The sequence below is a fragment of the Crinia signifera genome, chromosome 1, assembly GCF_055691185.1.
Source record: "Crinia signifera chromosome 1, ASM5569118v1, whole genome shotgun sequence".
NCBI lineage: Eukaryota > Metazoa > Chordata > Amphibia > Anura > Myobatrachidae > Crinia > Crinia signifera.
This window is the reverse complement of record NC_139217.1, coordinates 105,597,690-105,733,493: the sequence shown is the minus strand read 5'-3', so window position 1 is coordinate 105,733,493 and position 135,804 is coordinate 105,597,690. Positions and strand designations below refer to the sequence as shown.

The window sequence follows — 135,804 nt, the reverse complement described above, 5'->3', positions numbered from 1 at the left end:
GGGCCATGGTGGGAATGGCACCCATGACCTCAGTGCTGTGAGGCAGTAATGCTAACCATTACATCATCCGTGCTGCCCGATATTTGGACACTGACACAATTTTCCTCAGTTTCGCTCTGTAGGACTCTGGAACAGATTTGAATAAAACATTGGAGATGCAATTGAAGTGTAGACATTCAGCTTTAATTCAAGGAGTTGAACAAAAATATTTTAATATTAAATATTTAGGAATTGCACCCATTTTTTTAGAGTCCCTGTTCTCATGGGCTCAGGTGTTAGCTCCGGTCTCAATCAGCCTGTTATCGCAGTGGTTGAGTAGGTACTAGGTTACACACAGACTGCACACGCTGGAAAAATTATTCAATGGTGACTGACTTACGACTGAGTTTGCCAATCTGTGATATTTTCGCAGGCCTTTCATAGTCTCACACAGGGCGGGATTTCACTCTGGCTGGGCGAAGCTATCTGATCGCAGGGCTCTTAACAGAAAATAATGCTGAATAACCCCCATAATCAGAACCATACTATAACACTGTTTCTACTGGGTTTTACAGAAGATGTGGTATCATTTGGAACATGGGCCATTCCGAACCTTCTCCATACTTTTTTTCACACCAATCTGGTGATCTCAATTTCATGCTGTTCCAATACAGGCTGGTTTCTAAGATGTTTTGTGCAAATTTGGCCTTTCTATTTTTGAAGCATGAATATGCATGTCTATCATTCTTCACTTGGCTGCATTTATAAAGTGTTTTTTCTTTAACATGGAAAGGATCCTGCAATCATCCTCCATTGTTCTGTTCCATGGATGACTCAGAACGCACCTGTGAACTGTGGATTTGACAACTCCTAGGGTTCCCCATATTTTTTTATCGAGGCATGGACTCAGCGAAACCTCTGAAAGTGTCCTGTGGTATCTGACACCAAGGCATTAGCAGCATGTCCCACAAATGCTTGACAAATGTGGCAGCCAAATTATACCGCTTAAAGAGGACACTGCCATCAGGGAATACCATTACACCTACATGAATACCAGTCCCTAAGTTTCCCAGCAGAACATTGCTCAAAGCATTACACTACTACCTCTTTCCTAGGTAAATGATGCCCCACACACACCTGACCATGGGCCTGATTCAAATCCATGTGCTGAAGTGCAGGAATCAATATATGGCGTTTTTCGGCACTTCTGCACATGCGTGTGTGCTGGAGTGCGCATACATGAGGCCGGAAACTGTAATAATAAATATTGCGGTTTCAGTGTCGGTGGCGATGGACTGTTGAGGGGAGGGCGGTACTGTGCGAGTGCTTCGCTGTGTAGCAAACCACATGGTATTTAGAGATGTGCCCACAAAATATTGTGGGCACGTCGCGGGGATGGAAGCGGCAAGTGGGCTGGCCTTACCCTGTGCTGGGTGGCTAGGCTGCGGGGTTATATTTTTCAATGATTCTCAAAAATAGACCCTATTAGCATGATGTAAAAGCAAACTTGGATAATCAAACCAGGCCACCTTCTTCCTCCATTGTACAGCTGCTCATGGGTCCATTGTAGGTACTGTCAGAGAAGGCACTCCGACTGGTCTGTGGATATGGAGCCCCATATGCAGCAAGCTTTGATGCACTGTGTGTTCTGAAACCTTTCTATCAGAGCCACATTCAACATTTTCAACAATTTGTGCAACATTAGTTTTTCTGTGGGATCAGACCAGACGGGCTAGCCTCCTCTACTCATACACATACACAAGGCCAGCCTTGGGCTCACTGGTTAGCCTTCCTGTAACCACTTTTGGTAAGTACTAGATATTGCATACTGTGTATTCCTGCCATATTGGAGATGCTCTAACCTAGTCGGGTAGCCATTACAATTTGTCTCTTGTCAAAGTTGCTCAGAAACTTATACTTGCCAAAATTTCCTGCTTCCAATGCATCAACATCAAGAGTATTTCCTTGCTACCAAATAGATCCTACAAGTGGCAGAACTAGTTAGTGGAGGGCCTTGGAGCAATAATATACTTTGCCCCCAAAACCTTTTACTACATCTTGGTATCTCAGGGGTACTATCGGGTTACTTTCACCAAAAAGTGCTATATACTCCATGTCTTCTATATACATAGAGCCGTTAGGTATGCAATGTCCTGCAAAATATATATCCCTTTTATGAACACCCCAATAAGAACAGCAGAGCACAGATCGTAATGTCAGATTTCCGGTGCCAAGGACAGAGAGCACAAGGTCATGGAGAAATAAGGGGAGGAATACACACACAGCTTATTCTTTTACTGGGACTGGTAGCCTGCAGCTATGGCAGTGTTGGACTGAGGCATGAAGGGCCCACCAGTGAAATGCCATGTTAAGGGACTATTTTAGGGGTGTGGCCAGTCTCCAGAGGGGGTGTGGTCAGCCACCACATTGATTTGCCTATTACATAGTACACAGGCAGGGCCCATGATAACTAGATATAGTAAATTTACCATAGTCCTGTGCAGTATAATGTAATGTGTATATTGTTATTTCAAGTGCACAGTCTGGAACTTAATCCATAGTGAGGTGGTGGTGGGGGGGTGCCAGTTCATCCCAGGGCCCCGACTGATCCCAGTTCTACCCCTGTAACAGGCACCATTGTAACGAGATAATCACTGTCAGTAGTATTAATGTTGGCTTACTGGTGCATACAGCATAAAAAGTGATTCTGTCCTTACGTACCTACTGTATCATTCATCCTATCCACTATTATCTATACAGATACTTTTCACAGTGTTTATTGTCCTCCAGGAAAAAACTGACAGTGACACAGTATGGTGTCTCCTGCAATTTGCACTCACCTGTATAGTATAAATCATGTTTGTACATATATATCCTTCTCCGAGTACTCAGCTTATTTTCTTCAACGATATTCGCAATATCTAGTGATCCAATATTTTTTATATGTTCTTTCCATCATAATCACTTTGTATGTGCACCAAAACAGAGGATAACAACGTTTTTCTATGTAGATTTGCAATTACAATCTCAGTAATGACACAATTTGCACACTATTGTTATACTAATTGTCACTTCTATATCTCATTTCAATAAAACAGTTCTATCACATTTTTTTGCCCTGCTCCATAAAGCAAGGTCCATAGGCCAGTAGTGCACCTGCATTGTACTATACATCACTCCTGTCATTCATTGGCCAGCACAAACCTCTGCAAATGCCATCATCTTGCAACATAAACCTATATACAGTATTTGGACAAAGGGCGTCTTGCCCTGCATCGGGGCTGTTTGGCATCTTGTGATAGTAAATTAGTATAGCTAGCTGTGAGTGGTATCCAGCTGGCTGACAGTCAGTGTCTAGGTCAATGGTCAACACATAAAGTTTTATCTTTTTTATTCTTAATTTTTTTGGACGTCTTAATACTTTACCATCCACGTGGACTCAGTTTGCAAAAATACAAAACAATGTGTGTAACACTCTGTACAATGAGGTAATTCAGAGTTGCTCGCTAGGCAGTGTATATTCGCTGCCTAGATAGCAGGTAAACACTGCCCTGAAGAGCACTCCGCCTCTCGCAGACCGAATCTCCATGATGCGAGTGGATGTGTATGCTTACACATCCGATCGCATGGGGCTGGACAGAGGAAAAATAATTCCATGGTCGCTCACCGTCCAATGATTATTCCTCTCCTCGCAGATAAAAGACTAGACTTACTTTTATCCTGCAAGGTGATGGCTGAAATAGGGGTGGGCTCTGGCGTAATGTGATGTCAGCTGCCTGCCCCAAGCAGGCAGGGGCATGCCTGCATTCTGACTTTCTGATGGTGCGTGCCCACCATTTTTGTGGGCACACACATGAAGCGCTGGGTGGGCCCGTTTAAATGCCACCTGCCTGTCACTCAGGCAAGCGCCCCGGCAAGTGTAAAATTTGGCGAAGGTGCTCGCTGCAGTGATTTGCGCATGGTCATAATCGCACATGGATAGACCCCCACCATCAGGGACAAGGATGAAGTCAGGCCTGCATGTACACGTCTGAATCCGCCCCAATGTACTGTACTTTTAGGATTCCAAACTATTTCTTCTGCTTTGAAAAAGTGGCATATACTGTAAAGTACTGTAGGGTATAGAAGAACGGCTCTGGCTTATCTTGTGAAGATTGATTTTGGATCTCGGTCCTGCATGAATGATAAGAGAATATTTACACATCAATGGGGAAGCTTCTATTCAGCGGGCTGTGAGTAGCTACTCTATTCCGCATGCAAACTGCGACTAGTGGATTTATGCTTGCACTCCTCCTGTAGTGTGAGCACTACACAACTAGGGCGACGATGCTTGTGTGTCCTAGCGCATCGCAAACAGCATCGCGGGAGGCACTTAAGTTACAAAATGCCGTATTTGCGACTAAACACCCGTAAGTACTGACAATGTCCGACTTAGCAGTGCGCTGATTCGAACGACACTGAGAATTGGATTGACCCCAATATGTATTTTTATGAATTGATAAAGGATACAGAAAGATGCAGCTTTTACGCCTTTCCAGAGTTTTACATGTTTCCACATGGCATTTATTAATCTATCATTTTATGCGATTAAGGTTTATCAGAGCTTAGCAGCAGCACTTTGCTGCACAGGTGTTCCTGTCTCTGGGTGTACTGACCTTGTCCCCACAAGCATGCTCTTCTTTTACAGAAAATACTGCAGTGTCCTCTAGGATACACAAAGCCATTAATGCATCTTTTGTGCACAAAATAACATTACCCAAATATATGATTTATGTGGATAATAAATATGACATCATACTTTGCAGATATACAGCATATTTGAAGATCCATAAGATAAATTTGAAATTGTATCAGTACAAGAAACTTGAGCACAATAATCCAAAACATGCTGATTAGTATAGGTCTCTTCTTAATGTCCGAGATATGAAAGTCTATATGGTAATTGTGCAAGATCTGTCCTATCTCCAACATGCACACACACAGTGAGAGAGACAATATTATATTCAAGGGCCATTCTGGACAGATTAGATCAGGGGTCCTAAAACTTTTTAAATAGGGGGCCAGTTCACTGTCCCTCAGACTGTTGGAGGGCCGGACTATAGTAAAAACAGAAACTATGAACAAATTCCTATGCACGCTGCATATATCTTATTTTAAAGTGAAGAAACTTTTCGGTTCATGAGATAGACGATGATACAGAATACAAACATCTGGCGAGGCTGTCCTTTGACCAGGGGTGGGTCACAACACTACGAGACTACAAAAACACCACAGCAGAAACAGCTCCAGCCTCTATGTCCACAGCAAAATGGGGGGAACATTCTTTAGACACAGAGACAGGCAGACTGGCCTGTTTATAAAACACCAGTCTAGGGCAAAACACCAAGAAAAGACAAAAACCAGAAGAGGATGTAGAGGAGGTTCCACCAAAATTCCAAAAAAACAGAGACAACACACACCAGAACAGACATAGACGACAATAAACAAACCACTGACACTACAGCCATTTTTAATTTGAGCAACACACCACTGACACCAGTACAAGAAAAAGTCCTCTCCAAAGGACTCAAAGGACTCAAATTCGCACCCACCAACAAACCCAGCAAATTTGACATTTATTGTGACCTACAATCATTCACCAGAAAACTGACACTCAAAAAATACTTTAGCTCTAACCCCATCGTTAGAAACCATGCAGACACAGTTGACAAATACAAACACACAACTCAGACCAAAATCCACGTTCTACCCAACCCACATGAAATCACATCACATCAACACATTTGAAACCTTGGTAGCCAGGGATCTGGATAACATGAAAGACAAACAATCCAAATACAACGCAAACAACATGACACAACAAGAATTACAAGCACTGAAAACCCTAGAGAAGAATGACCAACTCATCATCAAGCCTGCAGACAGGGGGGGGGGGGGCATAGTAGTACTCAAGCAACAAGACTACAAATCAGAGGCTCAACGCTTACTAAACGACACCACCACATACATGCCACTGAAGGGTGACCCCACACAGAAATTCAAAACAGAATTAGACATACTGCTGAAAGCAGGCAGGGACAATGGGATCATTAATAAACACGAATATCTCTTCTTACAACAGGAACACCCCATATACCCGTTTTCTACTACCTCCCTAAGATACATAAAAAACAGACACATCCACCAGGTAGGCCCATCATTTCGGGCATCAATTCCCTCACATCCAACCTAGCACAATATGCAGACAACTTCCTCCAAGATCATGTAAAAACACTACCCTCATACATAAAAGACACCACGGACATCATCAACAACCTCCAAACCATTCACTGGGAAACAGACTACTGGCTCACTACTAGCGACGTCACATCACTGTACACGGTTATAAATAACAACCAAGGTTTAGAAAGCATAAAACATTTTCTTGATAGAGACACAGAACTTCCACCAGAACAGGCCAACTTCATTATTGACACAATCAACTACATTTTACATCACAATTACACATGGTTCGATAACACATACTACCTGCAGACCACCGGGACCGCTATGGGATCGAAAGTGGCGCCCAGCTATGCCAACCTGTTCATGGGAAAATGGGAGGAAGACTATGTACAGGCTGGGCATAGCTGGAGTGACAATTTGATCCTATGGCGGCGCTTTATTGATGACATAATCTTCATATGGAAGGGCACACTCGACTCATTAACTGAATTCACACAGTACTTTAACGCAAACAATAGAAACCTCACCTTCACTACCAACATCAGTAAAACTGTGGTTCAATTTCTGGACCTAGACATCTACATAGAAGATAACACCATACATACTAGGACATATAGAAAAAACCTAGATGTCAACAGTTATATACTGTACACCAGCGCCCATCACAAACCTTGGTTACAGAACATCCCCAAGGGGCAGTTCCGACGCATCAGGAGGAACTGCTCCAAAACAGACAAATTCATTACACAAAGCACAGAACTCATGGGACAGTTTCATAACAAAATGTACGATCCACACATAGTCAAAACCGCTCTTAATGAAGTAGCAACACTTGATAGGTCCACCACACTACAAACCAAACCCAAACCTAACCCCATTGAGAACAATGAGGTGACGTTCATCACAACCTACAATAGATCAGCCAAACAGTTCCATAACATACTTAGGGCCTTATTCTGGTTGGTGCGGCCGGGCCGTACGCGTACGTTCCGGGGTTTTTTATGATCTGCGCATGCGTACATTCGCTAATGCGCAGGCGCGAACACTCCACAACGCTTACGGACGGGTCTCTGCGTGCGAAAAAACCTGTACGCGAGTGTACGGGCATTGGGGGCGGCATAGGGGCGTGATGAGGGGAGCGGCCGAAATAATGAGGGAAAATGGGCGTAAATATGGGCGTACACGGGGGTGTGCACCAAAAATGAGCGGTGCTACTACCGCACGATCGCCTAAAGCACCGTTCATTTCGGACACAAAACAGGCGGCCGCCAACCGCCAGCTCAGACCACCCCTACAGATACCGCATGCCTGCGTGCGCCTGGGTTTGCTAATTAACGCTGATTACTACTCAAACACATACACCTGAATGTAATAAGCAATGCTGCAGTCTATTAAGTCCAAACCATGATTTCACTACCTGCAAGCCACACACAGCACTCAAACACATTGGAAGCTTATCTTTCTATACTTCTCGACATTTAAAGGTTTGTTTAATTTAAGGTAAGAATCTTTTTAAGACCTGCTTATATATGCTAAGGTAGCTATTTGCTAAACAGTTATACACATTCACTACGTGCTTTCATAGACTTTACACAGTAGCACACTCAATCTACACAAGTCGACATGTGTCAACGTGTTCACTCTAATACAAACATAGGTTTTGTATTTATGATACAATAACATAAACCACATCTTACACCTATAAAGGATGTTTCAGCAATGATTTAAGCCCATGCCCACTATTTTGCACACAATCTTTGTATAGTACCCAAAATACAGAACTGTACCACTATCTGATCTGCTATGAATTGGATTTTACTACACTCTGGATGTAAGATGCCACCAATCACATTATTGCACTCACATCTCTCTAACAAAGGATTCCTACATCTGCTTATGACACTGTCAAATCATATATATTTAAAAAGTTATACATGTTTGTTCACAAGCAATTTTCTCATGTTTGGCCGATTCACACATCTTTTTTTAGGGAGGACACATATGCATTCCTACACAAATGTACCTTTTGACCCTTGTTTGTCTGCCTCACCCACTCCATGAGGAAAGCATTGTTCTGCACCTGCTTTTACCTACTACTGTAGGAGCTACCTCACCTGCACACAAACTGCTTTCTCACCTATTAAGTTGCTCTGCACATGTGCTGACACAAACTAATTAGCAGGGAAAAGTTGGATAGGAACATGGGAATGGCCATGGAGAGGGTTACACATGGGAAACTTCTACCACACTTCAACAAATGTTCAAAAATACCCTGGTCAGTAAGTACACATAAATGTAGTATTTGTTTCACACAAGAAATTACACATACAACAATTTTGTTTTAATTGGTAAAATAAATGTATTTGCTGTTCAGCATCACAGCTTATTTGACACTTTAATGTCATAAATCAAATAAACAAATAAAATAGACACAAAATAAAAAAACAGCCAGAACAAGAGGTTGCATATCTCCAAACATGTGTTACCCTGCAAATGCAATGGTGAAAGAAATGGGGACACCAGAATACGTACTGCAACAACCAGGGTGAATACTAAGCAAGATACACACCACCAAAAATTTATCCTGCATTTGTAGAGGTCAAAAAAAGAACTTTAATGCCCATGGCACGAAAATGGATCAATGGCCAACTCAGGAAGTGGATGTCCAGTGCAATTTAAACATTTGGGGTCCAACCACAGAGGAAGTGAACCAGGTCTCATTATTTGGGCCCTTTTTTCCCCCTTTTAGATGGGGCCTTGGGGACAGGGGCCTTTGGCTCAGATGGCTTGCGGCGTCTTCCCCTAGTGGACACAGGAGGGTCAGCAGAGGTGGAAGGTTGGGGAGCAGCTTGGGGTGGGCCAGCAGATGGGGGATTGTCCCTTAGGGACCTGGCGGTGGTCAGCAGCTCCGCAAGAATTTCATTCTGGCGGCTGAGGTGTTGGCCAATGCTTTGCATGCCAGCCGCCAGAGTGTCATTCATGCGGTTGAATGCCTCACACTGCTGCCTGTTTGTGGCCTTCCACTCCGCCAGAAATTCCCCAACCTGCTGCTGACGGATCGCAGCATCCACCCCTTGCTGCTCGATCCTCTCCAGCATCACCATCACGCTCTCATCCCATGTCTCCTGTGGCTGGGGCTGGGGGTGTCGTCTTGGTGGAGGCTGGACCACTTGCTCCACCTGTGGCTCTGCAGAGGAAGATGCTGCCGGTTCATCCTGGGTTTCTGCTTCTGCTAGGATAATAATTGAAAACAATGTCACCATCACATACGCACTAAAAAATATCTTTCAAAATACAATGCATTACTGTGACTTACCATCAAAAGCAGCATCAAAGACCTCCGCCGGGAGCTCACTGTCCATATTGGAGATCCCCCTGACCTCGGCCACATCAATGACGTCCAAGGCGTCCTGCTCCAGGGGGGTATACTCCAAATTATCGGGCATAGGACCTCTCCCGGTGGACATGCTGTGGTTGTACCGGTCAGTCATCTTCCTCTTCAGTGTCGTTTTGAAGTCTGTCCACCTACAAGTTTAAAAATACAAATATCACCATGAGATATGTGCACCACTGTGCTAGTGAACATCATGACTACGTTACATTTCCTAGTGTGGGTGATCTTATGTTTTTTAGCCATATGTGTCCCACACACACATTAATGTCTCCATTAGGAGGCATTTCAGTGTCTCATCTCATTCATTAGGCCACTAAATGCACATACATAGAGCACTATGCAGAAATGACATCATCCATGGCCAAATTATGCACCTCCACCTGTTGTGAAACTACACATTCCACCATAGCTTGACAGTGTGGTTATTATGGAGTCATTTAACTATGGGATGGCATACTGGGATGTGTAGTTTCTCACCAGCTACATGTGCACAGTTTGGTCATTCTTGTTTCAGTTGCATCATATGGAACATGTTACAACAACTCTTTCAAAAACACACTTTCTCTTGTCCCATCACATACTTCACATACTTCACATGAGCAGAACTGTGCCCATAACCTCACATCACACCAATGGTGCATGTTTCATATATCAATGTGGGTTATTAGACATGGTTGTGTTCACATGTGACATTGAAGTGTAGCACTATCTACAAACACACCTTTCTATTCTCAAAACATACATGTAACATATGTACACACATATGACATTATCAGGGGGACAAACACACTTGCCTTTTCTTCACCGCTAGCCAATCTCTGACCACTGGTGACACCTGGTTCACTTCCTCTGTGATCTTGTCCCAAAGGTTTCTCCTTGCACTGTCACCCGGCTTCCTGGTTGGCAATTCGATCCATTCGCGTGCTCTGGGCACTAAAATTCTTAATTCTGCCTCTACAAATGCAGGGTTTCTCTTTTTGGTGGTGGTATCCTGCTCAGTCCTCACCCTAGATGTTGCAGCTCGTTTTCTGGTGGCCCCAGTTCTCTCACCATGCACCTGCTGGGTCACACCTGTTTAGAGAGATGCAACCTCTTGTTCTGGCTGGTTGCTTGGCCCTTGTGGAGCTGGTGGAGGTTGAACAGGGCCTGTTAGTGAGGGGCCCGCTTGGTCTTGCAGGCTACTTCTCTCTTGAGCCCTCCTTCTCCGCTCCTGTTCCCTCTTCTGCAAAGCTTCAAGCAGGGATTCTGCTGTAGCTCTCTGTAGAGCGTCCTCAGCTGCGGAATCGTCTGAGTTAGACATGTTTGCAGCAATTCTGGCCTGCATCTGACTGAATATTTATATGTTAATCTCCCGCCATGAACAAGGGGGCGTATATTTTTCCCCGCAATGTAGTTGCTAATTTACGCCGATATTTCCCGCCGATAATTGCCGCTTAAATTACGCAGGTCTCAACGCACCTGATCAATCACCTGTATATGCACATACACAGGTTGTGGAGCATTGTGTGCTACATCGTGAAATGTGAGCACCTGTCATTCCAATGATGAGTGTTGTCAGCTGGTATCTGTTGGAGTTTGTGTATGCTTTGTGAGTCACATTTCAAAACATCACGTTATAATGCTTTCCTTACACATGTCATGAGTCTGAAATTGTCATACACCAACATGTTGCATTGTGCCCCTTTTAGCAGCGTATTTATTAGTCGACGGTTGCGTGTATTCTTTTACGCACACTGTATATACAGTTCCTCTCTATACATTGAATGCATGCTGTTGGTTATGGTGTGTGTATATCGGAACGGTCCGCGTAAGTTTCTATTCGCATCCAGTTTGTTCATGTAAGAAGGATTAATAAAGTTAATACTAAACAAACAATTTTTTACACCAATCAGCAAGCACCAAAAGTGATATATGTACCTGCAATTAATAACTGCGCCATTGCCACTATGACTTCAACCAGGGCTAGGGCGTTTTCTACCCAGGAGCTGTTGGCCTTGGTTGAGGTCATGGACCGGCGCCTGGGGCCCAGGGGCCCATATGTGTCCAACATGGACAAGCGGCGGGCATATAATGCTGCCCGCCGGCTAATCTTCGCCCGGACCGGCGTCCACAGAAGCCTGGGCCAAGTTGAGCGGCGCTGGTCTGACCTGCGCCGGCGGCAGCCAGTGTTGCTTTCTACACTTCGCCGCCATATTGCCCGATGTAAGTTTTTATTTACTAGTATGTCTGCGTTTTTTTGCAATGTTTTCTGTACTTTTTATAAATATGTTCCTGAGTATGTGGGTGTATATGGGGTGTATATGGGGTGTATATGGGGTGTATAGGGGGTGTATATGGGGTGTATAGGGGGTGTATAGGGGGTGTATATGGGTGTATAGGGGGTGTATAGGGGGTGTATATGGGGGGTGTATATGGGGTGTATAGGGGGTGTATAGGGGGTGTATAGGGGGTGTATATGGGTGTATAGGGGGTGTATAGGGGGTGTATGTGGGTGTATAGGGGGTGTATAGGGGGGGTTTAAGTAGTTGCTCAGTTTTTGGGTGTAGCATATCAATTAGTTTGCATGATAAATGTCTGAAATATAACAGCAATGATAATTTGGAAGGTTATGAGCATGACTAATGTGAATTTTTCTTTCCCCCTTTTTTATGAAACCCAATCTTCGATTTCTATGCCATCAACATGAACATTTCAGCACGGGCAAGGGCACGCATAGAAGCCCGGGAGCAGGCAGCCCGGGAGCAGGCAGCCCAGGAGCAGGCAGCCCAGGAGCAGCCAGACGAGGAGGAGGAAGAGGAGGAGGAAGAGGAGGAGGAAGAGGAGGAGACAATGGGTCAAGCTGGGGCCCACCAAATTTCGCCATCCCCTTCCACCAGCCACTCCCCAACCCCCACCCCCTCCCCAACCCCCACCCCTACCCCCACCCACACCCCCACCCCCTCCCCCACCCCCTCCCCAACTCCCCAACTCCCACCCCCTCCCCCACCCCCTCCCCAACTCCCCAACTCCCACCCCCTCCCCAACCCCCCCCCCTCCCCAACCCCCACCCCCTCCCCAACTCCCACCCACACCCCTACCCCCACCCCCTCCCCACCCCATTTCCAACCCCCCTACACCTCTCCACCACCCACTCCCAAACCTCTCCACTCCCCACTCCAACCCACTACCAGTATCCCAAGTCCTATCCCATCCCCCTTGCTCCTGACCCCCCCAACCACCGCACACCCAACCAGCGGCGTGCAGGATGGCTCAACTAGCCGTAAGTAAATAATGTGTCTAATGTTTACCTACACATTTCTACACATAAACAATCACAACAACCACATATGTGTATCCAACATCAACATTAGTTGCAACATATCACTGCAGGGCGACCATGAGGTGAGGCCTGTCCTTCTCCAGGAACAAGGGTGGTTTTTTGGAGTGTGGCCATGCCTCACCACTTGAATAATTGACATAACAGTACATCCAATGAGATATCCGACATTAGTGGTGTTGTAGTTATGTGGGTCCAGGTGTTGGGTAACTCCACTTCCCAGCATGATGTGCAACATAAATATATAGATTGTTTTGTTAATAGTGTGTGAGGCCATGCGGATGCATGCTTTACAAACATAGCTTTAGGCCTATAATTTGTACAGCAATGTCCTAAATTTCAAATAGTAAGGAGTGCTTAAGCCGCAACAATGTCATAACCCTTAAATAGCACAGCCTAATTGTGAGGTTAGAGGAGAGTTCCCCAAAACCAAACTACCAATTGGGATACAGCATACATTCATCCAAGAAGGAGTAATTTAATTAATGTTATTTACTATGTACAGTATGTGTGTGTTAACATATTATTTTTTAGTACTGTGTTTACAGCAGACCCATCTTCAATGTAGTTTAAAAATGTATGTGGCCTTCACACATAACTCACAACTTTTTATTATGTACAAATACAACAAACATTTGTGTATGTTATATATTATTTTATTTTTTTTATCCCTTCACTACAGACACTGAACAGCACCAGGAGGAGGTGGACAACATCTTGCGGGAGATATTCCTTACCCTTTTTTATTTAAATCTTCTTTTTTTACGTTTGGAGGCCCTCATTTAATTTATTTTTATCCCCCCCCCCCCTTATTATGTTTGTTCATAATAAAAGTTTAAGTTCAGTTAGAAGTTGCCTGTGTTTTTAATAATAAATATGTTAGAGGGCTTGTAAGGGTAGGTACATACAGATGTGTAATGTAAGTTATATTTGTAATTTGAGGTGAGGGGTAATGATTGATGTGTGAATGTGTGTGTTTTTGAGTAAAATAACACATAGTGAAAATGCATGAATGTTTAATGTTGTTAGATTAAAACATCACACATAACATCAGGGTAGGTATACATGTTACACATTTTGGACAAACTAATTATGGACATAATTTAGTACATATACAGAAACACCAACATAACTTGATTTAAAAGTAACAGCAATATGGGGACACATAGATAGTGATTAAAATGCCACATTAGAACATAACAAATATACATGTAATGAGGGTTAAAATGTTGTTTTATTAGGGTCTTTATTAAGGTAGACAATTGAGTTAATAGAAAACAATAATTGAATAACAATTAGAATAATTAATTAATTGTCTGATTTGTAGTTGAAAGGCAAGATTTGCAGGTCCATATATGTGAAGGGTATGCCAGCGTGCACGGACGTACGCTCACTCTCACGAGCGGTGACATAAGCTGAGTTTTCCATTGAAAACAATAGGGACCCGTCCGTGCAAGCTGGCGTACGCTCAGATCTCCGCAAGAAGTCGGTGGGAAGACGGACGAGAGACGTCCGTAAACGGTGGCGGACACTCTGTTGTACGCCAGTTGTCGGAGTGTAAGGGCTGGGCCGTCCGTGTACGTTGGCGTACGCTCAATTGTACGCCACTCCCCTTTGACGTTGTTTCTGGCCGTACGTATGCGGCTGAGTTGTGGGTGGACTTAACCCCAACGGCCGCGTACGGATAGCGTACGTTAATATGGAACGTACGCACGTTTGGCTGCTACGATCAGAATAACCTCCATAGTGTCACGGACGGCCGCGGCGGCACACGGCGGGTCCGATACTCACACCTCCGTGCCCGCTGCCTTTCCGTTCTGGGGCTCCGGAGCGGGCATCCTGCTGGGTCCGGGTCTGCTGGGAAGTGTGGCTTACAGGGGCGGTTCCCTGAGAGTGCTGGGGGAGTTCAGACGGGGGCGGCGCCGGGAGGTCGGCGCCGCCATGTTGGATGTGGGCAAAATGCAGATTGGACGCCAGGTTAAAGGTTTCCTCCCTCTCTGCCCTAATTAGCCAATGACAGCCGCCCACTATGTATTTAGGGGATCTGTCTTGGTGAACTGGTGTCAGTGCAAAGGTTTCCTAGCCTTGTGCAGTTGGAGACTCCTGGCTTACTCCTGTCTTCTGCAGCCTACTCTTCAGTCCTCCCTGTTATCTGACTCCAGGAACCCTGACCTCTTGCTGCCTTCCAGGGCATCACCCGTGGATCTCGTGGAGATTACCCGTGGGGCTCCTGACTACCCAGGATCCCGCCAGTATCTGTTGCACCGTCTTCTGGGATATACAGTTCTTCAAGGTTATCCAGTCACAGTCTTCTCCATATCTTCTGGCTCCATCATCCATCTCCACCTGTGTCTTTGTTCCGGATTTCTTCTACCAGCATCATCATTTGTCTTCTGCCATTACCATCTCATCATCAACCCTTTTCTTACCGTACGTTGGCTCTCCCTCAGTATTATTGGCTCTTTCGTGAGTGATACAAGAATTATTGTATTTATTATTTCAAAGACTTTTGCTCAAAGACAGTATTTGGGACTTTTCTTTATGTATCTTATGTCAAAGCCATTATTTGAATAAGAAGATTTGATTTCCTTTATGAAACCGTCTATAATAAAGCCAGCTCGCTTTAACCCTACTCTGTCTGGTCCTAAAGTAATTCCTGTGCACCACACGATCCAAACTAGTCCTCCAACTGTGACAGTTTGCACTGACCCAATGGAGTCGAGTGGTGATCAGGGGTTACCAGCAGACCTTCTGTAAGGGATCATGGGATGTCTTGAACAATTAGAGGCTTCTCAATGGCAGGTAGCTCAATTTCTGCAGACTCTTACGCCTCCCCAGCCAGCAGCACCTGCTTCCTCAGCCGCGTCTACAGCAGCTCCTCCTGCCGCCGCCTTGGCCGGGCCTCCGCCCGTGGGCATGTCGAGTCATCTCCACCTGCCCACACCTAACAAGTTCGACGGGTCACCAAAGGCCTGCAGAGGATTCCTTAACCAATGTGACGTCCACTTCACCCTCCAACCCTCCAACTTCCCCACATCCAAGTCGCAAGTTGCCTACATTGTTTCCCTCCTGACAGGACCAGCCCTAGATTGGGTTTCACCTTTGTGGGAGAGATCAGATCCACTATTATCCGACTACCCAGGATTCATCTCCACCTTACGCCGAATCTTTGACGAGCCCGGAAGGGTATCTTCAGCAGCATCCGAAATCCTGAGGGTGCGACATGGTATCCGTCCCGTAAGTCAGTATGTGATACAGTTTCAGACTCTGGCCTCCGAGCTAAGCTGGAATGAGGAGGCACTCCTATCAGCCTTCTTGAACGGTCTGTCGGGTCAACTGAAGGACGAGCTCACTACCCGAGATACTCCTACCACCTTGGATGAGCTTATATCCCTCTGCAATAAGGTGGATCTACGTCTCCAAGAACGGCAGATGGAGAAAAACCGATCAGACCGCCTCAGATTTCGTCCCTCCTCCAATACACCAGCACCAAAACCAACTTTGTCTCCTGGCCTTCCTCCAGAGGAACCCATGCAAGTAAATCGGTTCCGACTATCTCCAGAAGAAAGGGCCCGCCGAAGAAAGGAGAACATGTGTCTGTATTGTGGATCTCCTGCTCACTTAGGCCCTTATTCTGTTCGGTGCGGCCGGATCCGAATATGCGGCCAGCACCGTGCATCCTAAACCCCGCCTTCCATACGGATCGCCAACTCCGTCCGTACGCGGTAAGAAGCTGTCCGAACGGACCGCACGTGTATTTCTCATGAATACACCTCCTCCATCTCAGGGAACCTCCCCCATCATTCGATGGTCGCAGAACATCGAATGCAGGGCCGAGTGGTCTGCCAGCTCCCGCAACCTCAGACCACACGGGCATTTCTCCGTGCAAAAGCAGGGATCTGGGCGGGCAGCTGACATCCGGCAATGTCATATGCCCGCCCCCTACACGTGCGTCACGGCCGCATTACCATACGTACACCCAGCGTTTGCATGGGAACGCCCATGAAACGCGGGGTGTAAACATATGGTAATGAGCCCAAACAGCCCTTCACACCCCTTTCCACCCCCTGTTCGTAGTGTACACATTTCATGCGGAATGTGGCCCTGCGTCCGGCTCGCACATGCGCAGAGACGCCTCTGCACATGCGCAGACACAAAATATCGGCGTCACGAACGCACGCGGATATTACCGCACCAACCAGAATAAGGGCCTTAATCTCTTCCTGTCCTTGGTGGCCGGGAAACGATCTGTCCTAATCGGCAAAGGAGAGGCCAGATTGGGAGTATTGAGTACCTCTCCTACAGTGTCGGAGTCCATAATCCTCGTCCAGCTCACACTTCCAGAAGGTACGGTTCCCGTAAAGGCGTTACTAGACTCTGGGGCTGCGGGCAACTTCCTTTTGGCCAAATTTATTGCTCAGTTTCCTCTTCCAGTTTTTTCTTTGGAGCAACCATTATTCTTAACTGCAGTTGATGGCAGCCGGATTCCCAAGGGACAGATTACCCACCAAACAGGTCCGTTACTCCTTCAAATAGGACTTCTTCATAAAGAGACTATTGAATTTCTTATTATTCCAAAGTCTTCCCATGACCTTGTATTGGGAATGCCATGGTTAACCAAACATAATCCACACATCCACTGGGGTACCATGGAGATCGAGGCCTGGGGTGCCAATTGTTTTTCGTCCTGTCTTCCTCAAGTACTACCACTTCACCAGACCCGGTCAGATGACCCCATCGCTTCATTACCTCCACAGTATTCTTCTTTCAAAGATGTCTTTAGTAAGGAAGGCGCGGACTCTCTTCCTCCTCATCACAGTTGGGACTGCCCTATCGAGCTAATTCCCGGGAAAACTCCTCCCAGGGGCCGTACATACCCCCTATCCATTCCAGAGACTGAGGCGATGTCTATATATTTCCGAGAGAATCTACAAAAAGGCTTCATTCGTCCTTCCACCTCTCCTGCTGGTGCGGGGTTCTTTTTTTGTGAAAAAGAAAGACGGTTCCCTCCGGCCCTGCATCGATTACCGTGGGTTGAATGACATCACGATTAAAAATCGTTACCCTCTTCCCCTTATCACCGAACTGTTCGACAAGGTCAAGGGGGCAGTGATCTTCACCAAGCTGGACCTACGTGGGGCCTACAACCTCATCTGGATCCGCTCAGGGGATGAATGGAAGACAGCCTTCAATACCCGTGATGGGCATTATGAACATCTGGTGATGCCATTCGGGCTATGCAATGCACCTGCTGTCTTCCAACAGTTTGTCAATGACATATTCCGGGACATGTTGTATCACTCACTGGTAGTCTACCTCGACGACATTCTCATTTTTTCTCATCGACAGACTGTTAAGGAGGTCCTCTCTCGGCTTCGGAGGAATCATCTTTTTTGCAAGCTTGAAAAATGCGTCTTCGAGGTGTCTACAATTCCTTTTTTAGGCCATATTCTTTCTAGCACCGGCATTGAGATGAATCCCGTCAAAGTCAAAGCCATCCAAGATTGGACCATGCCAACCACCCTGAAGGGAATCCAACGATTTTTAGGCTTCTCTAATTACTATTGCCGCTTCATTCGGGACTTCTCCTCCATTGCCGCTCCTCTCACGGCACTCACTCGGAAAGGTGCAGATCCCGCTCACTGGCCTCCAGCTGCAGTACAGTCTTTCCAGCTTCTAAAGCATGCATTCATCACCGCACCCATTCTTCTTCAACCCGATATCACCAAACCTTTTTTTTAGAAGTCGATACCTCCGCTGATGGATTTGGAGCTATTCTCTCCCAGGAGAGTCAGGAACTGTTACCATGTGCATACTTCTCTAAAAAATTTCTTCCTGCAGAGAGAAACTACCCAATTGGAGAACAAGAACTTTTAGCTATTAAAATGGCCTTTGAGGAATGGCGGTATCTCCTTGAGGGTGCACGGCATCGAGTCACGGTATATTCTGACCACAAGAATCTTTCTTTTTTACGTAATGTACAGTGTCTTACCTACCGACAGGCTCGCTGATCCATGTTTTTCGAGCGCTTCAATTTCCAAATCATTTATCACCCCGGTGCTCAAAACCAGACGGCAGATGCGCTGTCTCTGTCCTTTGATTCCTCTACTGAAGATTCCCCCATGTGCCAGACATTACTGAACCCAACCGTCTTCGCCCAAACCAATGTCAATTCCATACCACCTCCGGGGAAGACTTTCGTTCCTTCTGAATTGAGAGGGAAGATCCTGACATGGGCTCACTCTACACGCCTCCGAGGCCCTCCAGGTACCCAAAAGAGACTTTCTTTTCTTCAGCGATCCTACTGGTGGCCCTCCATGCGAGTAGATGTCTGCAATTTTATTTCTTCTTGTCCTCAGTGTGCACAGCATAAAACATCCAGAACAGCTCCAACAGGACCTCTGCGCCCACTAACCATCCCGAGACGTCCTTGGACACACCTGTCCATGGATTTCATTTCAGAGCTGCCACCTTCCAAGGGACATACAGTGATCTGGGTAGTGGTCGATCGCTTTTCAAAGATGGCTCATTTTATTCCTCTAAAGTCCCTTCCATCGGCTCCAGTATTGGCCCAACTTTTTATTCTTCACATCTTCAAATTACATGGTCTTCCCACAGAGATAGTATCAGATCGAGGAGTGCAATTCATCGCCAAATTTTGGAGGTCCTTGTGTTCGTCTTTACAAATCAAATTAAAGTTTTCTTCTGCCTACCACCCACAAACCAATGGACAGACTGAACGAGTCAATCAAGACTTGGAGGCCTTCCTCCGCTTGTACATCTCTTCCGCACAAGATGATTGGGTAGATCTGCTCCCGTGGGCAGAATTTGCTCACAATGACTCTTACCATTCATCTGCTGGAACCACTCCCTTCTTTATTGTCTTTGGTCAACATCCTCGTTGCCCGGAGTTCACAAGTTTGCCCGCAGTAGAAGTTCCAGCTGCAGACTCCTTCCTACATCAGTTTTCAAAGATCTGGTCAGGCGTTCACCAATCCCTTCGAAAGGCCTCTACTCGCTATAAAAGGTTTGCTGATAAGAAAAGAAAAGCAGCTCCTCGGTTAAAGGTGGGAGATCTAGTCTGGTTGTCCTCCCGTAACCTTCGTCTTAGATTACCCTCCATGAAACTGGCTCCACGCTTCATCGGTCCCTTCCCAATTATCCGAATCATCAATCCTGTAGCATACAAACTAAAATTACCATCTTCTATGAAGATCTCCAACTCTTTTCATGTCTCTCTTTTAAGGCCTCTACGACTGAATCCCTACCATCCTAAGCCACCCAAGACACCCCCAGTCTCTACTGAGAGAGATGCGGAGTTTGAGGTAAAAAAGGTCTTGGACTGTCGCCGTCATCGTGGCCGTTTACAGTATCTGGTGGAATGGTCCGGATATGGTCCAGAGGAGAATTCCTGGGTCGACTCCACCGATCTACATGCTCCAAGCCTGGTCAGACAGTTCCTCCGGAAGAATCCTCTCAAGGCTCGAAGGTACCTTGCTGGCACCCAAAAAGGGGGGTGGTACTGTCACGGACGGCCGCGGCGGCACACGGCGGGTCCGATACTCACCCCTCCGTGTCCACCGCCGCATGTCCGTTCTGGGGCTCCGGAGCGGGCATCCTGCTGGGTCCGGGTCTGATGGGAAGTGTGGCTTACAGGGGCGGTTCCCTGAGAGTGCTGGGGGGAGTTCAGACGGGGAGGCGCCGCCATCTTGGATGTGGGCAAAATGAAGATTGGACGCCAGGTTAAAGGTTTCCTCCGTCTCTGCCCTAATTAGCCAATGACAGCCGCTCACTATGTATTTAGGGGATCTGTCTTGGTGAACTGGTGTCAGTGCAAAGGTTTCCCAGCCTTGTGCAGCTGGAGACTCCTGGCTTACTCCTGTCTTCTGCAGCCTACTCTTCAGTCCTCCCTGTTATCTGACTCCAGGAACCCTGACCTCTTGCTGCCTTCCAGAGCATCACCCGTGGATCTCATGGAGATTACCCTTGGGGCTCCTGACTACCCAGGATCCCGCCAGTATCTGTTGCACCATCTTCTGGGATATACAGTTCTTCAAGGTTATCCAGTCACAGTCTTCTCCATATCTTCTGGCTCCTTCATCCATCTCCACCTGTGTCTTTGTTCCGGATTTCTTCTACCAGCATCATCATTTGTCTTCCGCCATTACCATCTCATCATCAACCCTTTCTTTCCGTACGTTGGCTCTCCCTCAGTATTATTGGCTCTTTCGTGAGTGATACAAGAATTATTGTATTTATTATTTCAAAGACTTTTGCTCAAAGACAGTATTTGGGACTTTTCTTTATGTATCTTATGTCAAAGCCATTATTTGAATAAGAAGATTTGATTTCCTTTATGAAACTGTCTATAATAAAGCCAGCTCGCTTTAACCCTACTCTGTCTGGTCCTAAAGTAATTCCTGTGCACCACACGATCCAAACTAGTCCTCCAACTGTGACACTTAGGAGACATTGGCACATTCTGCAACAGGATCCTGATCTCACACAAACACTACCGGACAGACCGAAAGTTACTTACCGCAAAGCACCCGGCATCAGACAAAGACTTGTCCACAATCACATCAAACCTAAGACCATGACACAGATCACCATCAGCCACACCACAGGCTTCCACTACTGTGGGAGGTGCACAGGATGTAACAACATGACAAACAAAACCACCAAGAAAGTACAATCCGGGACATCAACTACCACAGGCCAAACGTTCAAAATAACACAGCAAACATCATGTGAACACACAGGGGTTATCTACCTATTGAGATGCCCCTGTGGATTAGAATACATAGGCAGGACCACACGCACACTGAAAAAACGTATCTACGAACACATCAGGAACATCCGCATAGGATATGAAAATCACAGCGCTTCTTTGCATTATAAAAACAAACATAACAGCGACCCAAGGACCTATTTTTCATGGGAATAGAAACCCCCCCCAAAAAACTGGAGGAGGCAATCATGTGGATACTCTCAATAAAAGAGAGTTACTCTAGATCTCCACAATTAAAACATTAACCCCAAGAGGGTTAAACATCGATTTTCACAACAGCCATTTAGGCTGAACCCCATCTTCACACCCCATTGAGTGTACCATATTAATATAAAGAAGTGCTGTGACCATACATACTGCTACACACACACACCTTAAACACAGAAATAGGCTTTAGAATCATGTGAATTATGTAAACCCTACCAACATCTCTCCCTCTCCCCCCTCCCAACACTGACACCTATACAAGAATGATTCAGCACTCACATAGTTAAATTCCCGCAGACCCAACACACAGACCATTGTACTTCTCCCTGTGATTGACACTCTCCAGTACCCAATCACATGCAAGTATCCAGACCTATCAGAACAATGCCACGATCCCGGACACGCCCCCCAAACATAAAAAAGACTCCAGAACACGGCTACCAGCATCCTTGACAAAGGCACACAGTGGCTGAAACGCGTTGGAACACTCGCCCAACACTACAGCTGATCCTGCCTCACACCCGCCGGTAACTAAGTCTCCTCACGAAGAGTCGAGTGCACAGCCCCCCCCGGTGATGTCATCCCGCCAACCCGGAAGCGGCATCCGGGTCAGGGGACTGTGGGAAGCCGCATCTACGTACATCGGAGCGGCGTCTCCACACACAGCCAGCCAGGCGAACGGTCTCTCACCTCCACAGGACCCCGCCTGCAGCACCGCTGCGCACACTCTGCAGCACAACACAGAGGGTAAGAGGGTAACCCACACACTCCTACCCACTTCCCACCACTGACTCTTTCTTCAGCTAAGCAACTGGACTAACCCCCGCCCCCAAGAACAGTTTACCCCCATCTGGACTCTCAGCCACCCACACAAGACATAAGCCCACGGGTTTATGGTACAGAGGGTTTCGCAGACTGCCTTATACCTGCAAGGGCTTATCTGAGGCACGCTGTTCACCACCCCACACCAGCATGAGACATAAGCCCTCACAGGCTTATGGTACAAAGGGGCCTGCTGGCACCCTAATCCCCCACGGGGCTCATCAGAGGTACATCCACATCCCCTATCACTATATTGTATCCACCGGTACCCCATCACTCTTATGTGCATTGTATTAATCAATAAACACATTTTGGTACAGAAATCAGCATTCTGCAACTCATTGTAATCACACACCACACACACCAGGTTAGCAGCCAACCTAAAGGTTGGTTTACATTCATTGTACACCAAGATAATCCTCACTACATCAACACATTAATAACCAACAAAAGGTGATCGCTTAACTACAACCCTATATTTATTCTATTCTTGAGCACGGACAACTCAGTTAAGCTGCCCCCGCACACTAGGGATTAGAGCGCTACAACCAAAAAAAACTATCATCACTATGGAACCTGCTAACATAGTCAACTTAAATTTTGTGGGAACTCTTTTTTTGGGGGCACTACTTCAAAAGATTGTTTTAAAGTCTTATTGCATTGCATGTTATAAATTAATTGTGGGGGGGGGGGTGATCCAAAGATCTGAACAACAAGGATAATGTGGTACCCCAGACAGGTAAGCATGAAGGGAGACAATTAATTGGACATATGAGAGAAAAAGCAAAAAAAAGAGGTGAAAGTAGTGTTTTATATTATATTTAACATAGTCAACTTCATAGTAGTGCCAGGAGTCTGGTATGTGTGCACTGATCTACAAAAAAATGGAGTGTGCTAGACCAGAACTCCAGAAACATGGCATCTGTGTCACCTTTCTGGTGACATCTGCAGAAATATGGTGCTGCACAATGCTTTCGGTGATACAGGCAGCACCGATGCAGAACTAAATTTTGTAAATGAGCACAGGGTGGGCGGCGTGCACCGCGCACCCTTATCCCATTATATACCCTCATGGTCTGAGGACACAGCTTCGATCATCTATGTGAACATCAGCCATCAAAGTAAATTAAGTGTTAGTAAAGTTCCTTTTAAAAAAAAAGTCATAGCAGGCAGGAAACTAGAAACCGACAATTGGTGAGACGTATTATGCAATAATTATCGTTGGATTAGGCTGATAATTGCATTGTGTATGGCTGTGACAATTGGGCATGAGTAATCTTCCAACATGCCCAAATGATCCGATCAGTGTATGCACTGTCTCAGCTGACCTACTGACTTTTTCCATGTTCCTTCACAGCATAATGTTAAAACATCTCCACCCCAAAGGAGGAACTTATGTGGTCATATACTACAGGATCTCAGTGTATGGCTGTCAGATAAAATTTATTTTAGTGATATGTCTTGACAATAGACCCAATTCTGCGTGAATCACTTCTGCAAGCCGCAGTCCAGATTCCAATGGTGGGAGAACTGCGAATATGTAGGAAGGTCCTGCAATGGTATAGCGATCACATAAATAAGCTGCACGTGCCTCTGCCTGACTGACACGCTGAAGGGCATCTGCAGGCTAGTGTTTACAGAAATGGGTGTGTGTCACGCATGTTTTCCATGAGCAGCCAGGCCAAGGACTGAGCCACAAGGCGCAGTTTCCCGCTACTCACAAGCCAGGCTGTGTCAGGCAGCAGGTTAGGTTTACTCAGGCTGTAGTCGTAAAGGGACTAAATCACATTATAGTTTGATGCAAGTGCAGGCAGGGGGTGCTATGTAGGGACAACATTGGAAGTCATAAGCTTAAGAATCAGCAACAAAGTTCACAATGACCAGCCTGACAAACCAGAATTACCAGTCAGCTGTTACTAATAATAAGGGGAGATACATGGAAATATACACAAGAGACCAGACATTTTCCACTCCCAGAAAACTGAAAGAATCAAAATAAACTAAGTAGTAACTCCGTTAGCAAAGATTATTAGTTGTGTACATAATGCAAACATGAGACTGAGGGCCAGATGTAAAAAGCGAGAGTGATAAAGTACCAGCCAATCAGCTCCTAACTACCATGTCACATACGGAGTTTCAAAAATGATTGGTTGTTGACCTGTTAAGCTGGTCAAATTCAGGTGTCTTTCTACCCCCATTTGTCCTAAATGTCGTTCTGTGCAAGGGAGTGCTGGCATCTCATTTGGGAATGCACGTTGGTCTCCTGATGTTGGCTACAGGCTAAATCCCTCATAGTAGCAACTGGAATCCCTGAACAGGCTTTAACTCCTAAACTATGTGTGTTGGGCGGTCAGGAGGATGCACCTCTTAGCCATCTCGATAATCAGTATGTTACAAATCTTTGTTCTTTAGCTAAAGTCTGCATAGCTCACTCATGGATGGCTCATTCAGGCCCATCGCCAGTTGAACGGATGGCCCTAGTAAATTCCTCTGTACAACTTTAAATATATGTATATATGTCTCATGGCTCTCTCTCCAAGTTTGGACAGGTCTGGGCGAAGTGGATAGACTCTCCACACTTCCCCGCACATTGATCCCGGGCGGTTTGTGCTTGTGGCAGTCACCCCAGGTATTGAGTATTGATTACTATTTCTATATTCTTCTCTTTCTACCCTGGCGACTATTGTTTGGTCGACATGTACAATTTTCAATATCCAATGTTATGCTGGTGATTCTCGTATTATGGGTTATTCATATGTAGCACCTTTCTTCTCTTTTCTTACTTTCTTATTTTGTTTATTTCACTTAAAATGTAAAAATCGAGTTATTTCAAGCTATACTGTATTAACGGAACACAAACACCATAGGATTGTACTGACATTTGCTTTATTAGTAATTTTGTTCTTAAATATACAATAATACTTGCTCTGCAAATTATACATAACTTGTTAGTTACTTTTATATCTATGTCTATCTTTCTTATATTATTTATGCTGTGGTATATGTTCTGTGATACATTTTTTGTCTAATAAAAAGACTTTATTAAAAAAAATGTTTGGTTGTTGGTTTATCACTCTCCATTGTATCACTTTTCAAGGCTTAATACAGTTGGCCCTGCAAAAGCTAAGAGTAAAGAGCTACAAAAACAGCATAAAAAAGTAAATCTCAGCAAAGTTATTTTTAAATTAAATGATAAAACTAAACTGCGCAGTGGCGGTGGGGGTTGGGGGATGTAATGTTCCACAATTTTCTGAAGCCCCAGTTCATGCATTGATCCGCAAACTGCCAAACTGGAGGTGAATCTCCATTCTGTACTCCTCTCTCCTCTCCTTGGCCCTTATTCTGATCGGTGCGGCCGGTTCCGATTATGCGGCCAGGACCGTGCGTGCGAAACCCCGCCTTCCATACGGATCGCCAACTCCGTCCGTACGCGGTAAGAAGCTGGCCGAACGGACTGCACGTGTATTTTTCACGGAATACGCCTCCTCCATCTAAGGGAACCTCCCCCATCGAATGCAGGACCGAGTGCTCCACCAGCTCCCGCAACCTCAGACCACACGGACATTTTTCCGTGCAAAAGCAGGGATCTGGGCGGGCAGCTGACATCCGGCGATGTCATATGTCCGCCCCCTACACGTGCGTCACGGCCGCATTACCATACGTACGCCCAGCGTTTGCATGGGAACGCCCATGAAACGCGGGGCGTATGCATATGGTAATGAGCCCAAATAGCCCTTCACGCCCCTCTCCACCCCCTGTTCGTAGTGTTCACATATCATGCGGGAGACGCCTCTGCACATGCGCAGACACAAAACATCGGCGGGCCGAATGCACGCGGATATATCCGCACCGACCAGAATAAGGGCCCTTATCTGGGACTGCAGGTTTATGTTTGTTGCTCACTAAATAGTCACATAAAAACTGTATGTTGTTTTTATGTTGTCTGTTGTCACATGTATAGGTCTAGACTAGTAAGCCCGCTCAAAGCAAAAGCTTCAAAAGCTAGTCTACCTTCTGTGTTTGTATATATGTGAGAACGAGATGTAGTTTCACTCTCTGCCAGCAGATGGCAGTGTTTCGGAGACTCACAGACACTAGACATATATAGCTTATGTTATATACTGGTACTAGAATAGGAGTAAAGGATACCTTAAATCAGTGTTTTTCAACCCCTGTGCCATGGCACACTAGTGTGCCATGAGCTGTTCTAAAGTGTGCCCCCAGATCTAGAGATGCCCAAACCTGTTTACAGCCACCACCAGTTCTAATGTTATTTACTGGTCTTTCTTTTTCCTGTAAAGAGCCAATGTATTTTATTTTTGTTACCTGTGGGGACCAGTGTGATTTTTTTCTAATATGGGACCAATAGGTTTTTTTTTTTTTCCTGTGGGGGCCAATCTGTTTTGCCCTGTGGGGATCTCATGGTGTGCCTTGGCAATTTTAAAATCTTATTTAGTGTGCCGCAAGGTAAAAAGGTTGAAAATCACTGCCTTAAATTCTGGATGTATATAAATTTTCTAAAATAACAATTCATGATTATTCAAAATGAATGATATGGGTATCCGGGGGTGTACTTGAGTCTTTGTTGCAGTAGTCAGACTTACTGCTGCACTTTTGGATGACTAAGTCGGTATGAGGGTAGACAATAAAGGAGAATTGCTGTGCTCTGCCTATTTTGGTTACGCTAATAGCTGATCAGTTCCAACTGTGTGCTGGGACTCTAAACATAGAATCTGTGTGTGGGAAGGATATCATTTCTATAATTGGCATCAATCTATACCAGCTATACAGGAATGATGGGTGCGTTTCTATATAGATTAAATGATGTAATTGGATATGTGATACTAAAATGAAACTGTATGCTTAATATTCCTAACAAATAAAATGATACAGCTCTGCAAATCTGAAATCATGGAGCTGCAGATGTGATACTAAAATAAAACAGGTTACTGAACATACAGAACGTTCCAAATGATTCAACTCAAATATGTACGGTGGGTACTTGTGTAGTTTCACGGGGGCAGTTACGTAGTCAGCATAGTGTCCCTGTCAAAATCAGCATAGTCAGCATCCCTAGTAAGTAACAAGACATTGGTTCCCCCGGCACACTGAATAGTTTTAGCAACCAATCTTGAACACTACATGATAATAGAATTCAGAGATATTGGTTACATATACCTGCGTATATGCAGGTATTTGTAACCAATATCTCTGTATTCTATTATCATGTAGTGTTCAAGATTGGTTGCTAAAACTATTCAGTGTGCCGGGGGAACCAATGTCTTGTTACTTACTAAGTATTAACCCCTCCCTTGCATGCACCTGAAAAGTTTTACTGAACTAATTTGAGCATCTACCACTATCTGCATCCCTGTCAGAATCAGCGTAGTGTTCCCATGGCCCCTGTCAGAATAAGCGTAGTGTTCCCGCGGCCAACGTAATTATCGTAGTCAGCGTCCCTGTCAGTATCAGTGTTGTGTTCCCGCAGCCAGCGTAGTCAGTACATTTGCGGCTAGCTGGCGCTTACGTAGTTAGCGTAGTCAGTCAGCACGTTCGCGGCTAGCCGGAGCTTATGTAGTTAGCGCAGCAAACATGTGTCATAATTATTGTTTAATGATGACATGACAGATGTGAATGTGTTCCTGAAACACCCCCACTATTCACGCCAGCCCGAAGCGTGGTGAGCACAGCGAGCCCCTGCGAGGGGCTGTGGTACGCGTCCTCCCGACCTGTTCATACCGCCACTATCCACGTCGGTGTGGAGCCGATTTTATAAAGTGTGGCGAGCACAGCGAGCCACCAAGCCCAAAGCGTGGCGAGCGTATCCGTATTACTTGACGTGTATTCCGTGTCCCCTCGTTGGGCTTGCAGGCTCGTTTTAGGCGTCCCGCGAGCGCTCGCCACGCTTCAGGCTCGGTTGCTCCCCACACTTTATAAAATCAACTCCACGCCGACGTGGATGGTGGGGGTATGAACAGGCCGGGAGGACGCGTAACGCATCCCCTCATGGGGCTCGCTGCACTCGCCACGCTTTGGTCTGGTGTGGATAGTGGGGTTTGAAAAGGAGGCATCTGCCAGTATGTAACATGGAGCACTGGGAAATGTGTCTTTTATTGTGCATGAGATGAGCTTGAGCCCGCACCCCCCCTTTGTGCACGAGACGCACGTGCTACCAAACGCCTAACCCCCGTCTCCCCGAAGCAGACAAGGGGGCAGGGTTGCCGTACCCTGCTGCAAGAATTACTGAGACGCACAAGCGTCTGAGATGCTCATGCGTCTCAGGCAGATGGAGCGCCTCTCCGCCGGTGTCCGCCAGCGCAAGGGATCTGGCAGGTTACCGGCGCTGTGGGAGAGGCACTCACTAGGCTTGCCAGGGACACCGGGGACAGAGCTGCAGCTCGTGGGGACAGTACGGTGACTTGCGTTGTTCTCCGCAGAACTGAATCCTTAGTGCTTTCCAGACTCTGGATCCCATTGGTGGCTTAGTTTTTCAATGGATAAATGAAGGTATTGACAGTGAAGTTCCATTCCTCTAATTTAGGTATGGGTAATTTCCTCCAAAACGTTTCAGACAATTGTAGCCTTCTTCAAAGAGATGTGAAGTAAATGCGATGGATCAAGTTTAAGTAGCCCTTCAGTGGCTTGATTGTGATAGACATGGTGGGAATTAGCTAATTACATGCTGCTCTTGTGATTGTTCAAAAAAGTGCTTTTTAATCAATTAAATATCAGCATTTGGCTTTTAGTATACTGATATATATATATATACACGTTTTGGAGATCGGCACTCCTGCTGACATAGATGATGGTCCGTGGTGCCTTCCTGCAGATAGTTAATAATGTAAAATAGTCCCACTGTTACTGACAAAGCAGCTTCAATAAGATAGGCGGCACTCCAACGGTATAGATTCAAAAAAGTGCAATATTTATTTCAATAAGCCATTGCCTACGTTTCAAGACATTCGTCTTTTCATCAGGGCGTGTAGCTAAAAAATTAAGTGCTGTGCAGAAGACCCCAGACATGTAAGTCCTTACCTTAAGTAGCGTGTGTCTCTGTGGTGTATCGTGGGAGACCCGGCGTCTGTGAGCGCAGCTTCCGGCTGCTGTTACTCCGCCTTCCTTACGTCTAGGCCGTTGCCCAGCAACTGTGGAAGCTTGTGCTCCACTGCTGTTCCGGGGATCCTGTGTGTGAGAAATCATAATGTAAGACCAGTAATCAAAAAATGTACGTTACTGGATAAAGTGACATGTGCATACAACATAACTCCTATGTGGCTACTATTACTATATTGTGCTCTAGACATTTGAGGAACATAGGGACAAAATATCTTAATACATTAAATAATGTACACTGCTTTGATATCAGTAGTTTGTATTACAATAGGGAAAACATTCAAAATACGGAGCTTACGAATAAGAGCTTAAAATGCAATTTAATGTATTATGATATTTTGTCCCTATGTTCCTCAAATGTCTAGAGCACAATATAGTAATAGTAGCCACATAGGAGTTATGTTGTATGCACATGTCACTTTATCCAGTAACGTACATTTTTTGATTACTGGTCTTACATTATGATTTCTCACACACAGGATCCCCGGAACAGCAGTGGAGCGCAAGCTTCCACAGTTGCTGGGCAACGGCCTAGACGCAAGGAAGGCGGAGTAACAGCAGCCGGAAGCTGCGCTCACAGACGCCGGGTCTCCCACGATACACCACAGAGACACACGCTACTTAAGGTAAGGACTTACATGTCTGGGGTCTTCTGCACAGCACTTTATTTTTTAGCTACACGCCCTGATGAAAAGACGAATGTCTTAAAACGTAGGCAATGGCTTATTGAAATAAATATTGCACTTTTTTGAATCTATACCGTTGGAGTGCCGCCTATCTTATTGAAGCTGCTTTGTCAGTAACAGTGGGACTATTTGACATTATATATATATATATATATATATATATATATATATATATATATATATATATATATATATATATATATATAGCAGGGTTGGATACTCCAATAAGGGTACTCACCAAAATTATGAAGAATTTATTCAAGGTACATTACCAATCAGACAATTGTAGGTCTACGTTTCGGCCACCAGGTGGCCTTTATCAAGACAGGTCAGCATTGACGTCCTCACAGCACAAGAGTCAGGATACTCTTGTGCTGGGTTACACTTTATAGTGATGTTTTAAAGGCATCTGAGGTGGTGCACACCTTACAGGAGCCGTAACTAGCATTAAAATACCCAAACCGCTGCACAATATAAGCGCAACATGCCTCTAAACACCGGAGGAGCCAGTGGAACGCACCGCAGACCGTGTGGAACGCAAGGCCATCTTTGATTCCCTGAGATGACCCGTTTTGGTCACATGGTGCGCTGTATAGTGACCACACTAGGTACCCGTACTGCTGGACACAGCTGTTCATTATGTAATTAGATCGAAGTGCTTTATAAGGAGCAAGTTGAACTAGTGTCAGTGTATCCTGACTCTTGTGCTGTGAGGACGTCAATGCTGACCTGTCTTGATAAAGGCCACCTGGTGGCCGAAACGTAGACCTACAATTGTCTGATTGGTAATGTACCTTGAATAAATTCTTCATAACTTTGGTGAGTGCCCTTATTGGAGTATCCAACCCTGCTATAAATTGGGACACACTGTGTCGCCTTAAAGGAGCACCCCTGTTGTTGGCTGGGAGTGCGGAACTACAAAAACTGTATATATATATATATATATATGTAGGCATGCATATATTCTGCTGGAGTATACTAGAATGCCATAATTGTCTGCTGCTGCTCAATTCCGATTTGTTGGGCTAATGCTCTCGTATTCTGGATGTTGAATCTAACTTGGATATGTTCATACATACAGTCTTTAATTTGTAACTGTATGCATATGTTCATGAGTGGTGTCTTTTTCTAATGATTGGTTCTCCCATGTGTTAGTTCATATTTAGCAACCTTATTTAGAAAATTTCTACTTACATAAATTACAAATATATCTTTAGGGTCATGAAAAAAACACAACACGTTTCCATGCCTACATCAAAATCTACAGTACTATATTCCAGATTTGTTTTCTTAATTAAGTATACGGATCATTTATTATTTATCATTTGACATCCAAGTGTATACATATATCTGATAAGAAATTGAGGCTGTCAATGCATACAAAGGGGTAATAAATAGGTCTTTAATATCTAGTTTCATTTGGAGTGAGACCAGGAAGAATTAACATGTATTATTCCAAACGAAGCTCAAACTCTGACAAAACTTGTGCGCCAGCGGCTCTGTAGACGGGCTTCCATAATTCTGTGCACAAGAGAGTAATTATTCTCGCGCTTATTTTATCCGTGTAATACACTGAGAGCATGTGACATCCTGTAGAAAAATCTAAGATAATTTGCTCATTTTCTTTCTTCAATGATAAGTGATGCCAGTCTCTGCAATCCCTAGTGTCCAAAATAATGAGAACATTCAATAAGATTGAAATAAAACAGATTTCTACAATATTCAATTTAACACCCTATTATCCCAGCAGACAATGTGCTATCATTCATTCATTGTTATATCACATGAAATAATATACACCCAGAACCATTTCGTGTATGAATTTATGGATTTTGTAATAGAAAAATTAAAGTAAATTGTCTCCTCCCAATACAGTAACTTATAACAAATATGGATCATCTTTAGTAATACTATGGGGGATATTTATCAACTCTTGAATAGAAATAAAGTATCACCCAATCAGCTTCTGTCATTCTACAAACATGACAGTTAGAATCTTATTGTTTGCTATGAGCAATTTCTCCAACCTCTTTCTCCGAGATTTGATAGATATCCCCCTGTGGCTGGGATGGGCCTGTGTGCAGGCTGTATTTAACAATTGTACATATCATTACATTACAACCAATCAAATTATCCTTAGCATTTAATTAGCTCATTCTAAAGGATAAAAGCTAGAATTTGATTGGTTGCTGTGGGCAACATCTCTCACATCTAAAAACTCACACTTTAGTAAATTTACCCCACAGTGTTTTGGATGCCATTAATCTGGCTATGGGTTACTTCCTGCCAATCAATTAATCGGTGTGCTATTTAACAGAGGCCAGGAGGCATGGTCAGTATACGATCTGTTACATGCTGTACTGATGTGCCTCTGGTGCAGTAATTAAAGTGTGTGTGTGTGTGGGGGGGGGGGGGGGGGGGGCAGGGTGCAACTGAGTTTCACCACCTGTAAAAGTGAGATGGAACTAATTCAACCTCCTCCTTGGCCCAGTACAGTAATTTTTAACAGAAAAGCAGTATAGTTTGCAGGGGGTGTCAAAAACCATACCACTGGTCCTGGCTCTGCCTAATGGGTGAGGGAAATGAGTTCCCCCACCTCCCCAGGAACACGTTAAGCCTTGCTGTGGTGGATGTCTTAACAATGGCCCTGAGGGGTCAAAACCTTAACTTTTTATGGTGCTATTAATAAATAAACAATCTACTTTTATTAAATTGGGGTGTGCCCCCTTACTGACATCTTCTGGCCATAAACTTGTGTACTTCTTCACCTACAGGGCAGGATGTACTACACACAGCATAGTCCAAAAACAGTTGTCATTTGCGATGACAGGCCTGGGTGTTCTATCTGCACATGCGGTGGCAGGGGTCCCTGGGAGGGATCTGATTGGATCCCCTTCAGGAAGGATGCAAAGAGAAGTCAATAAGCTTCTATAACGCCATCTATAGATGGTTTTGCCTACAAGATCCAATCTCCAGAATGTATTGCGTCTGGAGTTTTTTACATATTCTTCTGAGCTTTGGCCACATTTTCATGTTAGTACATGCCACCCACAATCTGGACACATGTGCTCCTCTAGTGATTTTAACACTGCACTACACATGTGCAAACAATATATAAACTAACTAACACCAGGGCCACTATCAGGGAGGTACAGCTAGTACCTGTACTAATATACAGGGTAATGAGGCCTATGACAATTCAGGATTATAGTGGAGTGTCATTTCCTGTGACTGTAATGCTGCCCATACACTTGTGAGATATTGCATGCAATCATTGGATTTCAACCACATCTGGCCGATAAATAGAACGATTGTATGCATTTTTAAGGGACCATTCGAGTAGATGCATGGGCACACCATTGAGTGTTGCGTCGATAGATATTATGTGCTGCACATAAGATCTATCAAATTGCAGGAGCCATCTCTTGTGGTTTTTGGGAGGCGGAGGGAATGCCAGCGGCATGAGGTTTGGGGAGAGGGGGCTGGTGGGCCAACTGGCAGCGTGGAAGAGGATGAGCAGAGGAGTAGTGTAGCGCTCAGAGGGCTGCCCAATGTTTTAAACAATTCTGCCGACACTGCTGACCCCCTCCGCCCACTAGCACTACTTCTGTCCTCATCTCGGCACCCACACACCCGCCACCGCTGACCACTGCTGTCTCCTGCTGCCCGATAGCGTTACTTCTAGCACTTCACAACTCCGCCGCCCTCTGCCCGCCCTCTTCCAGCACCTGATGTGCCATCTCAAGATGGCATGGGACATCGGGTGCTGTAACAGGGCAAGTTTTGCATCATAAGATCCACCCTACTTTCAATGTATCCCTGCCGGATGTGAAAATGCTTTCTTTTTATCTTCAGCCCAAAGTAATCCATTCAAAATTAAAATGACTCCTAGAGACAATGGTAATTAAGAGAAAACAAATAATCCAGCAATAAAAGTAAGGTGTGCAATTGTGCAAATTAAAAATGAGTTGTTGAGGAATTTAATCACAATTTCTGCAGTATGATACAGAACCCATCTGGCGTACAACAAATAATGTAACATAGTCCTTACCTGGTCTATCTGCTCTGGAGTAGACAGGGAGAAAGATGCCCTCACATAACAACTGGCCTCTGAAGTGTCAATACTAAATGCTGAGCCAGGGACTAGAAGAACCTGTAGGTACGACAGATGCACCGGTCTGTTATTGTACCATGTCTCTGGATGTTAACCTTCACTTAAAGCTGACAATCACTTATTATTGCCCAACTGTACCCTAACTGTTATGAAATAGGCATGAATGGCATTTCCTGAAGATGATTGTAACATGCTTAAAATATTCACTACTTTCCCCATACAACTGGCATATTTATTCCAAACATTTAAACAAATGCCAGTAACAGGGATGATGGAGCGGAAGAAACAATACAGTTAATACATGTTGAAATACAGACTCAGCATAGAGCACGGTACACAATAGGCGATGGACTCTACCGCCAACACCATTAACAATATCATCGCTAAGCCAGGGCGAACAATAACTTACACCCTGGTCTGCATTTAGGTTCCCTTGCTTCCCTGCACGTTCGCACAGCGGGGGGTGTGATGTTTCACGACTGCGCATAAACAGTTATGTTCATGTGCAGCTGCATTGTGCAAGCGGCCACGGCAAATTGATTATTCGACGGCCGCTTGCAGCCAGCAGTGCGGGTGGGGGGGGGCGTTGCCCAGTGTTTCATGGGCGTTCCCATGAAAACGCTGGGCGCTCCCATGGAAAAGCGGCCGGGTCGCGGGAAGCTGACATCACCGGATGTCAGCTGCCTGCCCTATTCCCGTACCATGTAGCTGCAAATCTTAGACACCAGAGAGCGTTGCAGATTTGTGAGCACCTAAGAAATCATTCTATGGTTGGCGACCATCAAATGATTTTCTCCCCACACGCAAACTGAGAATGGGTGTGTATGTAAAACATTGATTGGCATGCGTGTGGGGAAACTCGGAGGGTGGGGGGGCGGACGGTCATGCGGATGGCGAGTGGTTGACTCGCAAAGCTGTGAATTTTGCATATTTGCGAATCAACCTGAATGACCTCCACTGAACGATATTGTTGAAACTATCGCTCAGTGACGTCGCCCGCCCTTGCTGCTAGCAGGTCTCCTTAACGATATAGTCAACATTGGCAATGCAGCACAGACAACTGGGGGAGGGGTCATTGGGTCGCCGTTCACAATACTCAGGATCATGCATCGTTAATGATATTCAGCTGACACACTAATCGCTCAGAAGGGCTAAAATAGGCGATATCTTTTAATAATCTTCTATTATGTATGGGGGTTCATTCACAGGTGGTTGGGAGATCCAGCTATTTGACCAACTATCCATTTCTGGCTTCACTGGGGCCCTTGTCATGCAGCTGGTTATTATCTGGCTTGGAGAGAGATAAAGGACCAGCTCCTTTTTCCACACACATCTTCTCAAATGGTAGAATTTGATTGGCTAGTAATTAATCTACCTTCAAGTGTTGGTAAATCTCCACCTAAGTGATGAAGATAATCATCTGGCTCTAGGTCACTTATGTCATACAATGGCAAAACTGAAGGATCTCTCCTGCAATATTGTAGAGAGTGTAGCTAGTATAAGTTAATGCTCCCACCATACAGTTTGAATAGAATGTCAATAAAAGCATAACAGTAAAAAAAAACCAGAATGTTTATAATACAGAGGATATACAATAAAATTCTAGCGCTGGTCTTTGCGACGCTCATAGTCCTGGATAAATGAGCCGTCTCCCCTCGCAGTTAGTTTGTCTTTTCTCTCAGTTTGTCTTTTCTCTCTCTTATCTAGGATGTTAATTTTGTTCTTTTAACTGAAATTCCTAACACAGAATATCTGCATGTGCTTTGTCACTAAACCTAACTGTAGAAACAAATAAATGCAAACTGGCTTCGACACCGCCTATATACCTAGGACATTTCCATTAATCTCTTTTCCTTTGTATAGTAACGCCACCCAGATTATTTTTTGTTTTTGTTCACATTAAAACCTCAAAGACGGCATTGATTTACCACCTGTAAAACATCTTCAAACACTGAAGCTTTACCTCTTTGCTGACTGCTTTTGACATGATCATCTGATGTGTATCTTGCACTCCTTTTATCTTGAACCACAGGAACATTCCAGCGGTAGGACTATGCCATTCAGCCAGACCTTCCCGTGATAGAAAACAAGACGACACAATGGTGGAAATTACTGTGTGCAGAACAGCTCTTGTCCACAACAAATTAAGCAGATTGGAAAAATAAAAAAACCATAGTGACAATTTGTCCAGGTTATTTGAGACATTTTTTTATGACTAGGATGTACCAGAGGACTGTGCAGATGAATTTAATATATTACATCTGGATATATGTGTGCCCGAGTCTCTGAGTGACATGCTATGATGCAGCAGCTGTGGCTTTTTTCCATACCAAGTTCCATTCTGCTTCATATAGAGATTCAGTCACACACAAATCTACAAGTGTCCCATATCAAATGAATCCGTCTCCTGGTGCATCCGACTCTCTCCTGCTCTGCAGACTACTTGTGCGCCAGTGGTGCATTGCCAACAGCACATCTGCACTGTGGGTGCACCACTTGCGCCCACCTAGTCTGCAGAGCAGGGAGAAAGACCAGCATGCTAGGAAGTCGCTGCGGCAGCGGCGGGAGAACAGGAGACTTCAGAATTCCCATTGAATTAACGGGCGGCCGCTGGCAAAGTGAGCCATCTGTCACAGCTCTCAGCCACTTAAAATCAATCACTATATCCCACACTGTATCCAACCTAACCTAAAATGGCCACCGTGCCATATTTCCAGTTTATTTCTGCAGCGCTTCTGTCGCTACCACGGGACTCCTGAGGGTAAGTATTACCAAAATGGCTGCACCCATTATAGATACGCCACTGGCTGCATCTGCCCCACACTATATCCAACCTACACTGTATCCAACCTACACTGTATCTGGCCCACACAATATAACGCACCCTGTGGCCCTTATTCTGGTTCACTCGTAAAGGCAAACTCCTTCTCAAATGGACAAAACCATGTGTATTGCAGGGGGAGGGAGCAGATGTAATATGTGCAGAGGGAATTAGATTTGGGTGAGTTATTTTGTTTCTGTGCAGGGAAAATACAGACTGCTTTATTTTTAAACTGCAATATAGATCTCACTTTGAAGTAAAACCCCACAAATCTAACTCTCTCTGCACATGTTACATCTGCCCCACCTGCAGTGCACATGGTTTTGTCCATTTGAGAAGGAATTTGCCTTTGCGAGTGAACCAGACTAAGGGCCTGTGTGCAGCTGCAGAATGTGGACAACTGGCACTGTGTAGAATAATGTGAATAACGGACACTACTGTGTGGTGTAATGTGAATTGGTACTAATTTCAGTATGCAGGTGTGTACCAATTCCCTTTCTGGCACATAGCACCGATATGTTTAGTTACGGCACTGGCATCCGAAGACACATTTTCTGCAAAAAGACACCCAAAGCTAGTGGAGTAGCAGATGACGTTGTGGCTCATTCACACCAGACATCTCTCATTGAGCCTAGTGTCCAAACTTTTACATACTGTACAACCGTAACATGTTTGTTTCTATAGGCAAATAGGCTATTTTTTTCTTGGTAGGAAGCAATATAGTTATTAAGTATGCGGATCACTTTTGAATGCACAAGATACAGTAGGATGCATTTACTCTGCAATCGGCAACTTGATTATAATGAAGGAACACAGAAGATGGATGTATTTATCTGTATGTCCCTCCCATCTCAGTTTATACAATATTTGTCTTCATTTTCTATAACTGACTGCCTAATCTCAGCTTCATTAATGACACAGCAAAAGAGTTGCCATCACAAATCATGGGGTCCAGGACAAACGGAAATAGCAGGCCTTCAGCTGCCCATAATCCCCTGCCCAGGCCTAGTAATCACAGAGATATGGGGTGAGATTTAATAGGATGAGAGATTCAGTAAGTGAGAGATTTTGTGAGAAATCTCCAGTTTTTTTAAAGCGGCAATCATTTACACAGCAAAATCAAACTGATTTTGCCGTGTAAATGATTGCCGCTTTAAAAAAACCTGGAGATTTCTCACAAAATCTCTCACTTTCTGAATCTCTCATCCTATTAAATCTCACCCCATGGTGTTGAGCTTTCATACCTAGAGCTCCCACAAGCCTCCCAGACCTCTCCTTATTTCTATTGTTTTATCAGTATTGTATGAAACAAGTATGGGAATTATTGCTGGAACATGACCATCCCAAAAAGGATGCTAAGTCCAAATCTTGAACATGCTCTGAGAAAGGTGAAGGCTTATAGCAGAATATAGGAGAAAACAACTGCCTTAGTCAATAACTGTAGGATGTAACCAGTATTAACCCTTTCAGTGCCAAAATATCCGCAAAAAATTGGCAGCGTCGCTCACAGCAACTGTTCTTTTAGTATAAATAATTACAAATACAGCCAAGTTAGTAATTCAAGTTAATTGGTACTTATATGTTAGTTGGGCGCCCGTTACGTAGTTTGCGTAGTGGTGTATTGAGAATACCAATACACCACTATGCTGGCTATGTAAAGTATGTAACTTACGCAAATGACGTAACTGGAACCCTGCTAACACATAAAGGATCATATGGCCACTATCCACGTCATAACCCCAGTGTCCACGTGGACGTGGAGTTAATTTTATAAAGTGTGGCGAGCGCAGCTCGCCACCGAGCTCGAAGCATGGCGAGCCCCGCGAGGGGACGCGTATCTGCGTCCGCTCGCCACGCTTTGGGCTCGGTGGTTTGCCACACTTTATAAAATTAACTCCACGCCCACGTGGACACTGGGGTTATGACGTGGATAGTGGCCATATGATTGTGTAAGTGCATGTTGTGTGTGTGTGTGTAGTGTGTGCATAATACTTACCATCCACGATGTCCCCAGTGGCTCCATCACTCGGTCCCGGCCTCCATGACAGTCCGTGAAGTACGCTATTAGCGTAGTGCCGCTGGGGAGCTGGGAAACCATGTGGTGCTCCCCCAGCAGTGACTACACAAAATTGCCGCCATTGTTAGCCGCCGCCTAGAGTTTCGCCAGCCGCCCACGCTGCATCCCCGCCGCCCGCCGACAATGTAAGTCGATCCCCCCCCCCCTGTCTGCCCGGCCACCGCACATTCCCCCCCCACGGCCGAGATTAGCAGGCCGCCCGGCAGTGGCTATGCTGATAACGTAGCCAAAGCTACGTTGTCAGCGTAGAGTAGCCTGGCGCCTGGCTAACATATAAGTACCATTTTGTTAAATACTGCACGCAAAAACAGTCGCTGTGAGCGGAGCTGGCATTTTTAACGTATATTTTGAGGATCTCTTGCAGCAATGTTGGCACTCAATAGGTTAATAAAAAGGTTTGCTTGGCAATTTTTACACCTATTTTGACTGTTTCCCTTGGCACTCAACAGGTTAAGGAGTGGCTGTACTGGGGTTGATGCTCTCGGCCCTCAGGTGAGACATGCTGCACGGCTTTCATTACAGTCGTGAGCAGATGGTACAGTATGTGCTTTTAAAGCAAATATGATCGCTCGTTTGACCGCTCCTCCTGCATACGACCAGTTCGTATGCAGGTTGTTCTGATGTATTGCCAGCTTTAGTGACAGGAATGTCACACTACAGTGGCAGGAACAGGCACTCTGGTGTTACCCCCTCTTAGAGTAACATCTGAGTACAGCGCTCAGCCCCCATTAATGCCCCTGTGCTGAAGAGCACAGGAATGTATTTCCCCTGTTCATTGAATACTCCTTTGTACGCATCGTGTAGGTGGTTAAATTGGCTGATAGCGGAGCAGATGACTCATAGGGACAACATTATTGGCAGCTATCCCCCCTTCATCACAACTGGTGTCAGCCTCCGCAGTCAAAGACAGTTAGCCACCCAGCAGTAGCAATAAGTGTCACTCTATAGACATCATAAAATTGTAGTTAACAGCTCAGGCTCCATGTGAGTTTTGGTACGGGACACACTACATATATTCATTTTTTGGGTATCCATTGACCCCCTAGAAATTTCATATTATTGATTTGTGTCACTGATACACATTTTTTATGTTTTTTCGGCACTAACCCGAGAAAAATCACCATCATTGAGCAAACCAGTCAAGCGCCGTCAAATTTCCACCTTTTGTTCGGGAAACAGCTCAGGCTCCGCCCACTTCATTATGGCTACGGTTGGCTGGTCCTGATGCTGAAAGCTCCTGGTAGACTACAGACAACCGCTCTTGGACCTTCTGACTGTGACTTCCTTCCTTGCCATGCAGGTGCAACGTAATAAACTAATTCATGGGTTTTATACAGCAGTCAGCATGTAGCTCCCCTGGGCACATGCCTCAGGTGCCTAGTAGGGAAATCCTAATTGCTTTATTTATCAAGTAACATAACTTGTCCATAATAAGGAACATTTTTATCTAAACATGTGTGAGGGTTATGGTGTGTACACACGGTAGCTTTGCCGTGATATGCGAGTTCCAATGTGATCAGATCGCATTGGGACTCGCATCGCACGGCATGCATGCAGTGGCACAATTTAGACTATATAGTGCAGATCTGCACTATATAGTCTTGGCTGCCCTCTCTATCTGACTGCCGACTTGCACTCACAAGGGAGCGCGCATCGGCAGCGCATTGGGCTCCCAAGCCCTAAAAAAGCATGCGATCTGCATGCGATATGGCTTCCGATGTTCACTATATCGGCAACATTGGAAGCCATATAGTCCCGTGTATACACATTATTACAAGTTATCTTCACCTAATAAATAAACGTGTATTTAACCTAAAGCTGTGTACACAAGGTGAGATTTTGTGTTCGATTTTGACTTCAAAATCGAAAGGACATTGAATGGTTTTCAGCCTCATGCGATGCTGATTCGATCCCGATGCGCGCTCCCGTGTAGTTTAAATTGTACAGTGAAACAGACTGTGCAGGCAAAACGATATAGTACAGATCTGTATTATATACAGTAGTCCAAATGAAATGTGTTTGCCTTGCTGTGCGATTTGATCCCACTGGAATCGCGTGTACACAGCATTTGTGTCTCAATACATGGTGTTTCTCTTAATAGAATGTGGTTTTTGGTAAGGGATTCACTAACCTGTTAGCCACTTATCCGCAGAAGCCAGCATGGCATCTCGCTGTGTCCTGTAGAACTTTATTACACTGATGGCCACAACAAAAGAATTTTATGTATGATCAAACATTTTATGCATAGAGGAAATCTACACTTTTTGATAACTTTAAAATACTTAAATGACGTAATGGTACAAGACTCAAGTTCCACATTTCCATTTGTTTTCTTAACAACACAGATGTACAACATTTTCACTGAATAAATGTGTTTCATATATATACATTTATCTGTGTTACTCAGCAATAAAATAGAATCGTCTCCCTGAAATTTTGGAACATGAAGGGGTAAATTTACTAAGATGGGAGTTCTATTTCACATGGGATGTTGTTATTGGCAACCGATCAGAATTGAGCACCTTCTAGAAGAGAATAGACAGGATCTGATTGGTTACCCATAGCAACATCCCATCTTAGTAAATATCCCCCTTCATCTTCCAACACTTCAGGGAGACGATTCTATTTTATTGCTGTATAGCATAGATAGCCAAACGGGGCGGGCACATGACATCGCCCCCCCCCCCCCCTGATTTCGCTTCAAAACCAGCAGCCACCGTGTGACTCCTGGGTCAAGTGGCAGCTGCGAGCGCCGGGGAGCGGAGAAACCATGAAATGATTTTTCCTCTGTGCAGGCTCTAGCGAATGGATGTGTACTCGTACACATCCGTTCACAGCCCTGCACAGGGGCATAGATGAACACGCACAGCACCAGCGTGCAGGTCTGAATCGGCTCCTGAGTGCAACTTTCTCCTCTATCTCCAAGTGGGGGTTAGAAATCTAACGGATTATAAGCCCCCATGATTTGTGCTTGGCTGAGGGCCTCACAGCGCCCCCCTTTTTTAAGTCACATAAATAGTTTTTTGCCATTCTTAATAGGGGGCATGGTCACACCTCCATGTTTAGGTCATGCCCCTACTTTATCTTGTGCAGGTGCAATCTCTCTATGGCCTTGGAATGGTGTCCAAACTCAAATCTAGATGGCAGGGTAAAAATAATGCTGTGCAGTATTCATAGCAACATGTAAAGCAGCCAGTATTTACCCTGCATGCAAAAACATATTTATTTGCATCCTTTGCAATGCAACTGGTTCTAGTTGTTAAATCTACAGTGTCTAGATAGAAAGTCAATAAGTCTACCCCAAAAGGTCGACATGAAAAGGGTTGAATGGGAAAGGTCAACAGGTCAAAAGGTCGACATAAAAAACGTAGACACGACAATGTCAACATGATTTTTTCACGATTAAAAAAATAAAATAAATAGCTTGTTCTTACTTCACTATCCATGTCAGCACAAAGGGAGAATATAATATTATCCGAGCATTGCAAGGCAATGAGGCCCCGAACAGATGTTTGAGGCTCTGCGCATGTGCAGTGGTGAATGGCTTCGGCCACTTGCAGAGCCATTCGCATACATCGGGATGGGCCGGGAGCAGACGGCGGCGGCGGATACAGGCGTAGCCCATGGGAACACCCATTGTTTTATGGGCGTCCCCATGAAAACGCTGGGCATTCCCATGGCTACGTGAGCAGTGCAAAGCCTGCCGGGGATGGGCGGCTGATCGCCCACAGCACACAAATAAAGGTCAGTTTCCACTGACTTCTATTTACAAAGGCAGCAGAAAACATCAGCCCGAGTGCGAAACATGGCGAGCATAGCGAGGCATGTCAGAGTACTCGCTACACTAATTGGGGGACGGTTGTCGACATTGACACCAAAATGTTTTAGAAACTCATGTCCACCTTTTCATGTGTCTACCTTTTTTCATGTTGACATTTTGACTCTGTCGACCTTTACCCTGTCCACCTTTTGAGGTTGACCTATTGACTTACATAGTACATTATTAAAGTACAAAGTGATATCTCATGTAGTAACTGATGCAATATAAAGAGATTTGAACAGTTCATACACCACAAGATGTAAATAAAGTACTGTACATCATTGCCATACCTATCGGTGTGCTCCAGGAAGCCTTCTAAACCCCACTTTTGAAGAAGCTGTAATGTTATAATCTGTAAAACGAGAGAATTACTATGTGAGGCATCATTCAGCCATTAGAACATACACTATTTTTGTAAAACTTCATTTTATACCCCGCAGTGTTTCTATTTCTATTGCATTTTATGGAGAACTCTCAAATTTGCTACAAAGCTTATTAGAGACAACAATTGCATCAGTGACATCTGTAGGCTAAAAGAATGTACTGAACTGTTATATAAAAAAATCATGCTTAATAGGCGTAACACAGTTAAATATTATAAATAGACTCATACTTTTATGAAACAAATTTCAATGAACATAAATACATCACATTTTGATTAAAATGACATATGCTATATATAGCCTCATCCTTTCTGTATTTCTCCATCCCGATCACTCTATGTAATTATTAATTGATCAAAAATTCCTAGCAATTGGAGGAAAATGGCACACATATAGGCCCTTATTCTGGTTCACTCATAAAGGGAAATTCCGGTTCTTGTGGAGTATCACGGCTTCCATCGTATGGCATCGTATGCCATATGTAGTGGCATACGATGCGATTCCGATTTTTTACCGATTTTTGAGCATTTTTGCTCAAAAATCGTATGCGATCGCATCGGATGCCATACGATGGCATGCGATGCGATGGCACCCGATTACGATTTTTACTGATTTTTGAGCATTTATGCTCAAAAATCGTATGCGATTGCATCGGATGCCATACGATGGCATACGATGCGATGGCACCCGATTTTGCACTGAAATGCATCAAAATGCATTGAAATGTGTATTAAACTAGTGAAATGCCCCCAAATGCCATTTTTCATAGTGCACCACCCCCACTATCAACGTCAACCCGAAGCGTGGCGAGCGCAGCGAGCCCGCGAGGGGCGGCGGTACGCGTCCTATGACCTTTTCATACCCCCACTATCCACGTCGGCGTGGAGTTGAGAATAGAATAGTGTGGCGAGCGCAGCGTGGCGAGCGCAGCGAGCCCCGCGAGAGGACGCGGATACCTTCACAGCTATACGCGTCCCCTCGCGGGCTTCACAGGTATCCGCGTCCGCTCGCCACGCTTCGGGCTCGGTGGCTCGCTGCGCTCGCCACACTATTCTATTCTCAACTCCACGCCGACGTGGATAGTGGGGGTATGAAAAGGTCGTAGGACGCGTACCGCGGCCCCGCGCGGGCTCGCTGCGCTCGCCACGCTTCGGGTTGACGTTGATAGTGGGGGTGGTGCACTATGAAAAATGGCATTTGGGGGCATTTCACTAGTTTAATACACATTTCAATGCATTTTGATGCATTTTAGTGCAAAATCGGGTGCGATCGCATCGCATCGCATGCGATTTGATCGCATGCGATGCGATTTTTAGCATACGATCTGCATACGATGCAGGTCGTGGGAGCCGTGATACTCCACAAGTACCGAAATTCCTTCTCAAATGGACAAAAACATGTGCACTGCAGGTGGGGCAGATGTAATTAGATTTGGGTGGGGTTTTACTTCAAAGTGAGATCTATATTGCAGGGGAAAAATAAAGCAGTCATTATTTTCCCTGCACAAAAAAATAAAAATGGTACTTGTGTAGTTTCACGGCGGCAGTTACGTAGTTAGCGTAGCGTCCCTGTCAGAATCAGCGTAGTGTTCCTGTGGCCGCTTAAGTAGTTAGCGTAGTTAGTCAGGTGTCCTTGTCAGTATCAGTGTCGTGTTCGTGCCCGTTCGCGGCTAGTCCGAGCTTACGTAGTTAGCGTAGTCAGTCAGCGTTAGGCAGTTAGTGTAGTCAGTCAGCGCTTATTACATTGTGTGGGAACCATTGACCATTTTAACTTGCCTGACATGACAGGCATGAATGTGTTCCTGAAACACCCCCACTATCCACACCAGCCGAAGCGTAGTGAGCCCCGCGGTACGCGTCCTCCCGACTTGTTCATACCCCCACTATCCACGTCGGCATAGAGTTGATTTTATAAAGTGTGGCGAGCGCAGCGAGCCGCCGAGCCCCGAAGCGTGGTGAGCAGATGCAGAATACCTCGCTGTGCTCGCCACGCTTCGGGCTTGGTGGCGAGCTGCTCTCGCCACACTTTATAAAATCAACTCCATGCTGACGTGGATAGTGGGGGTATGAACAAGTCAGGAGGACGCGTACCGCGTCCCCTCGCGGGGCTCGCTACGTTTCGGGCTCCCGGGACATTATGGTGACTAGCTGCCTGACAGGGACACTACGCTGACTACACAGGGTTGCCGCGGAGTCACTACGCTGACACTTAGCTTAGCCTACGCTGAAAATGTAGCATAGCCTGCCGCCGTGAAACTACACAAGTACCAAAAAAATACATCACCCAAATCTAAATCTCTCTGCACATGTTACATCTGCCCACCCTGCAGTGCACATGGTTTTGTTCATTTGAAAAGGTATTTGCCTTTGCGAGTGAACCAGAATAAACCCCATAGTTCGAAGCAGAATACTGGACAATAGATGTTTTAGAGCACCTGCCGTTCTTTCCTACAGATGTGTTCACATACACTTTTCCCCATTTAAGACATATGGTCAGACTAGACCTGCAATGGAATCTGCAATTCAAGGTGCACACTAGATGATAATCCTTAACAATAACGATATAATCACTATATCTTTAATGATACGAGTTTCAACGGGTCGTTATTGATGTCCTCCCTTGTTGTCTTGCATGTACAGAAGATGGAGGACATAGTTAAAGAGGGACATGCTGCAGAATGCACCATGATATGACTATAGGCCCATACACACTGGGCGACTTTGAGCTGAAAGCCGCTCAAAACAGCCTGTTTGCTGCACGCTCCCGCAACATTGCTGGGAAAGCCGCTCATCTGCTGGTAATACCAGCGGATGAGCGGCTTTCAAGACGGCTTTGCATAGCTCTGCGCTATGCAATGCTGTCCTTCCCCCTTCATCGGCGCCGGGCAGGGTGAGAAAGCTGCTCAGTGTGTATGCACTGAGGCTGGGTTTAAAAAGGGACAGTTAGTAGCTGATTGAAGGGTGATAAAGTACCAGACATGTATCACTTTTCCTCCCTTATCACTGCTTTATACATCTACCCCTCAGTCTGAATACGAAGCAGAACAGAACTTGTATTGGAAAACAGCTGCAGCTGCTACATTGCGTCCTAGTTGCATCTCATTCCAACTAGTGTAAGATGCATATTTGGAAAAAAAAATGCAAAAAAGATGCTAGAAAATTCTCAAGGGACCTGACGATTCAAAAGGGGCTGTTTGGCACAACTGCAGCAATGACGCATGAGTACACATCTTTACATTACACATACCGTCTCACTTTCTTATGGTGGGGCCACACGCTCCTGGAAAGGGGGTGTGGAGTCTGGAGCTTTGCGGGAATGTCCAAGATTGAAAGGCCACAGCCATGTTTCCCCACTGTGGGGGCATGGCCAGCCCTTGTATCACTGAATAGATACTCAGCATCTATTCACTATTGCTCTGCTAAGCAAAGCAGCGTGTGTCAGGTGAACTCCTAACTGCCCGACCACAGCGGGACACTGCCGGCAGTGGGTGGGATGCGGGCCAATCACCAAAAATGTCCTGCGGAAATCGGGACAGTGGGGAGGCATGCATTATATAAAGACATATAAAGGGATATGTTTCCTAAACCACACTGCTAAACTAAAGTAAATTCATTGCAGGTATATTTGGGGCTTCTTATAATCCGGTTTGTCTCAATGTGTGTAATAGTATTTTTCTTCATAGTCATACAGTTACCTGAGAAAAGGCACTTGTATGTAGTGTTGACGACTGCATGTGTAGTATTACTCTGTCTATAAGTGGTTTAGGGCCTGTTAAAAAGCCAATCCTTAATCTGGGAAAAAAACATAAGAATTTTAAATGAACAATAAAATCATGCATGTGATCATTGCAATATATTAGTACTTAGACCACACACATAGCAAAGGTTTAAATTGTATACTAAAGCAATAGACTTGGAGCTTAGGTAAGACTAGTACTTCATTCTCAGCGCCTCCTAAATGGCATTGTTGTTTGGTGCCCCGATTTTGTTCTAGTGATTAGAAACCTTGGCGTAGTACTGACCTATGTAGTAGTACGAAGATTTCAGAACATCCCTCACTGCTTAATTGGCATTTGTCTGGTAGTCCGCCCCATTCTGCTTGCGAAGAGATGTTTAAACTCCCTTAAACTTAGCATTACCCTAAAATACTGCCTGCTATATCCCAGCAGCTAAACCATAACAAAATCATTAATGCAAAGTGACCATATTGACTTTTATTCAACTACTGCACCATTATATGGGTAGGGGTCAACCCTATTTAGGTTGACATGCATTGGGTCGACCACTGAAGGTCAAGAGGGCCTAGGTCAACACCTGAAATAGGTCGACATGGGCAGGGCCGATGCAAGGGTGTTCGGCGTCTCCCTGCAAAGTACAGATTTGCGCCCTACCTCCTATACATGCATGTGCACCCTGGCATGAAACTTATGGAGGGTGCCTGCAGGCTATATGTAATTAAACATATACATATATACATACATAACTCACAAGAATATGTGTGTACATATATATATATATATATATATATATATATATATATATATATAGAGAAAAACCAAACTGCACACTTAAATGGCAACTTGTGGGTGCCTAGGCCACTTAGGGATTCATGGTATAAAAAATAGGAAGCCAGCACATCCATGGAAAATATAACAAAATATTTAATAAGTTCAATATAGAAAAAAGTCCAAAGGAGGGACACACCAGGCATGATGCGAATACAGCATATCTTTCAAGTGATACATATTACCAAAAATGGTGGCAGAATATCAGCATGGTGGTCCAACCAGAGAGTCACTGATGCCCGACGGCCGTTTCGGTGCTTTCTCACCGTCCTCAGGAGCATAAGTGACCTCTGGCAAAGACCGGGCATATATAGCAAACATAATCATAGATTATCCACAACACCTGCTAGCCTGTACATTCTCTTACCCCATAGCCGCAAGCCACGCTCACACCAACACGCTGAATACAGCGTGTCAAATCAGCTGTGTTACCCTGCGTCATGAGCCGGATGTGTCATGACGTAGGATCCGGCAGAAGCCGGCCACTACGTCAGTCACCACGGCAACGCTTAGACGCTTGTTCTGAACATGGGCGGCTCTGTACGCGGCGGAGACCCCGTCACAGAGTCCGTTCCCATGGAAACGGGGAAACAATATGGCGCTAACATCACCTTGAACACCGGTGATCCCAGCAATCTGCCAGGGCACACCAGGGTCAGGGGAAAAGCGCTGTTAACTGAAAAGGCATGTAAAAATATAAAGAAGGGGAGCATCTTAGCGGAATACTGGGGATCAGAGAACAGGCCAGCTTAGTGTCGATGTGCATTAATGCACCGATCAAAGAAATATACTTTAGAAATATATAGCATGATAATACTCTCAAAGATAAAGACAATATAAGAAGAAAAAACAAAAGCATATATCAGGCAAAAATAACAAGAGACATAATTAAATGAAGCAGTGCAATGACTGCTCCTCATTCAGTCCATTAGGGGAAATACAGTTCAATTGATTAATCCATTGACACTCCTTGCGGAGTAGAAGATTGCCACGATCGCCCCCTCTTCTCAATGGGGGGACGTGGTCAATGGGCAAAAACCGGAAGTCCTTCATAGTGTGTTTAAGTAGATTGAAGTGTTTAGCAACCGGAGGAGTGGTGGCATCGATGGATACAAAAGCTTTTTTCAGTGAGGTTCGATGCATTGCAATTCTTTCTTTTAGAGTCCTAATGGTTTTTCCAATATGAATGAGCTTGCAAGTGCATACAATGGCATACACCACATATCGGCTATCACATGTCAAATGATGTCGTATAGGGTAGGCAATAGAGGTTCTAGGATCAATGAAAACAGAGGTAGTTAACAAGAATTGACAATTCACGCATTTTGAACATTTAAAACTTCCATTTTTGGGTGTAAGCCATTTGGAAGTTTTAACTGGAATTAGATCAGACTTAGCTATGACATCTCTAGTGTTACTGCTTTTCTTATAACAAAACATCGGACTTTCAGTACAGAATTGACCCATAATTTCATCAGCCTGCAAGATATGCCAATGGCGCAATATTACATTTTTGATTTTACTTGAAGCTATAGAGTATGTGCTAATAAAGGTCATTCTATTGGCTCGAGTGTTCCTGTTTTTAGATATCAATGCTTCATCCTGTGTCATTTCAGTACAGTGTGTAATGGCTTTATTGATTTCATCAACAGGATATCCTCTATTTAAGAACCTACTACCCATTTCAGACAAGGCCGTAGAAATTTCACTCTCAACTGAAGTAATTCGTCTTACCCTTAAAAGTTGTGATAAAGGCAAACCACGTTTAAGTGGCTTACACCCAAAAATGGAAGTTTTAAATGTTCAAAATGCGTGAATTGTCAATTCTTGTTAACTACCTCTGTTTTCATTGATCCTAGAACCTCTATTGCCTACCCTATACGACATCATTTGACATGTGATAGCCGATATGTGGTGTATGCCATTGTATGCACTTGCAAGCTCATTCATATTGGAAAAACCATTAGGACTCTAAAAGAAAGAATTGCAATGCATCGAACCTCACTGAAAAAAGCTTTTGTATCCATCGATGCCACCACTCCTCCGGTTGCTAAACACTTCAATCTACTTAAACACACTATGAAGGACTTCCGGTTTTTGCCCATTGACCACGTCCCCCCATTGAGAAGAGGGGGCGATCGTGGCAATCTTCTACTCCGCAAGGAGTGTCAATGGATTAATCAATTGAACTGTATTTCCCCTAATGGACTGAATGAGGAGCAGTCATTGCACTGCTTCATTTAATTATGTCTCTTGTTATTTTTGCCTGATATATGCTTTTGTTTTTTCTTCTTATATTGTCTTTATCTTTGAGAGTATTATCATGCTATATATTTCTAAAGTATATTTCTTTGATCGGTGCATTAATGCACATCGACACTAAGCTGGCCTGTTCTCTGATCCCCAGTATTCCGCTAAGATGCTCCCCTTCTTTATATTTTTACATGCCTTTTCAGTTAACAGCGCTTTTCCCCTGACCCTGGTGTGCCCTGGCAGATTGCTGGGATCACCGGTGTTCAAGGTGATGTTAGCGCCATATTGTTTCCCCGTTTCCATGGGAACGGACTCTGTGACGGGGTCTCCGCCGCGTACAGAGCCGCCCATGTTCAGAACAAGCGTCTAAGCGTTGCCGTGGTGACTGACGTAGTGGCCGGCTTCTGCCGGATCCTACGTCATGACACATCCGGCTCATGACGCAGGGTAACACAGCTGATTTGACACGCTGTATTCAGCGTGTTGGTGTGAGCGTGGCTTGCGGCTATGGGGTAAGAGAATGTACAGGCTAGCAGGTGTTGTGGATAATCTATGATTATGTTTGCTATATATGCCCGGTCTTTGCCAGAGGTCACTTATGCTCCTGAGGACGGTGAGAAAGCACCGAAACGGCCGTCGGGCATCAGTGACTCTCTGGTTGGACCACCATGCTGATATTCTGCCACCATTTTTGGTAATATGTATCACTTGAAAGATATGCTGTATTCGCATCATGCCTGGTGTGTCCCTCCTTTGGACTTTTTTCTATATTGAACTTATTAAATATTTTGTTATATTTTCCATGGATGTGCTGGCTTCCTATTTTTTATACCATGAATCCCTAAGTGGCCTAGGCACCCACAAGTTGCCATTTAAGTGTGCAGTTTGGTTTTTCTCTATTGCAACATTTTTATGCAAACATTGCACCTCGATTTAAAGTTACAGGACTTTTTTCATTATTTTTCACGTTTTTCCTTTTTCACTTTTTTTTATTATTTTTTCCTTTTTTTTGGTTGCATTTATACTTCTGAATACCTCTATCATGGATAATACAAATGCAATTGCTGATGCTCTAACTGGGACTAAAAGGTTTGACAGTAAAGATGAAGCCCGCATTTTGTTTGCCAACACTGACTCCCTAGCATTTGATGTGGACACTCCATTTGAAGTTTATTCCGATTTATTGAAACTTAAGAGGAGACATGTTGAATTGACGCTTCATGGTTTGACTCTATCGCAATATTACAAAGACAAAATGATACCACGTGGATTCCGCATCCGTAACCAGCCTACTGTGGGGAGATCTAATTTAAATTTTTGCAAACAATGGTGCCAAATTCTTAATGACTGTTCCTTTCAGCTGATATTATTAGTTATAGAGCAAGTGAATTGTGATTTGAAATTGGTAGAACAAGAGATTGATGCATGTGAAAATCTGGGTATTGATTCTCTAAAAAATGATCCAGCAGGTGACTTGACAGTAAAATTGCAGGATGCCATTGATACATTCCGTGCGGAATTACTGATTTTTAAAAAAAGCAAATACAAAGTAGTTAAAGAGGACTACAAAGAATTACGTGTGTATGGTTGGGTACAGGGCAATGAGCCCAAAACTAATTGGAGAGACAACTTTAGGGGACGTAGGAGACGGTCAGGTAGAACAGACAGAGGGTTCTCTGACATTGAGACACATACATCTGCTAGCGATTCAGACCAGTCCTTCAAACGGGTTTTTCCCAAGGGCAGCGTTACACGCTCCAAACACAAAACCCAAAATACAGGAGACCTACTAGAAGGGCTGGGGTCAGGAGGGGACGGAAAAAAACAGCAGGGACGGAAGAACAAGGGGAAACCGTAATATTTAATCTTTCTAATTATGTACCCAATACTTATGAGTTGGAAGTGTTGGCCAAGGGCCTAAGTTTTGTTAAAACCTTTAAACAGCGCCCATTTGATTTTGAAGTCGAATTGTACCGATTTTATCGGACTTTAAAATTAAAAGATTATTTTGCAAAAAATCCCCAACCTATCAAACAACCCAGCCCCTTTAGAACTAGAAGTACTTTTGACCCCCCATGTGCCAATCGCTCTATAGACACCTTCATTAAACTTGTCAAAAGGGACACTTTGGATTCCATTGGCAATCAAAAAATTTCCTACTGTAATCTCAGTAGGGAACAAAATGCCGCCCTTAAGAGCTTAGGCTCTAATACTGATATCACCATCCGCCCTGCTGATAAAGGGGGCGGAGTGGTGATATTAAACAGAGCTGATTATGTCTCTGAGGTATTTCGACAATTACAAGACCCTGTCTGTTACAAAAAACTTACTTATGACCCTACATACTCCTATAAAAAGGAGATTGATGCTGTCATCCTCCTTGGTCTGTCAAATGACTGGCTGGATGAACCTACTGCTTTCTTCTTAACACAAACCCATCCTCGTATACCTATCCTGTATATATTGCCAAAGGTCCACAAGACCTTGGTCAATCCTCCGGGCCGGCCAATTGTTTCTTCCTGTGGCTCTATCTGTCAGCCGATATCCCAGTATATCGACTTTTGGTTACAGCCCGTAGTACAGCATACCACTTATTATTTGCGAGACACCACCGACTTTATTCTAAAACTCAAAAATTTGGACAGATTACCGGTAGATTCTTTATTAGTGACTTTAGACGTGTCCAGTCTCTACACTAATATCTTGCATAGGGAGGGACTGGATGCGGTGAGGAGTTTGGTTTCCGCCAGCCCACACTATGAAGGACCGAACGTTAATTTTTTGCTTTTGTTGATGGAGATTGTGTTGACCAAAAATTATTTTCTGTTTGAAAATTTTTTTTATTTACAGTTACAGGGTACCGCCATGGGGTCAAACATGGCCCCGGCGTATGCCAATCTCTTTATGCATATGTTTGAAAATCAACACATTATGTCTAATAGTCGTTTTTCTTCATTTGTGTTTTTTTACGTTCGTTATATTGATGATCTCTTCATGGTGTGGACTGGTGGATCCAAACTCCTCACTGACTTTGTTGACTTTTTGAATGGTTTGGAAACTTCCATTAAATTTACGTTAGCTTTTAGTGAGAGTTGCATCAATTTTTTGGATGTGGGTGTTACTATCAGTGAGGGTTTGATTTCTACTCGCATTTATAGAAAGCCCACCGATAAAAATACATTACTTGAGGCTGATAGTTTTCATCCTATGCCACTTAAACGTGGTTTGCCTTTATCACAACTTTTAAGGGTAAGACGAATTACTTCAGTTGAGAGTGAAATTTCTACGGCCTTGTCTGAAATGGGTAGTAGGTTCTTAAATAGAGGATATCCTGTTGATGAAATCAATAAAGCCATTACACACTGTACTGAAATGACACAGGATGAAGCATTGATATCTAAAAACAGGAACACTCGAGCCAATAGAATGACCTTTATTAGCACATACTCTATAGCTTCAAGTAAAATCAAAAATGTAATATTGCGCCATTGGCATATCTTGCAGGCTGATGAAATTATGGGTCAATTCTGTACTGAAAGTCCGATGTTTTGTTATAAGAAAAGCAGTAACACTAGAGATGTCATAGCTAAGTCTGATCTAATTCCAGTTAAAACTTCCAAATGGCTTACACCCAAAAATGGAAGTTTTAAATGTTCAAAATGCGTGAATTGTCAATTCTTGTTAACTACCTCTGTTTTCATTGATCCTAGAACCTCTATTGCCTACCCTATACGACATCATTTGACATGTGATAGCCGATATGTGGTGTATGCCATTGTATGCACTTGCAAGCTCATTTATATTGGAAAAACCATTAGGACTCTAAAAGAAAGAATTGCAATGCATCGAACCTCACTGAAAAAAGCTTTTGTATCCATCGATGCCACCACTCCTCCGGTTGCTAAACACTTCAATCTACTTAAACACACTATGAAGGACTTCCGGTTTTTGCCCATTGACCACGTCCCCCCATTGAGAAGAGGGGGCGATCGTGGCAATCTTCTACTCCGCAAGGAGTGTCAATGGATTAATCAATTGAACTGTATTTCCCCTAATGGACTGAATGAGGAGCAGTCATTGCACTGCTTCATTTAATTATGTCTCTTGTTATTTTTGCCTGATATATGCTTTTGTTTTTTCTTCTTATATTGTCTTTATCTTTGAGAGTATTATCATGCTATATATTTCTAAAGTATATTTCTTTGATCGGTGCATTAATGCACATCGACACTAAGCTGGCCTGTTCTCTGATCCCCAGTATTCCGCTAAGATGCTCCCCTTCTTTATATTTTTACATGCCTTTTCAGTTAACAGCGCTTTTCCCCTGACCCTGGTGTGCCCTGGCAGATTGCTGGGATCACCGGTGTTCAAGGTGATGTTAGCGCCATATTGTTTCCCCGTTTCCATGGGAACGGACTCTGTGACGGGGTCTCCGCCGCGTACAGAGCCGCCCATGTTCAGAACAAGCGTCTAAGCGTTGCCGTGGTGACTGACGTAGTGGCCGGCTTCTGCCGGATCCTACGTCATGACACATCCGGCTCATGACGCAGGGTAACACAGCTGATTTGACACGCTGTATTCAGCGTGTTGGTGTGAGCGTGGCTTGCGGCTATGGGGTAAGAGAATGTACAGGCTAGCAGGTGTTGTGGATAATCTATGATTATGTTTGCTATATATGCCCGGTCTTTGCCAGAGGTCACTTATGCTCCTGAGGACGGTGAGAAAGCACCGAAACGGCCGTCGGGCATCAGTGACTCTCTGGTTGGACCACCATGCTGATATTCTGCCACCATTTTTGGTAATATGTATCACTTGAAAGATATGCTGTATTCGCATCATGCCTGGTGTGTCCCTCCTTTGGACTTTTTTCTATATTGAACTTATTAAATATTTTGTTATATTTTCCATGGATGTGCTGGCTTCCTATTTTTTATATATATATATATATATATATATATATATATATTAGCATGTGGAGGAGAAAGCCTAAGGGCCCACACTCATAGTTGAAGTGAAGTGTTGGGTACTTGTTTCCTAGCACGGCCACAATCGCGGCCATCGGGGGTAAATTTTAGTGGCCTGCGACGCGACCGACGCGATGCCCCCGATTTTTCCATTGAAATGCATTGAAAACAGTGAAAAATCGGGTCGGTCGCGTCGTGTGCACCTAAAAATGCTTAAATGGTCCACCCGCGATTTCCCCATAGGGAACAATGTTAAATGCCTCAATTTACCCGCGATGACCACGATTTCCCATAGGAAACAATGTTAAATAGATCAATTTACCCAAATCAGCATAGGGAACAATGGTAAATGGGCCAGAAACCCCCAAAAAACCCACACAGCAGTGGAATGTCCCCCCAAAAGTAGTTGACGCCACCCCGCGATCAACGTGAACCCGAAGCGTGGCGAGCACAGCGAGGCCGCGAGGGGCGGCGGTACGCGTCCTCCGACCTTTTCATGCCCTACTATCCACTAGGGCGTGGAGTGAGAATAGAATAGTGTGGCGAGCACAGCGAGCCACCGTGCCCGAAGCGTGGCGAGCGCAGCGTTCCCCGCGAGGGGAAGCGGATACCTTCACAGGTAAACGCGTCCCTTCGCGGGCTTCCCAGGTGTCCGCGTCGCCATGGACACCTGGGAAGCCCGCGAGGGGACGCGTATAACTGTGAAGGTATCCGCGTCCGCGGTGGCTCGCTGCGCTCGCCACACTATTCTATTCTCACTCCACGCCCTAGTGGATAGTAGGGCATGAAAAGGTCGGAGGACGCGTACCGACGCCCCTCGCGGGCTCGCTGCGCTCGCCACGCTTCGGGTTCACGTTGATGGCGGGGTGGCGTCAACTACTTTTGGGGGGACATTTTTATGTTCAGGGGTGTTTTTGCCCCATTTCCTATTGTTCCCTATGATAATTTGGGGAAATTGATCCATTTAACATTGTTTCCTATGGTAAATCGTGGTCATCGCGGGTAAATTGAGCCATTTAACATTGTTCTCTATGGGAAAATCGCGGGCATCGCGTCTGGCCCATCGCACCCGATTTTTTAGCGGCCGCGATGCCCGCGATGGCCCCAATTTTACCCCCGATGACCGCGATTAAGATCGTTGTGGCCATGCTAGGAAACAAGTACCAAGTGTTGTTTTATTCACACCAATAGAGCATATCCAAAATCGTCATCAAAATAACATCTCCATAGAGACGACAGACAGCAGTCCCCTAGCAGCTGTTTTAACTGGCCTGTGCTGGTTTTCTTATTCTGGCCACACATCAGACCATCTTTTCCCCAATCATTCAACTAGTTGCTTGGATGGAATAAAAATATGGTACTTGATGGGAGGAAATGTAATATTTACTTCAGAAATTTGCTCCCAAAATCTGGAAAAGGAAAAAAACGGTCGCTCGGTACTGCAGTTGAACATGTTTGATTTTAACCAATTTGACTGAATGTTTTTGTCCATTTTACTGGGTTTGTGAGCACATTTCTGATTGTCCTTTGTTCCCATCCAGTACCACATTTTTATTCCAGCCAAGCAACTATTTGGATGGTTGGAGGAAAGTTGGTCTGATGTGTGGCCAGCATTAGTATACACACACATCATTTAAATCCACCCCCACATTTAGATAGATAGATAGATAGATAGGTAGATAAATAAATAGTGGGAAGATAAATAGTGGATGGATGGATGGATAGATAGACAAATTACTCACTGAGATTTATTAAGCTCGGTGAAGTGATAAAGTGTCTGGTTTTTATCACCGGCCAATCAGCTTCTACCTGACATTTTTCAAACCAAGCCTGTAACTTCACAGTTAGGAGCTGATTGGCTGGTGATAAAAACCAGACACTTTATCACTTCACCGAGCTTAATAAATCTGCCCCTCAGTCAGTACTAGTTTGAGGGCTGCCTCTCTCTCTGATCCTCCAGAGATTAGTGCAGTGCATAAGAGTGGGTTCTGATGGGGGCAGCTAGTGGCTCCTGGGAGTACTGCAGTCAGCAGTAACTCTGGAGCCATCTGCTGATGAGCACTCTGTCCTCACTTTGGCTTGCACCTTCCCCCACTTGTGCTCACACACGAGTCACGATATGAGGAGTTGTCATCATCTGTGTGTGAACAGTTCATGCTGCCGGCGCTGCTGCCTGTCACACAGCAGTGCCAGCCAGCAACAGCAGCATCAGCTTTACTGAGGTGTCCTATTACTAACTGGTTATCAGAATGCCAAAATGACAGAACAACATATCAGTAATGTCATTGCCGGTGACTGGAAATACCTGAATGGGGCAACACTTGACCTGCTCCCACCATCCAGTGGTCGCCAGTGTGTACAACACTTGAATTTGCCCCATAGAGGTGAGGAGCTGAGTTAGCCTTTTATTATATATGGTGTTAACTTACAAAGTGCCATGCAGGAGTTCAAATATATAAAGGCCCAACAGGAAAGGTACAAAACAAGTAAAGATGCATGACATTCAAGAAACAAATCCAAGTGTTGTATAAAATAAAGCATAAGATGTAATAAATAAGGTATATACAGAAAAAAAATGATTGTAGAGAACTTTTAGAATACATTATATATGGCTGCACAGGGACATAAGGTGGGAGCAGACAAGTAGACATGGTAAACGCGTTTCACAATTCCAAATTGAAGTGCTGCTACTTTTCATGAGCATAAAAGTCAGAATTGGCCCCTTTCTAAGTAGCGGTGACCTGTCAGCATAAAGTATTCGCATATCTCTTACACAAATCTGTTAGCCGTCCCTGGCTTGCCATATTATACCAATGCTTAGCTTTCCATAGTATTGTATGACCACTGACAACCCACGGTTGTAAAGTCCTGTACACACACCTGTGATACTGCTGATTTTAGCCCTTCTGAGGGATATTGTTCATTGTATTGTTATTGCTAATGACCCCCTCCCATTCGGCCAGGCCCCTGCTCCTCCCCCTCCCCCCACAGTCATTCGTTGCACCCTCCACATCGGCAAGTGTGTATGCAATTACCGATGCTGTCCCTGCTGCTGCCGATATGGGGGGCCGATATAAAGCACACATTACTGCACCATTTTGTCATTACATTACTTTATCTGCATTATCTTTCTGTAGAACATTCTAGAACTCTTTATTCAAAGCCATGTGAAGTTACAAACTCATGCATGTGACTATACTTGAACCCAAATATCTTTCTTTTGTTTAAATTTACATTGCTATTACACTGCTTAACCATAAACTTGGTTTTAGTCCCTTATTGATCCATCCTTCATTTGGTCCAAGCACCTCATTAAACCAGCAGCCTGATTTATCGTTCTTACAGCATTTTACTCCTTACATGAGTTTCTATGGTCCCTTTGATCTATCACATCGCTTCATAGTCATTCATATATTTAAATGAAATATCCCCTCTCACACTGAAAGCAAATTAGCTCTTAAATTTATACGCACATCACTTTCACAGATATTGTTCTAAGTTAGAGTTCTCTAATCGAATCCCCCTTTACTGTACCACAGTACTGCGTTCCAGAGCCCCCTAATCAATTCATTTGTAAATCATTATTTGAGTTCACCCCTTGTCTTCCATTCATGCTTAATTTAGTTCATACATGTTTCAGCCACCATCTAACTGATCATGAACTGGATCACCCAGCTCTTCTTATCTCTCCAATAAATGTAATGCCTTTTCCTGTTTGTTGTGTGCATCTTGTGCTGCGCCTATCTCCATCTGTACTCTGGCTTTACCACTCATCTGTACACATTCGCACCAGACCATCTTTGGTGCAAAAGAGAATTCCATACTTAGGAACAACTCTGCATAGCCTGCATCTACAATTGGTCACTAGTAAACTGTTATGCCTAGGGGGCACTCTGAACTAAAGGCCCAATACATTAACTCGATTTGGAACGATTTCACCTATTCCCGACAGAACAGGCTGAAAAATCAACCCAAATCAGGTCAGTATGATGTCCCCTCAGGTCCAATGCGTGGTTCTTTGCGCATTGGACATCCCTTCCGGCGGAGGGCCGGGCGGGGAACAGGTGTCGCATGCGATCCATCACAAGTATAAAGGACCGGTTGTGATGGATCAAATTTGACCCTGCTGCCCAGAAAGGTTTCCGGACGGCTCGCAGGTGATCGGCTGGGTATATGCTGCTGCGAGAAAGCACAGTAGTGTTTGCCCAGCTTTAATCACTTACCACTTAACCAAAATAATTGAAACAAAAGCTTATCCTTTCTGAGACTTTAGTATTGCTAGTAATACACCTTTTCCACGGACATCTAAATCCCAAGGTATTGCACATGAACATGCATCAAACCAGGATTTTGCTCATAGGAAGAAGGTCCACCTGGGTCCAGTGAGATGGGTATCTAACGCTTTTAGCTAGTGCCATTTAACCGGGCATGGACTTAGTGGAGAAACAAAGATCATCTGAGCCGACACAGTTGACACCATGTGGAGAGCTGCTTTCTCAGAGCAAGGGAATAAAGTTACCCACATGTGCAGTGTAAACGTTGCTGGTCTGGGCATAACCCTGAGCAGCGCTTTGACAGAAAGAAATCTGTCCAGGGTCTGACCCGGTTTGGAATGGTGTTCCAAATCCCAGTTCAGACTCTGGATTTAAGTGGAAAGAGTGTATCAGATTTCTACTCAATCTAGTCCATATTCTTTAATTTAACAGTCACAGCACCACATTTTTTTTGCAAGTGTCTCATGTATCAGTTATTTACCAATCGTTACTCCAGAGGTAGGCATCCTTCAGCACTCCAGTGGCTTTGAAAATGTCAGCATGCCCTAAATGAGTTTTAGTAGGTCCGGACAACAAAACTTTGTAAGGGCATGATAGGATATGTAGTTCCACAGCTGTTGCCTAGCTACAAACCAAACAATGCATCTACATCTTCATAAACATCTAGTGATAAGGACATTATGGAGTTAGATATTGTAGAATATGAAAAAGGAATGGAAACATTTGAAAGGGAAGAAAACACCCACGAATGTTTGCCATCAAGTAAAAATGAAACCTCAAGGGGCGATAAGCAAAAGAAGCCAAACCCCATAGAGCATAAATCTCCCTAAATATATCAGCGACAGATATATCCTAAAAGAAGAAACCAACGACATCATAACAGAAGATATAGGTATGAGAACATGTATTGTAGACCGCAGAGAAGCATTATGCGAGCAAAGAGGACTTGCAGAATTTAAGTGAATTTGAAAGTGACTAGAGGCATCAGAGATCTCCACAAAAGGGACTACACAGAAAGGGAAAAAGGAGAAGAACATTCAGTGGCGTAAGTTCGTTCCAGTTGCCCGGAGGCAAGAAAAATATTGGTGCCCCCCAAATAGCTCAATCAGTAAAGAGTCTGTCTCCAGTAAGACAGGTCCTGGGTTCTACTACTGGGTGTGATATTTACAAATATGAGGTTAGGAGAGGGAGTCAGCCACAGAAGTGATATCGACTGCTTTCAATTAACTGATTCAAACTGGCAGGGGAGGAGAGGTGCCCCCTTGGGAGCAGGAGCATGGCGGCACATGACTCCATTGCCTCCTAGACTTACGCCTCTGAGAACAATATCACCATTGATTGGAAGAAGAGAAGAAGGATATTTACCTTTTTTTTTATGGAGAAAGTCAAATGAACATGGACAAAGGTACTTAAGAATGGAAAAAGAAGGGGTTTATAGAATGAAAGGATTAAAAAAAGTAAGATTAACAAGGTTCCTACTATAAGAGTGATAACTTCTGTGACAGGGCTGTCAGAGCAATGTGTTTCACAACCAGCACACTTTCTGTATTCAGTGCTTCCTGAATATTTTTCTATGGCTTCTGCCAGCACCTCAGCTCCTGCTCCAAATATGCTCATTCTTGGTCCAAGTGCTCCAGATTTTCCCTGATCCATCTCCTACCTCATTCCTTCTGCCAGGCAGCACACACTGGTGTTATTTGTCCTGTGTGCGCAAACTAAGTTGGAGTTCGAATATCTCAGTTATGAGTCTTCATTTAAAGATCTCCCCGCCATCTTCCATGAATTCCTCAGTTAAATCTGTCAAAGTTTCCCAAAGTCTTCCTCAGTTTATTTCTCTCTTTTATTGGATCCAAAGACGCCCATTTGGATAAGCAGCATTTATTTACATTTCTTCTTAACCCTTATATTTTCCATACTCATATATTTCCTGTTTGTTTTATGTAAAGAAATTTCATTAAACCTGCTTGATTGGATGAAATCAGAAGTTCTTCGAGTCCGTGGTGGTCTCCAAGTCCTCTTCAAATCTATCCATTCCTCAGAATTTGACACCAAACATTCATTGGTCTGGAGAAATTCATAAGAAAATGGACAGTTAAATGTATTTTTTTGTGTACAAAGATTCCCAAATTGCAATGTATTGATAAAAAAACAAAAAAACCTCTGAAACATCTAATAGAAAGTCTGGTAGATAGCTTCTAGAGCTCTGTTCAGGAAGAAATGGAGAAGTTGGGAAAAAACAAACCCAACAAGCACAATTTAATGAGAAAAGAACAGGATGTGTTAAAAGAACTAGAAGGAAAACAGAATAATAAAAATATGAAAAAATATATCAGATAAAAGATGGACAAATATATATGAAGTTAAAATCAGACCCCACAACTAAAATTAAGATTAATATGAATAAATTGTTACAACATTTCATAGAGAAAGGAACAAAGTACACAACAGGAATTTGACTTTCTAAATATGACAAATCCGGTGATACCAACTATTTACACACTCCCAAAAGATGCAAAAAATAATAAAAAAAATACAGCTGGATAGACCTTTAGCATCGGTTGTAGGGAGCTTAATGGCAAACATGTCTACATATATTGACTTACAACTATAACCACTAGTTGTGAAGACTAGATCACACCAGAAAGATACCACAGACACATTGAAAAAGATCAAGAACATACGGGTTGATCCTATTCCGTGCAGATGATTTGCTAGTGCGAATCATCACGACATCGGGTGCACTTTATGGTGGGCTGACGTGTCAGGTCTCGAATATCCCTTATGACAAAGATCTAAGAGCAGTCAAGATATTTTTTTTAGAAATTGACTACACAGAAGACAAGGAGTTCATTTTACAAGGTACAGAAAACCCCAAAAATATCATAATTATTTTTTCTTCGATGGCCACAACTACAATCAATTGATCGGCACTGCAATGGGCTCTAAATTCACCCCAAGCTAAGTAAACCTATGTATTGCCCAGTGGGAAGAGGTAGAGGATACACTATTCATCTGGAAGGGCACCAAGGAGGAGTTTGATGTTTTCTGCAATGCACTAAATAACAATGATTGAGACATCCGGTTAAACTATAAAATCAGCAAAAAAGAAATAAATTTTCTAGATCTGACATTATACACAGAAGAGGTAAACTGCAAACAAAAAAAATATAACAAACCTATGAGAATAATTAGATATCCAGTACAAGTGAGCATCCTAAAAACTGGTTAAAAAAAGTGTGCCCAAAAGGATAGATAGATGAATACAGTTAGCTGCATAGATTAACTAAATTGAATGGTCCATGATAAAAGGCACCTTCCAGGGACCCAATTAATTCCACTTTTAGTGTGGAACTGATGAGCTAGCACATTAACCCAGGGTTACTGAATGGGAAAAAGCTATTTAATTCAATAGCCCCCCCCCCCCCCCTGTTACCACATAGTTTTCCCTGCATGGAGAACCATATAGCTCATTGGATTACCTCCATAATGACTGACATCCTAAACTCCATGCACAGATGTGTCCTCAAACACAATAGCTGCAGTCATGCCAAACATCTCTTCTTAGTAAGACATGTCTAGTGCAACTTTGTTCACACCGTATGTTTTGCCAGAATAAGCAGCTTAAATGCAAACTGATATGAAAAAAAAATACTAGGACTGCACTAATTAATTTGATGTGCGATACTTATTTATCAGGTGTTTGACAGAGACTGTAGCTTTATAGAAAATGCTCTAATACAGCAGCCGTGGCTTTTTTCCTGGCCAAGTATATTGTGTTTCATATACAGAGTCACACATGGGACATTTTTCAGTGCAGTCTCGTGATGCAGTTCTGTGCATCACGATTAAGACCCACATTCAGGCGAAAGGGATGTGAAAAAGATACTACACCACTCATCTCAGCTCAGTCGTACCAGACACCACCTGCTGCATGGCGTACTGAGGCTAGGTGTATGAGGACACATCTCTATATTAAAAAATAAATAAAAAAATCACACATCAACCGTTCAAAATAGCATCAGAATATCTCATACGTTAGAAAATACCACAAAGCCCCAAAAATTTAAAATTCAACTTACCCTGAAGAGAGAATCTTTGACATGGAGTCAGCTCTAATAACCCGGCCATCAACATCCATTGATAGAAAAGAAGGAGCCAGAGGCTACGAAAGTGGAAAAAGGGAAAACTGTTTAAAATAAAAAGAGAAAAATGAAAACAAAAAAGTTTTTACGATCTATGAGAATCTTATACGTGCCAGTAACTCAGGCACCTGTAGGCTATGTCACTGAGCATTACTGCGATCAGTTGATGAAGGACTACTAACATTACCCAAAATTTCCCTGAATTCATCTGGAGGTGGAGCTTTCAGTGGAACTCACTTCCCCGCACAGTTAGAAAAGCTTCCACTTTGTAAACATTAAAAAATAGACTCAAGACTTTCCTGTTCACCCAAGCATTTAACTAATGTCCCTTGTTAAGTTTGTTTTGTATTTTGTGCTGTAAAAGGCTAATGCCAGCACTTTGAGTCCTATTAGGAGAAAAGTGCTATATAAATAACATTATTATTATTATTACTACTTCATTCTACTAATACATATGCTATTGCTATATAAGTAAATGTCAATAGCTGGAAATGTGCTATATTACAGTGACACTATTTTTTTTAGACAATGTGTTATTGGTTTAGTAAAACTTGCATGAATGTCTGTTATTGCTTAGCACACACTGTCGGAAATATCAGCACACATTGAATACCCCCCAAATTAGTTTGGACTAGTTGAGCCTGCATACTGCACACTCCGAGTGTCAAGTGTCTGGTGTTTCCTTTATTTCTCCTCTCCCTGATGTCCCATTGAAATAATACATACTGCATCTTAGTTTCTTTCTACAGTAGGTCACTAAACTATACAATAGTGAAAACCTAATCTAATTTTATCCAGTAATTTTTCCATGATATCAGAACGAATAGAAAGACAAAGAAAATGTTTATGTACAGACACAACCCTTAGTTTTATTATATATATAGATTAAGGGCCAGATGTACTAAGCTTGAAAAGTGATAACATGGAGAGTGATAAACCACCAGCCAATCAGCTCCTACCTGTCATGTCACAGGCTGCATTTGAAAAATGACAGGTAGTAGCTGATTGGTTGGTGGTTTATCACTCTCCATTATATCACTTTTCAAGGATTACTACATCTCGCCCCATACCTTTGAATTAAATCACTTGGAACATTCATGTATTATCAGTATTATGAGCAAATCATAATTATTACATTATTAACCCCTTCCCGACATTTGACGTACATGTACGTCATGGTCGGGAAGTACTTCCCGACATTTGACGTACATGTACGTCATGACTTCTAACTGTCACTGCGTCTAGAGACGCAGTGACAGTTAGGTGATGTCTGCTGTCCCTGAAAGCAGACATCCCCCCTCGCCGCCCAGGGGGGGCAGTGGTGCCCCCCCCGGTCGGCGATCGCTGTGATTGGCTGTTCAAATCTGAACAGCCATTCACAGCGTTTCCTGTGTTACCGGCGGCTAAGCCGCTCGGTAACACAGGGATCGGTGGTGATCGGTGCTGTCAAGTACAGCACCGATCACCACCGATGTGCAGCCCCCCCTCGAACCCGCCGGGCACTCACCCGGCAGCAGCAGCAGCTCCCCCGGCTCCCCCGGAGCGTCTGGAGCGCACGCAGCGCTGCCCTCCTCCCCCCTCCCCCCCGCAGCAGCAGCAGCATCAAGCTGCAGAAAAAGTTAAAAATGAAATATATGCACTGAAAAAATATATTTATATATATATATATATATATATATATATATATATATATACACACACATATATATATATATATATATATGTGTGTGTATATATATATATATATATATATATATATATACACACATATATATATATATGTGTGTGTGTGTGTGTGTATATACCGCACCGATTACCACCGATCGCCAGCCCCCCCCCCCTCCCACCCGGCAGCCCCCCTCCCTCCCACCCACCCGGCTGCCGCAGCGCCAGCACCCCTCCCACCCCCCCGCCAGCCGCAGCGCCAGCCCCCCTCCCAAAGCTGGTGACTAAAATGGGGTCACTTGTGGGGGGGTTCCACTGTATTGGTGCTTCGGGGGTCTTGCTAATGCGACATAGCACCCACCATTCATTCCACCACCAAAAATCACTCCTTCCCTTCTGAGTCCTGCCATGCACCCAACTGGTATTTTTTGGTCACACGTGAGGCAATGTAATTTTTTTACAGAAAAATGCAGTTCTGGCTCAAAATTTTTTATTTTCACAAGGAATGAAGGAGACAAAGCACCCCAAAATCTGTGCCCCAATTTCTCCCGAGTACGGCAATGCCTCATGTGTGACCAAAAAATACCAGTTGGGTGCATGGCAGGACTCAGAAGGGAAGGAGTGATTTTTGGATTTTGCAGCACAGATTCTGGTTGAATGACCCCCGAAACACCCATACAGTGGAACCCCCCCACAAGTGACCCCATTTTGCAAACTACACCCTTCAGGGAATTCATCAAGGGGTATAGTGTACATTTCAAACCCCCCGGGGTTTCACCAATTTTGATACAACTGAGCTGTGAAAATGAAAAATTAATTTTTTTCATTTTCACTGCCCAGTTGTACCACAATTGGTGAAACCCCTGGGGGTTTGAAATGTACACTATACCCCTAGATGAATTCCCTGAAGGGTGTAGTTTGCAAAATGGGGTCACTTGTGGGGGGGTACCTAACTTTTAGCATCTTATGGTGCCTAGAAACCTACATTGTGCCTAAAAAATAATCTCATAAAAAGGAGGCTCCAAAATCAAGTAGGTGCTCCTTCTATTATGAAGCCTGTGGTTTGGTCACCGTGCACACTAGGGCCACATATAGGATATTTATGAAAACCAAAGAATTGGGGGAATCAATTTTTAGTCACATTTCTCTAGTAAATTCTACTGTGTTCCTTAGAAAAATGTATTAAAATTGCAAATCTGCAAAAAAAATGAAATTTTGAAATTTCACCTACACTTTCTTTTAATTCCTGTGAAACACCTAAAGGGTTAACAAACTTCCAAAATGCTGTTTTGAATACTGTGAGGGGTGCAGTTTTTGAAATGGCATCATTTATGCGGGTGTCTCACATACAAGTCACTCAAAGTCACATCATAACTGACCTGGTCCCTAAAAAAATCAGAGTTTGAAATTTTCTTGAAAATTTGAGAATTTGCTATTCATATTTGAAGCCTCCTAGTGTCCAAAAAAATGAAAAGGAGGTTGAAATAATGATTGCAACATAAAGTAGACATATGGTCTTTGTTAGTTATTAACTATTTTGAGTGGTATGTTTATTTGTCTCACAAGCAGAAAATGTGACATTTTGCAAATTGCAAAATTTTCCATTTTTTCACGACATTTTGGTATTTTTCACAAAAAAACACAGACTGTATCGACCCAAATTTACCACTAACTTGAAGTACAATGTGTCACGAGAAAACAATCTCAAAATCACTGGGATAAGTAAAAGCAAAAAAAAGTTATCCCCACTTAAGTGAAACATGTCAGATTTGAAAAAAATGGCTCTGTCAGGAACGCAAAAACTGGCTCTGTCAGGAAGGGGTTAAATATTAACTATGCAAATATAATACATGTTCATAACTGTGAATGTATCTTTATGTATAGCGATACATTTGGCAATACGTTTTAGGTGGTCTGCAATGTGTTTATGGTAAATGGTTTCTCTAAAATATCACACAGGCATAGGAGTGTGCACATTGAGTGTCAGGGGTGCATAGGCACCCCCTAATGCCGTGCCCACCCTTATGAACACCTCCCTGCCGCTAGCAATACCAGCAATACTTTTTACCAAAGACCATTAAAAGAAGCACTCATCAATCAATTATGTGTATTTGCATTGTTAATAGTAATAGGCCATCGTCATATCACTACATACCTGTGTCATTCATGCATGTGCTGTTACGCAGAGTAATTAACAGAAAAGTGAAATAGGCAGGAGATTATGGTGTGGCTGAGAGACGTTTTATATTGTAATGAGTGCCAATAGATGATGGTAGACACGCCTGATTGGTGGTGTTAGACATGCCCAATAGGTGGTGCTAGACACACCCCTTTGACGGTGCACGGCTATGCACGCAGGGATTAATATCAAGGAACCTTTTCAGAAATGATGTGCCATAAGTCCCAGGAAAAGATCTGCCTATAGTAAATCCAGACGAGTACTTCTCTTACTTGTGGTGCACTTGTTATGAGTTTAAAAATGTTGTCATCCTTATTTATTAACATTTACTTATATAACGCAAGCATATTCCACTGTGCGCTAGGCCCCATACACAGGTCCGATTTGGCCTGTTTTCAGCCGATTCTAACGGAGTGAGCCAACAGATCGAATGAAAACTGGCCAAATAAGATGTGTTTTGACATACAAACCGATGTGTGGCCCTGTGCACATCGGATCAGATCCATAAACCCTGTGTGCTGCACATATGATCTTCGGATTCGGCTCCCTCCTGGCGGCAGGGAACAGGGCCACATGCGATACATTGCATTTGAAAACACTGCATGAGGTATATTGCATGCAATCCTGCTGCCCAAGAAGCTTCTGGGAGGCTCAAACGGGTGCTGATGCGCTGTATCGCATGCGATACAGCGCAGCAGTGCATGGCCACCTTCACTGGGGAACTACTTTGATCCCATCATTGCCTTAGCAGCGAAATGCACTTTGGGGGTTTGGCTTTCCTCCCATGCTCAAAAGACAAATCATTAGGTTTATATTGTTTCTGGTGAAATAAACCCAGTGTGTGTGTCCATGTGATCAGGAATATAAGGGCAGGGACTAAGGATGATTCTCTGTACAGAGCTGTATAGGCATTATATAAATAACTTTATAATATTAGAATAACCATTTGACAGAAGTGTTGTATCGGTAGTAGCATAACTGTATTATATATAGGTCTACCTTATTGAACTGAAGAAAGTAATAGGGGTCATCCTCCACAATAATTAAATCGTATTCTTGTGCGAGCTGTAAAGAGAGATAATGCAGGTCTGATAAACACTTTGCAGTATATGCCTAGCCTGCTACCTCTCAAGAAAATGTCATCTATTTTTGCTTCTAACCATTTTTTTCTAATACCTTGAACTCTATGACGAATACTTAGAAGCGCAGGAGACAGACAATCTAAGGAAACTCTTACATGACGGCTATTTCTATCCAGATCAGCTTAAGCTGGCCTGCTGCAGATCAGTGGGATCATCAACTAATCCCTGTGATGGTCTGTAAATGTGCACGTGAATATCAATGATGAAATGGTTCACTGGACAGTAAGTTCTAACAAAAAGGGCAACGACAAGCTCTCTATGGAGATTCACAAAATTATATATAAACTAGATATTATTTAAAAAAAAAAAATTCTATATTAAATCAGACGCTTATCTGTGTATCCAGCGTAGGACTGATTCATCCCTTTTCCATCACACTTCACTTAATTGTAATCAAGAATACAGAAATGACAAGAGTCTTCCCCCTACAGAATGGGCTCTCAGTAACGGAACATATTCTACTGCTGTCCGGTGCTTCTCATTAACCCATCGGTAGTGTTTGTGTCCTCTCCATCGCACTGTACCTGGTAGATTTCCCTTTTACGATCAGTGGTAAGTGAGGCTCCAGTGGGATTGCAACCATTAGGAACGGTGTAAAGGATTTTTGGGGAGTTCTTTTCAGGTCTCTTTGTATTCTCTGGCTGCCATCCAGAAAGAACCTCTCTAAGAGCCTGTGGGATAATACCGTGCTGGTCGGTGGGAACACCAATGAGGCCGCACCCCAGAGGTTTCACCTGCAAATGAAATCTAAATCAGTTTAACATTCTCATGTTATTAAAGTTTTTCCTCAAATCACCCAGGACTGCGGCAATCCATAATCCTCATACACTAGTGTGTTTTTGGTCCACTTCACCCGATTCACACAGATGGGGCCGATGAATCGGGTGAAATCAGCCAAAATTGCATGTGTTCGACATCCCATTCCATCTGATGCGTGGCCCCATGCGCATTGTATCAGATCAGGAGATTGAACCTGCTGCACATAGGGCCTGATTCAGACCTGCTTGCTAAGCAGCGTATATCGGCTGCCTAACGAGCAGGTAAACGCTGCACCGCCGAACGCATGTGAATGAATGTGTACGCTTACACACCCACTCGCATGCGGATGTACAGAGGAGAAATCATCTAGCCTTCGCTCTGAAAAGTAAGTCTAGACTTTACTTTTCAGGTGTCCACTATCCACCAAAACGGGAATGGGCACTGACGTCATAGGATGACAGCTGCCCGCCCAAAGCAGGCATCGACACACCTGTTTTCACAGGGGTACACCCAGTGTATCTATAGGCATGCCTATAAAATGTTGGGCAGTCCACTACGTCCGTCCTCTGGTTTCCAATCCACGAGGGAATGCCCCGGCGAGTGTGAAACTCGCCAATGGTGTTCGCTCCCATATTCGCGCATGAGCAAACCCCAAAAATTGGCCAGGAGAGCGAGTCTGATTCGGCATCCAAAGGTTATATCAGCTTTTGAGGCCGTCAGGTGCACATCGCGGGTGCTTTTTAGCACCTGCCATTTATCGTATCCGATTTCCCTTGAACTCCCTGTGAGTCCTTTTACATGCGATAAGTCTCATGTGAAATGTCTCACGTAAATAATGGCACATCAAGTGCCAAATCAGATGTAAAGGAAACTTGTCTGAGGAACGGTGTATGGGGACCTTTAGATTTGTTAAGTGCAATTCCATTTAAGGCATAAGAGGCTGGATAGAGACAATAAAGGCCCCCCATACATAAGTCTGACTTGTCCTAGGGACAAGTCGGACTTGATTTCCCCTGCAGCTCCCCGGGAGGGGAACACACAATTAGGCATTCGCATGGATTTATCATATGCAGTCCCCGGGGAGCTGCAGGGGGAGAACCGAGTGGGGATGCTGGGAGCTGCAGGGAACAGCCGGGCAGGGTGAGCTGACAAATAGTCAGCAGGTGGGGGACGCTGGTGAGCCAGGCATGGGGATAGGCTGGCAGGGGCAGCGGACACATAGGCAGCGGACACATAGGCAGCGGGAGGGGGGACGCCAGTGAACCGGCGAGGGGAACAGCTCACGTGCTGGGCAAGAGCACCAGGCAGCCGCAGCTGCAAGGAAGAAAAACCCAATACAAACGAATGGGGAGGCAGTGATTGGCTGAGAGCTCTCTCAGCCAATCAGCAATTGGCTAAGAGAGCTCTCAGCCAATCACTGGCTCCCCATTCACCGGCGTCCCCCCGCCCACTGCCTATGTGTCTGCTGTCCCTGCCAGCCTCTCCCCATGCCCAGCTCAACGGCGTCCCTCGCCTGCTGACTATTTGTCAGCTCACCTTGCCCCGCTGTTCCCTGCAGCTCCCCGGCATCCCCCGCCCGCTGACCCTGCCCGGAGACTGCACATAAGATTTAGGAAATCTTATGTGCAGCCGGAGCGACTGCCCGACTCCCATCCGATGCGCACGGGACGGACAGGGTGTCAAAACATGCGATTTGGGACGATTTCATGGCCCAATTCATTTGAATCGGATGAAATCGAGCCCAAATCGCATAATGTATGGGGGCCTTTAGTCTCAAAGGGGTAGTTTATACTTCTTATTTAGTGTACAGATGGGATAAAATAAAATAATATTTGGACAAAGTTGGTCATTCTCACAAAAAACAGTTATAAATACCTTTATTTTTCACATATACTCACAATTGCTAGAGTCCCAGAATAGGTTGGTGCGTCCAACAAAACATTGTCTTCTGGATTTACAAGCATCTCAAATACCTGAAATAGCATGCAATGTTACCATACTAAAATTTTTCATACTATAGCAATTGTATTGTTAACCAGCCACTAAAATTAGGACTAATATTTTAGTAACATAGTAATTAAGGTTGAAAAAAAGATTTTAGTCCATTGAGTTCAACCTATCTGACTTGTAACTACTGACTTCAGTAAGTAATATCTATAGAAATCCCTTAGTGGCCAAAAATGTATCCAGTCTTGATTAAATTCATTAACAGTAGTTGATATAAACACCCCTACCGGCAATAAGTTCCAGAATTTTACTGCTCAAATGGTGAAGAATCCCCTTCTTAATTAATTATGGAATTTCTTTTCATCGAGCCTCAGTGTATGTCCTAAGTATAGGCCTGTTAGTGAACAAATCATCTCCCAGTTCCATGTGATTCCCAATTACTGAATCTGAACATGCTAAGCATATCACCTCTCAACCTCCATTTCTCCAGTGAAAACATATTCAGCCTGGTTAACTTATCTTTGTATTCTAGTGATTGGAGACCTTTTACTAGCTTAGTCACCCTTCTCTGTACCTCTGTACAATTAATGTATATCATTTTTAAAGGTGAAGTGCCCAGAACCACTGGCGTAACTAAGCTACCGCAGCCCCCGCCATGGCGGGGAGGCGCAGAGTAACTATGGGCGCCTGGGGGGCTGCGGTGCTATAGTTACCCGCTGCGCTGCTGCCCGGCCGCATCTGCGGTCACTGCCCGTCACTCGCTCCCGGCGCCGGCTCCTGCTGATAATGAAAAGTGACACTTAGAAAATGGCTGCCCCCGTATTGCAGACAGTTTTGGCAGCCATTTTCTAAGAGTCACTTTTCATTATCAGCAGGAGCCGGCGCCGGGAGCGAGTGACGGGACAGTGACGCAGATGCGGTCGGGCAGCAGCGCAGCGGATAACTATAGGGATTCGGGACTATCTCTAGCAGGAAGGTGGGACTGGGAGGAGGCGTGCGGGCACCGCGATCTGCTGCCGCCGCCGCACCGGGCACAGTGAGCGTCTCCCCTGGAGGACATGCCGACACAGAGGGACAGCACCATGTCCCAGCTGGTAGATCACTCCCACCAGGTCCGAGTCAAGGCATACTTCAAAGGGTGAGTAGCTGCACTCGGCAATCCCATCTCTGCCCCACTTCCTGAGTGGGCTTAGCGTATTATTAACAGTTTTAATATTACAGTATGGGGGGGGGGGGGGGGCGCCGAAAAAATTTGGCGGGGGGGCGCAAAATTTATAGTTACGCCACTGCCCAGAACTGAATAAAGTGAGAGGGAAGCTTGCTTACTAAAGTGAAGCTTGATTACTTAAGTGACTTGTGAGTTGGAAACTGAAGCAGGTGAGTTATCTTGCATTCTGTCTGTCTTGTATTCTTTATCTGTCTTTCTATATAGAGACTGTAATTTTGAGGGAGACATCTGAGTGTGATTTTGGTTGTGCCTGTATCTGTATAGTGTATTGTTACTAGGTGTGAACAGATACTAGGAGGAGGAGCTAAATCTAGGTGTCAAGGTGTCATGAACCCCGGTTCCCGCACTGCTCGCATGCGCCCCTTACCGGCACGCAGGGGTAGTGTCCTCCGTAGGTCAGCTGCCGGCACAGTCGGCAATCCCTGGCGTGATGTCTTTTGCTTCCAAGTCACCCCTGCGTCACTGTAAGCTCCAGGTGTATTCCCTGATCAAGTTGCGGGTCACATGATCCAGGTAAAACTCCATCTACTTCCTGGTCTGTGTGCTGCTGCTGCGGCTAATTCCATCACCTGCGTCTGATTCCCTAATCACCTGGAGGGATAAATACCCAGCTCACAGTCTCCTCCTTGTCTTGAACAACTCGTCAGTTTACCTGTGAGTTCTCCAGCGTTAAGCTCCTGTCAAGACTCCCCACGTGCTCCAGAGGTCCGGTTTTCCTGAGTCCGCTGTCACCTGTGTTACTCTCAGCGTCCTGGTCATTCTACTCCTGCCAGAAGTCTCCACGTGTTTCCATCTGCCGTGTGATCCTGTCTTCTCGTGCAGCCCAGGTTACTTGCTCAGTGTCCGGTTATCCGTGGGTTCCGTGCCCGTCTCCTCTCGGCTCTCAGGCCGCTCCAGTGATCCCCAGTATCGGCTCCCTAGCCGCCCCAGTGATTCCAGCGATCCCCAGTGATCTCAAGTACCGGCTCCTTAGCCGCTCCAGCGATCCCCAGTGATCTCAAGTACCGGCTCCTTAGCCGCTCCAGCGATCCCCAGTGATCTCAAATACCGGCTCCCTAGCCGCTCCAGCGATCCCCAGTGATCTCAAGTATCGGCTCCCTAGCCGCCCCGGTATTCTCATTGTCTCCAGTGTCCCCCTGTGTTACCTTCACGTCACCCCCGGCTTCCAGGCCGCATCCCACTACTCTCAAGTACCCTCCGTGTTGCTGTATAGCATTCAGTGCCATCGATCACCATCGATGGTTTTCGTACCCCATTAAAGACTCTTGTTATCCGAACACTGCCAAAGTCACAGGGGAACCTGGGCAGAGGGCCGCGACCTGGTCGGCAGTTGCAGCTAAGTCCATATCCCCTTGCGGGGGTCCCTGGTGAATACCACTGTCGGCTTAGACCCCGCGCCTCTACCTTAGGTCTCAGCCAATCCTCTGTGTCCCCGGCAGTTCAGCTCTCTCCTGTCTCCGTGCATGAGCTCCAGCTATCTCAAGCCTCCTCGCTTCCAGTTCCCTGCGCCCTCCACTGGCGCACCCAGGTCAGTGCCGGGAACACAGACAGTCCAGGCCGTGACAGATTGTTCAAGACCGATGGACTCGGCACGCGACCATAGTGTGGGGCCAGCGGCGCTTCAAGATGTCACCTCGCGTATAGAGACGCAAGAAGCGACGCAGCAGCAGGTGATTACATACCTCCAGGATGTGTCTACTCGTCTGGATTCTCTCCAGCAGTCCCTCCGGCCACCTCCGCCACCAGTATCTAATCAGCCTGTCACTCATGCTTCTACATATTTCCCTCGTCTTCAGCTGCCTACTCCTAATAAATATGATGGCAATCCCAAGGCCTGTAGAGGCTTTCTAAACCAATGTGACATTCACTTTGAACTTTTACCACAGAACTTTCCGACTGCCAGAACCAAGATAGCATATATTGTCTCCTTGCTGTCAGGTTCTGCCCTAGATTGGATATCACCCCTCTGGGAAAGATCTGATCCAATTCTCACCGATTATGAGAGATTCGTCTCTACCTTCCGACGGATATTCGATGAGCCAGGAAGGCCTGTGTCAGCCTCTACAGAAATTCTCCGTATCAAACAGGGCTCTCGTTCCATGGGTCAATTCGTGGTTCAGTTTCAGACCCTTGCCTCCGAGCTCAAATGGAACAATGAGGCGCTAACAGCCGCCTTCTGGTTGGGCGTCTCAGAGCGCATCAAAGACGAACTTGCCACCCGAGATCTCCCCGAGCAGCTGGAAGATTTAATCTCCTTGTGTGTCAAAATAGACCTGCGCCTAAGAGAGCGAGGTTTAGAAAAATTAAAGAAAGTAGTTCCCCGAGTCCCGCCTCCGTCTCAGCACCGTCCTGCGACAACCTCCACAGAAGAACCTATGCAAATAGGTAGATCTAGGTTATCTACAGATGAACGGTCCAGGAGACAAAGAGAAAAATTATGTATCTACTGTGCCGCCCCCGGTCACTTCATCGGGTCCTGTCCCGAGCGTCCGGGAAACGCCAAGTCCTAACCTGCAGTGGGGGAGTCAGGTTAGGTTGTCTCAGTAAAGCTCCTCCCACCAATGACTTAATTCTACCTGTTGCCCTTGTGTCCCCTGTGGGTACCCTGAAAGTCTCAGCCCTGGCAGACTCCGGGGCTGCAGGGAACTTTATCTCAGCCGAGCTGGTAAAGAAGTGCAAAATCCCAATCCTGCCTCTTCCCCAGCCTCACTACCTCACAGCGGTGGATGGAAGCAGGATCCGCGGAAGTGACATTGTGTATCGGACAGTCCCTGTCTCATTCCACGTAGGGGTACTTCATCAAGAATGTATGGACTTCCTGGTCATTCCTAAATCTTCTTATGATCTTGTGTTAGGATTACCATGGCTACAACTCCACAACCCCCGTATCGATTGGAGATCTCTCCAAATTGTGGAATGGAGCGATTATTGCCAGAAACATTGCTTGACTGAAGTAACTCCAGTCCGATCTTCCACAGTCAAAAGCCTTCCAGGTCTTCCATCAGCATATTATTCTTTCAGTGATGTCTTCAGTGAACAAGCCGCTGATGTTCTGCCTCCACACCGCCGATGGGATTGTCCCATCGATCTCCTCCCTGGGAAGTCCCCTCCTAAGGGGCGTACCTACCCCCTGTCAATCCCTGAGACCAAAGCGATGTCTGAATACATTCAAGAAAATCTCCAGAAAGGGTTCATCCGACCCTCTACCTCCCCTGCTGGTGCAGGATTCTTTTTCGTGAAAAAAAAAGATGGAGGGTTACGCCCATGCATAGATTATAGAGGCCTCAATGAGATAACCATCAAGAACAGTTATCCTCTTCCCTTGATCACTGAACTATTTGATCGTATCAAAGGGGCAAAAAATTTTACCAAGCTTGACCTCCGAGGGGCGTATAACCTAATCAGAATTCGCCAAGGCGACGAATGGAAGACTGCCTTCAACACTAGAGATGGGCATTACGAGTATCTAGTGATGCCCTTCGGTCTCAGTAATGCACCTGCCGTCTTTCAAGAATTCGTCAATGAAATTTTTAGAGATGTCCTATACAAATATCTTGTTGTATATCTCGATGATATTTTGATTTTTTCTTCAGATCTCCAGTCTCATCGGTCTCAAGTCAAAGAAGTGCTGTCCCGTTTACGTGCTAATAAATTGTACGGTAAACTCTCCAAGTGCACATTCGAAGTTCCCCAGATACCCTTCCTAGGGTATATCGTATCCGGCTCAGAGTTGCGAATGGATCCCGCAAAACTTGAAGCCATCGATAGTTGGTCCCAACCAACCACTCTCAAAGCAGTCCAGCGTTTTATTGGCTTTGCCAACTACTACAGAAAATTTGTCAAAGGATTCTCCACCCTCATCGCCCCCATCACAGCCCTCACCCAAAAAGGTGCCAATCCAGCTGTCTGGTCCGAAGAAGCCTTGTCCGCATTCCACCTGCTAAAACAAGCCTTCATTTCTGCCCCCATTCTCCGGCAGCCAGATACAGACAAACCTTTCCTCTTGGAAGTCGACGCCTCTAATGTGGGTGTTGGGGCTGTGCTCTCTCAAGTCACAGACTATGGCAAACAGCACCCCTGTGGGTTTTTCTCCCGGAAATTCCTCCCTGCCGAGAAAAACTATTCCATTGGCGATCAGGAGTTGTTGGCAATTAAACTTGCACTGGAAGAATGGCGATATCTGTTAGAAGGGGCCAAGTTTCCCGTGTCCATCTTCACAGATCACAAGAACTTACTGTACGTCCAGACCGCCCAGTGTCTTAATTCCCGCCAAGCTCGCTGGTCCTTATTCTTCTCACGATTTAGTTTTAAAATTTTCTATCGTCCTGGGTCCCAGAATGTAAAAGCCGATGCACTGTCCCGCTCTATGGAAGATGACACAGTGCTACAAGAACAACATCCCATCATCAGTCCTACGGCTTTTGCGGCCACCCATGTGTCACCTGTGCCACCTCGAGGAAAGATGCTAGTTTTACCTGAGCTCCAGCCCAAAATCTTGTCTTGGGCTCACGCCTCGCCCTTCTCCGATCACCCAGGTGTTCACAAAACCCTGGAAATTCTTCGCCGGTCATATTGGTGGCCTCACATGAAAAAGGATGTCCAGGATTTCGTGGCCTCATGTCCTATCTGTGCCCAACATAAAGTCCGTCGTCAGTCCCCTGCAGGTACTCTCCTTCCATTGCCCATTCCCACGCGTCCCTGGACGCACATTTCCATGGACTTTATTTCTGAACTCCCAAAGTCTCAAGAATGTAATACCATCTGGGTGGTGGTAGACCGGTTCTCCAAAATGGCACATTTCATTCCATTGACTGGCCTGCCCTCTGCTCCCAAGCTCGCCCAGATCTTCATCCAACACATCTTTCGAACTCATGGACTTCCCACAGATATTGTCTCCGATCGTGGAGTGCAATTTGTAGCCCGCTTTTGGAGAGCTCTCTGTTCTGCCCTGAAAGTGAAATTGAACTTTTCCACAGCGTACCATCCGCAGTCTAATGGGCAAACAGAGAGAGTTAACCAAGACCTAGAAGCATTTCTGCGCCTGTATGTGTCCTCGTCACAAGACAATTGGGTCAACTGGCTGCCTTGGGCTGAATTTGCCCACAACTTCAGATACCACACAGCTACTGGCTACTCTCCTTTCTACGTAGTCTACGGTCATCACCCTCGACCACCGATCTTTGAGCCCTTACCAGTTTTGGAAGTGCCTGCCGCATCTTCCACCCTCAAACATTTTTCGCAAGTTTGGAAAAATGTACATGTTTCTCTCAAGAAAGCCTCAAAGAGATACAAGTTCTTTGCTGACCGTAAAAGAAGAGCAGTTCCTCAGTTAAAGCCTGGCGACAAGGTATGGCTTTCCACTCGAAATCTCCGCCTCCGAGTCCCGTCCATGAAGTTCGCCCCCCGATTCATTGGGCCAGTCCCTGTGATCCAAAGGATCAATCCCGTAGCGTATAAGCTGAAGCTACCACCATACCTGAAGATCCCAAATTCCTTCCACATATCCTTACTGCGACCTCTTGTTCTCAACCGGTTCCAAAGTACTACTCCTGAGCTCCCCAGAGTTTATACCCATCGAGGGGTTGAATTCGAGGTCGATAAGGTGGTGGATTCTCGCAAAAGATATGGAAATATCCAATACCTCATCGATTGGAAGGGCTATGGCCCGGAAGAAAGAAGCTGGATCAATGCTGCAGATGTGCATGCTCCCCGTTTGATTGCAGCTTTTCATAAAGACAATCCAAGTAAGCCCAAAGGGTGTTCGGTGCCCACCCTTAAAGGGGGGGGTACTGTCATGAACCCCGGTTCCCGCACTGCTCGCATGCGCCCCTTACCGGCACGCTGGGGTAGTGTCCTCCGTAGGTCAGCTGCCGGCACAGTCGGCAATCCCTGGCGTGATGTCTTTTGCTTCCAAGTCACCCCTGCGTCACTGTAAGCTCCAGGTGTATTCCCTGATCAAGTTGCGGGTCACATGATCCAGGTAAAACTCCATCTACTTCCTGGTCTGTGTGCTGCTGCTGCGGCTAATTCCATCACCTGCGTCTGATTCCCTAATCACCTGGAGGGATAAATACCCAGCTCACAGTCTCCTCCTTGTCTTGAACAACTCGTCAGTTTACCTGTGAGTTCTCCAGCGTTAAGCTCCTGTCAAGACTCCCCACGTGCTCCAGAGGTCCGGTTTTCCTGAGTCCGCTGTCACCTGTGTTACTCTCAGCGTCCTGGTCATTCTACTCCTGCCAGAAGTCTCCACGTGTTTCCATCTGCCGTGTGATCCTGTCTTCTCGTGCAGCCCAGGTTACTTGCTCAGTGTCCGGTTATCCGTGGGTTCCGTGCCCGTCTCCTCTCGGCTCTCAGGCCGCTCCAGTGATCCCCAGTATCGGCTCCCTAGCCGCCCCAGTGATTCCAGCGATCCCCAGTGATCTCAAGTACCGGCTCCTTAGCCGCTCCAGCGATCCCCAGTGATCTCAAGTACCGGCTCCTTAGCCGCTCCAGCGATCCCCAGTGATCTCAAATACCGGCTCCCTAGCCGCTCCAGCGATCCCCAGTGATCTCAAGTATCGGCTCCCTAGCCGCCCCGGTATTCTCATTGTCTCCAGTGTCCCCCTGTGTTACCTTCACGTCACCCCCGGCTTCCAGGCCGCATCCCACTACTCTCAAGTACCCTCCGTGTTGCTGTATAGCATTCAGTGCCATCGATCACCATCGATGGTTTTCGTACCCCATTAAAGACTCTTGTTATCCGAACACTGCCAAAGTCACAGGGGAACCTGGGCAGAGGGCCGCGACCTGGTCGGCAGTTGCAGCTAAGTCCATATCCCCTTGCGGGGGTCCCTGGTGAATACCACTGTCGGCTTAGACCCCGCGCCTCTACCTTAGGTCTCAGCCAATCCTCTGTGTCCCCGGCAGTTCAGCTCTCTCCTGTCTCCGTGCATGAGCTCCAGCTATCTCAAGCCTCCTCGCTTCCAGTTCCCTGCGCCCTCCACTGGCGCACCCAGGTCAGTGCCGGGAACACAGACAGTCCAGGCCGTGACACAAGGAAGATTAGGGGTAGGAGCTGAGTGTAACAAGGGCCTGACATACTATATAAGGAGGGGCAGAGCTCATTTGGGAGCTTGCTCATTGAGAGGGAAGCTTGCTTACTAAAGTGAAGCTTGATTACTTAAGTGACTTGTGAGTTGGAAACTGAAGCAGGTGAGTTATCTTGCATTCTGTCTGTCTTGTATTCTTTATCTGTCTTTCTATATAGAGACTGTAATTTTGAGGGAGAAATCTGAGTGTGATTTTGGTTGTGCCTGTATCTGTATAGTGTATTGTTACTAGGTGTGAACAGATACTAGGAGAAGGAGCTAAATCTAGGTGTCAAGGAAGATTAGGGGGAGGAGCTGAGTGTAACAAGGGCCTGACATACTATATAAGGAGGGGCAGAGCTCATTTGGGAGCTTGCTCATTGAGAGGGAAGCTTGCTTACTAAAGTGAAGCTTGATTACTTAAGTGACTTGTGAGTTGGAAACTGAAGCAGGTGAGTTAGAATACTGAAAAGGTGAGTTTGAACACAGTCTAAATTTTCATATTCTATTTTATTGTGATATATTCATCTTCTCTCTATCCTACTTTAACCTGTTGCTCAATTTTGACATTTAATTCATTTTATCTATATTTTTTCCAACATTGTATTTCATTTTACTCATTCACTATTATTTTCTCTTATCTTTGCCACACATTTATCGCACCCTGTTTCCCTCTTCACGCCTGCTCACATTTGCCTCACTCCTGACCTTCTCTGTTCCCTTCATCCTCTCACTTGTTGTTTCATACTTAATTGGATTACTCAATCAACCTGATTTTACCCACTTGTCTCCTCTCTGACAGTAGTTCCTTTCCTGTTACCTTCTCTCTCACTCTGTTTTCTACCACATCCTCGCAAATCTACTACAGACGCTGCCTGTCCTCCCAAATCCCTCTGTCTGCTTTCACTAACCTACCCTCTCACCTTCGGTTCCTCATGGCTGTTAATCTCTCAACTTCACTTTCTCCAATTGCTCCTCCCCCTCCCATCCCATACCTATCCTGACCACTCGCCCCCGCACCCCCACCCTCCCAACGACCACCCCTCGCTTCTGCAATCCCAAAAACCTTATCCACATAAACACACAACCCACCCCACCTCTTTCCTGTGGAACTCCAGATCCATCTGCAACAAACTCCCTGCCATCCATGACCTATTCATCTCTAGAGCATTCCACCTCCTTGCTATCACCGAGACCTGGCTCTCCACCTCTGATTCTGTCTCTCCAGCTGCTCTCTCCCATGGTGGCCTCTCTTTCTCTCACACTTCCAGACCTGACGGTCGCCAAGGTGGCGGTGTGGGTTTTCTCCTCTCAGCCTCATGCACCCACAGTGTCATTCACCCTGAACCCTCTCTCCTTTTCTCCTCCTTTGAGTCTCACTCTATCTGTCTATACTACCCCTACCACCTCCGTGTCGCTGCAATCTACCGCCCCCCTGGCCCTATCTCCCAATTTCTTGACAACTTCGCCGCCTGTCTTCCACACTTCCTCTCCTCTGACCTGCCATCTGTCATTCTTGGTGACTTTAACATCCCCTTGGATAACCCCGCTGATCCTGGCACCTCCAAACTCCTCTCTCTCTGCTCCTCACTTGGCCTATCCCAGTGGACTACCTCTCCCACCCACATCCAAGGACACTCCCTCGATCTCGTCTTCTCTCGCTCTTGTTCCCTTACTGACTACACTATCTCGGCTTTTCCTCTTTCTGACCATCACCTCATCTCCTTCTCCCTCACTGCTTCCCCCTCTCCCACCCCCCCTCCCAAGCGCATTGTCTCACGGCATAACGTCAACACACTTGATCTTGCTGCCTTCTCAAACACGCTGTGCCCTCTTCTCGCCCCAATCGCCCTCATGTCCTGCCCGAACCTCGCCGCCTCCCTCTATAATGACACCCTATCTTCGGCATTGGACTCTGCCTGCCCTCCCTCCTCTATCCCCCTTCGATGCTCCAACCCCCAACCGTGGCACTCGCCTATCACCCGATTCCTTAAAAAGTGCTCTCGCACTGCTGAGCGCTTCTGGAAGAAATCACGCTCCCTTGCGGATTATCTCCATTTCAAATTCATTCTTTCCTCCTTCAGCTCTGCCCTTGCTCTGGCCAAGGAATCCTACTTTAAGTCCCTCATCCTTTCGCAATCATCCAATCCCCGCAGGCTCTTCGCCACCTTCAACTCCTTGCTCTCCCCCCCTCCTCCAGCTCTTCCGTCCTCCATCGTAGCCGCTGATTTTGCTACTTACTTTTCAACCAAAATCTCCTCTCTCAGGACTGCCATCACTGCTGCCATGACCTCACCCTCTCCCTCCTCCCCTCCTACATCTCCACTCCCCTCCTTCCAACCCCTGTCCTCATTTTACCCCACCGCTGCTGCGGAAGTCCACTCTATCCTTCAATCTGCTTCTCCCTCCACCTGCCCGCTCGATCCTATCCCCTCCAATATTATCCGTCGTCTCAGTCCGTCAGTCTGCTCTCACCTGGCTCACCTCTTTAATCTTTCCCTATCCTCTGGGATCTTCCCTTCCTCCTTCAAACACGCTCTTGTCTCCCCAATTCTCAAAAAAACAAATCTGGACCCCAACTCTCCATCCAACTACAGGCCCATCTCCCTCCTCCCTTTTGCCTCCAAGCTCCTAGAACGTCTGACCTATAATCGTCTCCTAAGCCACCTTACTGCTAACTCCATTCTAGACCCCCTCAAATCCGGGTTCCGCCCTTTACATTCCACTGAAACTGCCCTGACCAAAGTCACTAACGATCTACTATCGGCTAAATCCAAAGGCCTCTTCTCTATCCTTATCCAGCTTGATCTGTCGGCTGCTTTTGACACTGTTGACCACCCTCTCCTGCTCAACACCCTCCGCTCCTTTGGCATCACTGGCACGGTCTTCTCCTGGTTCACCTCATACCTCTCCGATCGCTCCTTCTCCGTCTTCACTCCGAGCTCCTCCTCTCCTACTACCCCGCAGCCAGTCGGTGTTCCCCAAGGGTCAGTCCTTGGCCCTCTCCTCTTCTCCCTCTACACCACCTCTCTGGGCACCCTCATCAGCTCCTATGGTTTTCATTACCACCTTTATGCTGATGATACCCTAATCTATCTCTCCTCCCCCGACTTATCCCCATCACTCCTGTCCAAGGTCTCCGAATGCCTCACGGCCATCTCAGCCTGGATGACCCAACGCTTCCTGAAACTAAACATGGCTAAAACTGAACTTCTAATGTTCCATCCCCCGAACATCCCCTCTTCTCCCACTATCTCCATCAGCATTGGTGAAACCGAGATCACCTCCACCGACCAAACGCGCTGCCTCGGTGTCATCATTGACTCTTCCCTCTCTTTCACCCCCCACATTCGTGCTCTCTCACAGTCTTGCCGCTTTCACCTACGCAACATCTCACGCATCAGACCATTCCTCTCCACTGACGCGACCAAAATTCTCATTCACTCTCTTGTCATCTCCCGCCTTGACTACTGCAACATCCTTCTTTCAGGGCTACCTCTCACCCGCCTCGCACCTCTCCAATCCATTCTTAACGCTGCTGCTAGGCTCATCTTCCTCTCCCGCCGCTCTACCTCCGCCTCCCCCCTCTGTCTATCTCTTCACTGGCTCCCCATTCCTTTCCGAGTTCTCTTTAAACTCCTCACCACCACCTACAAGGCTCTGTCCTCCTCCACAGCTCCCTACCTCTCTTCACTGATCTCTATCCACACTCCCTCCCGTCCTCTTCGCTCCATCGCTGACCGCCGACTGACCTCTCACCTAATCACCTCCTCCCACTCCCGTGTCCAAGACTTCTCTCGCGCTGCCCCCCTGCACTGGAACAACCTCCCGCCACCCATCAGGCTTTCTGATTCCCTTACCTCCTTCAAGCGCTCCCTCAAAACCCACTTTTTTCGACTAGCCTATCCCTCCTCCTAACCTCTTGTGATCCTCCTATCCTGCCTCCGTTCCCCTCCGTTCCTTCTTATCCTATTGTATTTCGTTCGTCCACCCACCTATTTTTAGTATGTTAACTCTTATGAGTAGGTTCCTCCTTCCTCACGTACTCACCCTACCTCATTACCTCACCTGTGCTCCTGTCCTGTTCTTCCCTTCCTCTACTTCATCTTCAGTCTCCTCGACAATTTCCACACCTACTTCTGAACTGATGCTGATTTTAGTTCTACCAGCTATACCCCTATTTATACTGTATTTTTCAACACACCCTGTACGTTACCTTGTGATTTGTTTTTTTTGTTTGCTATGTACGGCGCTGCGGACACTTTGCGGCGCCTTATAAATAAACGTACTACTACTACTACTACTACTACTACTAAGTGTGGTCTCACCAATGCCTTGTAAAGAGGCACTACCACATTGGCATCCCTTGAATCCATTCCCCTTTTAATGCATGCCAGTGTCCGGTTTGCTTTTGCTGCTGCACTTGAGCAGTGTGAACTATTACCCAATTTTTCATCTATGATGCCCCCCAAGTCCTTCTCTACAGCAGAATTCCCTTTATAACTATATTTAGCCCATAAGAAGCTTTTTTTTGCTCCCATAATGAATTACTTTACATTTATCAATGTTAAACCGCATTTTCCACCTTTCCAGTTTAATTCCGTCACTTTGTAGTGTATCCACATCCTCTCCTGAGTTAATTTCCTGACTCATTTTCATGTTGTCCACAAATATTGCAATCTTACTCACTATGTCACTACCTATATCATTAATGAATATATTAAAGAAGGTGGGTCCCAATATTGTGACTTGTGGGACTCCACTTTGGACCTTACCCGAGTTGGAATGTGTGCCGTTTACCACCACTCTGTGTCTTCGATTGTGCAACCAGTTTTTAACCCAATTACAAATTTTATCTCCTAACCCTAAATTACCTAATTTTAATATTATCCATTTATGAGGCACCGTAACCGTTTATGGCGGGTAAACAGTCCACTCATTGATAAAAGTATACAAATTCGAAACACGGTGTTGATTGGAACCTCTCTCCATCGACTGACAATATTCCACCATCAGCAAACTCCATACATAATCTTCCATCATACCTGGTATTTTGGATGTGAGTATATGGATGTTTTTTTTTATCAGTGACTTTTTTGGTAATTTAGACCTCTATATTGCTGGGGAATTTTACATTTGCATAAAGTTAAATTGCCATTTTATTTTTTAAAGTGCTTTGTGTCTGTAATTTTTTTTATCTGATAATGGACAATGCAATAAGGTGCTACAACCATGATGTGCTAGAGTATGTCCAAGACTGACCGTATTTTTAAAGCGCCAATGATTTACAACGCAAAACCAGATGGGACCCAGAAACAATGAAGTGGTACAACAAATCTTTTAAATGACATGTCCCTGGGACCCACATAATTATGAGATTGACGCAGTCACTGCTTAAATTTCAATGAATTGTGAATTTTTTATTTAGCTATACAGAAAAGTGGTAGGGATGCAAATCTATTTTTTTTAATGGGCTAAATCATACTGAACCAAGTACAGAACTAAGGAAGCTCAATTACAATTGTCTTTTAAACAACATAATTATAATAATACTTTTATTTATATAGCACTTTTTTCCAGCATTACAATTAGCAAACATATAAAGAGAACCACAAAAAATAAAAAAGCCAACAATAACGAAAAGAACAAACAAGACAGCACAAAAAGCATAAAGCCCCTGTACACTTGGAAGTGACCGGCCTCTCTTGCTGAACGATGTGCTTAAGACCATTCACTGTATCCCCAATTTATTATACAGACACACACACATACACACACGTGCAATAATGACAACTTACTTTAGACAATCCTTCCTGGCTGCCAGTTGTAATACAGAGCTCCATTTGTCCTTTAGCAGGGCTGTATGTAAGTGTTGGTGGGTTGTGTAGGCTTTTCTGCAATTCTTTCAACCAGGAAACTAATTCAGGAACGCTTTAAAAATAAAAAGGATAAAAAAGTGAATTTGATCAGCATTAAAAAAAATCTGTTTGGTATAAATACCATCTATCGGTAGAAATATCTGATGTCAATATGTCTCACGGTATTCAGATAATACAAAAATAATTGCATATTTTACGAAGTCTTGCCTTACCATATAACTACTGCCAGTAATTGTTCCTGGCAGGCTATAGCCAAAACGCTTACAGAATAGAATGGACTTCATACTTTCCATGTGCTCTCATGAGATATGGGGCTAGTTATAACTTGTTATACTGTGATAGCACATTGTAGTATGTATAGCATACTATAATCAGAAACAGTTGGTAAGAGCATGCTGTAGAGATTGCGTTGGAGCCCTTTATTTACTTATTAATATTAACTTACAGAAGTGCCAGCGTACATCTAGTTAAACTAGAGCCCACATACTTTTGTGTTAAACAACCCTTCTAATCTGGGTCATGGCATGACCCAGTAGCGCCCGGGAATTTTTGTGTATCTTTATCTGTCAAAAATGCCTTATTTTCAAAACAGAGCAAATACTGTAGGATGCACAAACAGCTTTTGCTGATTAAAATGGTATACAACAAGTGTGTTACTGTATCATGTGAAATGCTACGTTTACACTATTTTCCAAGGAAACACTGTTACATTTCTTATGCAGATACAGCGGCTGTCACACTCTGAATATAGGCACGCCTCATATCATCAGCAGAAGGTTATGTGTTCTATTCACTATGCTATTTAAGTTGAGTCACAAAGCGATCCCACGTTATTTTTAAAATGACTTGTATCACATGGAGGAATGATGTTTGCACATCTGTATTTAACACCAGCATTTTGTCATAGTGCATTGCAACTAGGAATAAATACTAATTAAAAACTAAACTGTATAATTATGGAGAGAAGCAAGAGGGCCCAGACTGTCATCTTACAATCTATGGAATAACAGGAATCTAATATACAAGTTTTAAGTAGATATGCGGTTTCTTATTTACAGTACTCCGTTTTACCTGGATCTCAAAAGTGGCATCTTATTGGCTATTTGTCCTCACGTGTTTTGGATAGCCACTAAGATAAACCCGGATAAATCCAAACTTGAACTAGTTTGCAAAAAGAACTAAGTAAATCCAAACCCGCACATCTTTAGTTTTAAGTGCCACATACTGTAGACCAGAAGACCATTGGACCAGAAAGATTGCAGATAGTGCCTGGCATGCAACTTGAAATTGGTGGACCAATAAGAGAAACCCAGCTAGGAATATTCTTCCGTTTGAAATTGTGAGTGTGGTACGCTAACATTGGAAATGCTATTTTGTACCCAAAGAAACCTTTATGCACATGGGCTTAAATTTATGAAAGCAACTAGAATCTGTCTATCATTTCTCTATTGCATTCTAGAAAATTATAGACAGAGGGCAACCCCCCCCCCCCCAAAAAAAAAATATATAAAATAATAATAGTAAATAAATCACAGTTCAAAAACCGCATCCAGATGTTTTCTCATTGAAAACACCAAAACCACAAAAGTAAAAAGGTGCGATTTGAAATACCGCAAATGTAAAAGGCTGTGATTTCAAAAATTGCACCCTAAACATGACCAAAAATCGCAAGACCTGTTTCTGGTAGGCAAGTTTGACAGAACCATGTACAGATCAGTGAGATCTGTTCATGGTTCTCTCCAAAATAGTTTGAGAAAGTAATAGATACAAAATTCTCTCCAGTAGAATCCACATGGTAAAAAACAAAAACCCCCACAAAATTACACATGGAGTTCCTCCCCAATACTGAACGTCACTGGGACTCCACTCACCCAATTAGGCCCTATATTGGATTCAATATGGTAGCTGACACTGGAATGATAGTGATACAGAAACAGCTGCTGCAGCTTTTCACTGGGCTGGCACCATTGCAACAGGAACAGATGCAGCAGCTGACACAATACCAGCGATATAGGAACAACTAACTGCTGCATCTTAAAACTGGTATGGCATCAGCGATACAGGAGCCAGGGGACGCCTGATGGGATTAGCACAGACAGTCTCAAGAGAGTTGAAATTAACGAATTCAATAATGTAACTTGTTATAGCTCTGGTGACTTCATGGACTGCCCCCCTCTTACTGTATATGCCTTTTGTTTTTGCGGGTTTGGCTTTGTCTGTCATAATCCCTATGGGATCTTGCTCTCTCTGAAATAATCTATCTACAATGAGGTCTGTAGAGCAGCCTTCTAAAATGTGCAACATCTCCTGAGGTACCTAAAAGAAACTGTCTGGTTATGAGGTTGCAGGGGGAGGAGCTTAGAATTAAAGTTACAGTTATGTAAGTGCAAACTCCAGCCCAACCTGCAATGCCATGTTCCAGTGCCCCACTAGCCTTGCAGAAAGAGAGATAAAAAAGCTGCTCTGCTATTTTGATGTCAGTGAGAAGGGGCTGGGGGCTTCCCAGCAGCTGTGGGACCAATGGAAAAACCGCCCACATAGTGATGGAAAATGGGGCATGACGTGCTCATGGCATACATGGGGCCATATATACTGTTTTTTGAGTGCGCACATCTTTGGTGAGCGCAAGAACTTCTGTAATGGGGTGACAGGGTGAGTAAGCACACTGGATGATACCCACCCTATTGACGCCACTGCATGGATCCACTAAAAATATAACCACAAGTGTCTGCCGTAAAATATATTCAGCAGTAATTGACTTAATGTTGATTACAGTCACAATGTTCTCATGAACTTCTACTTCTCTTGTGTTGAGAATTGATTTTACATTAGAACATACTAGTCATGCAGTGTAAAAAAAAAATCTAACATACATGCTAATTGAGTAATACTAAAAATACAGAGAATCAACTACTAAAAAATACACTCAGTTGTCAACTCCCAATGTCCATACTGTCTAGATTTTTTTCTTTAAAATGATCAAATGCAAAATGGAATTCTTAATACCTGGGCTTCATTATTTTGTGTTTAAAATGTATAAAATACATGCCAATCAACTCCGTAAACCTGACATGATGGTGACATCATTGCTCCAGCTTGTATTGAACATGACATATTTGCTGGCTTGTTTAAAGTGAGACAGACCAGTGTCTTTCTTATGCTGGGTACACACCAAAACGATTTGGATTGGATGCAAATCGTATGCAAATCGTGCAATCCGATTTGCATACGTTCCGATCCAGATCCGAACCCGATCCGATCCCATCTGTATTCAGATGAATGGATCTTATTTAGCAGGTAGGATCGGAATCGGATCCAATTCGGATCCAACCAAACGATTTTGACCCAATCTGCATCCAATCGGTCTGAATTGGATCCAGATTGATAGGATTGATAGGATTGTGCCCAAATCGTTTTGGTGTGTACCCAGCATTACACTTTAACAGTGATCCTTTTCTAACCAATGATTTTACCCCGGTGTTGCGGAGTACTGCAGTGCTTTCTTCATTAAAGTCTCTCCTATCTCAATACTTGTAGCATCGCTCAGTGTCACAGTTGCCGATTTAAATGGAAAGGTATCTGGATTTGGAGCTCCGCCGGCAAGTGATATGACTGTCGGTGGAGACCTCATCAGTAGGTCCGCTGCAAATAAATATAATAGACAGCAATTTTAAGATGAGCAAGATGAATATGTCATATGTACATGCAATCTATAGTTGGAATATATTTTAGTGTCATTTTATACTTCTTTTAAAAACACAATCATAATTTTTAAGAACAGCAGTATATGCATCAGTAATTCATTGCTATATCAGTCCATCTTAGCACAAAAGGCAGAGTGATCTGCACAATTCTGAATAGTTGTCATTCTACTTTAAAATGAGCAAAGCAAATTAATTCTGCAATAACATAACAAAATCAACTTATTTACCAGAGGAAAAGTCCGTAATAGTCTACAAATGATGTTTATGCTCATCCAGTTATGCTAGGTACACACCAGGACGACTAGGGCCCGATCAGCACAATCTAGATCCAATTCCGATCAATCGGATGTAGATTGTGTGCTGATTGGGCCCTTTTCTGACCTGGTGTGGAGCGATTCCGATCCGATGCGCGGTCCCGCGGGTCGGTCGGTCGTTATTGAGATCCTACCTGCTGCAGGTAGGATCTCAATGACGACCATAGAACCGGGTGCGGGTCGCCATCGGATCGGACCCGCTCACGGTGCACATCGTGAGCGGGTCGTGCCCTCCCGCGTCATCGTGAGCGGGTCGGACGAGACACTGACGACCCGCTCACGATGTGCATCGTGAGCGGGTCGTCCTGGTGTGTACCCCGCATAAAACTTCTAGTAGCCCATAAAAATCTTACATATTGCAAAAAGCTATTAAATATGATGCCATAAGGTTAATATGTGCCTATGTGCAAATAAGTACAGTACATTTCTCTAGAGTAAAGCAATCTGCAGTTATTCATACAATGGAGATGTGTGACAGACATACCTAATCGATGCCTGCTTTGTAAATGACTTGTCAGCTTTTATTGAATATTTTTACTGGGCTCGGGGTCAGTGATCACAATTTTATAGAGAAGAACATGCTAATATATATCCCTACATCATATTATCATATTCCTAATGTGAATTTTTAAGAACATTTTGTTACATTTACACACATCATCTTAATTACAAAGCAGTACATATTTTATACATGGGTATCTATATAAATAAAATGATGAATACATCTAAAGAAAAGAATGACTATAAAATAGATTATATTTCATATATTCCCAGTGTTTCGCCCTATTCAAAATACTGTATCTCCCTCGACACTCAAATGTTTCTTTTTGTCACGGTCTGTAGACCGCATGTTTGCAGGTCAAATCGCTCCTTTTAGACACGTGGAAGGTCTGGAGTCGCAGCTTTGCATTTTAGGTGCTTGCCTGGGCACCACTGTTTGGGGATCATGGACGTTCCACATGGCCCTCTCCTGCCAGCTCTTATCATGGGCACTGCAATCTTCCTGGGGGTCAGCTGACTTATCTGCCCACTCCTGGTCTTCCTGCTGGCTACGAGTTCAACTTCACCAATACGCTCCAGGAGTGGAGTTTAAAAGTGGCTTCTGGCCAGGAGACAGGCACCTAAACAGCATCACTTCCTTCTATGTTCCTGGGCTATAGTCCTGCACCATCAGTAGAGCAAGACTAAAGTACCATCTCCTGACCAAGACAAGCCAGTTCCTTTCAAACCAGTCACCTTCATGTCCAGCCAAGAAAAGCTCATCTGGTTCCAGCCTGTACAGTCATTTCCAGGTCCAGTTTGGTAAAAGCCATGCCGGGTTCAGACTGGTAAAATCCCAGCCAGTTCCAGACGGTCCAGTCGTGTCTAGGTCCAGCCTGGTAAAAACTGTGCCATTCCAATAATTTCTAGGTCCAGCTAACCAAGTCTACTGATTGAAGCCAAATTAGCTGTTGCTTTGAAAGTTGGAACCTCAGCAGTTGGTCCAAAGGAGTACTCCACCGGTGCCAGCCTATTCACTGCTAAAGATGCTAATGCTTCCTAATTTATTCCATACATGCGAAAGACCTGTATACAACCTCCACAATTCCTGTACTCCAGTTACACCACTTCTCCTAAAACACCAGAACTCACTGGTGTTTTAACCAGATCGCTGAAACTTTTACTTCAAGTCCTTTACTAACCTCGGTCCACTCCGAATGCACAATTATGTGATTCATTATTTTTCATATGTTAAATTTTATTGCATTCTTAAGACCACCCTTCAAACCTCATCCTCATTCCCTATTACCCCTTCCTTTTCCTTGTACCTTTTTTCTGTTTCCAATAATCCGGCTTTCATCTATGACCTTTCCAACTTTAACACCCTTTAACACCCTTTCTTGATTCACTAAAATCTGACTCACCATTGTACACTTCTTCTTTTGTTGTACTCTCAGTTGAGAGTCTCTCTCTTTCCTACACCACTCATCCTGGTTAGTGGTGGTGGAGTGGGAGTACCCATTCTGCATTGGTCAGATCCTACCCCATGATCTCTACTTCTCATTTGACTTCCTTAAGGTTCACTGTGTACATATTCTATTCATCTGCAAATACAAATGGTGGACAAAAGTGCGCTGTCAGTAAACAACTTAGTACTCTGTTTCTTCGCCCCTTTTGGTCCAGGTCACAATCCAAGTTGGATACCGAAAACAATGGGGATAAAAACACAGGTATTACACACTTCAAATGAACAATTCTGTCTTCGAGGTAACACGTGGCTACCCTCTACTGACCTGAATAACAGGCCCTATGTTCACATAAAGGTTTCTTTCCTTTCAATAAGCATCAGGCATTCCCATAGAGTACAAGCTCACCTTGGCACTGGGCCCTATTTTCATATAAAGGTTTCTTTTTCTCTCCTGGGATCTCTGGATAGCCAAGATGGAATTTCCACACCAACAATAATTCAGGTGAAAAACAGGGTTTTTATTCCAAAGTCCAATGAATACAGATAAAAAGTTAAAAAAATTCAAAAAATGGAGGCTTCCACGTGCCACTTTCCCCTTTACTCCTTCACCAAACCAATCTCTCCCGGGTATGAGGTAGGTACTTGCCCAAAGATGGTATAAGGCTCTAGGTTCAGAAGATTGGGTAGGAAGCACTGGAACCATCCACAGACTCCACAGCACCGACGCGTTTCGGACCAGCAAGGTCCTTTTTCAAGGTGTGGAGTGACATAGTAGCTGCCTTTTACCCTAAACACAAGAAGGGTTGCTTCATTGAAAGTTTTGAGCATTTAGTATGCAATGACCTGGATAGGTTTAAGTTTAAACCAGACAAAAATGTTAATATTACGAAAAAAGAACGGGAGGCAATAAAGAGTCTGCGGGATAACGATCAGATCGTTATAAAACCCGCAGACAAAGGGGGCAGTATTGTTATTTTAGATGTGGAGGACTACAATGGCGAGATTATCAGACAGCTGTCTGATTCCACCACATACAAAAAACTCAGGAGTAATCCAACTGAAAATATAAGTAACAAACTGTCCATTTTTCTTAAGCTTTACACCAAAAAAGGCGTTATTTCATCCTCAGAAAGTGATTATATTATGATAGAGAGACCTTCCATCCCGGTAGTATATATACTGCCTAAAATTCATAAAAATGAAAATAAACCCCCTGGACGCCCTATAGTAGCTGGTACAAACTTTATCCTCTCTAATTTATCCCACTTCCTAGACAGTTTGTTGCAGCCTCTTGTACAAAAAAGTAGGTCCTATTTAAAAGACACTATTGCTACTTTAAACATCTTAGAAACCATTACATGGGAAGAGGGATGTACACTAATAACATCAGATGTGACATCCCTCTATACTATTATTGAACACAATAAAGGTTTACAGGCTATAAAATTCTTTCTCGATCAGGAAGAAATGGATGAGGATAGAAAAAACTTCATTTTGGAAGGCATTCTACTCATACTTACCAATAATTATTTTTGGTTTAAAGGGGAATTCTACCTACAACTGACGGGTACGGCAATGGGCACCAGGCTGGCGCCAAGTTACGCCAATTTGTTCATGGCGTGGTGGGAGGCCCAAGCTGTTTGGGGGGGCCATCCCTTTGGTGCCAGCCTGGTGCTATGGCGTCGATATATCGACGATATTGTGTGCATTTGGAAGGGGGAAGAGAGAGATCTCACCTCTTTTTGTGAACATCTAACAGTTTAAATATACAGTTAACATTTGATAAAAGTGTTGAATCAGTGAACTTTCTCGACTTAACCATATATATCGAGAATGGTTCTTTAAAAACCAGAAATTATATTAAGAAAACGGATTGCAATTCTTTCATCGGTGCAGAGAGCAATCATCATCGGTGTTGGTTGAGAGGCGTACCAGGTAGCCAATTCCAACGGATTGGCAGGATTTGTTCAGACCTGGATACATATGAAACACAGGCAATAAATTTAGAGAAACAATTCCTGAGTAAAGGTTATCAAAAAAACACTTTAGAGGATGCTAAAGAAAAAGGTAGAAAAATTATTTTGAATAGGGGTACCAATGATTCTAATATTATTGTTAAGTCGAAATCTACAATGCCTGAGGTAATGTTTGTTACTAAATACACTAGTCAGCACAAGCAATTAGAGCAAATTATTAAAAAGCATTGGGGGGTCCTGACAAACGACCCGTTATTGAAGGGACATATCAGCTCTGACCCAAAGTTTGTGTATAGAAGAGCCCGTAACATCAAAGACACTGTTGTTAACAGTGCTATAAATGTACCATCGCCTTTGGTAAGAATAAAATCCAAAGGATTTTACAGGTGCGGTATGTGTAGTATGTGCCGCTCCTGTAAAGGCTCTATTAAATGTGTACAAGATTATAAATCCGCTCATACTGGAAAAGTCTTTACAATAGATGATTTCATAACGTGTGATACAAAAAATTGCATATATGTACTTGAATGTATTTGTAAAAAACAGTACGTTGGGAGAACCTCTAGAGCTCTCAAAATTAGATGGGCGGAGCATGTCCGCAACATCAAAAAAGGCGTAGATTCTAACAATGTAGCGGAGCATTTTAAAAAAACACACCAGTGTGATATAAAACACCTTGTATCATTTTGTGGAATCAAGGTGATAAAATCACACTGGAGGGTAAATGACGGTGATGTAAAATTAGCACGCACTGAGATGGAGACCATCTATACTCTAAAAACGTTATCACCGCTGGGGCTCAATTTGGATTTCGAGCTTAAATGTTTTCTGTGATATGTTTTAAAATGTATTTTAGCCGATGTGCATTTTAGTAATTTTCAACTGTTAACATTTGGTATTTTTCTTACATGTTATACGAGCAAAGCACAGAGGGTTACGATCTACTTCCTGGTTTTGCGTTCCAAAGATGCGGTTCACAAGGCTGCATGTGATGAAAAAAAACATCATGGAAACCACAGGAAGCAGTATCTGCGTTTCAAAGACCGGATGCCCGTATTCCGTCTACTGTAGTTCTATCTGAGACGGCTCTGAACCGCAAAACGTCATCGACGATGCGTTCCAAAGACCGGATACGGACGTCACTTCCGCTATGAATGCGGAAGACCACAGTGTATGATGTTTGGCGCCGTGTAAACCGGCTTATATGAATTCCTGGCTCCGGACTGAATCTTTAATGTTATTTACCCTCTGTTGATATGCATATTTTTAATCTTTAGAAAATTATCATGTAACATTGTATTTATATATATTTTGTTTACAGTATTGGTATTGTGTTTTTAAATCATTGTGTTAAATTGCAGTGTGTTTTCCGGTGTAATCCGGTTCCATGTTTTTTAATTGTCAATTTCAATTAAGCTAGTCTGCAGGGGTATAAATACCCGTGCAGCTACTATGTCACTCCACACCTTGAAAAAGGACCTTGCTGGTCCGAAACGCGTCGGTGCTGTGGAGTCTGTGGATGGTTCCAGTGCTTCCTACCCAATCTTCTGAACCTAGAGCCTTATACCATCTTTGGGCAAGTACCTTCCTCATACCCGGGAGAGATTGGTTTGGTGAAGGAGTAAAGGGGAAAGTGGCACGTGGAAGCCTCCATTTTCTGAATTTTTTTAACTTTTTATCTGTATTCATTGGACTTTGGAATAAAAACCCTGTTTTTCACCTGAATTATTGTTGGTGTGGAAATTCCATCTTGGCTATCCAGAGATCCCAGGAGAGAAAAAGAAACCTTTATATGAAAATAGGGCCCAGTGCCAAGGTGAGCTTGTACTCTATGGGAATGCCTGATGCTTATTGAAAGGAAAGAAACCTTTATGTGAACATAGGGCCTGTTATTCAGGTCAGTAGAGGGTAGCCACGTGTTACCTCGAAGACAGAATTGTTCATTTGAAGTGTGTAATACCTGTGTTTTTATCCCCATTGTTTTCGGTATCCAACTTGGATTGTGACCTGGACCAAAAGGGGCGAAGAAACAGAGTACTAAGTTGTTTACTGACAGCGCACTTTTGTCCACCATTTGTATTTGCTGTGCTTGTTTGGATCTGGGGTGGTAACCCAGGGTGGTACAAGGTGCAGCAGCCAGGTTTGGCGCAGCTACTTTCACATAACTTTTTTCTGTGTATTCTATTCATCTGCCCCTTCTCCCTCCCCAGTTACTCCACTCGCCTCCTAGATTTGCCATCTTGCTTCTGAGCTTCCTCTCCACCAGTCTTCCTTCTCTTATCATGGTTGACTTCAATATCCTGCAGGACAATCTCTTGGATTCTGCTGCGTCCAAGCTACCTTCTCCCAACTCTTCCCTTGAACTCATCTAATGGGCAGCTTTTCTCTGCCACTTTATCTGTCACTCACTAGTCTCCCACCATTTTGTGATTCCTCATTTAATTAACTTCCCCCTCCCTCTCTCTGAACACTATATTCTTTGTTTTGGCATCTCCCCCCTTCAATACCCCTCCCAATATCACACTTATCAAGTGCAACCTTCATACTCTGCCATCACTCTAGCCATCTGCCCTTGCACCATTACATTTATAAAGATAACATTATACTGTGTGCAACAGGGGATCAATTAAGGGCCATATTTTCAGAATAAACCCTTGGACTAATATATTACATCTCTTTTCCACATCCTAATTGGGACAATGGATGAGATTTTTTTTTTTAAATTCAGAAGTTTTTATTGAATTTTGTAAGAATACACCTATAATCAAAATAAAATAAACAAGTCTGAGGTAGACATTTTAGACAAAAGGGATATGCATCATTCCAGCATCTTATGGCAATGCAGACTGTGAAAAGATATACAGTATATCGCAATCAGGATATGTTAATTGCTACCAATACAGGGAGGTAGTAGCCCAACTACCCGAAGGTGCCATTTGGGGTCGGTTAGACAAATATAAACAAGGCTGTGTAATGATAGAAAATGTGGTCTTTAAAGTGTACAAAACCAACCTGGATTGAGCTGACACAGGATAATAGCGTATCAGGTTACAATAAAAGAGCAATAACTGTGTATCTATTAAAACAATCTATCTATTAAATCTATTTAAACAAAGAGAAACAAAATAAAACCTAAATCAAACCTTCCCATAACTGCCCCAAAGCAAACCTCCCCATAACCCCCTACACACCCTGTATAACCTAACCCCAACCTAGGAAATACTTTGATCCCAAATAACCATAAACCCCTTTGACCCACACTAACCTACTATATACTAAGCTAAAACAACCTCCCCCCCACCCCCATGTACGGATAACAGGCAAATGGACTGTGTGGGGCAAGGACCCAGTATCCATTAAACTTATATACCCAAAATTTACAGATAAACTTGCATTGTAGAGATTGGCCACAATAGAGAGTGTGAAATATATGCAGCATAAAAAAAGAACAAACAGAAAAAACAGGATATATATATGCACGACAGGTAAATAACAAAAAATACAAATAATCAAAAATATTAATCCGGCCAACTTTCTATTTCTTTAAGAAGCAAAATGAACTCAGTGGCCTCATCCCCAGGCATTTAAGGAGGAATAGGAAATTATCCAGAATATTGAAACATCAAATTTAAGGATCTAGAGATTCCCATCAATAGTAAAAATGGAGGCTTTAGGTGAATCACAACGGCCTTAAAGCATTCAGGTATCTCCATACCAGCGTGTAGTTCCAAAATTAGGCAGAAACATAGAAAAGTACACATCAAGAGTATGGACCAGTATAGTAGTTGTAGGAGCTGCTGGTATAATAGTAACAAGACGATCTCTCTCGGCACACTGCACAGGAGTGGCGGTGGATGACAAGATACCATCCGGCATGCCAGCAATCTGGTGGAGAAGTCTATTAGTAGAGGCATGAACGGCCCATAGTATTAGTTGAACAGAAGATTCCATGTTCCTTAAGCTGAGGAATGAGCAGAGAGGAAGATGGCAGTGGCTAGCACACCACCAAACTCATAGAGGAGAACAACCAGCCTGAGGAACACCTGTAACAGTACACTGTATTAGTGTATAGTATTCCAGGAGATGAGTGACCTCAGTAATCCAATTAAGCAGAAGGGTCCGGTAAACTGACTGCGTACAGGAATCCTCGGCCACTAGAGACTTAGCCGGGCAGCCAAGTAATAATAAAGGATAATAAAAAGTGCCTCCACGTCACTCCCTATAGGGGCATACAGGACAATATCTGTAGAGTCTTGGTGGCCAAAGTGAAGTGAAACAGTCTGCAGTAGAAGTCTAAATACACCTGCGCCTGGATGGTGGAGACCAAAATTCTTCCTGCTGTCGGCACACCAGTAACTCCGGACAGTATATGTTAGCCAGTGGGGGACTTACGGGTTATACAGGCGTGGGGTGCGGCAGCGCTGACAGCAGGAACACGGAGAGGGTCCCGCTACCCTAGCTGAATGTCTCAGTGGCAGTCAGCAGCGCACATCAGCCATCCCCACTGTATAGGGGTCCGGGACAGCCGCCACGTGCTCAGAGGAGGAGAATGGAGGATTATACGATGCGGCACAGTCCAGCTCCGTGAACCTCTTCACCTCCCTCCCCCACAGGTGCTACAGGCAAAGCCCCAATTGAAAAAGTTGCACAGTCAACTCAACAGATCCTACAGACTATTGCGTCTTCCGAACAGAGAGTGTCTTCATTGCCCGCTTACTCCATTACAAAGATCGTGATAATATTCTATGCTTGGCACACACTAAAGGTCCTTTGAAATTCGAATCTCATTTAGTATGTCCACATACAAATATGGCTATAGAAACTCCAGAGTGGTGATCCTTTCAATTCAGCAGGAGGTGTCAAATGACAGGCTATCCAAATTATTCCAAAAACCATAAATTCCAAAAAGCACTAGTGGGGACACCTGTAACTGGCACTACTGAGGACATGATATATAATTGGCACTAAATATTTACAAGAAAATGATTGCTTAGCATTCAAAATCAGTGCCTGAGATAGTACACAAACTTTGTTTCATGTTTTGAAACCTTGTTTCATGCACAAATAAAATATATTTGTGTGTATTTCATGTGTTTGTACATAAATGCAAGATACCTCAAGATACATCATTGCTATTTAAAAATATTCTGAAATACGGAATAATCCGTTATCCAAAATTCTTCTGGTCCTGAGCATTTTGGATAAGGGATTCTCAACCTGTATTTGTATGTATTTGAGGTAAGGAGAACACTTCAGATTTAATACTGGGTCCTCATAGCTGCTCTTTGAAGCACCTGAATAGTAGTGCTTACACATTTTTTCCCTTTGAAATCGCAGAAATAATCTGGGTCTGACCCAGGTCACTGTGCAATGTGAAAGGGTCTTTTGAAAAATCATGGGTCCGGCAATCCGACCTAGGTTAAAAGAAGAGCTTTACCTGGGACGGAACTGGGTTGCTTGGCAGTGTGACCTGAGAACCCAGGTCCTATTCACACTGTAGGGAGGAGGCAACGGCAGCTCCAAGTGCTGTATCCTCCCCGCTCCCAGTGATGTGCTGCCGCTCTCCCCCGATGATGACTTCAGTGACCCAGCTTATTGTTGGGTCGCTGTGGGAGCTTCACCTTTGCAAATGCCGGGTCCCTCCCAGGACGGACCCATGTCCATATCCAGGGTGAAAGGGGTATTAATATCACTTGTACAGCAGTTAAAAGTATGATGCATCAGAGAACCGCTGCCACTTAGCTGATTTTGGTACTTTCTTAGCTTGTAGTTGTAGGTTAGAATCTTCTGTATGATATATCTATACAGGACTAATACTTTTCCATTGACAATTTAGGATCTGCTAGCTGTGTACTTACTCATGGATCTGATAGGGGAGGCCTGTCTGGCCGCGCTCACTGCTGTCAGAAAACGTGCATAATTCATGTCTGTGAACAAGTAAATAGATAAATAATAAACAGATTTATTAAAATCGTATTTAATTTATAGTAGATACATGTGTTACATTTAAGAAACTGAATGTGCTGGAAATAACTAGTAGTAAGAAATAGGAATAACAGGAAGGAACAGAGGGTACAAATGACCTGGGCCCAGAGTCTGATGGAGGTTGGCGTGGTGAGTCTGCTGATCGCTCACTAAACCGCCCCCTATACATGTTAGTGCCCTTTAATGTCCTCAACCTGGGCTGCAGTGACTACAAGGAGGTTGCTGCCATCAAGAGTGTGGGAAGGGTTAGAAATTGTACCCCCTTCTTATCTGCTCTTGGCTGGAGTGCATAACGGTGACCTCCTGTATTGCTTGCGGTGGCATAAGTACTATTTGGAATTATATTTTTTAGGAAGGACACATGGTCACAACCCCTTATTACCTGGGCCTGCTCATGTTGTATACAACCATAAGTAGGACTTCAACAAAAGGGTCTTAATGTGTACATTTTAATTTTATTTCAGCTTCATTATGGTTTACCTGGTTTAGTATGACTAATTGCCCATACACAGGTTGAGATTTAGGGTAGGTGATTTTCCCTAAACTTCTGGTGTCTAGCTCACCCATACACACATAGCAATGTGTGCTAAGCATAAAAAAAAATATGGTCAGAAAGAAAGGCAGGAGAGTGGTTCTGGTGAAGTAGATCACTATTGCTGTTTCTGTACACACGTGGTGATTAGAACTCAATGCTAAGTGATCTAACTAGATTTTGATTGCACGCACACAAGATCTGAGCCGCTATAGCAGTGCCCAGAACTGTGCATTGCTATCTCTATGGGGTGTACACACACACACAGCGTTTTGTGCATAATTTCTATATCGCTTATCACAGATCGCTTAGAAAATAGGCTAAAAATCGCAATGTGCATGTGCACATGTAATTAGTGAGATAGTCTTATCTATCGTATCATGATATGGTAAGTGTAGCGCAAGTACATGTTATATAATAGCATGGCGTACCTCCCAACATGATCATCTCCAGATGTGACACAATGCTCTGCTCCTGGACTTTCTTCTTAAGAACCACACACATTATGATGATCTCGGAAAGGGGGACCATCATCGGCAAGTGCATACCCACTTGCCGATGCTACAAACGATGGGGGGGAAATGACGGTCATGCTGCAGCATGGCCGTCGTTGATGATGTCCATTCGAACATGACTGGACAAGGGAGGAGGTAATTATCGAGGCTTGGGAGCACGCATCGCTAACGATGCCCAGCCTACACACTGGACGATATTGGTCACAATATTGTTCAGAAAGCCCTTTCTGAATGATATTGTGACCAATATCGTCTAGTGTGTATGGGCCTTAAATGTATGATTGCCAGCATCTGTGTGGAAAAACCTTATCCTATGTTAGATTACACATCTTCGCAAGGCAAGAGGAGGACGGTGTTGTTCGGGTGGCGTTTACCTGTTCGTTAGGCTGCAAATATACGCAGCCTAGTGGACAGGTCTGAATCATGCCCAAAGTACCAGTCAATCAGCTTTTGCATTGCATTTTACAAGCTGTTTAATCTATGATAATTTGATGACTCTCCAAACTAGGATAAATACCCCCTTAAGGCTGGACACAAGGCTGAAGATTATCATTCCAATCTGGCAGGTTGGAACAAAAATCTGGTAATGTCCGGGAACAAATTACAATCAACCAATTGCTACCGTCATGTACATACACCTCCTGAGGAAGCCGCTGACATGAGTAGGCAGAGAAACGCGTAGAGGGCTACAGGGACACCTGTTGGCTACTGGAGACTAGCCTGAGGGGAGCGAAGCACGCTACAAACGACCGCAGTGAACTGTTAAAAGAACTGGTCATTACAAAAGTCCCAGGTACCAAGAGCCGGATCCCCATGTGTCAGCCACCAAAAACCGCAATAAGAGTGAGTTTTAAACCACTAACCATGTGCACATGAGTGGGGGACGATTATATATTATTACAGCTGTGAAACAATTGAAAGCATATTAACCGGTTCACTAACGGACTAACACAAAGTAATATCATACTAACAAGCGCTGAGAAAGAGCATTTATTTGTTATATGTATGTTTGTCTTGTGGCCACAACATCAATTGTATCATAAAAGCTTTTTAATATGTATTTTATGTTTTAATAAATTGTGTACTATTTTGCAAAGCGCAGCCCCATTGCTTTTTTCTTTCTGGTTTCTCAAGTTTCAAACGGGTTTGGTAATCCCCCTTTTTGGGAGCTGCTGCGGTGCAAAATAACCAATCAGCGCTCAAACTTTTCTCTTTTTCTTTTGTGATTTTATAAAGTGTGGCGAGCCCGAAGCGTGGTGAGCGGCCGCAAATTACTTTAGATGTATTCCGTGTCCGCTCACCACGCTTTGGGCTCGCCACACTATATAAAATCAACTCCTCGCCGACGTGGATAGTGGGGTGATGAAAAAGTCGGAGGAAGCGTTCCGCCTCCACGCTTCGGGGTGGTGTGGATAGTGGGGGGGGGGGGGGGTGTGTTAAACCTATTTTTGGCACATACAATCATATTATTGGATACCTAATGTCATGGCATCGCACCCCAGAAAATCGCATGCGATCAAAAAATTGCATGCGATCGCATGTGATTTTGCGGGAGGTGCGATGCCATGAGATGAGATGGCCCTGGGGACATAAGGGCAGTGTATAAATTAACTAAAAAATCGCATCGCATTGCATGCGATTTGCCGGAGGTGCAATGCGATGCGATGGCCTGGGGACATAAAAGCAGTGAATAAATTTACTTTATCGCATCTCATCGCATGCCACTAAAATGGCATGCGATTCGATTTTTAACGCAGAATAGTCCTCTACGCAATTAACGTATTGGGCGCTGTGCTAGGAAACAAGTACCTTTAAATCAATAGGTATTAAACAATTTATCTGAACGACCATTTTTGTTTGATTTCCATGCTGTCAATTGTCACTTGCTCCCATAAATTACCAGATATTTATTTCAATCATTCATATTGGAAAGATAATCTTATAGAGCGTATCCAGCTTTAGACATAACCCTACTCAGAGAAATATGTACAGTGAATTTTAATCACAAACCCCCCCCCCCCCGCCCCCCAAAAAATATGGGTCACTGGGGAGAGAAGTTGGTAAATAGCCACGTGGACACTGCAGTCTGTGTAAGCTACCAGGGAAGATTTTTCACCTCCAGAAGAAATAGAAATAATGTGTTACATAGTTAATTAATTGTAGAAATCTTTGTAGTATATCAAATGCAATGCCCTTGCTGGCTACACTGACAAGTCTATTAGAGAAATGAGGATTAGAGTGGGAAAACATTATCCATGATTAACACTACAGAGAGTTCTCTTAAACTAGTTTCACATATGAAGAAGCGGCAAAGTAAAAATTATAAATTGAATTGTTTAAAGGTCTAGAGGTGCTTAATTAAAATTCTCAAGAGGTAGAAAGAGAGCAGGCTCCTAGGATGTAGCTCACAGATGTAATCGTTTATGGCCATACAGCTTCAATGCACTTAGAAGTGATTTTGTGTAAATAAAAAATGCAAGTTTGATTGGATACAGTATGGTATAGTGGTTCTAACTTGATAAGGTCAGTGAGGGTGAACCAGCCATCGGAAGCTGCTGTAATCAGTGAGCAGGTGCTTCACAATCCTATGAGCACTAGGTGTCTTTAGTGTATATCATTTCATTATGGCTGTTAATGATGCAAAGCAACATATTAAAATTATATTGCGAGGAGTAGCGTCCTGTGGTTTCTTTTTCTACACAACACGATTTATGCCCATACTCAGACCTCCCAACATGACCCATTCCAGGAGGGACACAATGCTCTTTTTCTGGACTTACTTCTTAATGAATGATTGCCATCACCTCTTTGAAACTGCTCTGTTCCTGTGCTTCCCTGGTAATGTAGGATTGCCATCACCTGTGGTGAAACACCTTTACCTAGCTCCCCACAGGTGATGGCAATCATACATTACCAGGCAAGTCCAGGAACAGAGTATTTTCTCCCGCATGGAGAGGGTCAGGTAGGCAAGTATGTTTATGCCAGTGCATCGGAAAGCCATACCTACCAACATGACCCATTCCAGGAGGGACACAATGCTCTTTTTCTGGACTTACTTCTTAATGAATGATTGCCATCACCTCTTTGAAACAGGTTAATTGATAAGAAATGTGTTTCACCACAGATGATAGCAATCATGGATTAAAATGGAAAGTCCAGTAATAGAGCATTCTGTCCCTCCTGGAGAGTGTCATGTTGGGAGGTATGGAAAGCACAAAGCATCGAGTGGATTTCCAACCAGGGAACAAAGAAAGAAGCCTGCATAAGTTATTCATACTGCCTGTGAGTGGCCTATAAAGGAACATATGCAGGAATCGGGTGACATGCAAGGGGCATGTGGAGGAGTTGGCTGGCATACATCTACAAATTTATTGTCAGATCTCGCTGGTTGGTACAAAAATCTGGTAATGGATCAGAGCAAAAGACAGTTGACCATTTGCTTCAAAATGCTGGAAAACTGACAAACAGTCACTCAGATATTACCAGGTTTTGGTTCCAACCAGCCAGATCTGACAAAAAATCTGTAAATGTACAGATGGAGCGGGTCTCATCCTTTCTACCTATGGCGAGAGTTCCTCCAGCTGGCCATGGCGGGCCACGGCGCCCGCCATCGCAATACATTCTAAATGCTTGGCGATTCGCCGTGGCGTCTCCGGATGAGTGCAATACCAGTGATCATCCACCGGATGTCACTTTTGAAAACCTCATTGCGCATGCGTAAAATTTGTGCTGCAGCGCGTGCATGAAGCGCAGGAACTACAGTAAATAATTTATTGTCCCTGGCAAGCCTAGTCAGCGCCTCTCTCACAACGCCGGCACAAGCATGATCCCGTCTCTTTGGAGGAGAGTGGATCATGCTGACGCGGGCGGAGAGGCGCTGCATTTGTTTGGCACGCAGGAGCTTCTCTGATGGATGCTCTTGCGACCGAGTTGCACAGGCATTCCAGTAATGAGACGCTTTTGCGTCTGAGTAGTTATTACGGCAGGGTACTACAGTAAAGTACTTTACTACTATTGTGCTGTGTCCAGCAAGCTGTACTGTTCTATAGATAGTGTACACACTAATAAATAAAATTACATTGAATTGTGTACAGAATCATTACATTAAATTATACTGTACTGTATTGTACGTCTCATTGGTTTTGTTGAAAGGTGCTGGCCTTTGGCTAGTAAAGTATTGTAGTTTTAACACACATAAAAAATTCCGGTTACAAATAAGGCTTTCCGGGTGTCTAAATTTGCATGGACGCTTGAGCGTCTACACGGGTACTATACTGGAGCGGCACGGACGCTAATGCGTCTCAGTAGGCCACATTTTGGTGTTATGACATTCACAGGAAGTTACTGATTCGTAAAGGGATCATTTTACTTTTAAACCCAGTACTGTTACAGTCATGTACAGTATACAGGAAGTTACTGATTCGTAAAGGGATCATTTTACTTTTACACACAGTACTGTTACAGTCATGTACAGTATAAAGTGGTACTGTAGATTTAGTAAGCTCGTTGAAGTGATACAATGTCTGGTTTTTATCAGTGGTCAATCAGCTGCTACTGTATACTGTAGTACAGTACATTACTGTGCTGTACAGTACCTGTCATTTTTTCAAGCCAAGCATGTACAGTACAGTAAATTCACAGTTACTGTAGGAGCTGATTGGCCAGTGATAAACTACTGTACTCACTACTCAGTGGCGTGCGACGCTTGTTCCGCACAGGACGCACGTGAGGGCGCCATCTTTATTGCTGAGATACTGCAGAAGACATACAGTAACTATGGCAGAATGCTCAGCAAGAAGAGCAAGGCCATTCAGAAGAGGAGAGCTCCTCAACCTGGTTGCTTGGCGGGACAGGACCCTGGTCTCCAACCGAGAGGTTGTGGAGGCCTACCAGGAGGCAAGCCAAGCCATCAGGGTGCGCTTCCGGAGGGACAGGACAGTGAGGGCCCTACAGCGCCGATGGAGCCACCTGGTCCGTCGGGACCCCCAACTGCTGGACTCCCTAAGGGAATGTAAGTACTGTACAGTATTGGGTGCTGTATTTTCTACTTGTTGCCACGGGGGATTTCCTATTTGTTTTTAATGTGCTGATTACTGTACAGCATACTTGCCTACTTTTGAAAATTAGTTTTAGGGAAATTATAGTTGGTAGTAGAATTTTGCACAGGTTGAGAGAGTGTCATGCTCCACCCAAAGGGCCTGTCTAGTTCCATACTGTATATGGAGATATTGTGAAAAAAGATTGTGAACGTGGCACCTACAGTAGAAGCGTGGGTGTGTGCTGCTACATCTGAGAGGAATCTTTTAAAATAGTCATTTTATAATGTACAGTATATTATATCCAAATGTAGATGAGCCCCCAAAGCAGTTAGTAAGAGCTACTATACAGTACGTGGTAAAGTGCAGGGAAATGGCGCTGATGATTCAATGTAAATCAGGGTTGCCGACTTTTTATGTCTCCTCTCCGGGAGAAGCCCGGAGAGGAGACTTCCAGCTGCAGTTCGGGGGGCGGGGCTTGAGCTTTACATCATTAAGCCCCGCCCCCAGAATGGTAAACCCTCCCAATTCATGGATCTCCGTGGAGGGTGCGTGGCTAAAATGACGCGATTTTAGCTCCGCCCCCTCTGAGACCCGCGGATTGACGGATTTCAATCCAAAAGTATGGGGAAGACGCCGCAATCGGGGGGTGGCGTGGGGGCCCCCCGGAATCCGGGAGGGTTGCCCACCTTTCCGGGGGGCCGGGAGGAGGACCCGATTTTCGGGATCCTCCCGGTAATTCCGGGAGGGTCGGCAACCCTGATGTAAATGTACAGTATCTTTCTCTCATTCCTTTTTCCCCCAAAACATTTAACAATGTAATCTGGGTTAGGTGAAATGAGGGAGATTGCTAGATTTATGAGGGAGAGAGGGAGATTGCTGCTACAGTATTTCAGGGAGTCTCCTGCAGAATGCAGGAGGGTAGGCAACTATGCTGTACAGTACATGCTTGTTGTCATGGGTGATTTCTTACAGCATTTGTTTTCAATGTGGTCCAGAGCTGGCCCTAGCCTAAATGACGCCCTACTGTAGGCAAGATTTTGGCTGGTGCCCCCTAGCACCACCACTAGTTCTACCTCTGACCCTGCTCCCCTTTCCCAGCACCCCTCATACTGTATGCCGAACACTATTGCACAACCAGCCCACCTGCAGACAGCACTCGCACAGCTGCTAACACTGTGACTTCTGCCTCTGCTCACTGTGACCTCTGCCTCTGCTTGGATACAGATGTTTCCTCATACTGTACTGTACATCTTGCCTCAATAGGTCACGCAGCTCCTGGCCAGTTCTGCTAACATTGGGTGCCTTGTATGTCGTAACATAATTTACTAGTAAGTCCGTTCGAAGCAAATGCTTTGAAAGCTAGTAAGGTAGCTAATGTGAGAGAGAAAGAGATGTAGTTTCACACGCTGCCAACAGATGACACACAGACACTTGACATTATATATATATATATACATACATACACACACACATATATATATATATATATATATATAAATACGTGGGTAGCAGGACGGCACTCCAGAGGGTATGCTTTTCGTCGGTGCCAGGTCTATAGATAGGAAATGCAGTACACTTACCCCCCCGCAGAAGGATGAAGACCATTGTAAATGAAGAAAATTGTAGTTTATTCCATGTGCAAAATACAAGCAACACGGGCTGTCCCGACAGCCGTTTCAACTGGGCATCAGCCAGTTGTCATCAGGGGAGGATGACAACTGGCTGATGCCCAGTTGAAACGGCTGTCGGGACAGCCCGTGTTGCTTGTATTTTGCACCTGGAATAAACTACAATTTTCTTCATTTACAACGTCTGAGTGCTGGTCTTCATCCTTCTGCGGGGGGGGGGGTAAGTGTACTATATATATATATATATATATATATATGGAGCAGACTCTTGTTTCGCGCCCCCAATTTGTTGGCTATTGGATTTGGCTGCCGGACTTACAAGATCCCCCTGTTGGATGGGGATAAAAAGGAATGTGGGTAGCAGTTGTAAGTTGGCACCCCTGTATAGACCTTCAATTATTGGGTCTCTGTGGGCCTTCGACAAGATTCAAAACAAATTAGAATAAAAGTAAAGTCCAAAATTTATAAACATTTATTTAAAAGTCTCTTTTTCCACAAGACAGTGGTGGATATTCCAGACCATAAAAAGTTCAGTGGTGCATTTCAAGTATTTTAAGTTAGCAAAGGGAACATCAGTTTGCTAACTTGAAATACTTGAAATGCACCACTGAACTTTTTATGGTCTGGAATATCCACCACTGTCTTGTGGAAAAAGAGACTTTTAAAGAAATGTTTATAAATTTTGGACTTTACTTTTATTCTAATTTGTTTTGAATCTTGTCGAAGGCCCACAGAGACCCAATAATTGAAGGTCTATACAGGGGCGCCAACTATATATATATATATATATGCAGGGAAAAAAGCCGGCACTCCCTTTGCTTGAAATTGCTGTATGCTGCACCAGGTGCCTTCCTCAGCCGTACCCCAAACGAGGGGTGGCACATATAGGGTCGTTTTAGGCGGCACTCCGACGTCTTTCACAAGAATTATGACCACGCAATTTTCATCAAGATCTTTCGAGTTTAATGCTCCTGATGACGAGCATTAAACTCGAAAGATCTTGATGAAAATTGCGTGGTCATAATTCTTGTGAAAGACGTCGGAGTGCCGCCTAAAACGACCCTATATATATATATATATATATATATATATATATATATATATATATATGAGATTCTTTCTAAGTAGCAAGGCTGTAAACAGCAAAGTCACAAAGCAAGTTTAATGCAACATCAGCCAGAAGTATCCATCAAACCATTCCCCTTGTATAAATGGGGACAAACAGCATAACAGTCTAGAACGTCAGATATCTCAATGGAACGGCCTCTGGAAGCCGTGACAGGACAGCCCCCTTGGTTTGCTAAAACGGACAAGAAGAGAGAATAGTGAAAAGTTATGAACATGTGACAAAAGTAATAAAAAGAGTGGAGAGAATAAGAGGAAAAGCAGAGCATCGCAATATACAGTCAGCAAATATTATATCCCATGGTGGAAAGCATCAATTAGAGAAATAAATTGAAAGACAATTGTTCATTTAGTCCTTTTGGACTCATGGTGTCCAATTTGTAGATCCAATAAGTCTCGAGTTTGAGCAACTTGTTGGCGCGATCCCCGCCTCTGGGGTCGAATGGCACATGGTCAATGATGGTATACTTGAGGTTGGCAAGGGAGTGTTTGGCGAGCACAAAGTGCCTTGCCACTGGCTGATCGTTGTCCTTCTTATTGAGTGCTGCCTTGATCGCTGACCTGTGAAGAGCGATCCGTTCGCGGAATGTTCTAACAGTCTTTCCAACATAACACAGCCCGCATGGGCATTTGATAAGATACACAACGTGTGTGGTCGTACATGTAACTGGGTGTCTGATAGGAATTTGGTGACCCAGTTGTGGATGGGAAAAGGTTCTGGAACTGGACATGCCACTGCAGGTCGTGCAGCCTAGACACCTATAGCAGCCTCCCGGTCTGCTTTGTTTATTGGTGGGGAGACGTTTGGAAATGTCCGTCCGGACTACCCAGTCTCTCAAATTGCGCCCTCTTTTATAACAGGCCATCAAAGAAGAGTTCTTGAGTTTCTTCAGGTCTTTGTCTCTCTGTATTACAGGCCATAGATTTTTAGAAACTTTGGAGATAACCAGGTCTGAATGGTTATAGTCCCTCACCCAGCCAATGCGGTCTGGCTTATCCCTGTTGGGGGGGTTTCTTTTGGAGGAGCTCGGTTCTCGAGAGAGCATTAACTTTAGATCTGGCTTCATTCAGAATTTCTGGAGAGTAGCCTCTCTCAAGGAAACGGTCCAGCATTTTGTCTAGACCATCATCGAGTTTATTGCCCTCACTGGTGATGCGTTTCACTCGAATGAGCTGTGAAAACGGCAGTCCTTTTTTCAGGGCCGGGGGATGGTAGCTCTGGGCACTTAAAAGACAAGGACGAAGGATCCAAATCCAAAACGAGAGAGAGGCAAGAGAACCTGATTTTCAATTTAACCAATCGAACATTGTCACCTGCAGAAACGCGAGTACTGAACCGTGGGCTGTCGTTTGTACCAACGCATAAATTAGACGATTTTAAGTGGAAAATCGACCTCAATCGTCTCCAGAGGAATTTGAAATTAAAGGATTTCTTTGGCAGGGATTCGTTGTGTCTAAATGTGGCACCCCCTACACAATATGATTGCTTCAAATTTAAATCCCGTTTTGATCCTCCATCCAATAACGTCGCCATACAAAGCTTCATTAAGGTACTCGACACGCAGATTCTTATGACCACGCCAACCATCCCAGCTCACTCTAACCTTCCTCGTGATGAATGGGATGCTATAAAGAAATTAAAATCATATGATGACATCATGATCCTCCCCGCTGACAAAGGTGGGGGGATCGTGATCTGGGATCTCGAAGCCTACAAGAGTGAAGTCTACTCCCAAATCCTTGATCCTGATACCTACGAGAGACTCTCGTCCGACCCCACCCCTCGCTACAAACTGGAATTGGACACCATTCTTTCTAACGCTGTCACCAATGGCATGATCCCGCTACAGACCAAGGACTTCTTGATCACCGACTTCCCCAGAACACCAATCCTGTACTGCCTCCCCAAAATCCATAAAAACTCCGTCAACCCACCAGGACGTCCCATCATCTCTGCCCGCGACTCCCTCTATAGCTCGATCTCCTCTTTTCTGGATCACTTCCTTCAACCCTGCATCCAGAGGCTTCCCACCTATGTCCGGGACACCACTGACCTCCTCAACAAAATTCAGGACTTTGGCTTACCTGTACCCAACATGTGGCTATGTTCACTCGATATAAGTAGCCTATATACCAGCATCCCCCACAAAGAAGGTTTGCAGGCAACAGCACAACTCTTGGAAACTGATGCGAATTACACGGGTCCACCTACAGCCCTGTTTAACCATCTCCTAGAGCTGACACTAAAGCGCAATTTCTTCATGTTCAATAACGAATTCTTCCAACAACGGACGGGGTGTGCCATGGGTTCTCCAGTGGCACCCTCGTTCGCTAATATTTATATGCATTTCGTGGAACAAGATATCTTCTTCAACTCTGACTATACACCCAACATCACTTTGTATTTAAGATACATAGATGACGTACTGCTTTTCTGGACGGGATCAGAAAACTCCTTTAAATCTATGATGAACGACATCAACTGCAGAGACTGCCCCATTAAATTTACTTTTTCGATGAGTCAGTCCTCCATCCACTACCTCGATGTAAACATCTCTATTGTGGACAATAAAATTACTACAGCGATCTTCTCAAAACCGACAGACCGTAACACTCTTTTAAGTGCCCAGAGATACCATCCCCCGGCCCTGAAAAAAGGACTGCCGTTTTCACAGCTCATTCGAGTGAAACGCATCACCAGCGAGGGCAATAAACTCGATGATGGTCTAGACAAAATGATGGACCGTTTCCTTGAGAGAGGCTACTCTCCAGAAATTCTGAATGAAGCCAGATCTAAAGTTAATGCTCTCTCGAGAACCGAGCTCCTCCAAAAGAAACCCCCCAACAGGGATAAGCCAGACCGCATTGGCTGGGTGGGGGACTATAACCATGCAGACCTGGTTTTCTCCAAAGTTTCTAAAAATCTATGGCCTGTAATACAGAGAGACAAAGACATGAAGAAACTCAAGAACTCTTCTTTGATGGCCTGTTATAAAAGAGAGACTGGGTAGTACATTTCCAAACGTCTCCCCACCAATACACAAAGCAGACCGGGAGGCTGCTATAGGTGTCTAGGCTGCACGACCTGCAGTGGCATGTCCAGTTCCAGAACCTTTTCCCATCCACAACTGGGTCACCAAATTCCTATCAGACACCCAGTTACATGTACGACCACACACGTTGTGTATCTTATCAAATGCCCATGCGGGCTGTGTTATGTTGGAAAGACTGTTAGAACATTCCACGAACGGATCGCTCTTTACAGGTCAGCGATCAAGGCAGCACTCAATAAGAAGGACAACGATCAGCCAGTGGCAAGGCACTTTGTGCTCGCCAAACACTCCCTTGCCAACCTCAAGTATACCATCATTGACCATGTGCCATTCGACCCCAGAGGCGGGGATCGCGCCAACAAGTTGCTCAAACTCGAGACTTATTGGATCTACAAATTGGACACCATGAGTCCAAAAGGACTAAATGAACAATTGTCTTTCAATTTATTTCTCTAATTGATGCTTTCCACCATGGGATATAATATTTGCTGACTGTAAATTGCGATGCTCTGCTTTTCCTCTTATTCTCTCCACTCTTTTTATTACTTTTGTCACATTGGTTTGTCACTTGTTCATAACTTTTCACTATTCTCTCTTCTTGTCCTTTCAGCAAACCAAGGGGGCTGTCCTGTCACGGCTTACAGAGGCCGTTCCATTGAGATATCTGACGCTCTGTATCCTGCACCCAGTTGATTACGTACGCCCCGCACCATCCAGGCTTAGTGGCACATACACCAAGACCAGCCAGGGAGGCAAGTGCTAACACGGTATCTGGCACATTGCACACCAGTACCCCCGTTGAACCAGCCGCAGGAATCCCGGAGCGTCCTGTGTTGCTATGGAGACGCCCCGGCCGGAGAGTGACGGCGGGTGTGACGCTAACACGCTGAAGGCATCAGTGTCAGAACCCGGAAACGGCTCAGACGCTGTGAGACGCCTGTTTGGAGCTGGACAGGAGGAGGAGACGTGGTTTGCATGGTATATAGGTATGTGCTGTATGTCTTACACTTGTTGCTTTTTTGGTCATGAGGATGGAGTAAAATCCGAAACGTTACCAGGTTACACTATCTCAGTGTCTTTATTGAAAATCCGCGTGAGTGCTGCTCATTTCCCCCCCTCTGCATTTGCCTTCACGGGCAGCACCCCGGTCCTTGGATTTACAACTGTTTGTCGGAGTGCCAGGTTCTACCCCACTGCTATATATATATATATATATATATATATATATATATATATATATATATGGGAGATATCGGGAAAACACATCCTGCGCTCAATAAAGCTAATAAAAGAGCTGCTACCCTGATAGGGTCCCCTTAGCTAGGACCCGGTTATAGAAATGGAAGAATAGGTAGGTGGTTCAGGGTGCGCTAAACCTTATCTTATTGATCAGAATAATTCAAGTCACAATAAAAAAAATTAATAAAACTGCCCACAGGGCATAGCAGTATACAGCAAAGGTTGATGTGATACAATTACAGTGAATCACTAACAAACAGTATCCTCTTAGACAGTTGATATATGGTCAAGACGGATATCGCAATAAGCCCATTATCCCAACGCGTTTCGTCCTTAACATGACTTCATCAGGGGAACGGTGCAACAGTTGAACAAGAGGATCACATGATCACAAATTGAGACTAGGTTTCTCCAGGGCAATATGATAGAACGAAGATGTTGGATCCCAAGTAACATTTATAAAATCATCATGATATCCACCAGCTGATGTAAATTTTATATAAAAAGAGAACAACTCAGGTTATTTAAGACGAAATGACGGCCTTCAAAAATATTTTTGGGAAAATCCAAAAAGGACATTTGTGGTCCAATATAAAAGGTGTATACTGCTCAGCTCCAAAAGTAGGAAAGCAGAGGTGGCCACCAAACACAGAGACATGCTGCAGAGCTTTAGTAACTAACATAATTCCTGGTCATCAACTGCAGTCAAGCATCCTGAACTAGGACATTGCCAACAGCAAATTCCCATGCACAATACTACACACAGCAGCCAATACATTATACTTGCACCTACCCTCCACTCAGCATAGTGCCAGGCAGTTTGCTTTAGCAGAGGAAAATTTTTCATATATATATATATATATATATATATATACGGCAGTTTGGAGGTGCGGCACTCACGGCTGAAAGAACAAAGCTGTACACAAATCTTTAAAGCAACGTTTCAATGTCCTTTATTTGGACATTTTCGTCAGGCATAAGAAGTTATCATTGCATACAAACATGTATACACCAACGTGCAAGCAAGATCCAGCGTGCTCTGAGACGCCGGAATATGACGTCATCTCCGTAGGGCTGCGTGCTACCTTCACCATGGTAACAATAAACAAAACATGTATACATACAAACAGCGATACAAAATAACAAGTTATGCACAATCAATAGTATTCTATACTGAGTAATCATGAATAAACAGTTAAAAACCCCATAATTGCATTTAAAATCAAACTGAGGAGTCAGTTTCATTTTGGCCAATAGCCAGCAAGGCAACATCGTTAAAGCTTACCAGAGGTCCTAATAAAGATGGTTCTTAAGATGATGATCATCAATAATAAAAATATAAACCTTAGTATTTTCATCAGATCTGATAACATATACAGACATCACATTCTAAATAAACAGTGAATGCGGTATTTATTTCCTAGATAGGCATGAAATGCCCAGATGCTCGGTAAGACCTCTAGGTGATATGGGGGGAGATTCTCTAAGAATCTCCGCCCCCCTTCGCATATTTAATTATCGCATATGTTGTAACATATGCGATAATTAAGGCAAAGGACAGCTCTTGCGTTAAGAGCTGTCCTTTGCGGTGAGAGTCGTCGGGTACCAGCAGGTCCCGGCGGCTCCCCCCTCCCGCACACACCCGGCGCTGCTGCTGCTGCGCCGGGCTCTCCTCCTCCCTGCACCCGGAAGAGGATCAGTGCAGGGAGGAGGTCACAGGTCCGGGCAGCACAGCTCTGTGCTGCCCGGATACAGGTGAGGGGGGGGCGATGCGGGGCGGCGGGGGGTCGGCGTGGGGCGGCAGAGGGTTGCGATAGAAGCCCATTGGCTTCTATGGGGCATCGCCAGATTTTTCTGGCGATGCCCCCCGCCGCGGTAACCCGGCGGGGGATGCTTACAGCATCCTAAAATGCGGTAAAAACCCGATAACAGGAGGCGTGGCCACGGCAAGGCGGGAGTGAGTGTGTGTGGGGAGAGCTCCCTGAACGCAACATCCGTATAATATGAGAGACCGGTCGAAAGTGTGACCTGAGCCCCGCATTCGAGCTCCAGGAGTGAGTACCTGAGCGGCACCTTATCCCTCTGCCTCCTTGGTCGGTTCGGCGGGCGGCCCGGGACCGTGAGCTGTGTGGTGAAGCTTTGCACAGGGAGCGAAATCTCGCGGGAGTCTGGACTGTGCGCGTCATCAAGAGGCGCGAAGAGACGCCGGAGTGTTCAGCGGTGTCCAGGAGGTTGTGGCGGTGCACGTGCGAGCCGTCCGGACGGGTGAGAGTGCTGAGAGAGTGGGGGAGAAGGGCTTCTGATCGCTGCCTCCGTGAAACTGAAGTAAAGAAGGTACTTAGAGAGATCGCTACGGAGTGGTGAGATACACATAAAAAAAAAAAAAAAAACTTTGGCTGAATATGCTATGTATTCCATCTAACGCCGTGCGGTCTTGGCATGTGCCTTATGTGTTGGTGCCGGCAGTGACGACGTTACTGCTGGATTAATCAGGCAGGGGTGCAGCTGGGTTTGAACTTTATTATTTGCCCTGTTTGCCCTGTGAATTATATCTGCTGAGTAACTGCTGATGAACTAAGACCCTCTCTCCTCTCTTCTCTCCCCCCTACCTTATGGGCAGAATAGCCGCAAAGTTACATACTATATAGTGCAGCGTGCCCTGAGTATAAGAAGAATATATTCACTCATCAACTGGCCCGGACTGAATATCTCCTAAAGACTATTAGTCAGAGACAGTAATATCAGTCGACATGGGCAAAAGTGGCAATACTGCAGCTGCGGCCCGCCTGGAGAGGTTTGCACGCTCCCAGACCAATAACAGTGGGCAGACTCCCCAATCAACTCCCCAATCAACTCCCCAAAGCTCCCCCGCAAAGGGTTCTACCCAGCAACCCCCTGAAATTACACTTCAACAACTTTTGGACGCTATCCATGGCTGTGAGCTAAGACTGTCAGAAAAGATTGTTAGCATCCAGCAAGATATAGGCGGGCTCAAAAACGATATACAAGAAATTAAATCCCAAATTAAAGAGGCTGAACAGCGAATTTCAAACGTGGAGGACTGTAACAAGTCACTACTGGAAAAAGTTAATGCAGTGTCAACCCAAATGCAGTTTCTAAAAGATAAAATATCCGATATGGAAGGGAGACTACGCAGGAACAATGTCCGTCTGGTGGGGCTACCGGAAAGGGAAGAGGGGGTAGAGGTAGCTTCATTTTTGGAGAAATGGTTAAAGGACAAACTGGGCCTAGAATCCTTTTCTAGATTCTTTACTATTGAAAGAGCTCATAGAGTACCGATGAGGCCTCCCCCCCCCGGAGCCCCCCCCCGGACGGTGATTATGAAATTTCTGCATTTCCAGGATCGTGATACGGTGCTTCGCCTAGCAAGAACAAAGGGCCCGCTGGAGCACAATGGGAATAGAATCTCGTTGTTTCCGGATTTTGCTCTGGAAGTACAGAAGGAGCGAGCAAAATTCTTAGAAATTAAAAAGAGACTCCGGGAGAAGGGAGTCAAATACTCCATGGTATTCCCTGCAAAATTAAGAATTGTCTCAGACACTGGCACAGTTTTTTTTCAATCAGCTAATGAAGCCGGGGACTGGCTTGATAAACGGGTACCAGGCCCTAAACAAATGGGTCAAAATAATGAGTAAAATGTATATGAATATTAGATTATGAATGTAGTTCAGGGAGCTCACCGCCTGATGGTGTGCTAAAATTAGAAGCCTCAAGGGGTTATTAGAGGATAGGGGGATGGGACAGAAGTATGCCAGGGGTATAGAGGTATACAGGGTGGAGGGAGGGGGGATGGGGGGGACTGGGGTTATATTTTGTGTATTGTGTTGTTTTGTCTTTTTTATTGTCTATTGCTTGGTATGCCATTCAGCAGCTTATCCCCTTATCCCAGTTCAGATCTATGGTAATTATTTATATGGAGATAATACATGCCCACAATGTTTTGAGTACAAATCAACACTAGCTAGCTCAATATGGGCATCTAGAGAAGTAGGTGATGGTTCTTGTAGTAATATAAAACCGGCTCTTATAATGTTTTCTCGTTTTTTTAAGCTTAAATATTTGTATTGGTTGAATTATTCTTCTAAAAGTTGCATTCAATTTGGAGAGAAATTATAAATTAATTGATTAAGTATGGTTGTAATTATGTCATTGAACGTGAGGGGCATGAATAATAAAATAAAAAGGTCCTTAATAATGCGACAAGTAAAACAGTATAACGCGGACATCACCTGCTTAGTTGAAACACACCTTGCCGGCTCCTCTTTATTGAGCCTTAAAAAACCTTGGACCGGATGGGTATACCATGCCCCCTTTACAAACAGCTCTAGAGGTGTGTCAATTTTGATTAGAAGATCTCTCCCATTTGAGTGCAACCGAAAGAAGATTGATCCTCAGGGGCGGTATATCTTTTTGGATTGTAGGATGCATTCCTATCATGTATTGTTAATGGCCATATACATTCCCCCACCTTTCTCTTATGAGATCTTGAAAACTGCAATTGAATTCTCTGCTGATTCCCCAGATACCCCTGTGATCTGTATTGGTGATTATAATAACATTATTGACGTACAAGCTGACAGGTGGAGTAGGTCAGCTATAGGGGGTAACCGAAATAATAAAGGCTTTGGGGAATTTATTAAAAATTTGGGATGGGTGGATCCCTGGAGGGTCAGAAATCCCACCAAAGCACAATTCTCCTGTTTCTCGGCCTCTTTTCAAAGTTTTTCCAGAATTGATATGGTGTTAATTTCGGATACTCTTCTTCCCAATGTGATAAACGTAACTTATAAAAATAGAGGGATTTCCGACCATTCCCCAGTGCTCCTAGAGTTAACTGATCAGAGAAAGGAAGGAAACTCATTTTGGAAATTCGATACAAGATGGTTGGACAAGTTGGATACTAACCTTGAGGATCAGTGGCAGGAGTACTGGGAAATGAATAGAGGAACGGCCCCAACTGGGATGGTATGGGATTGCTTTAAAGCTTACATAAGGGGTAGCCTTAAGAAGGGAGTAGCTGAAGCTAGAAGAACCAGCAGAGAAAAAGTTGCAGCCCTTGAACAGGAATGTGAGAATCTTGAGAGATGCTATCTTGATATAGGTAGTGAGGACCTGAAAAAAAAATGGTTAGAGGCACAAGAGAATTGGATTAAATGTGTGAAGGAAGAGAATGTAAAGATGTCCTTACACAGCTCCCAGATTAGATATGCTACGGCTGACAGATCGGGAAAACTATTAGCTAAAATAGCCCAATCTGATAACCCCCCTAATGTGATAGCGAGGATAACTGATAAAAGTGGGATCGTGGTAAGTGAAAATAGAGAGATGCTGGAGGTATTTAGAGGATATTTCGCCGAATTATATGAGTCTAGAGCTAGGTATAATCAAAGTGACATTTGTGACTTTTTGAAAAAAATTGAAATACAGGTTGAGTATCCCGTATCCAAAATGCTCGGGACCAGGAGAATTTTGGATAACGGATTATTCCGTATTTCGGAATATTTTAATATTTCAATTATGTATTTTGAAGTATCTTGCATGTATGCTGTATAAACACAATAAATACACACAAATATATTTTATTACCACATAAAATTCACAAATATATTTTATTTGTTCAAAAAACAAGGTTTCAAAACATGAAACAAAATTTGTGTACTATCTCAGATATTGAATTTGAATGCCAAGCAATCATTTTCTTGTACATATATAGTGCCAGTTATATATCATGTCCTCAGTAGTGCTGTTAAAAATGTCCCCAGTGAGTTTTTAGCAAAAAAAATATTTTTTTTTCCCTTTCTGGAATGTATGGTTTTCGGAATAATTCGGATAACGGATACTCGGATACGGGATACTCAACCTGTACCAAAGCTGGTTATAGAGGACATGCTCGAGCTTGATGCTCCTTTGAACTTGGCGGAAATTAAAGTAGCAATTGCCTCATTACCTAATGGGAAGGCTCCTGGGATTGATGGCATTCCTGCTGAGATTTTTAAAAAACATATGGAACTATTGGCTCCGCTACTCCTGGAAATATTCAACAATAGTTTTAATGAGGATAAACTTCCCCTATCCATGATGGAAGCAAAAATAGTGGTTCTTCTTAAGGCACAAAAAGATCCGGTGCAGCTAGACTCCTACCGCCCTATTTCTCTTATAGCTACAGAGGCTAAGATTCTTGCGAAAGTTTTTGCAAACAGGCTGAATAAACACATTGAGAAATTAATTCACCCTGACCAAACAGGTCTCATGCCTGGTAAATCAACCTCATCAAATATTCGAAAGATGCTGTTGCAAACACAGACTGCGCATTTGGCTCATCCCCTCCCGGTGGTGATGTCCCTCGACGCGGTCAAGGCATTTGACGCGGTCGAGTGGCATTACCTCTGGGAGGTGCTGGCTGCAATGGGCATAGGGCCAAGATTCACTAAGTGGATAAAATTATTGTATAATAACCCTATGGCGAGGGTGGCCATAAATGGGAATGTTTCCCAATCCTTCCCACTATTTAGAGGGACGAGGCAGGGGTGTCCTCTATCCCCGACCCTGTTTGCGATCTCAATAGAGCCACTGGCTTGCCTAATGCGTAAACACCCGGAGATATTGGGGTTTAATAGAGGCTCCATATCTGATGTAGTCACCCTGTACGCGGATGATCTCCTGATTTTTTTAGCAGATGGGCAAAAGGCTGCCCCTCTGGCTATGGATGTGATCACAAAATTCGGGGATTATTCCGGGTTCAGGGTGAATTTGAGTAAGTCAATTATATTTGCAATTAGGCCTCGGGATACAGGTTCTAGGCTGGTGGATACACCACTGGAATGGGCTTATACCTTTAAGTATTTGGGAGTGTGGATATCTCACAATTCGGGAGATTTCAAAAAATTAAATTTAGATCCCCTATTAGATTATTTGACAGACAAATTCAAAGTATGGAGGAGGTTACCCTTATCAGTCTCCGGTAGAGTAAACCTTATAAAAATGATTGTATTGCCAAAATTTTTATATCAACTCCAGCACGCTCCCAAATATATTCCCGAGTCATTCTTTAGGAAGTTTAACAGCATGATTGCCTCTTTTATCTGGCATAATTCGCGAGCTAAAATCCAACTTCAAGTCCTATTTAACAAGAAGGAAGAAGGTGGCCTTGCATTACCAAATTTGCAGTTATACTACTTGGCAAGCCAACTGGCTTCTGTAGCCGATTGGGTGAGACCATCAGTAGAGTGTATGAGGATACAAAACACCATCTTAGAACGAGAAAATGGAATTACTCTCCTTCAGAAGTTAGTGAGGGGTCAGTCCAGTAGGGGCGATCCCGATATAATAAAACAGGCAGTTAAAATTTGGACGAAATCAAATAAAAGGGTTGGCTTTCAAAATTTGGATGAGGAACACCCTCTAAACGATCCAAAAATCTTAAAAGGGATTAAATATACACAATCCGTCAAGTTCTGGGAGCCTTTTGGCATAAATTCTATAAGCCAGCTTTACGAGAGAGGTAGACTAAAGTCTTTTGAGCAATTACAACACGAGTATGATATTCCGGCGAAGTATACTTTTAGATATATCCAGCTTCGTAATGCCTTAAATTCCTTTTTTAAGGAAAGTAAGCCCCTATTTGGAGAATCCCCAATCAAAAAAATATTGAAATCCGATAAAAATAATAAAATGATATCAAGACTTTACAACTATTTGTCTGCAGCAGCTGGGGATAACCTGGTGGCTTTGCGGGAAAAATGGGAGGATAATTTAGGGCCAATACAGCCTGATGAATGGGTGAGAGCCATTTCATCGGTCTCTAAGGCCACCAATTCAGTTAGGACCCAGCAGATCCAGCTATTTCTTCTTCATAGATCATACTTATCCATGCCGAGGTTAATGAAGTTTGGGGCGAGAACTACGGATATCTGCCCTAAATGCCAGATGGCAACTGGGTCATTTTTTTCACTTGCTGTGGGACTGCCCCAGAGTAAAAGAATTCTGGGAAAAGGTTATAGAATTCCTGGTGAAGTTGGGAATTAATAGAAACTGCTTGTCGAATAGGGGATGTTTGTTAAATGTAATAAGTACGGGGGATTTGAATAGGGAAGATAAGATCTTTATTAATAATGTATGTGCCTTAGCGAAGGTATTGATTGCCAGATCTTGGTTGGCTGATAAAGGTCCAGAATATATGGAATGGCTAGCACTGGTGGACTATACAGTTGAGCATGAGAAATTTATTCATATTTTTCGGAACACACAAGATAAATTTTGGAAGGTATGGAATCGCTGGTTGAGGCGACGTTCAAGTAGCAGTTGAGTCATGGTTAAGGAGGGAATAGGGAGAAGGAGAGAAAAGAGAGGAGGGGAAATTTTCTCTCCCCTATTTCTTTTTTTTTTCTTTAAATAATTGTGGAAATTAAGACTAAGGTCGATGACACTGGTTTAAATTAAGTTTAAATGATCACTAAAAGTAATAGAAAAAGGAAGGAGAAAAGGGGAAAAGGAGGTTGGAAGATTAAAATTATATGGTTGTACATATATCACTAAATCACAGAAATAACACTTGGTGGAGATAATCCCTGCGTAAAATCACTGTTGTAGCGTTGGATAAAATTGATATATACAATTTTCCGAAATTAGGACTAAGGCTGATAATAATTGTATAAAGGTAAACGATTACTAAAAGTAATGGGGAAAAAGAGGATAAGAGGATTAAAATCATTTGGAGGTACACATATCACTAATCACAGATAAAACACTTGGTTGAAATAATGTTTGTGAAAAACCACGGCTGAAGCGCTGGATAAATTGGGTATATACAATTTTTTGAAATTAGGACTAAGGTGGAGAACACTGATAAAATAATATTTAAATGATTATTAAAAGTAATGAGGAAGAAGATGATAAGAGGATTGAAGAAATAAATATTTTCTTCCTTTTTTTTTTTTTCCCTTCCTTCTCCTCTTTATATGGCGGATAGACTCAGCTTACTTCTATATGGTCCCCCACTGCAGCTACTGAATACGGGAGACATGGGTTATAAATGAACTACAGGGTTATTGTGACAAATCTGAATTGGAATTTGGAAGGGGGAAGGCCGCATGAATGAATATGCATTATTATATATTATATGAATTATGGTACCATTGGGGCATAAGGAAATTACTATCTATGATGTTGTACGATGGACTGGAAAGATATATTAGCAATATTAGGAAACATGATTTGTTATTGCACATACCAAGATGTCTATATGTAATGTATTGTTGAATGTTTGTATGTTATTTTAATGTAAGTTTGTAAATTTTGTACCGTAAAAGGAAAATAAAAATTAAAAAAATAAATAAAAAAACCCCCCCGATAACAGGGTTTTTACCGCATTTTTAGCTTAGAGAATCTCCCCCATGGTATCCAACCTATGGATCCAACGAGTTTCACATTTTAACAACAGCAGACCCCTATTACCTCCACGCAGATTTAAAGGGATATGGTCTATCATGCGGTATTTTAATGAGGATAAAGGGTGTTTTTTGGCCAAAAAGTGTTTCGGCACTGGGAAATCACATATGCCCCCTGCTAGGGCTGCACGGATGGTAGATCTCTGTGTTGTGATCCTTTCCTCAAATGTCCTCTCGGTCTTACCGATGTACGATAAGCCGCAAGGACAAATAAGCTGGTATACAACAAAACGTGATTCACAACTGAGTGTGTGTCTGATAGAATATTTAGTGCCATGGTGGGGATGGTAAAACACCGGGCCAGGGATCATTCCACCACACACCGTACAGGTACATCTGAAACAACCACGGGGAGGTGGTTTTTCCCGTTGGTTAAATGCTGATATATAAGCTTTCACAAGAAAGTCCCGTAAATTAGGGGCCCTTTGATAACAAGACATCAGACGTGAATTTTTGATATAAATGTCACCATCAGAGGCAACGATTGGCCACAATTTTTTAGAGACCCTCTATATGGACGTCTATATATATATATGTAAGGGCGCAGGGACAGGGCTCCGAAAGGAGCACATCCCTGCGAAGCCCTGACCCGGAAGCCGGGGGTCTTCACATGCGCGGTTATGCGCTGACCCCCTGTGACGTTGCTGACCACAATGCCGCTCGGGCGGTGCGATCTGTAGCCATAGGCTACATTGGGCTATCGCCATAACAGAATGGCGATAGCCCAGGGGTGCGAAGCCGGGCTGCCCGATGTTGATACATCGGGCAGCTTCGCATCCCCCATAGAAACCTATGGAGGATGCGGCCTGCAGGGGGGATCGCAGCAGGGATTGGAGATTCCTGCTGCGGTCCCCCTTTAATACATTTAGGGGATACTTAACCCTTTGAGGTCCGCACCAAAAATAAAAAAGCAAAGGGAAAAAAATGTCTTTGCATTTTTTTATTAACTGAGGATAATATTACCAACAATCAATAGTTTTTTAAAATGAGACCCCACAGTTTTTGAGATATAGGCCTCTACCAAACGGTTGAGAAATCCGTTTGTGATAAACTTTTTTGTGTGTGCGGACCTCAAAGGGTTAATATTTGTGGTTAACCCCAGATAACAGGTGTTTTCGGGGATTTAGCCGCAAATTTTACTTGATAAATGCGGCCCTTATGCAGCTCAGCAGCGGATCCCCAGCAGCCGCGGCAACAAGGGTTTGTCGAGCCCTGATATATATATATATATATATACTTCACGGGGGTGAGAGCGGCACTCGCAGCATAAGAACAACACTTGTACAATAGGGTTCAAAGGTTGCTTTGAACCCTATTGTACAAGTGTTGTTCTTATGCTGCGAGTGCCGCTCTCACCCCCGTGAAGTATCTACAATTTGTGCAGGCACCTGGCTATTTCGTGACTTATGGCCGTGGATTGTGCCGGTCTTTTGGACTATATATATATATATATATATATATATAATACCAAATGCGGGTGTCACTCAGGTCAATGATAGAAACACAGACAGCGTTTGTTTATCAACGTTTCATTTTCTAAACAAAAATTTCATCAGGATACATCACTGTATCCTTGAAAACGGAGCGTGCGAGCTCCGAAACGTCGGACACCTGCATTTTCAATAAAATGCCTTCTTTTTGAATATATACTGTACAAGTCCTCTGAGTGCCGCTGCATGATACTTCTCTGCATTATATATAAAAAATATAAGTGATGGGCACTCACCAAGGCATAGAGGCAAAAGGGATTTTTATTTAAATTCCATAAGGCAGATCAACGTATCATTTCAATCCTAAGTGGATCGTCATCAGGATCAGTGCAACTTCACCATCAATGCATCCAGGCAGCCATCCACAAGAGTGAATGTGGTGGGCAAATGGGGAGAGTAATACAGGGAATCTACGGACATTGGGGGCCTAGTGATGTGTTTCTATGGAAACAAGACTTTTTTCACAAGCCCTATACAAAGGGGGAAATTTACTAAGAAGGCCAATTACGGCCGTTCCAGTGTACAAATGGGTAAGACCATGTTCGGCCCGAAATATAGCTGCTGTATTCTCTGGATTCGTATATTCCGATGGTGAGGTGATTTGTATTTGGATGCCAAGTCTCCCAGCAGCCAAATACTGATGAGCATGAAGCATTGCATGAATCAGTCAGATCTGTGCAATACTTCTCTATATAAAAATAAGAAAATAAATAAATAATCTAAAAAAAATGGCGTGGGGTCCCCACCCCACGTGCATTATCAGCCCTGGGCTCATTGAGCCAGTCCTGGTTGCATAAATACAGGGGGGGAATTAAATGGGGTCCTCCTGTATTTCTATAACCAGCACTAGGCTCTTGACACGGTCTTGGTTCCCAAAATACAGTGGAATAAAGGAGTAGGGGTCCCCCCTGAATTTTGGAAACCAGCACAGGGCTCAAACAGCCAGCGGTATAATGCCGCAACCGGAGGACACTTTTTACATAAGGTCCCCCGGCCAGAGCATGAGTAACATGGCTGGTCAGCCCTGGCTGGTTCCCTGGGGGAGAGGGTACCCCACCAATAAAGGGTTCCCCCCTCCAGGGGATCCTCGGCCTAGGCTGAATCATATGTGACCCCCAGCAAGTGCTGCAGGATCCGAGAAATCTCACATGCAGCACTTGTGATCTCCGCATCTGATGAGCACGGGACCGAACATGCGATCAAAATCAGGACTATGTAAAAACCAGACCTGGACATCAAAATCTGCAGTCCGGAGCTTGTAGTGTCCGGTCCGGGCGGTGTCCCGTCCTGGGGTGTTTTGTCCGAGGGGATGCCTGTGATAGCTTTCACCAGGGACATGGGGAAGGGGAGATTACAGCCTTCCTTTGTGTTCCGGATTGTTACGGTTTTTGCTACATGCCGGGACCACACAGGAAGGGCTATTTCACCCGCTCCTCCTGTCCCTGGTGACAGCTGGCACACTATAAACTACGGACTGCAGATTTTTATGTCCAGTCCAGGGTCTTGTCTGGGTCCTGTTCTTACCCATACCCATCAAAATCATAGGTTAGGCACATACGATTTGGGCACTTTGGAATGGGATCATTAGGTAGACATACTGGAAGGTCGACAGGGGTCTAGGTCGATATCGGTCAAGGTCGACAGGGGTCTAGGTTGACATCGGACAAGGTCTACACATTTGTTAGGTTGACATGGGTTAGGTCGACAGTCAAAAGTCGACATGGGGTTTTTCACTGTTTTTGCCCCGAATGTTGATACAGTCGACATAGACACAGTTTTAAGTGTACCGCTGCGCTCGCCATGCTTTGGGCACGGTGCCTTGCTACGCTCGGCACACTATTTTATTCTTCCACCATGCCCTAGTGGATGGTAGGGCATGAAATACCGCCTGTCAGCACATGTCGGCTCAACAGTGAGAAACCCCATGTCGACCTAACCCAGTCGACTTAATGCATGTGTTGACCTAGACCACTGTTGACCTTGACCAATGTCGACCTTCCAGTATGTCAACCTAACGGTGTCAACCATCTTATGGTCGACTCATTGACCGTATCCCCTAGCCTTGATCCGTCGGAATCGAGTGAAAAGGGCCCAAATCAGCTTTACATACAATACCATACTGTACAGTTGCCAAATAAGTAACCTTGCTATTAAAAAAGTCACAAATAAAAAACTCTGTGATAAAGGTTTTGCTTAGTTCCTGGGAATTATGAACATCTGTTGCCTTACTGGACCAAAGCATATAAATATTTAAAAGCCATGCTGTTCCAATAAGCATGGGCAGCGTGCAGGCAGGAATAGAGTAACAATGATTAGAAACACAGTATGGTTAATACAGTACGTGTGCAGTGGCTCTAAACGGAGTACTGTATATGTCAGCCAGTCCACATGCAGCTGTATTTAAAATCTTACACGTGAGATAAATGCAGATTACCATCTAACGTATCAAACACATATATTCATTTTTGCAAAAATATAAACATTTATATAATGCACAGAGCCCGGTACCTCGCAAGCATGTAGTTGCCTCGAAAGCTGATGCAAAAACCACAAGCAGGCGCACTCAATCCATCCCAGAGCCCCAGAGCATTTGTTTTCTATTAGCCGTGGCATATTATGCCAGAATCTTGTTTTGCAGCTGGTATGCCTTCCATCAGTACATTCGCCGGGGAAACTGGCAGGGCGACACCTACTGGCCGCCTTTAGAAATGTTGAATGTATCTGTCATCTAGAAATATGTATCGTCGTGAGACAGTGTTTCATATGGGATAATGTTGTGTTTCATATGGGATAATGTTTACAGAGGAGTCCAGAGATCATATGCATAATACAATACCACAGCAGTCCAAAGGAACTTCTTATATCGGTAACCATTTAAACGAGTAGTTCATAACACATAAAAGTGTTACTAGTAAACTGTGATGACCTTAGAACACCACATCAGTTACAAGTAGAGTGACCAACCGTCCCGGTTTGCCGTCCTGAGTTTAACCTCATAAATCCCGCGTCCCGGGCAAACCCATCCCGGGACGCGGAAAGTCCCGTTTTAAGCCCCGTATTATCAAAATAAAATTGTTGGTGTTACTTGTGACGTGACGCCCGGGGGCCGGGCAGCTCACTGCTCAGCCTCTATCCGGCCGCCGCACAGCACTAGACTTGAAGTGTGGGAGGGGATTGGAAGCTGTTACGCCGGCGTCGCCTCCCCATTATTGGTTAGTTCGGCCACCGCGTGACCGCGTCCCCTCCCACTCTCCCAGTAATGCTGTGCAGCCAGTCAGTGCCAACCAGGGCGGGTGCGGCCGTTACTGACCTGCTGCTGCTGCGTGACTGAAGGCACCGGGCGGTGACCCGGCGACGGCTGCTGGAGCGAGGCTGGAGCCTGCGAGGCTCTGCTGAGCCTGAGACTGTCTGTCAGTCACTCTGCTCTGCCGCTGGACGGTGTCTGTCTGCTCTGCTGAGTGTGCCCGTGCCTCCCTGCCCCTGCCTGTGTGAGGCCGGGCGAGTCACTCTGACTCTGTGAGAGTCAGTCGAGAATGATGAATCATTTAAAGCCCTGTAACTGTTCTATATTCTTTCTCATCCCTCCCATTCCCGGCCAGGCCTACCCCCTATTATACTGACTAAGGGCTAATAGGCTGAAAGTTTTTGCACTGGCCTGGAGTCTGACCCTTATTATAGGGCAAGGCCTGGGATTGGGAATGGAAATCCCATTATATACTATATAATGCTGCCCCCTAACCCCTGACTTTCCTGGGGGTGGGGAGTGGGGGGGTTGTCGAGCCCGCGACCCCCTGTCTCGGGTTGGCCCTTTGGGAAGTTGGTCACCCTAGTTACAAGTGATTATATTACTCCTGGTTTCACAGCTATTATTATTATTATTATTATTATTATTATTATTATTACTACTAATTACTGTATACTATTTATTTATTTAAAAATGTAACTTTTCCCAGATAGGCATAAATGCAAATCATAAAAGCATATGTAAAGCAATGCATGGAATACACTGGCTTGGTTATGAATCAAAGGGTCTAGACGAGGGGTCCTCAAACTATTTTGCTCTGGAACCCCATCAGACAATAACACTAATGACAGGACCCCAGCAAGTTACTGCAGAAGGTCATCACATCACATGTGTAGTCAGCAGACAGCACATACATGGCAGCATTGTGGAGGCACAAAGTGATAGGAGGAGTCTAAAATAACAGACAAGTCAACAGATTTTTCAGAATCCTTGAATCGCTGACTGAGTATAGAAAAGCCATCAGCCTGGTGGTCACAACATGGAGTCACGACCCCATGCTGAGAAGGTCAGGATCCACTTTGTTGTCAGGTCGGGCCAGACTGTCACCAGAAATCGGCCCTGGCATTTTGAGCACACAGGTCCGTGCGCAGTAGGAGAGACCCTTGCACAGTGAAAAGGGGGTGTGGTCTCATGAAAAGGAGGCATGGCTTCACAAAAAGGAGGCATTACACATTATGGAACACACCGTAATGCCCATCTGCAGGGTGTCACATGTGGGGTAATTGGTAATGTATTTCTGCGTGCAGATTACAGTTTTGAGCTCTTAGAACTAGGAGGGAGACTAGGCAGGCTTCAGGCGATTCATGGGAACCCCTTTACAATCTCATAGGCATTCTGCCTATGTCCTCTTCCGTTACACATAGCCGTGTGCTCAGTGTCAATGTTGCTCTTAGATTAACCTGCGGTGTCCCGCTCCGTATGTTGAGTGGTGCGTGGTTAGGTTTGTCACAACTCACTGTTTGGTGCTGTGGCCGGTCTCTGCATTGAGGAGTCTTGCCTCCGTACTCACAGTCCAGATTGCGTCTCTCCCCGGGTGCCGGACAGCGGGTCCCCGCTCTCACGAGCGTGCAGATCGTCTCTAGCTGTGACATCACTGCACTGCTTCCCCCGTCTCTCGCGGATCTCTGGGCTGGATACTGCTATAATGACGCGAGGGGCTGCGCGGTGCACAGGACTCGAGGCAGCAGGGCGGGCTCAGCGCTACTGCAGAAAGTTCTCAGAACTTTCTGCACAAAGTGGGCCACAAGGCCATCGGCCCTTCTGGCATTTGCCAGAAGTGCCAGATGGCCAATCCGGCCCTGGGGTCAGGACCCACAGTTTGAGAACAGCTGGTCTAGACACTGTTGTTGACCCGTACCTCCCAACATGACCCTCTCCCGGAGGGACAGAATGCTCTATTCCTGAACTTCCCTCTTAATTTAGGAATACCATTACCTGTGGTGAAACGCCTTTGTTATCTATAAACCTGTTTTAAACAGTTGATGGTAATCATACATTTAGAAGCAAGTCCAGAAACAGAGCAATGTGTCCCTCCTGGTGAGGGTTATGTTGGGAGGTATGCACTGAGTTCTGTGTGTATGCACTATATCATGGATAGCCAACTTCAGTTCTCAAGAGCTACCCACATTTAACATTTTCATACCTCCCAACATGACCCTCTCCAGAAGGGACACAATGCTCTGCTCCAGGACTTTCCTCTTATTGTATGATTGCCCTCATCTGTGTTGAACAGGTTCATTGATAAGCAAGGTGTTTCACCACAGGTGATGGCAATCATACAATAAGAGGGAAGGGCAGGAGCAGAGCAATGTGTCCCTCCTGGACAGGGTCGGAATCGGTACATCTGTCAGAATGAACTTAGTTCTACAGTCATTAGGTCGACCCCACTAGGTCGACTGGTAGGAAGGTCGACCTGACTTAAGGTCGACATGGGCCAAGGTCGACATGACTTGAGGTTGAACATGACTTAACGGTCGACATGAGGAAGGTCGACAGGTCATAAGGTCGATATGGGTTTTTCACTGTTGTTTGATCCCGAATGTCGACACAGTCGACATGGACACAGTTGGCAATGAGAATCGGACCCTCGCTTCGCTCGCAATGCTTCGGGCACGGTGGCTCGCTTCGCTCGCCACAGCTTTAATAACCTCCTGAACGCCCTAGTGGATGGTAGGGCATGAAATACCGCCTGTCGGCACGTCGGCTCAAAAAACAGTGAAAAACCCATGTCGAGAAGAAAAAGAGGGGAGTCAGTGTCCCTAGGGGCACTTAAGAGCGCTGGATCACTATAATTGGTGATGTGAATCACAATCAAAATAATTTCAACAATTTATTAACCATCAACAGATGAGACTGCTGCCGCTTTTAAAAGAGGATGTGTGACCTCTTCAAGTATCAAGAAGGAAAAGGGGAGAAAGTGATTTTGTCCCAAATAAATGAGATGCTGTCACTTTAAGAAGCGCAGTCTGACCTGAATGAACATTGACACAATTTTAAGTAAAAATACTTTGATGAATTTATTGTTTAAACAAAGTAGTACATAATACTATATGTGTGAAGTGCACTTCACCATATAAAATACAATATATAGATAATAAAATACATACATATAAAATAATGACAAACAACATATAACATAGATGGCTGGCTGTAACGTATTGAGGCAGATTTTTATGCAGGCTTGGTAATTTTGAGGCTTATTGAAATCTCAAAAATGGCATTTTGTATTCCTTTCTATAGTTACCAGTCCTCTGACAGGGGTTATGGGTGGATGCAGGTGGATGCGCCTCCTTGTATAGGTGACCCTCTGTGGGTGGCACTTTTTCCTCCTCCTTTACCAGTAATGCACCTGGATAGATTAATGTCCACTGTTAGTAGAAACCCAGCTGGTACTTTGGTCAAAGGATCTGGCGTCTGGATCAGCTCAAAAACGCGTTTCTCCGCCTTGTGTGCTTATCGGCGGCTTCCTCAGTTTGAGACAAATTTGGGACAAAAACCCATGTCGACCTTATGACCAGTTGACCTTCCTCATGTCGACCTTTATGCAAATTTGTCCTCATGTCGACCTTGGCCCATGTCGACCTTAAGTCAGGTCGACCTTCCTGCCAGTCGACCTAGTGGGGTCGACCTAATGACTGTAGACCTAAGTTCATTCTAATAGATGACCGCATCCAGAGGGTCATGTTGGGAGGTATGTCAGTGCCTCGAGTCTAGGCCATGCCCTCACAGCGGCAAAATGGGGGCATGGCCTCACGGTAAAACACAAGTATAGGACACGCCCCTTCATTTTCATGTTTCCCTCTTCAAAGAGCCTAAAAGCGGGGAGCTATGTATGTTTAATGAATATTATAGCTCTTTTAATGTTGGATGCATACAATTTCATGTCGCTCAGGATACCGGCTGTCAAAAGATTAACCCCCTGATATGGAGAATCTCAACAGGGGCTCCGTATGTACCCTAAGGCCGGTTTCACACACTCCGGCTCCTGCCGGACGGTGAAATCCCGCACGGCCAGGGAGCCGTGCCGCACACATTAGTTGTGAATGGACACTATTGTGTCCATTCACACGGGACGGCCACGACCTGGCCGCACGGTTGCAGCCGGATCCCGCCACTGGAAGGGACGGCTGCCGGGCTGTGGCCATCCATTCCATGATAAACTAGTGTGTGCGGCACGGCTCTCTGGCCGCGCCGGATTTCACCGTCCGGCAGGAGCCGGAGTGTGTGAAACCGGCCTAACACTCTCCCTTTATGCTCCTAACCCTCCCTTGCTGCAACCTAACCTTAGCCGCCGCCCCTCTGTAGCCTGACCCTAGCCCTATCCCTAGGGTTACCACCTTGCCCCTTTAATTCCGGACACATATTAATTACACAGGTTCTGTGGCTGGCTGACTTCAAGACTCCATTTCACCTGGTTTTAAACTTCCACAGAACCTGTGTAATTAATATGTGTCCGGAATTAAAGGGGAAAGGTGGTAACCCTACCTATCCCCCTAGTGCCTAAACCTAACCATCGTACCCTGCTGTGTAAAAATACCCACCCCCCCTCCGCCCCACAGCCTAACCCTAATCCCTCATTGTAATTGCCTAACCCTAATCTATCCTCACCCCCCCGCCACAGCCTTCTATAAGTGAAAAGTGGGGATGTTGTCCATAGCAACCAATCAGGTTCTGTCTATAATTTTCTAGGATGCAAAAAAAGAAATGATAGATAAAATGTCATTGGTTGCTATGGGCAACAGCCCCTATTTTCACTTTTAGAACCTTTAGTAGAGTTAAAGTGCTGACTGCATCCCATACTGCAACCTCAGCTACCAAAGCAGTCCGACTCCCAGACTGACACACGAAGGAAACACAGACTGACACACAGACAGGTGTAACAACTATGCATTGCTACCAGCACACCACAGTGAATGAAATGTGGGGCCTACCTTTGGCTGCTGTAGATTTGGAGGTCTCGGCAGGGCTGTGTGACATTGCTCTTGCTACTGTATACTGTATATTTCCTATTCTACAGTAATAATGAAATAGTCATGCACCTATTATCTCTTACTTTTAATGAAAGCAAAGACACTAATCATCTACTCTGCTATACTTTCTTGCCCTTTGCTCTGTTTGCCCTGTTTAGTTACTAGTTAACATCTGTTACTAATGACCATCAGTTTATTTTAAATATGGTCTTTTCCTGCACCTTCTTATTATGCAGCGCCATCTAGTGGTGTAGTGTCTGATTTTACATTTGTTAAATGCAATAGTTTTTTATTCAGCATTTCTCAGATATTTCTAAACAATTTCCAGGTTCACGTTGCCTTTAAACATCAAGCAGTTTGTTGCTCAAAATACAGATGCACGATTAAATTAATCAATGAGTTGCATATAAAGTTTTGTGCAACATGTTGCATACTCTTCCCACCCTCCTGCATAAAACCTGACAATCTCTCAACCTAACCTGTTTAAGCTCACTTCTTTGCCTTCTGTGTCACCCCAGTCTGTCTAACCCTCCCATTTTAGAATGTAAGCTCTCACGAGCAGGGCCCTCTCTCCTTATGTGCCTTTCTGAGAATGTATAAACCTCTGCCACCCTGATAATTGCTTCAGTGTCCTGTCCCCTGGTGCAACTATCCATATTAACCATGTACTTGTCCTAAACTGTCTTGTACTGTAATTTGTTATGTGTTTTTGATTATAACTATGCTCTGTAAAGCGCTGCGGAATCTGTGTGCGCTATATAAGAAACTGTTAATAAATAATAAATAATAATAAATACTATGTACACCATCATTACTAACAGAGAAATTTACACCGTTCGCTTCTCTGATTCTACCTGGAGTACCACAAGGTTCAGTCTTAGGTCCTCTGCTTTTCTCAATCTATACTAGAGATGTGCGGGCTCGGATTTCAGAGATCCGAGCCCCCACTGACGTCATCATTCCGAGCCCGATTCCGAGCAGCGCTCGGAGATTCCCGCCTGACTCGGTCCGTCCGCGTGATTAGAGCGTCATCTCCCGGCGTCGCATTTCGCGAGGCTTTATAAGCGGCTGCCGCGCCCGCCATCTTCACTCCAGTCAAGTAGTGGGTTGGGAGAGGGTGTGTTGGTGCTGCTGGGGCTTAAACTTGAGGTTGACCTTGAGCTTTTGCAATCGCTGGTGCTGTCTCTCAGTGCTGCTGTGTAGTCTAACTGTGTACTTGTAGTACTACTGTCTCCTCTGTGCGGTCTACCTCTGGTGTGCTGCTGTGCTGTAATTAATTATTTTATTTGCTGGGGCTGTCTCCCTCAGTGCTGCTGTGTACTCTGTTCTCCTCTGCTTAGGAGAACAGTCTAACTGTGTACTTGTAGTACTACTGTCTCCTCTGTGCGGTCTACCTCTGGTGTGCTGCTGTGCTGTAATTAATTATTTTATTTGCTGGGGCTGTCTCCCTCAGTGCTGCTGTGTACTCTGTTCTCCTCTGCTTGGGAGAACAGTCTAACTGTGTACCTGCCTGTAGTACTACTGTCTCCTCTGTGCTGGGGCATACCTCTGGTGCTGTGCTGTGCCATTTATTATATATTATATATTAATAATTAATTAATTATATTAAATAAATATATAGTCCACTGATGCTGCCTGCACTGAATCTGCCAGTCTGGTAGTCTGTGGTCTGGGGCTTACTGCCTAATAAATAATACTGCCGTATATCTAGTTACCTGTGTGTTCTGGGGCTCACTGCCTAATACTGCCGTATCTACCGTCTGGTCTGGGGCTCACTGCCTAATAAAATACTGCCGTATATCATTATCTACCTGTGTGGTCTGGGGCTCACTGCCTAATAAAATACTGCCGTATATCATTATCTACCTGTGTGGTCTGGGGCTCACTGCCTAATAAATAATTAAATACTGCCGTATATCTCTACCTTTGTGGTCTGGGGCTCACTGCCTAATAAATAATTAAATAGTAAATACTGCCATTTAACTCTACCTTTGTGGTCTGTGGCTGACTGCCTATACTGCCGTATCTACTGTCTGGTCTGGGGCTCCCTGCCTAATAAATACTGCCGTATATCTCTACCTTTGTGGACTGGGGCTCACTGCCTATACTGCCGTATCTACCATCTGGTCTGGGGCTCACTGCCTAATAAATAATTAAATACTGCCATATATCTCTACCTTTGTGGTCTGGGGCTCACTGCCTATACTGCCGTATCTACCGTCTGGTCTGGGGCTCACTGCCTAATAAATAAAGTACTGCCGTATATCTACCTGTGTGGTCTGGGGCTCACTGCCTAATAAATAATTAAATACTGCCATATATCTCTACCTTTGTGATCTGGGGCTCACTGCCTAATAAATAATTAAATACTGCCATATATCTCTACCTTTGTGGTCTGGGGCTCACTGCCTAATAAATAATTAAATACTGCCGTATATCTCTACCTTTCTGGTCAGGGGCTCACTGCCTAATAAATAATTAAATACTGCCGTATATCTCTACCTTTGTGGTCTGGGGCTCACTGCCTATACTGCCGTATCTACCGCCTGGTCTGGGGCTCACTGCCTAATAAATAAAATACTGCCGTATATCTACCTGTGTGGTCTGGGGCTCACTGCCTAATAAATAATTAAATACTGCCATATATTTCTTACCTTTGTGGTCTGGGGCTCACTGCCTAATAAATAATTAAATACTGCCGTATATCTCTACCTTTGTGGTCTGGGGCTCACAGCCTAATAAATAATTAAATACTGCCGTATATCTCTACCTTTGTGGTCTGGGGCTCACTGCCTAATAAATAATTAAATACTGCCGTATATCTCTACCTTTGTGGTCTGGGGCTCACTGCCTATACTGCTGTATATACCGTCTGGTCTGGGGCTCACTGCCTAATAAATACTGCCATATATCTACCTGTGTGGTCAGGGGCTCACTGCCTAATAAATAATTAAATACTGCCGTATATCTCTACCTTTGTGGTCTGGGGTTTACTGCCTATACTGCCGTATCTACCGTTTGGTCTGGGGCTCACTGCCTAATAAATAAAATACTGCCGTACATCTACCTGTGTGGTCCGGGGCTCACTGCCTAATAAATAATTAAATACTGCCGTATATCTCTACCTTTGTGGTCTGGGGCTCACTGCCTAATAAATAATTAAATACTGCCGTATATCTCTACCTTTGTGGTCTGGGGCTCACTACCTAATAAATAATTAAATACTGCCGTATATCTCTACCTTTGTGGTCTGGGGCTCACTGCCTAATAAATAATTAAATACTGCCGTATATGTCTACCTTTGTGGTCTGGGGCTCACTGCCTAATAAATAATTAAATACTGCCGTATATCTCTACCTTTGTGGTCTGGGGCTCACTGCCTAATAAATAATTAAATACTGCCGTATATCTCTACCTTTGTGGTCTGGGGCTCACTGCCTATACTGCCGTATCTACCGTCTGGTCTGGGGCTCACTGCCTTATAAATAAAATACTGCCGTATATCTACCTGTGTGGTCTGTGGCTCACTGCCTAATACTGCCGTATCTACCGTCTGGTCTGGGGCTCACTGCCTAATACTGCCGTACCTGTGTGGTCTGTGGCTCACTGCCTAATACTGCCGTATCTACCGTCTGGTCTGGGGCTCACTGCCTAATAAATAAAATACTGCCGTATATCTACCTGTGTGGTCTGGGGCTCACTGC

At 44.4% G+C, this 135,804-nt stretch overlaps 1 protein-coding gene across 2 annotated transcripts; it reads right to left on the bottom strand.

Annotated features, from left to right (window-relative positions):
* Positions 1 to 31,814: 31,814 nt before the first annotated feature.
* AADAT (aminoadipate aminotransferase) lies at positions 31,815 to 132,218 on the bottom strand. 2 transcript variants are annotated; one of them, XM_083170939.1, is made up of 14 exons: positions 132,062 to 132,218; positions 99,612 to 99,680; positions 89,285 to 89,453; positions 85,731 to 85,863; positions 71,589 to 71,663; positions 69,456 to 69,665; positions 68,789 to 68,854; positions 63,883 to 63,965; positions 47,443 to 47,539; positions 43,656 to 43,717; positions 41,677 to 41,741; positions 36,611 to 36,717; positions 34,585 to 34,686; positions 31,815 to 32,194 (listed from the first exon to the last, which is right to left on the bottom strand). In XM_083170939.1, the coding sequence occupies exons 1-14, from the start codon at positions 132,105 to 132,107 to the stop codon at positions 32,150 to 32,152; spliced, it is 1,329 nt and encodes a 442-aa protein (XP_083027065.1). In that variant the 5' UTR covers positions 132,108 to 132,218; the 3' UTR covers positions 31,815 to 32,149. The 2 variants fall into 2 exon arrangements, with proteins under 2 accessions (XP_083027065.1, XP_083027069.1); XM_083170943.1 differs by lacking the exon at positions 132,062 to 132,218 and adding an exon at positions 126,335 to 126,483.
* Between the last annotated feature and the right edge of the window lie 3,586 nt (positions 132,219 to 135,804).

Bases quoted from the DNA above. Each gene is read 5' to 3' on its own strand.
- AADAT (XM_083170939.1), bottom strand. From the start codon at position 132,107: ATGTCACACAGCCCTGCCGAGACCTCCAAATCTACAGCAGCCAAAG. The intron at 69,666-71,588 runs GTGAGTATATGT...TTTCATTTGCAG, and splicing joins ATTCTGGGACTCTAGCAATT to GTGAAACCTCTGGGGTGCGG. The intron at 41,742-43,655 runs GTATGGCAATGA...TGTGGCCATCAG, and splicing joins TTCCTGGAGCACACCGATAG to TGTAATAAAGTTCTACAGGA.